The 141,144-nt window shown below is 45.2% G+C and overlaps 2 protein-coding genes and 2 long non-coding RNA genes across 4 annotated transcripts; all 4 read left to right on the top strand.

Annotated features, from left to right (window-relative positions):
- Positions 1 to 19,997: 19,997 nt before the first annotated feature.
- LOC310800851 (peroxisomal N(1)-acetyl-spermine/spermidine oxidase-like) lies at positions 19,998 to 25,556 on the top strand (the record flags this gene model as incomplete). Its single annotated transcript, XM_083664748.1, has 6 exons — positions 19,998 to 20,001; positions 22,125 to 22,294; positions 22,496 to 22,581; positions 22,916 to 23,028; positions 24,066 to 24,220; positions 25,354 to 25,556. The coding sequence occupies 6 exons, from the start codon at positions 19,998 to 20,000 to the stop codon at positions 25,504 to 25,506; spliced, it is 681 nt and encodes a 226-aa protein (XP_083520874.1). The 3' UTR covers positions 25,507 to 25,556.
- A 24,965-nt stretch (positions 25,557 to 50,521) lies between these two features.
- LOC310800847 lies at positions 50,522 to 51,958 on the top strand. The gene is made up of 3 exons (XR_014553911.1): positions 50,522 to 50,658; positions 50,853 to 50,942; positions 51,905 to 51,958. It is a non-coding gene; the product is annotated as an uncharacterized lncRNA (long non-coding RNA).
- A 41-nt stretch (positions 51,959 to 51,999) lies between these two features.
- LOC310800846 lies at positions 52,000 to 54,085 on the top strand. Its single transcript, XR_014553910.1, has 3 exons — positions 52,000 to 52,096; positions 52,342 to 52,431; positions 53,999 to 54,085. It is a non-coding gene; the product is annotated as an uncharacterized lncRNA (long non-coding RNA).
- A 1,452-nt stretch (positions 54,086 to 55,537) lies between these two features.
- On the top strand, positions 55,538 to 79,916 carry LOC310800850 (two pore channel protein 2-like; the record flags this gene model as incomplete). The annotated part of the gene is made up of 20 exons (XM_083664747.1): positions 55,538 to 55,665; positions 57,417 to 57,584; positions 58,788 to 58,913; positions 59,555 to 59,632; positions 62,058 to 62,113; positions 62,796 to 62,872; positions 64,443 to 64,620; positions 66,089 to 66,205; positions 66,361 to 66,467; positions 70,565 to 70,637; positions 70,886 to 70,985; positions 71,109 to 71,174; positions 72,614 to 72,678; positions 73,542 to 73,633; positions 74,116 to 74,197; positions 76,637 to 76,726; positions 77,182 to 77,301; positions 77,406 to 77,465; positions 79,542 to 79,670; positions 79,872 to 79,916. Exons 1-20 carry the CDS (start codon positions 55,608 to 55,610, stop codon positions 79,914 to 79,916), a joined length of 1,887 nt encoding a protein of 628 aa, XP_083520873.1. The 5' UTR covers positions 55,538 to 55,607.
- Between the last annotated feature and the right edge of the window lie 61,228 nt (positions 79,917 to 141,144).

Here is a 141,144-nt window from a genome sequence, read left to right as displayed (position 1 = left end):
TTTGCAGTGCAAATAAAGCGTTGTTTCATATCCGTTTTTCATAAGGTGAAATGAGTAGGAAAGGCTCTGTGTGGGAGGTTGGCTCGTGCTAATGTGCTAACGTGCTAACTGTTTGAATGTGTTGCACGTTGTGTTTCAGGAGCACACTAAGGTGGGCTCTGCAGACTCGTGCTAACATGCTAACGTGCTAACTGTTTGAATGTGTTGCACGTTGTGTTTCAGGAGCACACTAAGGTGGGCTCTGCAGACTCGTGCTAACATGCTAACGTGCTAACTGTTTGAATGTGTTGCACGTTGTGTTTCAGGAGCACACTAAGGTGGGCTCTGCAGACTCGTGCTAACATGCTAACGTGCTAACTGTTTGAATGTGTTGCACGGTGTGTTTCAGGAGCACACTAAGGTGGGCTCTGCAGACTCTCAGGACATCCAGCTGTGTGTGATGGGGATACAGGCGGAGCACTGTGTCATCGACATCACGCTGGACGCTGCCGTCATCATCACGCCGCACTGCAACTCTCGGTAAGGAACGCCGTGACGTGCACACTCCTACAGTAACACTGTGACGTGCACACTCCTACAGTAACACTGTGACGTGCACACTCCTACAGTAACACTGTGACGTGCACACTCCTACAGTAACACTGTGACGTGCAACACTCCTACAGTAACACTGTGACGTGCACACTCCTACAGTAACACTGTGACGTGCACACTCCTACAGTAACACTGTGACGTGCACACTCCTACAGTAACACTGTGACGTGCACACTCCTACAGTAACACTGTGACGTGCACACTCCTACAGTAACACTGTGACGTGCACACTCCTACAGTAACACTGTGACGTGCACACTGTGACGTGCACACTCCTACAGTAACGCTGTGACGTGCAACACTCCTACAGTAACACTGTGACGTGCACACTGTGACGTGCACACTCCTACAGTAACACTGTGACGTGCACACTCCTACAGTAACACTGTGACGTGCACACTCCTACAGTAACACTGTGACGTGCACACTCCTACAGTAACACTGTGACGTGCACACTCCTACAGTAACACTGTGACGTGCACACTCCTACAGTAACACTGTGACGTGCACACTGTGACGTGCACACTCCTACAGTAACACTGTGATGTGCACACTCCTACAGTAACACTGTGATGTCCACACTCCTACAGTAACACTGTGACGTGCACACTCCTACAGTAACACTGATGTGCACACTCCTACAGTAACACTGTGACGTGCACACTCCTACAGTGTTACTGTGACGTGCACACTCCTACAGTAACACTGTGACGTGCACACTCCTACAGTAACACTGTGACGTGCACACTCCTACAGTAACACTGTGACGTGCACACTCCTACAGTAACGCTGTGACGTGCACACTCCTACAGTAACACTGTGACGTGCACACTCCTACAGTAACACTGTGATGTGCACACTCCTACAGTAACGCTGTGACGTGCACACTCCTACAGTAACGCTGTGACGTGCACACTCCTACAGTAACGCTGTGACGTGCACACTCCTACAGTAACGCTGTGACGTGCACACTCCTACAGTAACACTGTGACGTGCACACTCCTACAGTAACGCTGTGACGTGCACACTCCTACAGTAACGCTGTGACGTGCACACTCCTACAGTAACGCTGTGACGTGCACACTCCTACAGTAACACTGTGACGTGCACACTCCTACAGTAACGCTGTGACGTGCGACGTGCACACTCCTACAGTAACACTGTGACGTGCACACTCCTACAGTAACGCTGTGACGTGCACACTCCTACAGTAACGCTGTGACGTGCACACTCCTACCGTAACGCTGTGACGTGCACACTCCTACAGTAACACTGTGACATGCACACTCCTACAGTAACGCTGTGACGTGCACACTGTGACGTGCACACTGTGACGTGCACACTCCTACAGTAACGCTGTGACGTGCACACTGTGACGTGCACACTGTGACGTGCACACTCCTACACTAAGGGGTTTGTGTATTAATGGTTCTTACTGGCCTTACAGGACGTGTGTTAATGGTTCTTACTGGTCTTACAGGACATGTGTTAATGGTTCTTACTGGTCTTACAGGACGTGTGTTAATGGTTCTTACTGGCCTTACAGGACGTGTGTTAATGGTTCTTACTGGTCTTACAGGACGTGTGTTAATGGTTCTTACTGGTCTTACAGGACGTGTGTTAATGGTTCTTACTGGTCTTACAGGACGTGTGTTAATGGTTCTTACTGGTCTTACAGGACGTGTGTTAATGGTTCTTACTGGTCTTACAGGACGTGTGTTAATGGTTCTTACTGGCCTTACAGGACGTGTGTTAATGGTTCTTACTGGTCTTACAGGACGTGTGTTAATGGTTCTTACTGGTCTTACAGGACGTGTGTTAATGATTCTTACTGGTCTTACAGGATGTGTGTTAATGGTTCTTACTGGCCTTACAGGACGTGTGTTAATGGTTCTTACTGGTCTTACAGGACGTGTGTTAATGGTTCTTACTGGTCTTACAGGACGTGTGTTAAGGGTTCTTACTGGTCTTACAGGACGTGTGTTAATGGTTCTTACTGGTCTTACAGGACGTGTGTTAATGGTTCTTACTGGTCTTACAGGATGTGTGTTAATGGTTCTTACTGGTCTTACATGATGTGTGTTAATGGTTCTTACTGGTCTTACAGGACGTGTGTTAATGGTTCTTACTGGTCTTACAGGACGTGTGTTAAGGGTTCTTACTGGTCTTACAGGACGTGTGTTAATGGTTCTTACTGGTCTTACAGGACGTGTGTTAATGGTTCTTACTGGTCTTACAGGACGTGTGTTAATGGTTCTTACTGGTCTTACAGGACGTGTGTTAATGGTTCTTACTGGTCTTACAGGACGTGTGTTAATGGTTCTTACTGGTCTTACAGGACGTGTGTTAATGGTTCTTACTGGTCTTACAGGACGTGTGTTAATGGTTCTTACTGGTCTTACAGGACGTGTGTTAATGGTTCTTACTGGTCTTACAGGACGTGTGTTAATGGTTCTTACTGGCCTTACAGGACGTGTGTTAATGGTTCTTACTGGTCTTACAGGACGTGTGTTAATGGTTCTTACTGGCCTTACAGGACGTGTGTTAATGGTTCTTACTGGTCTTACAGGACGTGTGTTAATGGTTCTTACTGGCCTTACAGGACGTGTGTTAATGGTTCTTACTGGTCTTACAGGACGTGTGTTAAGGGTTCTTACTGGTCTTACAGGACGTGTGTTAATGGTTCTTACTGGTCTTACAGGACGTGTGTTAATGGTTCTTACTGGTCTTACAGGACGTGTGTTAATGGTTCTCCGGTAACCAGCGCATTGCAGCTTCACCATGGCGACCGAATCCTCTGGGGAAACAACCACTTCTTCAGGTAACTGCTCGTTGTATTCCTCCAGGATGTATTTCTGTTTGGTTTTCACACCTCAAATACTCTCATGCTTCAGCATGTTGTGATTTTGCATACCCTCCAAAATGCTCATATTTTTGCATTTATATATTTAAAATTATTTAATACACCTTGTTTCTCTATTATTAGTCATATTCTATTTGTATTTATCTGCATCATCATCCTATTTGCTGCTGCATCATTGGCCCAGTTTCCCCCCGAAGGGAAACGTTAAAGTTTCACCTAACACTCACTGACCTCAATGCTGATCCCAAATCAGCCAATTAAAGTTTCACCTAACACTCACTGACCTCACTGCTGATCCCAAATCAGCCATTTAAATAGCAGCCTCCTCCCTCCAGGATCAACCTGCCCAAGCGGCGGTGTCGGGCGGGTGAGGATGACGATGGTGAGGGTGGAGTGATGAAGAGCAGCGGCAGCACTGAGCAGCTGTATGCAGACGGCGACTCGGCCAGCGAAGTGTCCAGCGAGGTCAGCTTCTCCTACGAGTTCGCCCAGACAGAGGTCATGATGAAGGCCTTGGGCAACAACAATGGTAAGGATGACTTAGGTGTAGGGATGTTCGATATTGGCTTTTTTACCGATATCCGATAATGTCCAACTCTTAATTTCCGATACCGATATCAACCGATATCTACCGATATAAGCGGGCTTTTTTTTTAACCAAAATTTCAGGTAACAAGTTACATAATGTAGCTTAATGTAGCTGAAGAGTTTAATATATAATATGCATGTTGTGTTAAAGTTAAGTGTTAGAGAAGCGAGCTTGTGACCAGAAGGTCGTCGGTTCAATCCCCGGGACCGGCAGGATAAATCTGGGTGGGGAAAGTGAAAAGGCAGCGCTTGCCCCTCCCTCATTACCACCACTGAGGTGCCCTTGAGCAAGGCCCTTAACCCCAACCGCTCCAGTGGAGCTGCTCAGTGGCCAGCAGATCAGACTGTGGTTGTACTGGTCAGCTTCCAGGTATGAATGTTTGCGTGAATGTGAACAGGGCGCTCCTGAAAAAGAGAGCATTGCTCCCAGTGAGACTCCCCCTGTATTAAAAAAAAAAGAAAAAAAATTCGGCATGAAAACCGATACCGATATTTTCCGATATTAATTTTTTATGCTAATATCGGCCGATAATATCGGTAGGCCGATAATATCGGACATCCCTACTTAGGTGAATTAAATCCTAAGGAACATAACTGTTTTGGAAACATAGAGATAATCCCCCCCACTTTGTTTGACAGCTTCCCATATAGTGCATGACTTTTGTATTGCATGAGTTGAGATGTTATTTTCTTGAACCTCTCTGCTTGTCAGATTCCTCCACAGACATCTGTCAGTCTTGTCGCTCTCTGAGTGCTCTCTGCCTCCTGTCCCTCAGACCCCATGCAGGCCGTCCTGCAGTCCCTGGAGAGGCAGCATGAGGAGGAGAAGCGCTCGGCTCTGGAGCGTCAGAGGCAGATGTACGAGCAGGAGCTCCAGCAGCTCCGGCGGAAGCTGAACCCCGAGCGACAGGCGGCCCAGAGCGGAGCACCGGCGCCCGGGCAGCCGACGCCGGGACAGCAGCCTCAGTACCGCAGCCTGGAGAGACTCAGCACAGGAGGCATGAGCCAGTCCACCAGCGCTCAGAGCAGACTGAGGCAGTGGAGCGAGGACAGGTGTGTGTGTGTGTGTGTGTGTGTGTGTGTGTGCGCGCGTGTGTGTGTGCGTTTTATTTTGGGTGCACATTGTGGCCTATAAAACAGTTTATTTGTCCTGAATTTGTAATTTAGTTCATTTAAATTCTGGCAAATAAAAAGCTTATAAAAGATTAGATGAAACTTTAAAGATCCCTTTGCGGAATTTGGGCCTTGGCAGCAGCAAACATCTAGGTTACAGCAACACAACATTATATTGGGGTCATTGAAGGTATGAAATAATTAAAGTAGTAAATTTACTAGGAGAAAAAAATCTCTGAGATTATAAAGTCATAAAGATTCAAGATTCGATGCTTTATTGCCATGTCAACACAGTTGATAGGAATTGATTTGATTTGGTTGGGCATTTGTCTATTTCAAACAAAGTGAAACTGTTATTTAGACAAAGGCATTTGTGTAATACTAGAACTCTCGCCTGCTCTGTTGGCATGCACAACGCACGATTGCTCAACTTCGCATCACTGATGACATCACTCACTGATGACATCACAATTGCTCGAGTGACCATCACTGATCACATCATGGAGTGCTCGAGTGACATCACTCAATTTCACAACTTTGCGTCACCGATGACATCAGTGAGTGATCAGTAGTGGGAGAAAAGTAGTCCACACATTGACTGAGTTCGCACATTGACCCCTCTCCCCTCCTCTCTCTCTCTCTCTCTCTCCCTCTCCCCTCCTCTCTCTCTGTCTCTCTCTCTCTCTCTCTCTCTCCCCTCTCTCTCTCTCTCTCTCTCTCCCCTCTCTCTCTCTCTCTCTCTCCCCTCCTCTCCCTCCCTCTCCCCTCCTCTCTCTCTCTCTCTCTCCCCTCCTCTCTCTCTCCCCTCCTCTCTCTCTCTCTCTCCCTCTCTCTCTCTCTCCCCTCCTCTCTCTCTCCCTCTCCCCTCCTCTCTCTCTCTCCCTCTCTCTCTCTCTATCTCTCTCTCCCCTCCTCTCTCTCCCTCTCCCCTCCTCTCTCTCTCTCTCTCTCTCTCTCTCTCCCTCTCTCCCCTCCTCTCTCTCTCTCTCTCTCTCTCTCTCTCTCCTCCTGCTGCAGGGAGGCAGTGTTGGTGAGGAGTCTGCGCAGGCTGAGGGAGCAGGTAGTGAGGGCCAACCTCCTGGTCCAGGAGGCCAGTTTCATCTCCGACGAGCTGGAGCGACACACAGAGTACCGAGTCACCCTGCAGATCCCAGCAGACAACCTCAACGCTAACCGCAAGGTCTCTCACACACACACACACACACACACACACACACACACACACACACACACACACACACACACACACACACACACACACACACACACACACACACACAGAAACCACAAGGTCTCTCACACACACACACACACACACACACACACACACACACACACACACATACACACACACACACACACACACACACACACACACAGAAACCGCAAGGTCTCTCACACACACACACACACACACACACACACACACACACACACACACACACACACACACACACACACACACAGAAACCACAAGGTCTCTCACACACACACACACACACACACACACACACACACACAGAAACCGCAAGCTCTCTCACACACGCACACACACACACACACACACACACACACACACACACACACACACACACATGTGGATTGACGACGCATTTGCGTTTACACTCGTGTTCAGTGTGGTCACACTGCGTCCCTGACCCCCTCCGGAGGTGGTTTGGCCGATCACATCACAATCTGTCCTCAATGTGTCCTGGGTGCATTTCCAGCTGTAGTTGCATGTGCTCAAGCACTCTCCCATTACAATCCCATCACTCAAAACACATTTGAATGCCAGGTGTAAAGCGGGTCCATGGCAAGCCTGCCACTAACCATGAAACTCCTGTCTGTAACGTGTGTGACCTGGCATAGCCATGACAACCCCATGAGTACAGTGCAGTTCGATGTCTTGAACATTTTCAGAATTAGGGGCGGGGGGGGGGGGGATCTCTCTGTCAGCTAATGACCTTTGACCTTTCTTCTGCTCTCCTCCCTTCCTCGTCCAGGTGATGCGTTCGTACTTCCGTCGAGCCGACCCGTTCTTCGATGAGCAGGAGAACCACAGCCTGATCGGCGTCGCCAACGTCTTCCTCTCCTGTCTCTTCTATGACGTCAAGCTGCAGTACGCTATTCCCATCATCAACCAGAAGGGGGAGGTAGGGAGACTTTACACCTACCATACAACACGCACTGTTGTGTTTACCACGTACACTCAACATTGAAATCAGTAACACCTTCCTAACACTCAGTTTCTCCCCATTTTAATCAATCACAATCCATAACGCAATAAAATTGTTGAGGTTTAAAACAGGTAAATTGATAAGGGATCAGAGATTTCAGTTGCTCGTCTGGATGTTTTGTGATAAGGATTGTCCTCTAGCAGTTGATCAAATTCACCAGCCACTTCCAGTAACATTTTACATTTACATTCTAGTAGTGTGGCTTTTCCATTGAGGTCAACAGTAGAATAAACCTCAATTCCTAGATCATCATCATTTCAAGCAACCAATAGTAAAACAGGTCAAAGGTCATACCACTCAGACAATTATCCTTGTGTCCCTATAATGATCACGGTTGATTCGGGAGTGTTAATGAAAGAATTTAAATTTTCACCAGACAACAGGGTGTTTAGAATAGGACTCAAAATGGCGGTTGCTCACCTGGAGGCTACACAAACTTGTAGCCACAGAAACTGACGTTTCCCTTTGCTGATTGGGATGAAGAAGGCTGTTTGTTTTGTCTCCCCTCTCCTCCCTGTGATCAGGTGGCAGGGCGTCTCCATGTGGAGGTGGTGAGGGTCGGGGGCGGCCTGGAGGACGGCATGGCCGGAGGAGAGGAAACCGACAACAACCAATATACTGAGGTGGAGGACCGCAAACTGGTCTGCATGGTATGTGGGACAAACACACTGATTTTCTCTGTGGATGCACACACGACATGCACACGGCAGCACATTGGATCATTGACAGCAGCAAATGGCAATAGGATACAGCAAAGGAAATAGGAATAGAGGCCGACCAAATGAAGATATTAAACATAACACGACCCACAATTACAACACTATTAGAGCTATGAGGATGGGGGGAAATGAAAATGTATGAATGACAGCATGTACTGTACAGATCCTTTCCAAAAAATTAGAATATCAAAACAAGTTAGTTTTTTTCCATAATTCCTTTCAAAAAGTGAAACTTTCATAGATTATAGATTCATTACACACAAAATGAAATATTTCTAGCCTTTATTTATTTCATTTTTCATAATTTTGGCCTACAGCTCCAGAAAACCCCCAAAAGAGTATTTCAAGAAATTAGAGTAGTGTGAAGAAAATCAGCAGTTACTTCTCAGTTATGACTGACTCCAGCCTCAGTCCACTCCCTCTGAATCGCCGCCAAATTTTTGAATCGTCTTTGCTTGACAATCCACTGAAGCTGCACGGTCATCCATGGTATTTCCATGATATTCTATTTTTTTGGAAAGGATCTGTATGTAGGCTGAGCAGACTAACAGTAGCAGAACAGACTGAAAGAGATGCGTGGACAATATAAAACATATGAGAACATATGAATGAAGATGAAGAGGGTCTACAAAGGTCTACATAGAGTAATGTTGTGTGATTTTGCAGACGTGCGTTGAAGCAGCTCATGCCCTCATTCCCTTGAGCCATGTACATAATGTCATATTGGTGACCTGTAGTGTTTTGACGTGTGTCCTGTGCAGATTAAGATCCTGCAGGCCACGGGTCTTCCTCAGTACCTGTCCAACTTCGTCTTCTGTCAGTACTCATTCTGGGACCAGCCCGAGCCCGTCATCGTGGCTCCTGAGGTGGACCCATCGTCCTCCTCGCCCAACACAAAGGACCCACACTGCATGGTGGTGTTCGACAGCTGCAAGGTGAACGCCACATTCTGTACAGTCCCACAATAGCATCTAGTTACAACTAGCATCTAGTTACAATAGCATCTCGTTAAAATAGCATCTCGTTACAACTAGCATCTAGTTACAACTAGCATCTAGTTACAAAAGCATCTCGTTACAACTAGCATCTAGTTACAACTAGCATCTAGTTACAACTAGCATCTCGTTACAACTAGCATCTAGTTACAACTAGCATCTCGTTACAACTAGCATCTAGTTACAATAGCATCTAGTTACAACTAGCATCTAGTTACAACTAGCATCTAGTTACAATAGCATCTCGTTACAATAGCATCTAGTTACAACTAGCATCTAGTTACAATAGCATCTCGTTACAATAGCATCTAGTTACAATAGCATCTCGTTAAAATAGCATCTCGTTACAACTAGCATCTAGTTACAACTAGCATCTAGTTACAATAGCATCTCGTTACAACTAGCATCTAGTTACAATAGCATCTAGTTACAATAGCATCTCGTTACAATAGCATCTAGTTACAACTAGCATCTAGTTACAATAGCATCTAGTTACAACTAGCATCTAGTTACAATAGCATCTCGTTACAACTAGCATCTAGTTACAACTAGCATCTAGTTACAATAGCATCTCGTTACAATAGCATCTAGTTACAACTAGCATCTAGTTACAATAGCATCTAGTTACAATAGCATCTCGTTACAATAGCATCTAGTTACAACTAGCATCTAGTTACAACTAGCATCTAGTTACAATAGCATCTCGTTACAACTAGCATCTAGTTACAACTAGCATCTAGTTACAATAGCATCTCGTTACAATAGCATCTAGTTACAACTAGCATCTCGTTACAATAGCATCTAGTTACAATAGCATCTCGTTACAATAGCATCTAGTTACAATAGCATCTAGTTACAATAGCATCTCGTTACAACTAGCATCTAGTTACAATAGCATCTCGTTACAATAGCATCTAGTTACAATAGCATCTTGTTACAACTAGCATCTCGTTACAATAGCATCTCGTTACAATAGCATCTCGTTACAATATCATCTAGTTACAACTAGCATCTAGTTACAACTAGCATCTCGTTACAATAGCATCTAGTTACAATAGCATCTAGTTACAATAGCATCTAGTTACAACTAGCATCTAGTTACAACTAGCATCTAGTTACAATAGCATCTCGTTACAATAGCATCTAGTTACAATAGCATCTAGTTACAACTAGCATCTAGTTACAACTAGCATCTAGTTACAATAGCATCTAATTACAATAGCATCTAGTTACAATAGCATCTCGTTACAATAGCATCTAGTTACAATAGCATCTAGTTACAATAGCATCTAGTTACAACTAGCATCTAGTTACAACTAGCATCTAGTTACAATAGCATCTCGTTACAATAGCATCTCGTTACAATAGCATCTAGTTACAACTAGCATCTAGTTACAACTAGCATCTAGTTACAATAGCATCTAGTTACAATAGCATCTCGTTACAATAGCATCTAGTTACAATAGCATCTAGTTACAACTAGCATCTAGTTACAACTAGCATCTAGTTACAATAGCATCTCGTTACAATAGCATCTCGTTACAACTAGCATCTAGTTACAACTAGCATCTAGTTACAATAGCATCTAGTTACAATAGCATCTAGTTACAACCAGTGTTGGGGGTAACTCATTACAAAAGTAACATATTACATGTAATATATTACTTTTAGCAGTAACTCAGTAATATAACTTATTACTTATAGGATTTCAGTAATACTATACCAGTTACTTTGTCAAGTCACTCAAGTTACAAATTGAGTTACATTTTATTAAATCAAAGCACATATTTAAAAAAAGATACAATCATTTCCTAATCAAACTGTGTGTTTTTATGCAAATAACCACTATAGCTGACAATAACAAAGGAAAAGAATAACATTTAGAATTTTGGATTGTTTACACTGACTTCAAGGCGGTTGAAATTATTTTTTGGGATGGTTCCGGGGCAGCGATGTCATTCTGTTGCTGCTGTTGTTTTGGTAAAAGTAATGCAAAAGTAGTGTAATACGTAATGAGTTACTCTACACAGAAAGTAATATTGTAAAGTAACTTATTACTTTCAAATGAAAATAACTAGTAATATGTAGTATATTACATTTTGAAAGTAACTTGCCCGACACTGGTTACAACTAGCATCTAGTTACAATAGCATCTAGGCCTAGTTAATGCTGAGAATAATTCCTGAGATTTATTTATAGGGAAGGTTGCTCTGGTGTTTGTGCACTGCACTTCCCAGAGATAAGCCGTCAATCAAACAATGTGTCAGCTACTGTGATGTCTGACTCTTTGGATTTTCTGTCTGCATTCTCTGTTCAGACATGGTGGCTACCTACCACTGCTCATTACTATCCAGACCCCCCCCAGGAAAGTCCTACCTGACACCAGGTGTTTACAACAGTGAATGGAAAAGCTTTCATTAATAGGTGGAATCACTGCTGTTATATTGATTGATGTTAGAGAGTAGCAAAATTGACATTTATTTAATTTGAAAATGTCACACAGTTCCTAAAGATACAGTTCAAGTATACATACTACTGCATGCGCTGGGACGCGTCATCAGTGATGTTAACTGGGGTCGTGGGTAGAGCTGTGCATCTTCACTGATCTCACGATTCGATACGATTCGATTATACAAGTCTACGATTCGATTCGATTCGATTATACGATGCACGATTTTCTAAAATTTCTATATTACCACACATGGCCTTTTCATTAATTAACACAAACAGTCGGATCAATATGAGCTGTTTATTGTTGTTCTTATTGTTCATACAAATAGTAGCTCTACATAAACTTCAAACATGACTCTTGGAGTCTGAACTCAGACACAGCAGACAAAAGATCTGCAACATAGAACGTCACCAACTCGGTCTGTGTGGGAACGCTGAGGGGGGCGGGGTCACGGTGCCCCCCTCAGCGGTCCCACACAGACCGTGACCCCGCCCCCCTCAGCGGTCCCACACAGACTGTGACCCCGCCCCCCTCAGCGGTCCCACACAGACTGTGACCCCGCCCCCCTCAGCGGTCCCACACAGACCGTGACCCCGCCCCCCTCAGCGGTCCCACACAGACTGTGACCCCGCCCCCCTCAGTGGTCCCACACAGACCGTGACCCCGCCCCCCTCAGCGGTCCCACACAGACCGTGACCCCGCCCCCCTCAGCGGTCCCACACAGACCGTGACCCCGCCCCCCTCAGCGGTCCCACACAGACCGTGACCCCGCCCCCCTCAGCGGTCCCACACAGACCGTGACCCCGCCCCCCTCAGCGGTCCCACACAGACCGTGACCCCGCCCCCCTCAGCGGTCCCACACAGACCGTGACCCCGCCCCCCTCAGCGGTCCCACACAGACCGACCCATTCTATCCTAGAGATGCTTACAAAAAAAGTATAGCCCTATCCTAGTTAGAGCTTTATGTGCAAATTATTCAATTCAAAAAAACAAAAACATTGCAGTGTGCTTTAAAAAATTAAATAAATCACAAAGTCCAGGACACTTCCTGAATGTGTTGGACAAATGGACAAAAGAGTTAACTTGGCACAACAGACAATTTTCAAATGAAAAATCGTAGAACCTCGGTTTACACCTCTAACCCTCTTACACTACTTGTCTGAGTCCTCCTCTGAGTCCTCCTCTTTCTTCTCCTCGGCAATGTATAGGTTCTTGTGTAAGAACACTAGTTGATCCAGGTGCTGTGGTGCGAGAGAGCTTCTCTTAGCAGTGACTATGTTGCCAGCAGTGGAGAAAACCCTCTCAGCAGGCACGCTTGTGCCTGGGATGCACAGATAGTGCTTTGCCAGCCTGGAGAGGAGTGGGAATGCGACCTCGTTGTCACGCCACCATTTCAAGGGCTTGCTAGAGAGAGAGAGAGATGGGGCTCTGCAGTACCTCTCCATTTCTTCCTCAGCCCTGGCATGCGCAGTGGGTGGTGCTGTACCTTGCTCAATGTCCCTGAAAGATTGTCCCAGCAAACTCAAAAGGAGTGTAGAGGCCTTTCTCTTGGGAGCAGGGTGAGAGGTAGTTGGCATTTCGTTGTCTGGCTCTGAGTCCTCCACCACAGGCACGTCGGTCAGCACATCATCTGAAGATGCACATGAAGATAAAACAAAACAAGGTTTTTATTAGGGATTTTAAAAGCAATATAACTTTACATTATATGATCCCAGAGGATAACACTTGCACTGTGTGTGTGTGTGTGTGTGTGTGTGTGTGTGTGTGTGCATATATATATATATATATATATATATATATATATATATATATACATATATATATTTATTTATTTTTAAAGGGTTAGCTTAACATATCTGTGGATGGGTGGGTATGAATGGCTTTGTCATGCATGTTTCATAACACATAGATGTTAGTTAATCTAAAGCATTTCCAATAACAACACAGAAATACAATACAGTATATATTATAGACAAAGCAGAAACAAACCTCTTTCTGATTCTCCAGGTGCATCTGCCGCTTCTGTCCTGGCTGTCCTCTCATTCTGTGTTTGAATAAAAAAAGAATAGCAAACCAACAGTTAGCACTTTCTCAACCAATGGAGCAGATTGCAATCTCACAACTACTAGGATAACTGTTTTTTCAGTCTTTTAAAAGTTACTCATTGTTTTAATTTATATAAATGAGGTTTTACATGAAACAGTTAAATTTACCTCCAAGGCTGCAGCTTCATCGGCCACTGTGCTGTAGACCACCAGTTTCTCCTCCTCTGTGAGAAAATGCAGTCCCTTAAAACGAGGATCCATGGCTGAGGCTGTATGCAGCATCTTCTTTTCTGCATCACTGTTGTACCGTTTCTGCAGATCTGTCCTGATGGCCCGCTTGACCTCTTGATTCATATGTGTGTTTCCAGTGGTGTCTGACATCTCCTGGATTAGCTGAGCCTTTAGTGGAGCAATGAGGCAGACAGTAGGGTTTTCTTCTACTGACATCAGTAGTGTGACATCATACATGGGCTTCAAGGTCTTCACGATGTCCTCTGCATTCGTCACATCTGTTTCAGTCAGAGTGGATAGGTCAGACTCTGATCTTCTGATCGCAGGGGAGAGCAAAGTGGCGGTGATGGCTGGCTGTTGTTCCAAGAACCTCTTGAGTCATTTCATAGGCACTGTTCCACCTTGTGGGAACATCAATCTTCAGTTTCTGAGGCTTGATGTGGAGAAGTTTTTGCATCTCTTTTAGCTAGTGGCTGGCAGTAGCGCTGCGATGGAAGTAAGTGGATATGCGTCGGATTCTGGCCATGAGCTTGGCGACTGGAGCCACATTAAGCGCCCGCTGAGATGCCAGGTTGAGAGTATGTGCAAAGCACCTCACGTGGGGGAATTTCCCAACTTGGGCAGCCACGATCATATTTGATGCGTTATCTGTCACTAGCACAACAGCCTTCTCTTTTAGCTGCCACTCATCCACTACACCAGACAGAACCTCAGCCAGATGAAAACCAGTGTGGCTCTCAAAAACCGCTCTTGTTTGCAGCACATGTGACATCATTTCCCACTGGTCATTAATGTAATGTGCCGTTACCGTTAGATAGGACTCGGTCGCCATGGAAGTCCAGGAATCGCATGTGATTGCTACACGGCATGTGGCTTCCCCCATTGACTCTATCACCTCGGCTTTTGTGTCTCTGTACAACGCCGGAACAACCGTGTCTGCAATCGTTTGGCGGGATGGGATTTTGTACCGTGGTTCCAGGGCCTTTACCAGCTGGCGAAACCCGGCGTTCTGGACGACGCTATAAGGCCTTAAGTCTTTAGCTACGAAAGCTCCAATACACCGCGTTATCCTCTGGGCTCTCTCAGACGAAGACGGCATCTGTCTCACTGACTCGTCGATCCGTGGTTGTGCTGGGTCAGTAGAGGTTCTCTTGCTGTTAGCCATCGCTAACGTTAGCTCCGAGTGCCATCGGCTAATGTGGTTCCTTAAGTTGGCTGTGTTGCCGAAATATTTAATTTTGGCCTCACACGTTTTGCAAATTGCGTGCCTCTTATCCAGTTGTCGCGTGCCGGAGACTTCCTGAAATCCAAAATGCTCCCAAATGTCGGCTTTTAACACGTTCACTGCCAATGACGTGTTTTTACGTCAAACTAAATCCAACCGTTCACTGCCAATGACGTGTTTTTACGTAAAAAAAATCGATTTTGTTTTTTTGACGGTGGGACGTTGATCTAACCCTTTTACGTCTCCTATACCAGAATTGGAGGTATTGAATGTGTATAATCTATTTTACCGACCCACTGAGTGGCGACATGTCTCTCCACAGTAGGAGAGGCGAGCCAAAACTGGAGGGGAAAAGCGCGAGGAAGCCGTTCTCATACAGTAAAATGGATGGCGAAAACGCTTTCACTTTCGCGCTGATGCACAGCGGTGGCAACGGTGGGGGGTTCCAAGAATAGATTGGATGCACACTTTGAAACACGCACCATAAATAAGCCCAGAATCGAAAGAGCTTCATCAGAGCTCTCAACCCGACCGCCAAGAAACCAGCGAAACCCATCCAGCGAGCCCCATGCAGACTGCCAGGCAGTGTTAACTCAATAATGAGACGTTTATTTAATATCAGTTTGTTTACTTTTCCGCTCTCAACAGCATGACAACTTGCCGCTCCCGGCTCACAACATAGCACGTCATCACAGCGCGCAGCCAGCACAGCATCATGGGTACCGTAAAGCATAGTATAGAGGTGCCAACAAGTCATGTTAACAAACTCCCCTCTTTCTAAAAAAAAATAAAAGTGACAGAAACCATGTTTCTTTTTTAACCCTTGTCAGAAAACAAATTCCTTTTTTTTCAGTCTTGAACAGCCATTCGATTTTAGTAAACCCTGTAATTAGATTTAAGTAAACACTCTGTAACCTTATCATTACATCAGGCTAGAACAGCCATTAACATTTTCTCCCTTTTTTACAGTCACCCAACCTTCCACTGTCCATCCTTCAGTGCTTTGAGAAGCACAAGGGAAGAAGCTCCCTTTTTAGTCAGACAGTCTGCCAGCTGTTCCTTTGTGTCTGACCACAGGATACGTTGGATCCTTTTGTTTTGGACTAGTTCTTTGATGCCACTTATTTCTAGTCTCAATCGTTTTTCTGTCACAGATTTTGTGGACTTGATAGCATCCACAAGGGAGTAGTTGTCTGTGACACATATCACAGGCAAGATGTCCTGTGTGACCTTTCCTGTGGTCAGTTCAGAGTAGAGGGAGGATAGAAATATGGCATTGTCAATACCATCAGCAAGAGCAAGTGCAAATTCCATCCCCACATAGCGAAGGCTGTTATGCTCCTCACGCCCCACTTGAAAAGCCTTTTTGAGGTGGGGAATGACTGTAGTGGCAAATGTGTCAGTGCCACCCCAGATGAAGTCATCCACATGACAAGCCAGGATTCCAGTGACACTGCAGGATTCATCAAGCCAGAAGAAAACAGCAGGATCCACTTGTGACATTGTGGCCCCCGTTCTCAGCAGTGTTGCTTTGACTTTATTCTACCAGTAGAGCGATGCATCAGCTAGTCCATAGACACATTTCCTGAGCTTCCACAATGTTCCTTCACTTTTGGCTTCAGGAGGAGGCCGAATGTAAATGTCCCTAGACAGCTCCGCCCCCTGAAGAAAAGCCGACTTGATGTCCATGGAGTGTAGTGTCCACTGTCTCTGACATATAACTGACATCAGTATCCTGAGTGAATCTGATGAGCATGTGGGAGAGTCTTTAGGAAGATCTTTTGTGTCAAATTCTTCAAAGCCCCTAGCTACTAGACGTGCTTTGGGCACTATACCATCAGGGGTTTCCTTCAGTGTACACACCCATCTGGTGGATACCTTCTTTTGGCCAATATCTTTTACCTCATCAAACACCCCATTTTTCTCCCAGTTACTAATTTCGTCAAGTTTTGCATTGTTAAATGAAACATCCTCTGTGACTAACACATCATTTTCATGTATAACAGAGCATAGTACATCATTGTCAAGTTTTGCATTTTCAACTGAAACATTTTCATGCACAGCAGACTCAGAGCATAGTACATCATTGTTCAGTGGCACAATCTGAAGATTGTTTACCCGAGTAAGATCAGCTGACCTCTCTGTACCTGCAATATCAGGGGGTTCTGAGTACTGTAGGTTGTACCAGTTCTTGTGTCTGCCTGTTGCCTTTCCTGCTCGTCCCATCACTTTTGCTGTGTGAGGAATACCAGTGTCGTTGTCCACATAGCTAATTTGTTGTCCTGTTTTTAGCATTATAGAGCCTCCTACTCTTATGCCTATTGGCTGTGGCTGATCATCCTGATGATCGCCACCATCAGCGTTAGCTACAGCATTGTTGAGGAGCCCTGCAACATAACCAGCATCATTATCATCCTCTATGTCACTATCAGTAGCGGCTAAGTTACCTCCATCACTGTCATTTTGCGGTGGGGGCTCTGGGCCCTCAGCACTAGCCCCGCCCCCTTCACTGTGATCACAATTAGCTCTCCTCAGCCTAGAGTGGTGAACCCTGACATATGTCCCACCATGACGTACAAATATTACTACCCCGTCTTGTCCTATCACGACTCCAGGACCTTTCCATTCAACACAGTCTGTTCTCTTGTAAAAGACTTTGTCTCCGGTTTCATACTTCTCATCTGTTGGACGGAGCTGCTTTCTTAGAGCTCTCCTTATTCTCTCTGAGCACTCTGACTCTGTGAATGCTTTCCTTGCTGTGTGCAACGCTGTTATATGTTGTCCTACCCATGCACTCATCGTGGTTCCTTCTAAAGCCGGTGGCTTATCGACTAGTACAGAGGGAAGATTTGGATTCTGTCCAAATACCAGTTGGTATGGGCTGAAGCCGTGCACATTCTGCATTGTATTTTTCGCCATGAGTGCCCAATCCAGGGCCGTTCTCCAGTCGCATCCGTTGTCGAGTTTAACTTTCAACAATATCTCCGTGAGTGTTTGGTTATGGCGCTCCAACAAGCCATTGCTCCATGGACTGTAGCCAGCAGTGGTTTTTATTTCAATGTTGAAATTCTCTGCCATGTCTCTTATTTCCTCATTATTAAACTCCCCTCCATTATCACTGAAAAGTCGCTCCGGTGGGCCGTGGACACTGATCCAGGAATGCATGATGTGTTTCACAATCACGCTTGGTTTCTTGGAGGTGACAATGCTGCCAGCACTGAAGCGAGTGAAGTGATCGATAATGTGAAGGTACCACACATTATGCTCCAGCTCATGCAAATCCACTGCTACAGTCTCGTTGTAACGGGAAGCCATGGGCAAACCAACAGCAGGCTTAGGTTTAGGTTTGCTGTGTTTGAGACATATCTCACATTTGTTTACTATCTCTTCTAGAATAGCAATGCTCTTATCATCAACATTTCCAGCATTAATCAGCAGTTTCTTAAGTTTATCAACTGACGCATGGCCAAATTGCTTGTGCAGCTTAAGTAAAGCTTTATGCTTTTGTTCCTCAGTCATGTTGTCTGTAATTGCTAGCACTATGTTCTCATATGTATCACTTGGGGAATCTTTATCTGATATGTTTAAACAATAATGGCCTGAGGATGTAACCTCCAGAGCTAACTGTTGTTTAAACATTGTTGCTGTATCATTCTTTAAGTCCCAGACAGTTCCCGCTCTTTTTAGCGAGGCTTTGCTTAGCAGTAAGGGGATGTCAGATGGGACTACTTCTGTTTCTATGCAGCATTTTGTTTTTCCTATCTTGGCTGGGATTTTGACCATTTTTGTGGAATGCACAACATGTCCATCCCCGAACTTAAAAGGCCTGCTGCTGCCTGTGTTTATCACTTTTTGTACGTCTCTCTCATTTAGTCCCTTTACATAGTTATTCAGCCACTTTTCACCACAGACTGTCCTCGTGCATGCTGTATCGATTACAGCCGATCCTAGAGCTTCAACCATGAATATTTCAGAATCTGATTCCTTGGAAAACAGTGTTAAGTTACACTCATCAGGTTCTTCACTGCATTGATTTTCACTTGTCATTTTTACATGCTCTTTCTTGTGTGGGCAGTCTTTCACCCAGTGGTATGTGCTCTGACAAATTCCACATTTTGTTCGTCGTCCATACTTATCAAGCGGGTTAGTGCCTGCGAGTGGTCCTCCTCTAGCTTGGCTACTTTGGGCTCGTGACTGCTCTCTTCCTCTTCTGTGATCCGTGTAGTACACGGCATCTTGGCTCACGTTGATTGCTCCAGTCTTCTGCTCACTCTTCTCACCAAATACTCGTTTGAGCGCTGACTTCATATCAGCAAAAGTGTGCGTACCACACGCAGTTAATGCTAGTTGCTTGTCTTTGACATCAAGGCCGGCTGTATCGAGGAGTTTAAACGCTAAAACAGCGTCGGGCAGAACCATATTAAACTTACGGATCTTGTTGTATTTCTGTTCAAAGTCCGCTATGTATTCGGCCATAGCGACGCCGTCTTTCCTTGACACTCGATCAAACACAGAGTACGCTTCATAAGCCCGGTCTTTCTCTTCTCTCATGAAAACTTTGTCAAGTTCCCGAATCAAAGTGTTCATACCATCATCCTTGTTTAGATCGTCCGCTTGTATTTCTAGAGCAATGTCCCTTGGTCGGCCATCCAACGACAACGCTACAGCCAGTGCTTGTTTTTTCTTGTCGAGGTCCGTCACCCGTCTCCACATTTCCACTTCATTTTTCCAGTTTTCGTACGACTTTCCCTCGTCGAATGTCGGAGGCAGTCTGTAGTTATTAGAGGCAGCCATCCTCTGCTACCATGTTAACTCAATAATGAGACGTTTATTTAATATCAGTTCGTTTACTTTTCCGCTCTCAACAGCATGACAACTTGCCGCTCCCGGCTCACAACATAACACGTCATCACAGCGCGCAGCCAGCACAGCATCATGGGTACCGTAAAGCATAGTATAGAGGTGCCAACAAGTCATGTTAACAGTGCCAGGCTGTTTCGGCCCTCATCAACATAAAATAAAAAATCATCTGGCCACTAGGGGGTTGCACGTACAATCGCGCATGAGCCGGCCGGTGTGCTGTGTCCACTGGAGCAGCACAGAGAGGGGGGAAGACCCTGTGACAGACAGGGGGGGGGAGACCCTGTGACAGACAGGGGGAAGACCCTGTGACAGAGGGGGGGGGGGGAGGGGGGGGAGTCCCTGTGACAGAGAGGGGGGGAAGACCCTGTGACAGAGAGGGGGGGGGGGGACCCTGTGACAGACAGGGGGGAAGACCCTGTGACAGAGGGGGGGGGGGGGGAGTCCCTGTGACAGAGAGGGGGGGAAGACCCTGTGACAGAGAGGGGGGGGGAGACCCTGTGACAGAGAGGGGGGGAGACCCTGTGACAGAGAGGGGGGGGGAGACCCTGTGACAGAGAGGGGGGGGGAGACCCTGTGACAGAGAGGGGGGGAGACCCTGTGACAGAGAGGGGGGAGACCCTGTGACAGAGAGGGGGGGAGACCCTGTGACAGAGAGGAGGGGAGACCCTGTGACAGAGAGGGGGAGGGGGGGGGAGACCCTGTGACAGAGACGGGGGGAGACCCTGTGACAGAGAGGGGGGGAGACCCTGTGACAGAGACGGGGGGAGACCCTGTGACAGAGAGGGGGGGAGACCCTGTGACAGAGAGGGGGGGAAGACCCTGTGACAGAGAGGGGGGGAGACCCTGTGACAGAGAGGGGGGAAGACCCTGTGACAGAGAGGGGGGGAGACCCTGTGACAGAGAGGGGGGAAGACCCTGTGACAGAGAGGGGGGGAGACCCTGTGATGGTTGAATGTGTCGACGGCGAGAGGCTGCTGACCATGTTATTGTCACCGTGCCTCTAGGTAGACATTGTGTCTGCTCATTGTGTTTTATACCATTGGAATATATAAAGTTTATGAGGTCTATTTTCAAAGTTCAAGAGTATATCAGTTCAGTTGTTTACTTTCACAGACTAGTCGACTTTCAAAACCACTAGTCAACACTGCATCATAGTCAACTAATCGTTCATCTGTGGTTTTAGGAATAAACAATATAAATAAATAAATAGAACATAGATTTAATTGAACAATACTTTTCTTACGTTATGCCATGTTAAAGAAACCACCAAATTGAAGGTATTTAGAGAGGGAAAGACTGCCCTCGATGTTGTTACTGCAGTCAAACAGTTGGTATCTTTAGACAAGTCGCGGGGGTTTAGCGGCTCATTTGTAAGCAGCCTCTCAGAGCCAATCAGGACTCTGCTATTTCACATACCCTTCTATAGAGCCAATCAGGACTCTGCTATTTCACATACCCTTCTATAGAGCCAATCAGGACTCTGCTATTTCACATACCCTTCTATAGAGCCAATCAGGACTCTGCTATTTCACATACCCTTCTATAGAGCCAATCAGGACTCTGCTATTTCACATACCCTTCTATAGAGCCAATCAGGACTCTGCTATTTCACATACCCTTCTATAGAGCCAATCAGGACTGCTATTTCACATACCTTTCTATAGGTTTGTCCCGCCTACATTAGTTAACCCTTTGGCTGTTTTTGAGACCATGATGAGAATTGATCGTTTTCATTGGGTGGGGGAAAAAGAGATATCTGGCGTGACTAGTCAACTACCTTTTGGGAGTAGTCCACTACTAAAATGCAGTAGTCGTCGTGAATGCCCTGCCTAGGCCGTGGACCCCCATCTGATGAGAGTTTGTCTAACTCAAACACAAATCTGAGAATAGTTTTATCACATGCAATTTTGTCCAGATTTTTCCACAACTGTATTTTAGGCAGAAAGATAACAGTGAAACTATGATCAAAATATTCATCCTTATACATTCTTATATGGTGAAGTTTAACATGTAAACTTGACTAAAGGACCCCTGGTCGTCCCTCGACCCCACCTTGAGAACCACTGCTATACAGTGTGTACTCGGTGTGAGCAGAAACTAGTTCTGTTCTCTAATGTTCTGTTCTATTCTGTTCTCTAATGTTCTGTTCTATCTGTTCTGTTCTGTTCTCTAATGTTCTGTTCTCTTCTGTTTGCTCAGGATACCTAAAGAAGCACCATTCCACCCTGTTCCGTCCGCCTCTCCCGCTACACAAGCTGCACTCCATCCAGAGAATTGGTTTTGGAACGAATAACAAAATCTTTGTGGAGTTTGACTCCCCGTGGTGGGATGCTGACTGTGAAGTCATTTACCTGGTGTGGGAGGACGAGGTGTGTAGTGTGGCCGGACGGTAAGATGCATCTCTAGTATGCATGTTCAAATCTGATTTCTCCCCTGGCTAAAATACAGACTGCCGCACAGTGCACACACACACACACACACACACACACACACATACACACACACACATGCACACACACACACACACACGCACATTTGAACTATCTGTTTCATCTCTTATCTCTGTCCAGGAGAATATGGTGGACCAGGTGTCAGATATACAGAGATCCTGGATAAAGAAGATGTTTGGCTTCACTGTTCTCAAACCCTCTGAAAGGTCAGGAACCACAAGAGACTCTGATGCCTCCCTCGCTTGTTTCTGTTCTATTTCCAGAAAAATATCAAACAAAATGAATGCATAGATAAGAGTTACGGAGTCAAACCTCTGCTGTGCGGGGGCACCCACGAGCTACAAGTTGTCCTGCCAGTGAAGCGGCTGGCGACTGCACATGTATCGGAGGAAGCATGTGCTAGTCTACAACTCTCCCCAGATTGGCAGACCGGTTGGAGCAATGATCGAGACAGCTTGGCAGGGGGAATTGGCCTAGTACAATGTGGGGGGGGGATTACGTTGTGCAACTCCTCATCTTATTATTGATGTCTGCACTCAGGTACGGCCACGTTCTCTGTGGCTGGATCGCTGGTCACGAGTCAGAGTATATGGAGACGCTGCCTGAACAGGAAGTCACACTCGCAGTCACGCAGCTCATCCGAAGATTCACAGGTGAGTCGAAAACCCTTCTGTGTAAAAAAAACAACAACAAAAACGTGTCCTGGTCGCTGCACTAGCGCCTCCTCTGGTCGGTCGGGGCGTCTGTTCGGTGCGGAAGGGAACTGGTGGCAATAGCGTGATCCTCCCACGCGCTACGTCCTGCTGGTGAAGCTGCCCGCCATCAGGTGAAAAGAAGCGGGTGGCAACTGCATGTATCGGAGGAATTATGTGTGTATGTCTACGGCCTAGCCTGGGTAAACCCAGCCCCCACGTGACCTGCTCTCAGACCTGCTCTCAGTCCCTAGTGACTGAGAACCAGAGGTCTGAGAGCAGGTCACGTGGGGGCTGGGTTTACCCAGGCTATCTACGGCCCTCATCAGATCGGCAGAGGCGGTAGTGCCCGGGGCAGCAGGGGGAAGGGGGGGGGACGATACTCAGTGACAGCACATTGCTTGACAGAATCTATCCACCTTATTTTTGAATGCCCCATTGTAAAAGATAATTGTGGGAACAAGGTCCGGTTTAACGTGACTTATTGTTGCAGCTTGCCATTTCCTTTGTTATACTCGGCCGCAGACCCAAATTATAAACCGGAAACTGGAGTCCGTTATAAATATAGTCACGTTATAAACAACTAACCAACGCTGGGGGTCCGTATGGAAACAGTGTTACTCGAAATGGTTAAAAGTTAAATCAATTTGGTCATTCAGTGGTGTTTTACTGCCATGTAAAGGAACTATTACGCATTAGCCACAGTAGCCGACTACCCACAATGCATTACGTTATCCCAGCACCCGAACGACACGGCTGTAGAGCAGAATGGCTCTGCTGTAAAATCCTCACAGACATTCTTTTTGTCAAGTTAAAACCATAGACTGTAAAACAGTCTATTACACCGGAAGCGGAAGAAGCACCCATCAGGCATCATGGCAGCTAGAAGTAAGGTGGATAGGATCCTTCCATGTTCTAGTGATGTTTCTGAGCCTTGATCTTTGAAGCATTGTCACCTGTCAGACACCTGTTGTTGTAAAGTAACTGTGTGTGTTTAGGAAACCCCACCATCACACCGAGGAGAATCCTGCGCTCCCAGTGGTTTCACGACCCCTGGACCTGTGGATCCTACAGCTACCCAGGAAGAGGCTGTTCAGCGCAGGACCTGGACAACTTGAGGGAACCTCTGCCTGCAAAGGGTGCACCTTCTCAGGTACACACACTCACGCACTAGGGCTTTCACATTGCACTAGGCCTACTCCACCTGTTTGAACAAGTCACTTGCACTAGGCCTACTCCACCTGTTTGAACAAGTCACTTGCACTAGGCCTACTCCACCTGTTTGAACAAGTCACTTGCACTAGGCCTACTCCACCTGTTTGAACAAGTCACTTGCACTAGGCCTACTCCACCTGTTTTAACAAGTCACTTTCACTAGGCCTACTCCACCTGTTTTAACAAGTCACTTGCACTAGGCCTACTCCACCTGTTTGAACAAGTCACTTGCACTAGGCCTACTCCACCTGTTTGAACAAGTCACTTGCACTAGGCCTACTCCACCTGTTTTAACAAGTCACTTGCACTAGGCCTACTCCACCTGTTTGAACAAGTCACTTGCACTAGGCCTACTCCACCTGTTTGAACAAGTCACTTGCACTAGGCCTACTCCACCTGTTTTAACAAGTCACTTTCACTAGGCCTACTCCACCTGTTTTAACAAGTCACTTGCACTAGGCCTACTCCACCTGTTTGAACAAGTCACTTGCACTAGGCCTACTCCACCTGTTTGAACAAGTCACTTGCACTAGGCCTACTCCACCTGTTTGAACAAGTCACTTGCACTAGGCCTACTCCACCTGTTTGAACAAGTCACTTTCACTAGGCCTACTCCACCTGTTATTTTTAGGCAATATCTGCAAACAGTCGTCATAAGCAACCTGAAGCTTGTGGATGCATGCTTTTTTTAAATTCACCCACAAGGGGGCAGTATGTATATATATATATATATATGCAGTGAGCTCTGAAGAGATTAATCTTATCAAGGTCTGAACATAAATAGAATTTCCTTAAGGTGTTAGCTTGTGCATATAACATATGGCGCTGTCTGTACTTGTCATCATCATCAGATATTTGATCTGTAATAAAGTGACCCAGATATTTTGTTTAGTCACAAACAGATAGAACAAAGTGAGGCCCCTGTCCCCTTTTGACTGACTGCTTGCTGTATCCCAGCAGGCTTTGCAGGTGTTGTTTCTTTTGACTGACTGCTTGCTGTATCCCAGCAGGCCTTGCAGGTGTTGTTTCTTTTGACTGACTGCTTGCTGACTGCTTGCTGTATCCCAGCAGGCCTTGCAGGTGTTGTTTGCCGGAGAGGCGACTCACTCCTGCTACTTCTCCACCGTCCACGGAGCCCTGCTGTCCGGCTGGAGGGAGGCTGACCGTCTGCTGGCTCACTACGCCTCCATCAGTCCCTCCGGACCATGCAAATCCAAGCTTTAAAAACAGCAATGCATCTTGTACTAAAGAGATTTTTTATTTTTTGCCAAATTGTGCCAAATTGATTCTCACCGAATCTATGAAGGTTTTCAATGATGAAAGATGTCGAAATAATTTCTGTCAAATTGATTTTTAAAATGCACTCGTATTACATTTAAAGCACTTTATTTCTTACCTGTTATAAGATACAGCACATGAATATCAAGATTAAATGTAATACATTCTTAATACTTTACACTTGACAAATACTTGTTTTTTCTCATTGTAATACCAAATTCTATGCTCTGTGTGTGTGTGTGTGTGTGTGTGTGGCCGAACCTGAAATTGTTGATATAAAGTTAATCTAAACTATATCCATGGGCCATGTTGTCTGTTTAGTCTTGAATGAATACATGAATTATGCATATATATACATATATCAGCAATAATAAAAGGAGAAATCCATCGTAGAAGAGGAAGAGTTTGAGCAGTTTGAGTTCAGGTCCGTTCTCTCAGGGTTGATGAAAGGCATTCTGGGAAATGTAGGAAATTGCTAACTGAAGTAGAAGTAGACAAGGCAAGACAAGAAAAAATGGGTTCACGAAAAAATTTATTATACAACTTACAACTATATACACAACTATACAACACAAAATAACTCCTGGAATGTATTGAATGTCACAGATTGATGATATGTACAACTGTTGTCAGAGTTTCTCATGGTAACTCAGATCCCACTGAGTCCATTTGGGTCCCATCAGGTTTTCTTCAGTAACATCAACATCGAATTATTTGCACAGTTAAGATCTTTTTATACAAGAGATTGTGTTCCTGATCTGCTTCTACATTAATAACAAACATATAAAAAATAAGAAAAGGGCCAAGGCACCTCTTCTGATCTGAATTTGTTGAAAACTCCAACATGTAGGCAATATGCTTTTATCAGTGTCATCACTTCGCAGTCATATTTATTAGTTTCCTGTTAGCAAGGATGTGGAGACATCTTGCTGTTAACAATCAGAAAACGAACAAACAAATATTTTATTCTATTCTATTAGAAAGGGAAACCACCTCAAACTATTGAATTAAAAGAGAGCGAGGTACCAGTGATTATTTTTGAATTGACTCCATTTTTATTTTTGTATCCATATTGCTTTCTTTTGTGGCTTATTTTTCTTTCTTATTCTTTATTAGTATTTTATTATTATTCTCTTTGTCATTGTAAATTATACTTATTATGGTTATCTCCTATCTCCAACACTCTTGGTTTCTGATTGAAGAAGATTACTCAATTTCCTTGGAACATACATTATATAGTATATACGGTAAGTGATGACCATGATGGAGATATTGCCTACACATTCACATGGACAAATTCAATATGAATGAGCAATAAAGGCTTTTTAACTTCTTATTCTTTCATTCTTTCTTTTAATTATTATTACAGACTAGTTGATCTGGTTGTTTCCATACTTTTTGTATGTTTTTTTTTATATTCCCTTTAAAGAACATTCTCTTTTTAATATGAATTCCCACTGAAGTGCTTTTTTCGGAGTTCTACGTTTTGCACAAAAGCAAAAGTTTGTCATCCTCTTATAGCTAAGAGATCAACTAGAATGCTTGCACAAAGAAAGATATAGCCCCGTCATGTTTCCAGTCTCACACATTGTGTTCACTGCCTCTTTCCTGTGTGAAGTGGGGTTCCAAAAACCACAACAAACCCCTAGCTCAGCTCTAGTGTGGGTGACACCAACCAACATAACTGCATAATTACAGCCCACATAACAGACATTGGTTTGTCATGGGATGTTTAGTCTGTCAGCTGAAAGGAAGTTAGACATTAATGGGAAGATCAACTTGGTTTACCTGATGTCTTTATATCAGCTTGTGATGATAATTTGAGCATAAATGCTCCAAAAGGCCTCTCTGATTGGTGTATTATGAAACTGCATCTGAAAAACCGAGGTCTTATGTCATTGCCTATAATGTTTTTACGGACGAGTTGAGAATAAGACTGTTTAGCTGAATGTCAGAATAACCTCAATGGTGATAAGGATGAAGATCATCCACTCTAACCTCAAGCTGTGCTTCTCACTCAGGTGGCTCCTCATGAGGTCTGTCAACTGTGTGCAATGTTCCAGCTTCTCGTTCATAACATTGACTCTGCGGTTGATGCTGAGGAACTGGCAGGTCTTGTCATAAAGCTTTTCCAGGTTTTCTCGGTCCCAGTAGAAATCAGGTGTGATGATGAGCAGGTCCGACCTCAGGTTTATACAGTGTCTCAGTGCAAAGAGCACTTCTTCCCTGAAGAAGAACATGAGGGCATCGTCGTCTGGTTTCGCTGCCATCTCTGTCAATATCACCAGCGCATTTGAGGCACCTCTAGGTAAATCCACTTCATGGAAACCATGGTTGATCAAGTCATGGCAAAGCGTTGGCAAATGATACTGATCTGCTGTTGCAAAGGCAATACACTGCATCATATCCTTGTCCTCATCCTGGGAAGGCTGGTTGGTTTTGGATGGTTGTTTCGTTCTCGGCCCTTTGGGAACCCTCTTTCCAGGAATTGTCACTGGTTTCAAACTGGATTTTAAAACTGAACCCTCTTTCCAGGAATTGTCACTGGTTTCAAACTGGATTTTAAAACTGAACCCTCTTTCCAGGAATTGTCACTGGTTTCAAACTGGATTTTAAAACTGAACCCTCTTTCCAGGAATTGTCACTGGTTTCAAACTGGATTTTAAAACTGAATCCTCTTTCCAGGAATTGTCACTGGTTTCAAACTGGATTTTAAAACTGAATCCTCTTTCCAGGAATTGTCACTGGTTTCAAACTGGATTTTAAAACTGAATCCTCTTTCCAGGAATTGTCACTGGTTTCAAACTGGATTTTAAAACGGAATCCTCTTTCCAGGAATTGTCACTGGTTTCAAACTGGATTTTAAAACTGAATCCTCTTTCCAGGAATTGTCACTGGTTTCAAACTGGATTTTAAAACTGAACCCTCTTTCCAGGAATTGTCACTGGTTTCAAACTGGATTTTAAAACTGATTTGACGAGGTTTGTTGAATACGGGCGCTCTTGTCTACTCCTACAGCTAGTCTGCACCAAAGGGTCAGCCAAGGAGCTTCTGAAACGTCTTAACCCATAGTAACAGCTCCTTGGACACATCCTTGAGGCAGGCCAGGTGGAAAGAGTCCTAGGTTGGGATTCATACGCGTGTCCCTGAGTAGGATGGGAGAGGCTGGCCGAGGCAAACAGGCAGACCTGCCTCCTGTCCACTGGCCGCTGAACTCCCAGTCTGAACCACAAGGTCCGGAGAAGCATCTTCATTGTCCTCGTGTTGTCCTCGTGTTGCAGCGGCAATAAGTATGGTCACTTGCAACCCTGTTGTCCATCATGTCAACTGAACTGGCATTTCTTGCTCGCTTGGGCATTAAGCCCAAGACAGCAATAAATGCCAATTGAGTGACTTCTTGCTTGGGAGCTGGAGAGTCACTTTCTTCCACGCGTTTCCTTTCAATCAAGGAAACGTTTCCTTTCAATCAATCCTGATTCTGATGCGTGCACTTTTTCTCACAGCTGGAGCAGGGGCAATGGTCCGTGTGGCAATGGTCCGGGCAATGGTCCGCAATGGTCCACAGGTCACAACTTCCTCAGCCTCCGCTTCTGGAATAAAGATATAAGAATAAAGATTATTTCTCTTTCAAACAGTGTCGTAGATCTAATATGAGCAAAACTTATTAAAAAAAATTCACAGCTATGTTCATTTCCAAAGGTTTGTGGAAATGGACAATTTCCATAACTCTTCCAGGCTTGGAAAACACAGGAAGCTGGAATCCTCTTCAGTGTATTTTCCCGACCCCGCCGATTTCCCCCCCATTTTCTCCCAAACTGTACTTGGCCAATTTCCCCCTGCTGCTGCCCCCTCTGCCGATCTGGGGAGAGCCGTAGAGTAGCACCGTGCTTCCTGCGACACATGCACAGTTGCCAGCCGCTTCTTTTCAACCCGACCTTTCACTCAGACAGTAGATCAGCCCCCACGGTTCGGAACGTGGTTCGGAACGTCCCTTTTTGTTGTATTTAACGTTTAACGCTAGTGTATGAGAACCCCTGCAGCGCAGCCAGACACAGACATCGCACGCAGAGCAGCACACAACACCCAGACAGACCCAGACAGCAGGACAGGATTGACAAACGCAAGCCAGAATATCCGATGCCCACCAGCAGCAAATCAAGACCAGCAAGAAGCTGCAACCAGCAGCACACGCAGGGGCCAGCGCTGCTGGTTGCAGCTAAAAATATTATTCTGCCAAACAAAATTCCCTGGCCTTCACTGTTTTATTGAAGGAAATTATTTTTGAGGTGTGACTACATTAGAAAAGATTAGCTTCAGAGTCAGTGATGTGCTTGAAATGTTTAATTTCACAAAAGGCTCATTATCTCAGCTTCTAGAAAAAAATTGCTGTTTTGGGGTAAATCAAGCTATCTTCTCCGGCTCATAACTAAAGAACGGAAAATGGGATCAATAAACTTTTTTTTGCAGATGATAGAATAGAGTCTCATCGTTCTTTGTGCGTGTTCAGTGTTTACATAGTAATATCACATAGAGATGCTGCGATCCGATCATGTGATCGGATATCGGCGCGATATCAGCCAAAAAACATGGATCGGATCGGATCGGATTCCAGCGAAAATGACCGATCCAAGGCTCCGATATAAGCACTCCATTCCATAATCTGCTCCAGGATTTCTATCCAGCATGCAGCAGCAGCAGCAGCAGCACACAGAGGCCGCCGCGTTGAGCCTAGGATGGCCAGGGCCAAAACGTCAGACACACCCGTCCTTAACCTATGTGCGATTCGAAATCACGCGTCCGCACCATAGACTGGCAAACATGGCCGCCCCCAGTGTGGCTGTCTGACAGTTTCAAATTATAACAAAACAACCACTATTGCAATTTGCAATACATGTCCCGCAAGGTTTCTGAGATTAGGGGAAAGTCTGAGCTGGCGTTACGCTAAACCAAACGTGGGGATGAGGCAGCGGATTTGTTTTGGCGTTAATGTTAGCTGTTGTGATGATGGCTAACGGGGCTAACGTTAGCTAGCTGGTTATCTAGTTGCAGGGCAGCGCTCCACAAGCTTGTTGTGACCAAAACCCCCGCATTTCATACTCCCAGAGCTGGCGTAAACCATAGAGAACCTCATGCATTAGCCTACTCAAAATGAAACGTCCAGGGTTTGTGTCTCCAAAATCAACTAACGTTAACGTTACATGCAAGCTAACGTAGCTAGCTGCGGAGCACTCGATCTATAAGGAAAACGAATGCGCACATAGCCTACATAATTGTCAACATCACATACATGTATTTTCTTTAATCTAGACTACAGGCATCATTTTTCAGTCAAAAGTGAAACGACACAGATATGATGGCGTATAGTGAGGCTTTCCATGCCTCACTATAGAACTGGCCCCATGCAAAATTCAGACCGCTGTGATACACTTTACTAAAAAAAAATATTATATCACAATAGTGATGTCAGATTTGCTTAGGTCAGAGCTATGGAATTTTAAATCATCCATCTTTGCTCACAACATTTGCCCTTTCTTTCTTCTTCTTTTTTACCCCAGGTGTGCATAAAATACAGGTTAAGAACTTATGGAAAAGTCATGGAAATGAATTAGATGAACTAAATCGTTTACATACTATATTACCAAAGCACACACATACATACATACCTAACCCTAAAAATGTTTGTTGCCTGCTAGCTATCAGACAGCATAGAGAGACTTAAATATGTGCTGTATCGGTATCGGATCGAAATCGGTATCGAATCGGGTATCGAAATTTGATCGGAATCGGATCGGTTTTGAGCTAAAATATCGAAATCGGATCGGAATTGAAAAATCTCGATCGCAGCATCTCTAATATCACACAATATTCTGTGGGCCTCGATAAATCACTGAAAACGCTCTGAAACTCTGGCACTGGGAGCGTCCGTTCTCCAAAAGTGGCTGGCACTCAATGAGTTAAGGGAAAAAAAATATTTTTTGAGCTGTGCAGGGCAACAAATGGTTATAAAAAGTATAACGTGATCCGAACCGTGGGTTTTCTGATCCGTGCCAGCCCTATTGCTGTGAAATATATATATATATATATATATATATATATATATAGTTTTTACATATATAGTTTTATAGTTTTTACATACACATTAACCCTGAGGAGTAGCCGGATTGGGCTGATTTTCAGAAATATTGTGATATTTGGGAAATATCACAATTTTGAACATTTAATTTCAGAGGCTGCAGCAGGCTCAGTTTTAAACCCAGAGTGAAGTTTCTGGTATCATATGAAACTAGAAGACCTAAGGAATCGAATTTGCCAACCATGTCATGCTAGTTTGTCAGGAAGGTGGCTAAATAACACTCCAAATTTAGGCAAAATTTTGGCGAGGGAAAAAAAACATTTTCAAATGGGTCCTCTTTTTCGCAGGTGTGTGTGGCAGGAGGGGGCTTTAACTAGCCAAAATGCTTTTCTGCTGCCGTTTGTCTCCTGTATGCAAAACCATCGCCTGGCACGTTTTAATCCTATTTGTTTATGTGATTGACTAATTGTCATGACTTGTTAGCCAGCCAGCTAGCTGCAGGCTAATGTTACAGGCGGTCCCTGTCTTTTTCCACCTTGAATATAATTTTTTCATATTCGATACTTTTTATTTATATTCAAATATATATTTGAATATCCGTCCTTGTTGGTAATACTGACGTAGGACTCAGTTTCCCAGAATGCCCCGCTCCCTACCTTCTCTGAGTCTCTTGCGGCGGCGGTCGATGGAGGCAACCTCTGACTTCAAGCTCATGTAGCTCTTCCTGGTCTCCTGCAACTTGTCCTGCAGGAAGGAGATCCGCTCCGTGCTCGACATGCTGTCCAGAGAGTCTGGAAAGAGAGAGAGGTGTTTTTTATTCTTTATTTCAGATTCATCACTGCCTCAGCAGCGACTATTCTTCCTGGGGTCTGTAGGGGGTATGGAGAGAGAGAGAGAGGTGTCTGTCCCCCCCCCAATATTTTATCTATATACTTTTTTTTAGTAGAGTGCACGAACAAGACAAACAAACAGGTTCAGACACAGGAAAATAAAAGAAAGGAATGGAAAAAAACGTACATACATCATCAACATTACAGCGCAGTGCTACCAGCCACATCAAGTGCTGGAGACAGAGGTGTTAACACGGGTTACAACTCTGTACTCCACATTCTTGGCTAATTTCCACCACATAGTACTGCATAGTATGGCTCGTCTCAACTCAGGAATCAAAATTGTACCAACCCTGTCATGTTAGTTTGTCAGGAAGGCAGCTAAATAACACTCCAAAGTTCAGCTACATTTTGGCGAGGGAAAAAGAAAACATTTTCAAAGGGGTCCTCTTTTTCACAGCCTAATGTTGGCAGGTGTGTGTGTCCGTTTGGAAGCAGCTAGTAGCCTTATATTGTCATTTAGCCTTTCTGCTGCTATTGCATGGTTCAATCAGCTAATTGTATTTTATTGGGGGGCGGAAATTTGTGAGAGAAAATTTGTCTTCCAACAACCTACCTTTTGCCATGTCAGCTTGGGGGACATTCTCCATATCAACTGATGGTCCATCTTCCAACGGGGGCTGAGCTGGGCTCTCAGACAACGCTGCACCGTTGGGAGAAGACGTCTTCACTTTTGGGCACATCTTCCCAAGTGATTGTTCGAATTCCTATGGAGATCACAATCCATTAAAATAAATAAATAAATAAATAAATACAAGATGCATTACAATTACAATGTGAGATGTAAAACGCAACAACGCTCCTTCATAATCTTACCTCTATCAGGCTTCGACGTGCAGTGGCCCATTTGCGTAATGGAGAGTCAGGAGGCAGACGTTTGTCAAAAACCTCTGGGCTCATGCCTCCAAATGAAACCCGCTTCTTCTTCAGTTCGCTGAGGTGACTTCCAAATGAAACCCGCTTTTTGCCAGTTGGGGTTTTCCTGTCAGCCAACGGGGGCTGAGCTGGGCTCTCACACAACGCTGCACCCAGAGAAGGGGTCTTCACTTTTGGGGACATCTTCCCAGGTGAAGACATCTTTGTTGTGGAGCTGCTGGAGGCTGGAGCTGCAGGCTCTTCAAACCTGAAATCACAATGAACAACAAAATGTTAATGGTTCTCAGTCACATTTAGTGTTCAAATGTGTTCTGTATCTGGATATACGCTATAATGATTGATATAGCATATTATCCAATCACTTGCTTTGCATTTACACCTGTATTTACATGTGTTAATGTCTGGAATCCACGTACACACACATACACACACGCACACACACGCACGCACGCAAGCATACACACGCACACACACACACACACACACACACACACACGCATGCACGCAGACACACACACATACACACACGTACACACACACACGCGCACACACACGCACACACACACAGGCACACACATGCGCGCACACGCACGTTTGACACAACACACACATATACAAGTGTATATAAACACATATAGGCTAGGCCTATTCTATGTATTACACTGTATTTCTTTGCTATTCTTCTACATACAATTGTATTGGCTGTTTCTCCTACTAGACAGGACAGGACTAGACTAGACACTTTGAAAGTGAAACACAACTGCTGCTACAACTCCATTAAACTTTCAAACTTGTGTGTGTAACGCTACATACATGGCACAACAATCAAACATTCTCCAACATGTCTGACAACATTCATGTTGGCAGTTGCTGGAGAATGTTTGATTGGTGCGCCATGGGCTCAACATGGACAAACGATTCAACATGTTGAATCTGACCCAACATCTCCAAACAAGGACACACAGCCCCATGTCACACCAAACAAACATCTTGATAATTAACGTTCTGTAACGAACATTATAACTGTAGCCGAGTGTTCGGGTCTGGCTATTAGCCTACTTGACACTTTGTTAACAAAACAGAGAGAGAGGCTGTAACGTTAACAAACGCTGGTCTTTGCACACAGTCCGATTGTTTTCATATGCGTGTTTTTTAATCCGTCATCTGAAAACACAGAAGGGTCCCAGCTCGCAAAAATCTGTTGACTGATGCAAAAAACGCAGAAAATCGAACCTCGTCCGAAAATGACGGACGTAATTGTCGGACTCGGTGTGTCAATGATGACACAAATGAGGTCATATTCTTTTTTTTTTCGTGCGTCAATTTCGGAAGAAAATACGGACTTGGTGCCTCAGAGAGACGACGCGACAATGTCGTCGAACAGATGCTTCACAGTTCCCCCAACACAACACACAACTCTCTGACACATACAGTTAGGCTAACTGAGCTAACCGCTAACCATTACTGGAATTACGCAGATTAAAGGCCCATATTCTGCACGATGAACGTTATAAGGAAACTGAGCTAACCACTCAACCATTACTTAAATTACACACATAAAGACCCTTGCTAACTAGCTAGCAAACATTTGTGATTTTACCTGTCGATGTAAACAGTCTGCTCGTCAACAGAATCCACCATGATCATCGCAATCTGCTGCTCTGCTATTTCGTTCTTCACGACACGGAGATGCTCTTCTGTCGGACGTCTACTGCGGTGAAGGACCAAACAGCAACTGCCAGTGCTTAACTCTGAGTGACGTGACGTGAGTTCAGGAGTTCAAATCGACCTCCAATCAGGTAACGCCCCTACACGCATTCATCACGTGACACACACGTATGCGCATGCGCACACGTCCCGCACACATACCTTCGCAGTAGGCGATCTTTTTTTTTGGATGATGGCGAAGGCATAACCCGCCCCTCTCTGCCTCTGATTGGCCTAGCGTCAAACTTCCATCCAAACCATTCGCTTGGCTATCCTGCATGACTTCTCTTTCTACAGTCTGTGGTCAGACCGTCAAACTCAGTGGGTCAGACAGACATACAGCAGTTACGCTTGCTAGGCTGCATGAAAGATGCCAGTGTGTTTATGTTTTTAATATACTGTGGCGACTCTGGGTTTAGGTAGGAACTGATGTGGAGGGTGGTTCCTGGGGGGAAGGGGATGAGTGCGGAAACTTCCTCTTCCTGTCGGGTCTGCGCATGCCTGCGTGGGTCTGGATAAGCTAGGAAGCCGGTAGCTAACTAGAGCGTGACAACCGCCGAGAGTTGTAGTGTTAACTGTGAATAAAAAGCCTGTACCGAAGCTGTTGCCTCCTCTCTTCCTCACGTAACGGTCCCGGGAGCGGATCGCTTCAATACGGTAGTCATATATCTATGGTTTATAACGCTACTCTTGGCAGTGCACGTATGTAGCAGATATAGACAGACAATTGATCAAGGGTGATATAAAACAGGGTTATTTACAGGGAACTAGCAACGCAAGCGTAACTGCTGTCTGTCTGAAGCCCCTGGCATATAACGCTAGCTGCTGACAGGTCTGGTAACGTTTCCACTCATAGTCAAAGCACAGAGCACCGAGTCTGTTTGGTGAGTTGGCGTCCTCGTGTTCTTGGCGTGAACCTGCGGCCCGTGACAACATGTAAGTAGTTTGAACTGTGTATGTGATGTGAATGCTGTTTTTAGTTGCGTTGGGAGGTGCAATGTAAAAATGTGTCTTGTCCAGTGTTGGGCAAGTTACGTTATAGTGGCGCATTGGCTGCCAGTGCGAGGAGTAGGACAGCCAGCGCTGTGTGTGTGTGTTATTATGTGCCTTAAATGTATCTTTATTGTGTCATGCTGGGGGCTGTTGCAATCATACAATGTATTTTAATATATTTCTCTGTGTTGCTGGTAGGCTGCTGTCTCTGCTGTCAACCAGACCGAGCAGCAGGTAGGCTTCTGTCCAGACCGAGCAGCAGGTAGTTTCTGCTGTCAACCAGACCGAGCAGCAGGTAGGCTTCTGTCCAGACCGAGCAGCAGGTAGTTTCTGCTGTCAACCAGACTGAGCAGCAGGTAGGCTTCTGTCCAGACCGAGCAGCAGGTAGTTTCTGCTGTCAACCAGACCGAGCAGCAGGTAGGCTTCTGTCCAGACCGAGCAGCAAGTAGGCTTCTGTCCAGACCGAGCAGCAGGTAGTTCTGCTGTCAACCAGACCGAGCAGCAGGTAGGCTTCTGTCACCCAGCTTGATTATTTTAATTATCCATTAATCTGTCGATTATTTTCTTGCATAATTGATGAGTCGTTTAAACTACAAAATGTCACAAAATGGTGAAAAATGTCAGTCACTTTTTCCCCAAAGCCCAAGATGACATCATCAAATGTCTTTCTTTTGTCCTGACCAACAGTCCACAACCCAAAGATAATCAGTTTACTGTCATATAAGACAAAAAAAACAACAGAAAACATTCACATTTAAGAAGCTGGAACGAGATAATTTTTGTACTTTGTTTTTGAATTAGTCATAACGATTAATCAATTATAAAAATAGTTTGGCAATTATTAACTACTCAATGAATTGACTAAAATGAAAGGGAGCTGTCACACATAAGGTCCCTCCCTCCACCCTCTCCTTTTCTTCTAATTATTCTATATGATGGAAGGCAGATTTAGGGGATCCACCACCTGCACCTTTAAATATGAATCATGTAGATATACTATTTTAATATTGATGTTGCATTTATGATCCGCTGTATTTGTTGTGTAATCTGTAATCATGTCTACTTGTCACCTCCTCCCTCTTCCTCCAGCCTGGGCTGCATTAGTCTTCATTGTTGGGAGGCTATTTAAAAAGACAAAATGTCCTTGTTCTTTATGACTGGGATGAAGATGCACCCTGCGTTGAAACGTCAGTCAATAAAAACGTGTCTACACTTGATCCGTGTGCTCCAGTATCTTTGGATGTTATCTGAAGCCTCTCCTCTAAGATTGCCCTCTCCTGAGAGCCTGCTGGGCTGCTTGGGTGGAAGTGCGCCTAACCTCATCCTGCAAGTGTGAATTCTGTTTATGTTTGAGTCACAATTTTACAAAATACTATAATTTGTATGCATCTCCATCTGGGCCCTTACATTACATTACATTACATCATTTGGCAGACGTTTTTATCCAAAGCGACTTACAATAACACATTTTTGTCAGCAATAGAGCAATCAACTATGCAACACAGTCTATGACAACTACATGGTAGCATGGAGGGGGGTGTTTCCAGGACGCTGGATTACACCGTTAAGCCTTCTTGAGGTGTCGTGGGCCTAACTTAACGAAACGTCGGTGAAGGAAGGTGCCCACTTGAAAACCCCAATGACATGCTTCATACTGCTGTTGGCTAGGGTAGGTAACTGGTGATTTGTGTCTTGTTTATTAGTTTGTTAGCCTGTTAGCTTGTTTTATTCTGGATTGGGCTTCTAAATGTGTTTTTCCTCGGATTTTGGCACAAGGGATAGTAACATCTTGTCCTGTGTATTAATTAATACAACTTCTGAAGGAACAGTGGTACAAGTTTAGTTCAGGTTATTTTTTTATTTATTTTTTTAAGAGAGAAAGAAGTTAGTTCAAGAAGGGCCCAGATGGAGCCTGAAAAGGTGTGTCTTTAGTCTTTTCCGAAAGATCAAGTTCTTGATCTAACTTCTTTCTCTTAAAAAAAAAAAAAAAAAATCCCAAACTAACCTTAACTTGTATCACTCTTCCTTCAGAAGTTGTAGTTGTCATAGACTGTGTTACATAGTTGATTGCTCTATTGCTGACAAAATGTGTTATTGTAAGTTGCTTTGGATAAAAGCGTCTGCCAAATGATGTAATGTAATGTAATGTAATGTAATGTATGGAGATCTTGTAAAATTGTGATGGAGAATTTAAAAGCAGTCTCATCTGTGATTACAGCAGAATAAAATGAAGCTAATATCACAATTCATTTTGCCGGCCCATGATACGTTAAGCTGGCGAGGCAGCTGGATTCACACAAGATCATGAGATCATGTCCCATCCTACCATACAGTCATGTGAAGCAGTTCACTATGTTGCTGTGACCACTTCTTATTGTCCATTTCCATCTCCCCCCGGCCCCTCTTCTCTCAATAGGTTGTGCATCACTTTTTTCTGTCCCCTTCCTGTCTGTCCATCTGTCGTCGCTCCTTGTCAAGCTGCCATGTGTTGGTTCAGCTCAGAGGGCTCCCTCCTGGACTTGGACTTTGTCCCGTGGAGGCGGGTGGTACCAAAGGACCCGGGCTACGAGCGGGACAGGGAGTCGGGCACCTACACCCCTCACCCGGAGAAGGACGGGCAGGTGGGTCACCCTCCTTGCGGTCTTAGTGACCAGTCCTGGCAAGGAGCTGGCCAAGGAGCACAGCGTGAGCGTGGACAACCTGGCAAGCAGGAGAAGCACCAGCTGAGAGTGGGGAGCATAGGCGAAAGCTACAGGTTAGCTTTTCTCTCTCTGCTCTCTTCTCCCTCTCCTCTCCTCTCTTCTCTCTCCTTTCCTCTCCTCATCCCTCTCTTCTCTTGCGATGTTTTATTTTTTAATATACTCTTAAGATTGATTTAAGTTGGTTACCGTAAATTCCGGACTATAAGACGCACCGGTCTATAAGCCGCACCTTCAAAGGTGACTATTTTTTTCTTCTATAAGCCGCACCGGTCTATAAGCCGCGGGTGTTTTGATGTTTAATTACCATATGTAAGGCTTCGTGCACAGAGGGGATTGTCGGGAAAGAGATCAGGTCACTAATCCCCAGACAAAATCACACATTGTGGTATTTTTTGTTTTTTTTACAGTGCACACAGTGTCCGCGGTGTGGTGAAAAGAGGGCAAGAGAGGAAATTAAAACAGAAGTGGATTTATAGTTAGAAAGAGTGCTAAAGAAGAGAGAATTCCGTTTTTTATTTTTTTATTTTAGTTACTCACAGTACTATTGACCAGTCCAACTCAAAAGATATTCGGCAGTTTCACTTTGAGCTCTTGTTCCGCCGCTGTCCATCAATGGTTATGACGAGTCTCGCTGGGTACAGTACGCCAAAGCGATATCCATTGACTCGATGATGCTGTTGTATGTTGCGCGTTTCTGTTGCACCAACGCGGAGAGGTCCTGCCGGACGAAAAAGCGCGTACCCTCCCAGGTGAGGGGCTTCTTCCCCGCAGCCTGGAGGATGAGTTGACGGTCGGGCCAGCGGAGTAGGCAGATGAAGATGGCCCTCGGTGGCAGGCCGGGGTCTGGACGTGGCCGAGGCGCCCGGTGTGCCCTGTCCACCTCTGGTGGTTTCTCTCTCTCGCTCTGCTCTGCTCTGCTCTGCTCTGCTCTGCGCCGCGGCCGGGCTGTCTGCAGCCTGGGGTCCGCTCTGCTGTGCGGGAGAAAGGAGGAGGAGGAGAAACCGCCACCTCCACAGCCAGCCACCTCACACACCCCAACTGTTTAATAGTGCCCGGCTCGCATGCCTCTCGGTCGGCTGGCCGGACAATATGCACCCCGCTGCAGCAGCAGCTTCGGGAGGTTTTCTCACTGTGTTCGGGACTTCGGCTCTAACTCGGCCAGATGGCTGGACACGAGTGAAACTCTTCACGGTTGCATTATTTTCTTTAGTGAGTGAGTGGATGGACTTCTGCACGTTTTCAAACTTGTTTTCAAGCTGCTCAAAACCTCTGAGCGATGTCGGACTTAATCGATAGTGTTTCACGGAGTAAAAGTTTAGCCCAAGCGGTGTATCTCCAGCCTCCAGCAGGTGAGTCATTTCCTCATTCATGGCGTGATTGCTTCGTCTTTTTCTTTCTGCTTACCTGTGTTGTGTTATGTTATGTTATGTTATGTTGTTAAAAGAGGGCAAGAGAGGAAATTAAAACAGAAGTGGATTTATAGTTAGAAAGAGTGCTAAAAAAGAGAGATTTTTTTTTTTTTTTTGGAAAAAATCCATAGATAAGACGCACCGTTATATAAGCCGCAGGGGGCAAAAAAGGCCAAAAAACGGGAAAAAAGCCGCGGCTTATAGTCCGGAATTTACGGTAATTCTGTTTATTGATTGTGGAGCTAGACACATTCTCTTCAAAGTCCTCTGAGACATGTGCTTGTGAATTAGAGCTATACAAATAAAACTGGACTTGACTGCAGGGCCTACAATGACGGCCAGCTGTCCCCGGCCGCCAAGGGCAGCGTGGAGAGCGTGGAGAGGGACGACCAGCCTCCTCTCTCCCCCTCGCCCCCTACAGGTGCCTTCTCCTTCAAGCCCCGCCCCCAACACCCCTCGCCCCCTACAGGTGCCTTCTCCTTCAAGCCCCGCCCCCAACACCCCTCGTCCCCTACAGGTGCCTTCTCCTTCAAGCCCCGCCCCCAACACCGACAACATGCCAAGGTTAAGCTGGCAGCAGCCAAACGGCACCTCAGCAGTGTGTTTGGGCAGCAGGTGAAATGTTTAGTTCAGTGTTCAATATTCACCTTAGAGCAGCACTTCAAACCTTTTCACACCAAGGATCCCTAATCTGTCATAAATTAGACCATGGAGCCAGTGGTGTAGTGGAGGGTAGACGCAGGTAGACCCACTTACTTTTCAGTCGGCATTGAGTCTGCCCACTTCTAAATCCACTCTGACGCGTATCCATCCATTCAAGTAGTGTGCTGCAGTTTTTTTTTCTCTTTTCTTCCTAAAGGCACGGCCCGCCCTACTCTGCCTCGATTGGCTAGTAGTACTGGGTGCCTGCTTTGGTTTGTTGGGTAAGCCCAATCGGAGGCAGAGTAGGGCGGGTCCTTTCCTTTGCCTTCCTACTAGGATAAAAATGTCGGCTCTCTCTCCTGCGACCTGCCTGCCCCACCTGAGATGAGAAGATGAAGCGAAGCGAGCTACTAACCCTACACTGCCCAAAAGAAAGACTGATGCACATGATGTACAGTAAGTAGAATGTGTGGAATTGTATTTTTATTTATATTTTTTATTTAGGGCTGGGCGATATGGACAAAATCAAATATCACAATATTTTTGACCAAATACATCAATATTGATATTGTGACAATATTGTAGGGATGACTAATTGCTGCTTTCATAAAATATTGAGACAATGAGATTTTTGATAAATAATCATTAGTAATGTGGATATAATGACTAAGTGGGTAAAGGCAAATAATAGATACAGCCATGCTGTCGCTTTGTGAGATGGCCTCTAGTTGGTTTGGACCTTCAAGCCAATCACGGTGCTTTAAACATGTGACGGCAAACGCCAGTCAAACGGGACACCAAGTGACTTTAAACAAACACACATTCAAATGAGAAGTGTGCAGACAGTTTACTGAGCCGTGGAGCTGAGAGGTTATGTTGTGAAAACGTTGATCAAGAAGAAACTACATTTCCTATTTCCTATTTTCATCCCATTGTGAGTACAATGTGTGCAAGTGAATTCAGCTTCTATGAAATAGCTCTGTTATGAGCGAAGCTAGTCCCCTGTTTTTCTGACGTCGACTTTTTCAGACCATGGGGAACCATGTTAAAGTGATGAACATCATAGCGCTTCCCATACATACACAGTGCAGCCCCCTCCCTCCGCTGCGAGTGGAGACTGTAGGTATCGAAATGCAAATACACCCTTTTCACGGGGGCCATTTTGTGTCGAAAAGGCAGGGTAAACAGAGGTGCAAGGAAAACACTAATGAGCGTTTCCAATGTCCATGATTGGAAGTTAAAACTGAATAATGACATCACAACAGTCTAATCCTAATGTTAATTTAAAATGTGATAGTCCTCTAAATCTGGCTTCAAACGGCCACAATTTTTTAAAAACATTTAAAAAAATGGGCCTGAGAATGTGGGCTTCTACAAAATATGTCCCCTCCACCTTTGAAATCAAAGCTATGTCCATGGATAATATGAGGGCATTTTGGTAAACAAACCGTGTCACTGGGTGGCAACGGCAATGGAACCCTATGGAGCCTGAGTTTGAGCGTCTTGACTCTAGCCGGCTGACCGTGTTTACAATTTAAAAACTGCGACAGTTTAACACGACATGCATATATTATACATCAAACTCTTGAGCTAATTCTGCTCTCACTCAGAATGTCAAAATATAACTGATGTGATGTATACTTTTTGAGATATTAACGTTTGTTTATACTAGTTAACTGCCGCGGGGTTACGCATTTTTGGGTGGCAGTGACGTCACGCTGATTCATCCTATTAGGTCAATCATCTAAATGCTATAAAACCTTTCAAACATATTCATTGCAGGATGATGTTTTCATAGAGGCCATTTACAATCTGATCACCAAAAACGCATGTTAATGCCAGGTGTAAATGGCCTCTTAGTTGTTTGATTTTAAGATGAAAATTGAAGCAACACATTTTATACAGTAGTAACCGTTTTATTTTTTACCCCTAAAATAGTCTTGCTTCCCAGACACTCTCTAATACATCATAGCCTAATGTACAACACTGAGCTTGAAAGAATAGATTGCATGGAAAGGGGAGGAGGGGGGGCGGGGGGCACAATCACATAAAAACAGTAACATTTGTAACCTAACCACTAACCCTCCGCCCAACCCTGCTAGGTGGCATGTTGGCTACGCACCACCATCCACAAGCTGGAGTCTTGGGAGAACTTCAGTGCTGAACTGATAGGAAGCGGGTTCTTCTCAGAAGTTTTCAAGGTACTACTTGTCTCAAACTACTCAGTGAGGGACATTATACAACTCTTTTGTGTCCTCACATGTTGTTTTCATGACTAAGATTTTTGTTTGATAAAGTCTGTGGAACAAATATGAAAGCGCATGGTGCTGACCAACACATTTTGAATGTGAATAACTTAGCAGTGGTTCTCAACCTAGGGTCCGGGGACCACCAGTAGTCCTTGAGGGGGTTCCAGGGGGTCCCCAGCAAATTGAGTTAACACAACTAGACAATGTAGCAGATAACTGTTTTGATCCTAGTTCCACTGCTTTCTCTACACTACAGATTGTCATGGAATTCTGGACAAAATCATATCTAACAATAGAAATATTCCCAGATTTGCGTCAGCGAGATCAAATATCAACAAATGGGGGGGTGTCTGTGGCCTTAATTTGTATTAAATTAGGGGTCCTTGATATGGAAAAGGTTTAGAATCACTGGCTTAGAGGCTGTGGTGTGTTTGAAGGAAACAAGTCTGCCTTCACCTTCTTAAAGACTAGAATATTCATATATAATATAATATAAATATAATATTTCCCACAGCCTGAGCCAAAAAGTGCTGAGGGAACTAAGCTCATATCGCCCTCAGAGACAAAGGGACACAGTAAAAATCTGAACACCAGCTATTAGCTGACCTATTTCTGCCGCTCCAGTCTGAGCACATTTCTGTCTGCTGTTGGTATGCCTGGAACTATGGATTGTGTTTTTACACAAAACTATGATTCCATTTAAAACATATTATGTCTAATTCTCACATTATAACTTTGGAATGGGATTTTGTGTCCTGGCAAATTTTGTAGTCTTACACATACATGTACATAAACAGGGATTTGCATGTGATGTGGATGTAGAAGCTGTGGACCACAAGACGGACTGCATCTGTGCTCTTCAATAGCAAGTCCATGCAATTACAAGTGTATAGGTTCCAAATCAAGGCAGGAAAGGGACCAGCACAGGACAAACACAGAGGCTCATGCATAAGGACCCGAACCAGTAGGTTCAGAGACAGCCTGTATCCCCAAGCCATCAGGATGCTCAACTCAGCCTCATAGTGTCGGGCCACCCCCCCCCCCCCCCCCTCCCGGCAGCCCCCAGCCTCTCTCTCGTAACGGACAAGCCCGTCTTTTATTGTCACACGAACACCACAATACATGCATGCGGCCACAAAACACTCATGCTGACGGTGGCCGGTGAAAAGTGTCCTCTGCATTTAACCCATCCAGGCATGTCCTTTCCTCCGAGGGGCAGGCCAGGAGCAGTGGTCGCTTTCTCGTACAGCGCCCGGGGACCGACTTCGGATGTTGTCGTCACTGGTCGGATGACGATGACGATCTGATCTTCTGCATGTTTTTAGTGGGGGGGTTATATACGGAGGAACCCCCTGGGGGTACGGGGAGAACATGCAAACTCCACACAGAGAGAAAGGCCCTTACGACGAGATAACCCACAGTAGGCACTGAAGATATGGGGGGAACACAACCACAGCGCTCACAGTGTCCCAGGCGAGAATCGAACTCAGGACCTTCTAACTGTGAGGCGACAGCGCTACCGACTGCGCCACCATACCCCCTTTGGGCTGTTAAACCAGTGGTTCTCAAATGGGGGTCCGCGGAACTTTGCCAGGGGGTCCGCGAAAAGTTTTCAGGTAATATATATATATATAAAGAAAAAACATTGCATGGATGCATAACTGGGACGTATCCTCAGTGATGTACCCTGGGGTCATAGGATGTTTCGGGTCTCGCAACATCATACACCCTCGCCCAGGTGACCCAGCCGGGGCTGGCCAAGCCCCAACTTACGTCCCAGTAGCTACCCACGGTCAGCCCTCCAGGAAGGGTCTGGTCACACGGTCAGGGCCACTCAATCCGCTGCTCCGGAACTACTCTGCCGGGACCGGGGGGGGGGGGGGGCTCTGGTACGTAGAGGGACCGGGCTCTGTTGGTTGCCACCAGGCCGGGCTCCTCCTTCGTCTCACCAGGTCTAGGAGCTGTGCGCTGCACCAGACTCCCCCGTTCCAAACATCTCATTCCGAGGTGATGGTATCTTGGTGGATACCATGCAGTACCAGTACTTGGTGGCACTATATATATATATATATATATATATATATATATATATATATATATATATATATATATATATATATATATATTTTATAAAAAAAAATGCTACATGTTACTTACGGTATTCCTTCTCAAACTGCTTCCTACATGGTGCTAGTCTATCAAAAATATTGCATAGTGGTTTTCTGGACTGTTGACAAATTGTGATATTGTAAGTCGCTTTGGACAAAACAAAAGCGTCTGCTAAATGACGTAATGTAAATGTAATGTAATAACAAATATATATATATATATATATTTTTTTGCAAAATCTTCATAGTTCAACGAAAATAGTTTATGCTTTAAATCTAAAATGGTTCATGGATTACATTCTAATAACAAACCTATCAAATTAAAAGTCAAGCACGTTACCGTGGAAACAATTAAGCTTAGCCCAAAATCACAAATCAGAATGAGGGGGTCCCCGGTATATTTTCTATCTTGTAAGGGGTCCTTGGCTGAAAAACATTTGAGAACCTCTGTGTTAAACTGTTGACTGCCCCCGCCCCCCCCCCCCCCCATTGTGCTGTTGAACTGTTGACTGCCCCCACCCCCCTCAGCCGTGTGTGTGTGTGTGTGTGTGTGTGTGTGTGTGTGTGTGTGTGTGTGTGTGTGTGTGTGTGTGTGTGTGTGTGTGTGTGTGTGTGTGTGTGTGAAGCTGCTGTCCTCCCCCCATTCTGTATTCACTATTGCACTATACCTCACTTAATGTTTTGTGTAAACTCTCTGTCGTGGTGAATTGCTGTGCAATTGGGCTTCTTGTTTTTTACTTACTTCTAAGTATGTTTTTATCTTTATACCTCTTTAATCTTTTAATACGTTTTTACAGTGAAGTTGAGCGCTGAGTATAAGATTTTCATTGCAGGTGACGGATGTTTGCATTGTTGCCGGTATATGACAATAAACTTGAACTGAACTGAACTCATAATTAAAAACATATTTCAAATTGGTGCTGTGACAAAAACACAATATGCAACAAAAATGCAATACAAAGATAGATTTTGCTTTTAAAATATCAGTTTGTTCTTAACACATTGACTGCCAGCCGTTTTTTTTTTTGCTGTAGGTAGCTTTTGCCAAGCCGTTTTTTTGAGGATTCTGGCTCATTTTACAAGAGCCGAGGATTCTTTTCTGCTTGGAGTTTGTCAACACAAAGTTCACAAAAGTACTAATAGAATGTGTGCTTTCTCTGTCTAAAAGAGTTAGTTTGTAGAGTTAGTAGTTATGTAGATATTAGCCGTTGAGTACAGCATGGTTTTAGCGTCTGAGAGTGAAAGCTGAGATAATCGCAGTTTTGTGAAATTCAATCAAACAGGCAGAACAGTCACTTTAACCATTTATTTTTGGCATCAGTGAGAGATCAGACATCCAAACAATATAGTTCCGAACGCCCTCTCCTTCAACTCCTCCCTCCGTAGGCGTGTCTAGTGGCTTTCAGCCTGCGTTTGTCACAAGCGAGTGTTCTGCTGCTGCTGCTGCAGCGAGTTTGAGCAGCCTCCCTCCCTGGCAGCGAGTTTGAGCAGCCTCCCTCCCTGGCAGCGAGTGTGGATAGGTCTCACTCGTCTCTTGGGTTTGAGAGCCCCGATGAAGCCCCGTGCGACTCTAGGCCTTATGCTGCCCACCCAAACCATTTCTGGAACCCCCCACCGCAGCAGCGCGAAAGCGTCCCCGCCTACAGTATGAGAATGAGGCTCGTTCGTTTCTGACTGTAAAATCGCCAAGCCATTTCCTTGAGAATGGAGGAAGCAGCCGCGGGAGGCGGCTGCTTTTGGTTGACTTCTCTCTGTCGGGAGAGGACCGTCGCCACCTAGCTGGTCGGTAAAATAGATTATACACATTCAATACTTCCAATATCTCCATAGGAGACGCGGGGGGCATTGATCCACGTAGCACCGTCAAAAAAAAAAAATCAATTTTTTTTTGACGTATTAATACGTCAGTGGCAGTCAACGTGTTAAACAATTATTTTTCCCAAAGTGTGTTCTGCTTCCAGGTCATGCACAGGGAAACACACAAACAAAATAATGGTGGTGAAGATGTATCACAACGAGGTTGACCAAGACAGCATCGCACAGGAGACCAGGCTGCTGCAGAAGCTCTCGCACCCAAACATGGTCAGGTGAGTTTCTGTGACCTTCAACACTGACCACCCTGTCCACTAAACACATTCATGATCTGTGACCTTCAACACTGACCACCCTGTCCACTAAACACATTCATGATCTGTGACCTTCAACACTGACCACCCTGTCCACTAAACACATTCATGATCTGTGACCTTCAACACTGACCACCCTGTCCACTAAACACATTCATGATCTGTGACCTTCAACACTGACCACCCTGTCCACTAAACACATTCATGATCTGTGACCTTCAACACTGACCACCCTGTCCACTAAACACATTCATGATCTGTGACCTTCAACACTGACCACCCTGTCCACTAAACACATTCATGATCTGTGACCTTCAACACTGACCACCCTGTCCACTAAACACATTCATGATCTGTGACCTTCAACACTGACCACCCTGTCCACTAAACACATTCATGATCTGTGACCTTCAACACTGACCACCCTGTCCACTAAACACATTCATGATCTGTGACCTTCAACACTGACCACCCTGTCCACTAAACACATTCATGATCTGTGACCTTCAACACTGACCACCCTGTCCACTAAACACATTCATGATCTGTGACCTTCAACACTGACCACCCTGTCCACTAAACACGTTCATGATCTGTGACCTTCAACACTGACCACCCTGTCCACTAAACACGTTCATGAGTACATGTGTTCCTCTGACCACCCTGTCCACTAAACACATTCATGAGTACATGTGTTCCTCTGACCACCCTGTCCACTAAACACGTTCATGAGTACATGTGTTCCTCTGACCACCCTGTCCACTAAACACATTCATGAGTACACGTGTTCCATTGTACATCTGGTAAACGTGTTGCCAAAAACACCAAATGTGTGCTTCTCACTGTACTTGTTGATTATCATAATGTACATTTGTCAACAGCATCACCGGTCTTGTGAAATAGTGCAACATTCTATTCATTTTGATTGAAAAACAAAATCCATTAATTTTGATAAACGCACGCGCGCACACACACACACACACACACACACACACACACACACACACACACACACACACACACACACACACACAGGAGCACATGTCGAGCCCTCTGAGGATCTTCTGGTTTCTTTACTCCTCTATGACAGTAAACTCATTATCTTTGGGTTGTGGGCAATGGACAACATGGACAACATCAATGTAAAAAGTAGAAATGCAGTAGAGTGGTTTGTCATTTCTTGTGCTGTTTTCCTCATAGGCTTCCACTTCCTGCAGCAGGAAGAGACACAGTGAGGGGAGATTTGACCAACCAGAATCCAAACGTCTGAAAAGACAGGTAGAGAACACACACGCACACACACTCACACACACACACACGCACACACACACGCACACACACACATACACACACACACACACACACGCACACGCACACTCACACTCACACACACTCACACACACACACACTCACACACACACACACACACACACACACACAGAAGATAATACACACACATGCACATGCCTATGCATGTGCAAGGTACATATACATCCACGTATACCGTATACACACACAGCGTTCTGACGAGGGCTATGAGCTGCAGCCAGGGTTTGGAAGGTTTTGAGTAGCGCGTGTGTGTGGTTTCTCTCTGCCCAGGGAAGTCACAGTCCTGCCAACCTGCCCTGTCATCTCATGTGATTTACCCATCAAAGACACACACACACACACACACACACACGTTCAGCACCATAGAGATTGATAAACACTGTGAGAGTAGAGTAAATCTTTATTTATCCCCCCTGGGGCAATTCATATGCAGCATAACAGAAAATGTAATTTAAAAACATACAGACATGAAACAGTCAAAAGTAGGGATGTCTTAAAACAGTACAATTAAAAGGACAGGAAACCATGTAAGTTAAAACAGAAAAAGGGGCATGAAGTAGGCTACTATTCAATTCAACAGTTCAGACAGCGAATAGCCTCAGGAACAAAAGAATGGCTGTATCTGTATCTGTTCTTGCAACAGCGGGGCATCCTATACCTGCGCCCAGAAGGAAGGAGGGAAAACTCAGGGTAAAGAGGGTGCTGAGGGTCACGCAGGACACCTTGAGCCTTCTTAAGAACCCTCTTCTTATATAGAAGACAGAGGTCATTCAAGTTACAGCCAGTGATTTTGGAGCTCGTCCTGACAATGTTCTTTAGCATGTTCTTGTTTGTCAAGTTTAGGTTCCCAGCATCTAGAGAAGAGCTTATTTACTGGTCTCTCTTTACTTTGCTCTTCCCCTCTTGTTAGGTTGCAACTAGCTATGAGGTGCATGTTTACGCCTTGAAGAACTCTGACCAGCAGGCCAGTCCAAGGAGAGGTCACCACACTGGACAGTGAGTCTCTCATTTAAGCATTTCAACAAAAACATTATGTTACCAGTTTGACAAATAAAATGGATGTTTTGATACATGGAAACAGTGAGATGAAATTTTTTACATTATTCTTTTCTTGTGCACAGTTGCTGTCAATAGATTTTTGATGTTCAAAAAGCCTCTTTTGTCAACACTCTTTCTATGTCTCTCTCTCTCTCACTCACTCTCATTCACCACCCAACCCTTCTCTCTCCTTTCTCTTTCTGCAGATATCAGTCCCCCTCGCCGTGTGCGCATCTCCGACGTGAAGGACTCCTCCATCACTCTTTTTTTTTTTTTTTTTTTTTTTTCCCCCCCCCCCCCGATTTTTTTTATCCCATTTTATCCCCCATTAGTGCTCATTTGATTTCTCAATCCTGGTTGCTGCTCCACCCTCTGCCGATCTGGGGAGAGCCGAGACTGGCTCCATGCTTCCTCCGAGACATGGGCAGTCAGCCAGCCACTTCTTTTCACCTGACAGAGGAAGCTTCACCGGTAGGACATAGCACGTGGGAGGTTCACGCTATTCCAACCAGTTCCCCTCCCTCTGAACAGGCGCCCTTAATGACCAGAGGAGCAACCACATTAGCAACCAGGATATTGCATGTTTTTGTGAAGGGGGTTCCTATATGAAGGAAACCCCCGGGAGGCACGGGGAGAACATGCAAACTCCACACAGAAAGGCCCTTTTGCCGACCCCACCCGGGCGGTGGGCACTCGAGGACATGCGGACGGGCACGCATTCCTTCAGCGTTCACCTCGTCCCAGGTGGGAATCGAACCCATGACCTTCGAGCTGTGAGGCGATAGTGCTTACCACTGCACCACCGTACCTCCCCCACTCCTCCATCACTCTGACCTGGCGCTCCAAGACGGAGACCATCTCTGGCTTCCTGATTGAGGTCACACCCACTTCCGCGACGGGCCACACCCCCATTCACAGGACCATCACCCCTGACCTGCGCTCTTACACTATTACAGGTGCGCAAATATAGGAAGATAGATCGATATATAAACATGTGCACACATAAGAATACTTCCCTAACATTACTCAATTGTCAACCTAGATCTGTGGTCGTGCATTATTAGGGATATGAAAGTGGACGCACACGCACGCACACACGCACACACACACGCACACTGACCCCGTTAACCTATGTGTGTCCACTCTTCAGGTCTGCAGCCAGGAACCACTTACAAGATCAACATCTACACTCTGAATGGGAATGGACGCAGCTCCCCGTTCACACTCACTGCCACCACAGGTAATATCCATTAACCATTCAACTCTGGCATGCTCAAAAATGGATGCAAACGCCACAGCATCAAAATATGCACTCTATCAATTTGGGGCAAAATTAGAAAGTAGATAAATTCCAGTAATTCTTTGGGTGAACTCATCATTAAATGCGTACAGTATGTAACTTATACAAAACCAATGATTGGGTAAATGGCAGTACCTAAATGTGCTAACTTGTAGGTACTATTTAGTATTAGGAAGAAGATGTCTACATCCCTGTGTGATCACACGTGCGTGTGTAATAGCTGCCATTTGCCCAAATATTGGTTTTGATACGTATTTAAAGGGATATGCCAACATTTTGGGAGATTGGCCTATTTGCCATATTCCCGATAGTAAAACTAGAATGTGGATAGATGCCTTTCTCTTCCCTGTGCGAGCAGTAGAAAGTGGGTTTCACCCCTCCTGCTAGTGAGCTTAGCAGCTGAATGGTAGTAAACGGTACATGAGCCTGCCACCATTCAGTCACCAAAAATACACATTCCAACAGCGCCAGAAACACTCACATGTACATGTTGTGCCTCGTGTATTCACCACGCAATGAAATAATCATCCAAAGTTACGGGAAACGGTCATTTTCAAAGGAAATAAATACCAGGAAGTACTGATGACTGCACACAGCGCATGTGCCTCAGGCAAACGCGGAAGTAACTTTGGTTCCACCGCGTTAGTTCTGGCAATGGATTTACTTGGAAAATGGCCGTTTCCCGTAACTTTGGATTATTATTTCATTGCGTGGTGAGTGCACGAGTACTCTCCCAAAATGTTGGCATATCCCTTTAATGATGTCTAACGGTCATTTCCCGAGCAATTCGTTTATTTGCTTTATAGTTTTTGCCCAAATTGATGGAGTGTGTATAGAGGATACATTTGCTATGTATGTATGTTTCTTATGAAAAATAACTGGCTGCTTGTTGTTTCCTCCAGCCAAACCGGTGGTCATCCCTCCCACCAACATCCGTTTCACCTCCCTGACCCCCAGCAGCATCTCCTTCACCTGGGAGCCGTCTCACAGTCCACGCGTCACTGGCTATTACGTCACCTATGAGGAGGCAGGGGGTTACCCTCTAGAACTCACCCCCCGACCACACGCCGGACAGAGCTACGCTTTTATCAACGGTGAGTGTGGAGCATGAGATTTACATCAGCTCTGTACATACATGTGTGTACGTACATACATACATACATGCATGCATGCCTACATACACTGTCAATATTCGGAATGGATGAGTTTGTACTGAAAAGACGTCTTTGTAGTTTGTTTTATTTAATCTTTTCATTTTGTGTTTGTTGTGTTTGGTCATAGGTCTGAAACCAGGAACAGAATACGTCATTAAGATTGTGTTTGTTGTGTTTGGTCATAGGTCTGAAACCAGGAACAGAATACGTCATTAAGATTGTTGCCCTGCAGAACGCGTTGAGAAGCACACCTCTAGTGGGCAAGGCCAGAACCCGTAAGTGCACCCACCTTCCACCTGATACAAGAGTTCTAGATATCATCGTTAATGGACTGTAGAAACCTCTCCAAATGTGCCCCTTTTATATTTTTACTGAAAGCTTACATTGCCACTATATGATAAACAAAAAGTTATACACTTTCTAAAAAATGTCATTCTGCAGAGACAAGGTCACTAATGATGAGCACATTTTCATTACACATTTACATTGCAAATATTTTTTTTTAATACAGTACGAGGAATCATGCAGCGTGATGTCACGACACCGCAAATCCACCGGAAGCGCCGCAGTTAACTAGCATGAGTCTCAAAAACTATACATCACATCGCTTATATTTTGACATTCTGAGTGAGAGCAGAAGTAGCTCAAGAGTCTGATGTATACATCAAATCAAAATTAAAATCATAGTCAAATTCCTTGTACTTGGCCAATAAAGCTGATTCTGAAATCTATGTCAGAGAGACCTTGTCAGGAATTGCAATTTGGAGCTTAATTGTAATCTTCTCTTATTGTGTCTGAATGTGCTGGATTGTCAGTGTATGTTGTTGAATTATCTGACTGTAATAATGCATTACTCCTGCAGGCGGCGTGTGTGAGCTTTCCCCCCCTGTTTAGATGGTTCTCATGAACATCAAAGGCCTTAGCCCACAGCAATACATATTTCTGTTAACAAAGCCCTCATTCAGAGTAACTATAACTACATTTACATGCAGACTCATTTATTAATATCACTATTTAGTCTTACCTTGGGCATCCAATGCAACAATACTGTATAACAATATACTGTATATGACTTCCTTTCAGCTGGAATGGTAGATAAAGATAATAGATAAAGAAAAAGGGAAAAAAGGGAAATTACAAATCTCCTGCCGTTTTAGAGCTATGCTGCACCCTGCTGGCTTCCTTCTGTAACTGCTGTGCCTAAAGAAAGAATGGTTGCTTATATTTTTTCCTTACCAAAGGTTGACGTTAGTATTTGTTGTAAGGAAAGATGATCTCAAGTCAGCAGTCATGGGCAACTTTACAATGCTTTCTTGCTTGGTTTCTAAAGCAAAGGGTTCAGGAGTCAAAATGGACCGCAGTGTGTCTGCGGTGTGTGCAGTGTGTGGCTGAAGAAGGCCAGGTCGCCATTGTAAATAATAATTTGTTCTTAATGACTTACCTGGTTAAATAAAGGTTAAAGATAAGACTTCATTGATTTACAACACAGCACTAAAACTTGCCGAGCTGTGCATTATTTCCCTGTGTACTGCAGTGTCAGAGATGGACAGGTTTCATGAGTTTCCTGTGATCATATTCACCTTATGTAGCCCCGCCCACTTGACCCAGTTGTGTTATGACTTCCTGTTCAAAACACCGTCTGTTTTACCTGCTCACTATAGTACTGAACTGTCACACAGGAAGTGTCAACACAATAGGAAGTAACTGGCTGACCCCTGTGTTGGAACATAAGGTGAATAGGAGCACTGTACAAACATGCTACGAGTGCTAGCGGATCTGTACCTTTTGCTTTGCCCTGCCTGCTTCTTACAGCCAGCACACTTCTGTCTCTCGTCCAATCAGAGTCACTTCCAGATCACCAGCTGTTGGTCCCCGAGCTTCCTGTCCCTCACCGACCCAGCACCGACATCCTGGATGTGCCAGAGCCCTTCGATGACAAGAGGTGAGACCAGGCACAATCATCCTGACTGCTGCTATTATTCATTAGGCAGAACAATGCATGTCCAGAAGCAGCTATTCTTGCTAAGCATTTGAATAGTCCTCACGTTTTATTCTGCTTCTTGAGTTTTGCAATCATCTGTGTTGTTCTCCCTCCCTTTCTCCATTCCTCCCTCCCCTCTACCTCTCCCTCCCCTCTCGCTCCCACCCTTCCTTGCATGTCTTCCTATATCCAGTTTCAACTCCAGCCATGTCCATTTGGCTGGCACCGGTGGCCAGAACCAACCGGGCCAGCAGGGCCAGCACATCTACACCGAGTACCAGAACCTGGGCCCTAATAACGGAATCAATAGCGGGCCCAAAGAGGGCCAGAGACCCACTGCAAGAGACCCCCTGATCTACATCCCTCTTACAGGCCAAGATGGAAATCGAGTACCTTTGGTCAGGGTGAGTGAGAGTTCTGTCATGTACTTTATGCTATTGTTTAATACTGTATTCAATTATTATATTGAACAAACTACAATGTTATAATTGTCCTGTCCTTATACTCAGGGCTGTAGTGGAGCGTACACACCGTTTACGTACCTTTTTAAATACAGCATAGCGGTTACTCGCCATTTTATGATGGAAAATGCACATATTTTAAACGTAGATGTCCTTGGTCCTAGCAGGATTTTTCTTTAGGCTAGAGTGAAGCTATTCTTAGCATATTAAACTAGAACACCTAGCGCATTTATTGGTAGCAACCATGTCATGTTAGCTTCAAGCTTGTCAGGAAGGAGGCTAAATAACGCTCCAAAGTCGGGCTAAATTTTGGCGAGGGAAAAACTGGCATGGCCATTTTGAAAGGGGTCCCTTGACCTCTCACCTCAAGATATTTGAATGAGAATGGTTATTGGTACCATTCCTGGAGAACGTGGTTCCTCTCTGTTAGAGGTTGTGATGATAATAATAAAATTATATTTACATTATTTATAGGGATATGATTCGGTTTCAGTTTTCTCATCTCATCTACTGTATCTAGTCTCGTGGGTGACTGAAGTTTATAGTTTTATCCACCTTTTTTATAAGGGCATGACATAGCCTTTTCCCCCACTACAGCCCTGCTCACTGTGTGTTTGGTCCTGCAGGTGAGCGAGGGTCTTCTGCCGGGTCTGCCCTTTGGTTTCCCCGACAATGAGACAGAGCTGCCACAAGAAGCGCAGACAATCACAATCATCTCCTGGCAACCAATCCCTCACAGCTCCGAATATGTGGTGTCCTGTAACCCAATCACACACCTGGAGGAGAGGGACTTCCAGGTACACACGCATACACGCACGCACGCGCGCATGCACACACACACACACACACACACACACACACACACACACACACGTAATCGCACGTGGACACACACATTCTAATCACTTTCTCTACCCTTTCCATATAGATGCCTCTTCCTGGCACGTCCACCAGTGCCACATTGATTGGACTGACATCTGGAGCGTCCTATAATGTGATAGTAGAGGCCATGAGGGGCGGGGCTAAAGAGAAGGTTCTGGAGGAAGTTATCACCGCTGGCAATGCTGGTAAAGAAGTAGTCCACACTGACAAAGACCAAGCGCACGCTGAGATGATTTCTCTTCTATTTCACCGTGTTAGACATGGAAGCAAAGCACGCTGAACAGTGCTTCATTCTCATTTTGATTAGATTAGTTCTATCTGTGGCTGTAATGTCCTCCATTTTGTTTATTATACAGGCCAATTCGTAAAGCTTGAGTTTGATATGCATTTATCTATAGTAAATGCTTTAGCTACAGCAAAGTTAGTTGCTTGTCTAATGTTACTATAAATAATAATAATAATAATACATGGCATTTACAGTATATTGCGCCAATTATAATGCTGATTGCGTAGTGTTACATTTATAGCCATTGCATTGATAGTTGTATAGAGCTGAACAGTCACGTGACATTCTTTGCCCTGGAAGTGAATTCCCCCATTCATTTTCTCCATTAGCCATTCAGAAAAATCCTTATAGAACGAGTTTGGGGGTGGGGGGGGAGAGACGACAATTTTATTTTTTCCGCCTTTGCCATTTTTGGTTTTTGCTCCAACTGAAATGTTTTATGGTCACTCAAGATACAGTAAGTCACGGGTTGGCTTGGTTCCAGCCTTAAAACTCATCATATAAGGATTTTCTTTTTCAAATATCTATGGAGAAAATGAATGGGGGAACTTACTTCCGGGGCTGGAAACATCACGGACAGTCACGTGACTGTTGAGCTCTATTGAATTTACTGTGATTATTTGGGGCAAATAAAACTAATTCCCGACTATGTTCTCTCTCCCTCGGTGGCAGGAAGAACAAGTCAGGCCACGGTAAAGCACATGGAATGGATACATTTGTAAACAGAGTTTTTTTCTTCCTTCCACCCTCTTACGGCCCGGCCACATCTACGCGTCATTTGACGCGGGCTGACGCTACTGCCCATCCACTTTGTATTGGAACATGCTGCTCGACGCCTCGCAAAGCATGCTGGGAGACCAAGCGACGCGTAGCAGGTTTGTGAAGCCATAGATATATATAAAGGCTAGATGGCTTAAGGCGGAGTCAGCAGCGTCGTTGAACGGCCGTCATCTTGCTACAGTGCCTTTCTGGTACGTTCTATGGTAGCTGGTGACCTGCACAGACAAAAATACTCATAACTCGCTGAAATCTTGACGGATTTACAAACGGTTTGGTTTATTACAAGCATATTCCGTTCCCGAGATAGACCAAAAAAAAAAAACCCCCACTAAAAACACTATTTTTTTGATGAGCTCCAAATTACACCAAAATTAAACCGAAGCATCTATGCCATGAGAGGGATTCAGGCACAAAGTTTCATGCAGTTTCATCCATTTCCCTAGGAGTTATGATCATATGATGTTGCCATACTAACCCAACAACAGATGCTCATAACTCCTAGTAGCTCCCTGTAGCAAGATGGCCGCCATGCGACGACGTCGCTCTCCATTGGCCGGCAGCGCGGGTAAGCTATCTAGCCTTTATATATATCTATGTGTGAAGCGACAGTGGGCAACAGAGGGGGCGGGGTGGAATTTGACAAAGTACAAAGCTAGCCAATTGAGCTCGTCCTAGGACCTATCCTACCCTTCCTGTCCTCTTCCACTTCCTCTCTAACACCAATTTTCAAAGAAGCAAAGTAAATCTAGCAGCAGCTAGCTTGGGAGCTAGCTGCTGCTTCCGGATTTCCACGCCCACCAAGCGTCAAGCGTCCATAGAGCCAAGCGTCAGCCCGGGTCAAATGACGCGTAGATGTGGCTGCACCGTTAGTCCCAGGTGACCTCCCCATGTCTGGCAACCGCGACGTGTGCTACGACACGTTCACACACACCTACCACGAGGTGGGCTCCGAGTGGGAGCGCATGTCTGACACGGGCTTCAAGCTGTGGTGCCGCTGCCTGGGCCTGGGCAGCGGCCATTTTAGGTGTGATTCATCCAGTGAGTGGCAGCTTTACTAACCCCATCCCAGCATGCTTTGCAGACACACCATAGAAGTCCAATGATTCTATGTGATTTACTTGAGGAATTTATATAAAGTGGAGGAATGAATATGTCTCAGATTTTGTATAATTTCATTGATTGGGCTGAAAGTGAGGAATGGAAGCACGTGCATTAGCATGGTGGACCCCCCGATCTGGCAATAGTATATGGACAAAGCATCTGAACATCTACATCCTGGTGCTGATAGGTCTTATATGGATCAGGAGAACCAAAATTGTATCTAATTAAAAAGCTTTTTTGATTGATACTTATTGCATTTTATAAATTCCTTCACTATAGTGCAAAACTGCATAGAACATGGACTGTAATATTCTATGCTGAGCAACACAGTAATATAATCTGAGCATGGGCAGCCTTGGCAGGCAATAATTAAATTGTTAATTTACAGTAAATTGCTCTCTATTTTTGTATCGGATATACTATAATGTGCAATGATATAGTTCTATACATTATTTTATATATATTATTCATAATATCGGTATGGTGATTTCCATACCCTGTATATCATATAGGCTACTGTATGGAAACTCAATATATTCTGCCTGTGGTCTGCCCATGTTAGCCTCTCTGCCATGTTTGTAAGCAGCAGTGAAAACATTGCAGTAAGAGGGGATAGCTGCTAGCTAAGCTAAGCTAACTGGCCAGCCTCGGTCTGTTTTTTGTATTGTCCATATCGATAACCTGACGATACCAAAAACTGAGACGAGCAATTGAATATGAAAGTCATATATTCAAGGTAATCGCATGGACTGGGTATGTGTGCGTGTACGTGCGCGATGGGTTCTATTCCACTGGGAACTAATGTACTCTCTCCTCCACATCAGGAGTGATTTTGCGAATGTAGGTTCATTGTGGAGGATGTGATGTTAAAATATGTGGATAGAAATGTGTGTTGCAGAATGGGAATGTTCATTACAGTACCTTGTGTCACATTCTGTGTGTGACTATGATGTGAGTCTTTCTCCTCAGTGGGAACGGGAAACGTTTGAAACAGAATTTAGGTTTGGGGGACGCTCTCATTAAATAATATCTTCTCCCCTTACATCATTATCTACTCCTCTTTCACCCTTCTCTCCCCACACTCCCTTGATCCTCTCTCTCTCTCTCTCTGTCTCTTTTTCTTCTTCGTCCCTCCTTCAGAGTGGTGCCATGACAATGGCAACAACTACCGTATCGGCGAGAAATGGGATCGCCACGCGGAGAACGGTCACATGATGAGCTGCACCTGCCTGGGTAATGGCAAGGGAGAATTCAAATGCGAGCCACGTAAGTCAAGACTGGTACACGTACGCGCACACACACACACACACACACACACACACAAGTCAAGTCTATTTTAAGCCCTACTTCACAACAAGCATGTCTCGGAGGGCTTTACAGAGAATATGACTAGCTAGGTCTAGCTAAGCACTATTAATAAACAATCTTATGTTAGAGAGAGAAGGGAGAGAACAGGACAAATAGGGTATACTGGGGCTGGGCGATACAATTGAAATCAATATCACGATAATCATAAGGATCTTTCTCGATATCAATATACTGTATATCACAATATGGTTCATGTAAGCACGTTAAATAATCAACTTATTATCATATATTATTATTGCCTAGCAATTATCACACACACACACACACATTTCAATTCATTTTCAATGACAGCTGTCCATTGTTGTCAGGCAGCGCTGATGACGCGCCCGTCTCCGGCAGATTTCCATCCGTTTTGATGGACACAAAGTTCAGAAACAAATAGATACACACGCTGGTGGTTCACACTCATCCTGTATCACAAGTGTTACTGTTAACGTGTCTTTCGTTCGTTATGGTTCCTTAATGATCTCAAATTGGTTTGTGTACTCCAGCATTATTCATCTTGATGCAATATTGTGTCTTTGATGCATGTCCTCCAGATGAGTCCACGTGTTACGACGACGGCAAAATGTACCAGGTGGGAAATCAGTGGCAGAAGGAATACCTGGGAGCCACCTGTACCTGCACCTGCTATGGAGGACAACAGGTGTGTGTGTGTGTGTGTGTGTGTGTGTGCGCGCGCGCGTGTGCGTGCGCGAGTGTGTGTGTGTGTGTGTCAGATTGGACCAGTGTCTTACGTATCTTCCGAGGACATAGTAGAGAATGTGCTGACATTAGGAGTTAGGCAACAGGTTATCTGGTAAGTCAGAGCTTCCATAGACCTCTCTGAGACACTCTGACAACGCGACCTCTGGCATAGTTATGGCACAAGGGATACAGTGAGGTGACATTCATCATGAAACCGTACATTCCCTGAGCTGACCCCAGGTCAGCTCTTAATACATAATGTTGAATTTTCTTTCTCTCTGTGTGTGTGTGTGTGTGTGTGTGTGTCAGAGGTGTAGTGCTATCTAGAGAAGTGGGGGAACGCACCTATATGGGGAACACCTGCACACGCACAGGTCCCAACAAAGCGCCCCCCCCCCCCCCCGCACGCACACACGCTAACGTTCACGCAGCCTATTCATTAATTAATCGTTCGGGGGGCAATCGCTTATATCAACGAATTAAATGAGCAAACTCACGGATTCCTCAAGTGCTGCAAACCACTGTCACTGACACACGACTAACTTGTGTCCTCTATAAACACTGCAGAAGCCCGTGACATTTGCAGCTCTGAAACTAAAATATGTATATGGGCACAGCAGAGCAGACTCAGTTATCAACACAAACAGCTAAACAATCTCTCAACCAGCGATCACACAAGTTGCACAACTGGCATCTGGCGATGCAAATTGCAATGGGGTGATTAACGCTAACTTTTGATTCAACCGCGTTGAAAAGAAACACGCTTTTAACATTGTTTCTTCATGCTTGTAAACGTACCTTTTTAGCAGCTGGTCCGAAAAATTAAAGGATGTTTGGCTGCCTTTTTCATCTTTACTTGTTATAGTGAGGTACTGGTGGAAAAAAAAATATTTTGATGCTGAAAAAGCCAGTATGTTTCAGTATAGCTTTTATTAAACTGAGGTTTCCCCCGCGCTGTAGCTAGTTAAGGTGGAATGTTTCCTTTTCCTTCAAGCCACGAGTTGATGCTGTGTGAATAATTCAGCCCACCTTAAATATAGTTAAGGTGGAATGTTTCCTTCTCTCTTCAAGCCGCGAGTTGATGCTGTGTGAATAATTCAGCCCACCTTAAATATAGTTAAGGTGGAATGTTTCCTTCTCTCTTCAAGCTGCGAGTTGATGCTGTGTGAATAATTCAGGCCACCTTAAATATAGTTAAGGTGGAATGTTTCCTTCTCTCTTCAAGCCGTGAGTTGATGCTGTGTGAATCATTCAGCCCACCTTAAATATAGTTAAGGTGGAATGTTTCCTTCTCTCTTCAAGCTGCGAGTTGATGCTGTGTGAATAATTCAGGCCACCTTAAATATAGGACGAATGACAACGTTGTCAAGTTTCACTCGTTTTATTGGCTCGACATGCACACACACTGACACACACAAAACACCCCTTGGAGAAGTATGGGAACGCCGTTCCCACGCGTTACATTGGGACTACACCACTGTCCTCCTCGCTGTAGGCTCCTAAGCTCCTTCTTCTAAAGTGCTTTGGGCTACACTGTTGTATGAACTGTGCTATACATTTGATTTTAAGCCTTCTATAGGGATTGGTTAATCAGCAGACATTGTATATGTGTGCTTAGAGAGACTTGAAAAGACAAGGGTTCAAATCCCCATGTTGACAACACTCCCTTACTGAAGTGCCCTTGAGCAACACACTGAATCCCAGCCAGCTCCAGACTCTGACTCTCTGAGCTCTCTGTGGAGGGAGGGGAGAGTAATATTTTTATATTATATATAAAAATTATTATAGAGCTTATTTAACTACCAATATCAATGAAGTATCACATTATATTGGTTTTATGCTTAAAACAACAAGCCATTCAGTGGCCACCTGTGTTATAGTACATTATAATATTCCCACAATATAGGGACTTGTATTTTGTCCATGGTACTTAATAATGAGCTTATGGTAGCCTTATAGTATGGTATTTCTTATGTATATTTGCTTTACTCCATTATGCTCGATGATATTTTGAAGCTTTCAAGTTTCCTGTGATGTTAGCATAGTATTCTATTCATTTTGATTATATGAGTATAGTTCTTTATTCATAAGAGTAGCTTTGCTTTCCCTTGGAGTTGAGTGGACTTCAACCCTTCCAGATGTTTATTTATTTATTTTGTAGCTGTAGTTTAGACCCCGGCTTGTCTTTAAGCTCTCCTAAATAGCCCCAAGAAACTTGATCTTCTCAGGTCCTGATCCAACCAGTTCTAGGGACAAACATCTCCGCGCTGCAGCAGCTCTGGCCTGGACTGTTTGTCTGACAGTATTTGTTGGTGATGTTGGAGATGGTCATGCTTCTCAAACTGTTTCTCACAGATGACGAGTCCCTCTACATCCAGCAAGCGGTCATATTCATTGAAGATGCCATACAGGTAAAGGCATGACCAGACGCACACATGCAGTGTTGGGCAAGTTACTTTCAAAATGTAAGATACTACATATTACTAGTTACTTTCATTTGAAAGTAATATGTTATACTTTACAATATTACTGTCTGTGTAGACTTATTTATTACTCTACTTTTGCATTACTTTCACCAAAATAACAGCAGTAGCAGAATGACATCCCCGCCTCGGAAACATGCTGAAAAATAATTTCAACCATCTTGAAGTCAGTGTAAACTGTACAAAATTCTAAATGTTATTGTTTTCCTTTGTTATTGTCATCTAAGTGGTTATTTGCATAAAAACCACACAATTTGATGAGGAAATTATTATATCTTTATTTAAATATGTGCTTTGATATATATATATAAAAAAAAAAGTAACTCAATTTGTAACTTGTGTTACTTGACAAAGTAACTGGTATAAATTACTGCAATCCTATTGGTAATAAGTTATATTACTGAGTTACTGCTAAAAGTAATATATTACATGTAATATGTTACTTTTGTAATGAGTTACCCCCAACACTGCACACATGACATAATATAATGTTTTGACTGGGGTTAGGCACGTCAATGGGTCAAATATATACGGTGCCGATCATAACAATCATAATCATAATATCTAAACAGACTTGTACTCTGTGCTGTTTTTTGTTGAACTTGTACAGTATCGGTCGATCAACCACCGGGTCGATGCCAGATCGCTGCGTCTGTATCGGTGGTACTACTCAAAGATATTCCAGTGGTAAGTTGCAGTCATTCTACTCATTTCTCTCTGTTAGCCTCTAGCTTCTCTGTGCCGTGGTTCACAATTTCTAACAACTGCTCAGGCGGCCAGGGGGCAGGGGTGGTGTTGTTTATTAAATTGTACTGGGTTTAAAAGTGAAATAAGTCTGATTTTTCCTGCCCCATATCACAAAATGACCATAATATATGTTTTACTACACCAGCTGCTGAGTACAGTAAACTCCCCACCCATTGGAATTCCAAGACTGCAACACGTTCACGCCCCTTCCCTGGGGGTTGTCGAAATGCATTCTGGGAAATGTAGGATATCACTAACTGAAGTAGTTATGAGCAGTGTTGGGCAAGTTACTTTCAAAATGTAATATACTACATATTACTAGTTACTTTCATTTGAAAGTAATAAGTTACTTTACAATATTACTTTCTGTGTAGAGTAACTCATTACCTATTACACTACTTTTGCATTACTTTCACCAAAATAACAGCAGCAGCAGAATGACATCGCCGCCCCGGAACCATCCTGAAAAATAATTTCAACCACCTTGAAATCAATGTAAACAGTCCAAAATTCTAAATGTTATTATTTTCCTTTCTTATTGTCATCTATAGTGGTTATTTGCATAAAAACACACAGTTTGATTAGGAAATGATTGTGTCTTTTTTAAATATGTGCTTTGATTTAATCAAATGTAACTCAATTTGTAACTTGAGTTACTTGACAAAGTAACTGGTATAATATTACTGAAATCCTATAAGTAATAAGTTATATTACTGAGTTACTGCTAAAAGTAATATATTACATGTAATATGTTACTTTTGTAATGAGTTACACCCAACACTGGTTATGAGGCAGGTTGAGGGTAAGTGGTCACAGTTACTGCTAGAATGCACATGAACATCAAAGTATAATACAGTAGATATAACATTACAGACTGTTAATGCAGTATAACAGTGTACGAAGATTTGTCTTTTAAATCCCCTGTAATCTTTACCATAATCCTTTTTGAAGTCACTTATGCTTGAGTTCTATCTGAATAACGCTGTGTGTGTGTGTGTGTGTGTGTGTGTGTGTGTGTGTGTGTGTGTGTGTGTGTGCGTGCGTGCGCGTGCGTGCGTGCGTGCGTGCGTGCACATTGAAAGTACCGCAGCTGTGTCTTTAGTATATACTGTAAATCACAAATGATTTATGATAGTTATTTGCTGATTGTAGGATATTTAATCATGTCCTTAATGGAACACATCCTGCAGTTGAGAACGAATCTCGCATTCCTCATGCCTCAATTTACAATACTACTCCCAATTACTAACATAATTGACCATTCATGAAGTTGTGAAGTCTTAAAAAGAAGGAGAAGGTTAAACTAACTTTGAAGAATGATATCAACCCCATTAAAACTTTTTCATTTGCATTAAAGACCGTATTTACACATAACCAGCAGTTAATGTGTGCAAGTCAAATCTAAACCTGCTCTTTGACTAGTTTCCGCATCAAGTTGAGTGTCACTCAGAAAGAATACGGTATGTTCCGATGTCCATCCCATCGCTGTCTCCCCGCCCACTGTCCCCAGGGGCCTGGGTCTGACCATAGCGGTGGTATTGGCGCTGGCGTTCGTGGAGCGGCCGTCGTCCATGTCGTTGTCCTCGGACCTGCGGCTGGTGGCGCCGCGCTGGCAGCCTCCCTGTGGCCTCACGGAGAGCATCGAGATAGTCTGCCTCCTCATCTTCTCCCTCGACCTCGCTGTCAAGGTTAGTCTGCCTCCTCATCTTCTCCCTCGACCTCGCTGCCAAGGTGGGCCTCCAGATCCAATTCCCTTTCACCTGCCAGACCTTTGCTTCAGTCAGTCTAAATTTGCTCTTGTGGAGAGCAAGGATCGATTGGCAGAACTTTATAGAGAGGCAAAGTGACCGCCTACTTCCTGCTTCAGCACTGTACCAGAGATTTTCATCCGCCATTTATTTCCCCATAGACATTTTGAAAAAATGCTTATAAAAATAGTTTTACTTCGTCAAGCCAAATGGTTCAGCTATATTTAGAGTTGGGAGAGACCATAGAACGTTTCACTCTGACCAAAACTTAAAAAAACTACATCGAAAGAATATTTTCTTTAAATCGGCAATTCTTTTACGTTTTGGTCCGAGTGAAATGTTATGTGGTCTCTCCTGTTTCTAAATAGATCTGAACCGTTTGGTTTGAACAAGTAAAACATTTTTTATAAGCATTTTACGAAATGTCTATGGGAAAATAAATGGCGGAGGAAAATCCCTGGTACAGTGCTGAAGCAGGAAGTAGGCGGTCACTTTGCCTCTCTATGTGAACGCTATTTTTTTTTAAACACACATTCAGGACAAGTGTTCCGTCTGAGCTGATAGTTTGGTGACTTACATTTAATAATGTATCACTTTGACCAACACTTTCAGTCAACGCTCAATAGCAGTTTTCTAAATGTTGGTATCAAATGATATTATGCCACGGTCACATGATTTCAGAAGACATATAAAACCAGCATGACATCTTCTTGTTGCTTCAACTTGGAAGCGTTCCACCTGTTTAGCTGGGTGTCTGGTTAACTGGTTTAACTGGTTACGTTAGCGATCGTACGGTCAACTGTTGTTAAAAAAATTACTTTTGAATGAACCATGAACAAACTATAGTAGATATTGCCCCCTCCTCTTAAGTAGAGTTGATTGTAGATTTGAATATACTTAGATTTGTATTACCTCGAAGTTCAAACTGATAACTTTGATGGATTGCCTGCCATGTTTCCTGCCTGTCTTGATGGAAGTGAAAGTTTCCGGAGCCTACAAACACTTTCTGTGTATTCCTATTTACAGTACTAAAACAGTGGTATTTACAGTGCTAAAACAGTGGTATTTACAGTACTAAAACAGTGGTATTTACAGTACTAAAACAGTGCAAGCAGGACATTGCTGGGCTTAATGCATTATCAGTTGCTGTTCACCTCTGCCTAAGAAATAGTGGCCCCTTCCTCGCCAACTCTGAGCAAAGTACACTGATACTTCATCCATGCCCGACCACTGGCCACCATTATCAAACTGTACTGGGCAGCACTCAAGGGTGAAGGTATAGCTTCCTCCTCAGACCAACCTATCAGATGAATTAAGACTATGCAACTTGGCACAGGTCATTATTGTGTAGTCCTAATTGTTTCTCTATTTTGAACTAGAACCTCACCGCATCTGTGTTTGTCCTCAGAGCTATCTGATTGGCTGGGAGGAGTTCAGGAAGAACAAGTGGCTGATCGGCTACACTGTCGTCATCTCGGCCTCCGTCATGGACTGGTTGTTATCCGTCAGCATGGTGTGTGACGAGGTGAGGCTGTGTGTGATGCGGGACACCGTGAACATAAAGCATGAGAGAGGATGAAATACATCAAATAAGTTAAGAGCAATTATAAAATATGGAGTCCATTCCTAAAGTTGATCCTAAAATGTATGAAACTGTGACCTCTCAATTGTACCGATCAGAAAGTGAGAGTGCGGAGACTCATCCGGCCATTCTTCCTCCTGCAAAACTCCTCCCTGATGAAGAAGACGCTGAAGTGCATCAAGAGGACACTGCCTGAGATCGCCAGGTATCTGACACGCACACACACGCACGCACGCACACACACACACACACACACACACACACACGCACACACACGCACGCACACACGCACACACACACACGCACGCACACACGCACACACACACGCACGCACGCACGCACACACACACACACACACACACGCACACACACGCACACGCACGCACACACACACACACACACACACACATGCTTTTACTGTCTCATATCACAAAATAACCTGCTGCTGCTCAGATGTCTGGCTTCCAAAACTCATTTTCTAGAGTCTGTACTTTTGAAAAGATTAAAAAAAAAAAGTTCATATTAATTCAAATGGAGTTGATAATACTAGGTTGATAACATTTTCAGTGCAGTTTTTTAATGCAAAATCTGGAGCATTTCCTCCTTCAGTTCACGGCACCAAGACGCCTGAAAATGCGTCTCTGTGTAATGTGTTAGGAGTGACAACATACAACGACACCAACGCCTAAAGCTGGGCTCAGACTACAGGATTCTGACAATCTTAGCCGATTTTGAAATCTGGCTGTGACACGCACTACAGGAGAATCTTCCCAGATTATCTTCCCTAGAATCTCAAACATGCACACACTACAAGATTTGTAAATGTGGCGCACCACGCACTACAGGATATTATTAAGATTATCGGCAGGATAATCACCTTGATGCCCGGCCATACGAACCTGTTTCGTTTTTGGGGTTCCAGCAGTGACCAAAGCGCTCCGCCCCCACCTCACCTCTCTCTCTCGTTTCCTCATTTTCATGCCCGTCTCGCCAAACAAATGAATCTCACGGTAGTTAGCATGCGTGTAAACAACGCGACTCTATTGTCTGTACAAGTGAGAACACAAACACATGGCCTACCAACATATATTTCCCTGCTGCATGTCATGAGATCGGCAAAAGTTTGGATAGACTGGATTGCTTCCCGCAGCAGCAATGCCTTTTCCCCCCACACTGCCTGGCTGATAGACAGGTAGATTACAGCCTCTGACTGGCAGGGGCTCAAAACTACGATATAACAACTTTTTATTCATTGGTCATTCATTGTGATATAAATGAGTGACATTTTCCCCCAAATACTCGTGGTTCTGTGCTGTTGGTATTTGGTAGCCTATAATGCCTGCAGTGCAGCGCATCAAATGAGCCGCGTCAATTAACGACGGGAGTCTCGCGCAGCAGCAGAATGATGTATTCGCGCAGATTTTCAGTCCTAAATATCAAACATGTTTGATATGATCGGGACGGCCCCGATGAGGCTTTGAGCAGATCGGGAGGCTTAAGATTGGATCTGCAAACAGCTCACACTACAAGATAATCGGTGCCGAACGTCGGGCCCGACCAAGCTTGGCAAGCTGCCAGGCCAGATTTCTCCTCCGATTCTCGGGAGGGGTGAATCGGGCATAAATCGGCCCGAAAATCCTGTAGTGTGAGCCAGCCTTAAGGCAGGCTTTACTGGTATCAGGAAACAGCTGACAGCCAGCATTTCCCCATACCTGGAAAGCCTTGCATAACAATGAAGTCTGGACAGATGCTCATACAGTATGTGTTCTTAATTTGTGTGAACACCAACGAAGAAGAGCAACACAGCACAGACTAGTCCATTATGCGCACAGACTAGTCCATTATGCGCACAGACTAGTCCATTATGCCTACATGTAGCTAAAGTTACAGGTTTGTTTTGAATCCCTCCCCTCCACTGGCAAAATCTCTAACCTGGCAGAATGACAGGTCACTAAAACTCTGTCCAATGATCGAGTTACTTCTGAGTCATGTGACTTTTGTTTTGCAGACCTGATTGGCTTATAATTTGACAGAACAGTGTGTGAACCTAAAGGAACTAAATACAAAAAATGCAGACCGCCGAACTTCTTACTACAGTCGGTTTAAATCACATTTTACCACTCGTCAAGTGAAAAACCAAGCATCTACTTGAGTTGAGAGCATTCTCACTTCCCCATAGCCTGACCCAACGAGACACATAATGATATACTATGGCTTCAATGCATAGCCTGACCCAACAAGACACATAATGATGTACTCTGGCTTCACTGCATAGCCTGACCCAACAAGACACATAATGATGTACTCTGGCTTCACTGCATAGCCTGACCCAACAAGACACATAATGATGTACTCTGGCTTCACTGCATAGCCTGACCCAACAAGACACATAATGATGTACTCTGGCTTCACTGCATAGCCTGACCCAACAAGACACATAATGATGTACTCTGGCTTCACTGCATAGCCTGACCCAACAAGACACATAATGATGTACTCTGGCTTCACTGCATAGCCTGACCCAACAAGACACATAATGATGTACTCTGGCTTCACTGCATAGCCTGACCCAACAAGACACATAATGATGTACTCTGGCTTCACTGCATAGCCTGACCCAACAAGACACATAATGATGTACTCTGGCTTCACTGCATAGCCTGACCTGTTGTTCGTTCTACCCTGAATCAACCTCAACCTTTTCTGTGTGTGCATGCGTGTACGTGTTTGTGCGTGCGTGTGTGTGTGTGTGTTTGTGCGTGCATGCGTGTGTGTTTGTGCGTGTGTGTTTGTGCGTGCGTGTGTGTTTGTGCGTGCTTGTGTGTGTGTGTGTGTGTGTGTGTGTGTGTGTGTGCGTGCATGCGTGTGTGTTAGGGGTGCACCGATCGATCGACACGCAATCTGTATCGGCCGATTTGGACCTCAAATATGTGATCTGCTGTTTCCGATATTCCTTTAATGTTGCCGATCGCATAGCCGATCATGCTGCACGTGAGAAACATGAGGCAGCCCATTTTCATGTCTTCAATGTCTATCGTTTAACTTTCATATTGTGCTCTAACGTTTATATCATTGTGTTGCAAAGCACACGCTTTGCTTTCATCAGTGTACTCACCTCCATGCACACACTGCACCAGACTGTCAACACACCCCTTGCGTCTTTGAATCACACAAATCAGCTGGTGATTAGAGCAGCCTCAGCAGAGAGAAGTTACCTCCAGTCCTCCCGCCTACCGAGGCATTTGCATGCTGTTAAGTCCGTGTGTATTGAAGTCCCAGATTGACACGGTGGTAGTCGGGGTAGTGCACGCGCACACACAGACAATTTCCACGCAAGCATTGATGTTCCCGCGGGCACTTTGAAGGAAGCGAAAGTGTGCGGCTGAGTATGTGGATGTGCGCTCCGTTCAGACGGACTTTCTTCCTTTCTTTGAACATCAGTTGAACATGTTCTAATCCCCTTCTTCCATGTGTGCGTATATGACCAACCAGTAAGTCATTATTATGTTAATATTCCTGTATTGCATTCCCTTTTGGTTTTAGATCGATCTACCTGCAATCATTGCAATAACGTTTGTTGCGTGCATTTGCCGTTTGATTGTCTGTTGCGCTAATTAATGCCACTACTCAGATGGAGTTTAGCTGGTGTGTAGCTTGTGATTCTGTTGTTTCTCCCGTCATGTAACCCTGTCACCATTATGTAGATCGCACTCATAGTGCTGCTAATTATAACACTGTAACTCGGCCTCGATGGGCGGGTCGTTTTGATGTTCGTTCGATGCGGATCCCAATGTATGACGGTTATTGTGCATAACCCCGGTTCTATGAGTGGGAGCTCTTTGGCTTTAGTCATGGTTCAAGACTGGTGTTTAAGAGTAACTGACTTACAGTTTACCTAATTATCATTTATATATTATTAGTTGTTAATTATCACTATAATTGGCCTATATAACAGCAAGCTTGGTTACTGACCTGTTTGTATATTTTATTGCCTCCTTTTTCCAGACCACACACAATCCTACTATTCCTGTCATAATGCTGTAAAGAGCCTATACTGCTGTACTGTACTGAAGAGAACTGACAACTAAACGGTTGAACTCCCATCTGTCTCCTGCCTCGTGTTTTTACGGACACCCCAGGGCGTATATATATATCGGTGATCGGTAATCGGTAATCGGTGATCGGTCGATGATCGGTTGGGCAGATATTTCTCATAGGTGATCGGCAATCGGTGATCGGTGGCAAAAAACGTGATCGGTGCACCCCTAGTGTGTGTGCATGCGTGTGTGTGTGTATCTGCAGCGTGATCTTGCTGCTGGCGGTGCACCTCTGCCTCTTCACCATGATCGGCATGCTGCTGTTTGTTAAGACGGAGGTGAGCTCACCTGACCTGACCACGCCCACACCACCACGCTAGTCAAATGTATAGTATATGATGTATGATCTATGTAACTTAGGTTGTGTGTCGATATATCATGTAGCATTGTGACTGTGATGACGCTTATGTGAAGCCCTTTGAGAAATGCTTGTGATAAGGGGGCCATAAAATAATTCCTTTTCAACGTCTCAAATGATTATCTCCATCTCCGTCCGTCTTCTTCTCGTCCTCTCTGTGGCCTCCAGGATCCGAAGAAGAACGGGGAGTGGGAGCTGTACTTCAAAGACCTGCCTCGCTCCCTCACCTCTCTGCTGGTGCTGCTCACCACGGCCAACAACCCAGACGGTACCGCTGCTCCAGCGCTCAGATGATCCAAACACCTAGCGCTTAAATTGGAACTGTTTGATATTCTGTGCTGCTTCAGAACTGAACCACGGTCTTAAAGCCGTCTGTTTTGTCCTGTTACAGTGATGATCCCTGCCTACTCCTTAAACAGGGCCTACTCCATCTTCTTCATCACCTTCAGTGTGATTGGTAAGCATTGATCATTATTGTGTACATCGTCACCGTCATCATCACAAGGAAGACGACCGCATTGGTCGATTTTCAATCAGAATCAGAATCTGCTTTATTGGCCAAGTATGTAGACATACAAGGAATTTGACTCCGGGATTCACCTTATGTTCAGACCTTACAGTGGGCCAAATTCTTCCGGGTCCTGTTAACACTTCCGGCGGTCACGGCGCAAAATAAGAGAGTTGTTTTTGGAGCGGACAGTGCAGGGGGTAAAATAAAGAACGTAGCCTACTACTTTGAGCTCGGTACACAGCAAGCAAGCGAGTATCCACTGTTAGCCAGGTCAGATAACGTTATCGTCGACAATGACGAGCACTTTCTTGTAAAACATACCTGGACTCCAACAAAGAAAGCTTCAGATAGTTTTCTCTCCTCCGAGCGCTCGAGCCACTTACGTCCATAAGACCCGCAGACGTTAACGTAATTCCCTGGAATGCGAGACTTAATGAGCCAGTTACATGGCGTTGCATTCTTAGACATTGCCGTTTGCTTTTATTTGGTATGTTACATACAATTGGCTAAATTATTAGTTAATTCAGAGTTACTGCTGATATTGGAGCAGCGCAGCCATTTTATTTTATTTTATTTTTAGCCGGAAGTTTTGACGCGGCCACACAACCGGGTCAAATGGGTGTGGCTACATAAGGTGAATACGTTGCTCTCAATGTACTTACAAGGGGAAAAGAAAATATATGCATACAAGCTAAAACCACAAACAAGGACAGCGATCAAAGGTACATAAAGCAAGTTAACTGCTATTTACATTATATACAGTAAGTGTGATGTAGAGTGACCGTTATAAACATGTGTATAGGAGAAAATAATAATAATACTAATTGTATATCTATGTACAGACAAAGTATATGTAAACCACACTAGATTGTAAACAAGGCTATAAGTCAGATATTGCACAGTTCAAGCTGGTTAAAACAATCAATGTTTACGAATGCAACCTCTAGTGGTGGGGTGAGTAAGTGCATGCGTGCAGTGCATACGCCAGAGTCGGGAGCTGTAACCAGGAAGTAGCGGCGACCGTAACAACAGTCTATTGAAATAGCTCGCTGACACATGAGGGTGAAGGGGTGGGATGGGTGGAGCGGTAACTTCCTTGTCTTTCAACTTCCTTGTCACAAGAGACCCTCCTGAAGTCTGTTTTGAACCTTAACCAGGTTGTTTTCGTTGCTTAAAAAAGTAACCGTTAACCGACGTGACATGCTTCAAATTAACCATGTCCCACGTGAGGCGTATGACCTGCACGCACCGTTTCTCTCATCGGTCGTTTTGGGAGTCATTGTAAACCGACTCATTCTGTTGTTTCAGTATGAGGACATGTTGAATACAATAGGGTTTACAGTGTTGTGTATAAAAGGGAATTTCTTCTGCTTCTTCTTCTCCAGGAACGTATTTCTTGATGAACTTACTGACGGCCATCATCTACAACCAGTTCAGGGGATATTTACTGGTGAGTCCCACATCTTCCATCCAGAGGAGATCATGCTGTTGAAGGAACATCACATCTTCAATCCCAGCTTTTTGTGATGCTTTAATTATCCAGGGAGAGTTGAGGCTACTGCTTCTTCTTCTTCTTCTTCTTCTTCTTCTTCTTCTTCTTCTTCTTCTTCTTCTTCTTCTTCTTCTTCTTCTTCTTCTTCTTCCTCCCCCCCCCCCTCCCCCCCCCCCTGTAGGCTCCTAAGTGGAGCATAGGGCCGCAGCCACACAAAGCCAACAGGCTCCTATTGCATTTTCTGTAGCAAGTGGGTTCTTCTGGGGTGGGGTTGCTAGCCCCACGCTAGTTTACACAGTTACACACATTCCCACGAATGTCGCGACCTTACACCTCCTCCATGAATTAAAGGGACAGTTCACCCCCAAATCAAAAATACATATCTCTCCTCTTAACTGTAGTGCTATTTATCCATCGAGATCAATTGGGGTGAGTTTTGGAAATATCGGACTAAAGAAAATATTTCCTAGATGAAAGTGCTCACAAAAAGGTCTGTGGCTTATCTTGAGTAACCGGGGAATGATTTCTGGAGAGGCATTATTGTTATGTTTTTCAAAAGTAATTTTTGGGGGCGCTTTGAGCACCACAAGCCGAGTGCCACCCAGTTCCATTGTATTGGAGAGAAGGCAGATATCTCCAAAACTCGCCAACTCACACCAAAACCATCTATTCTAGATGGATAAATAGCACTACAGGTAAGATCTATTCTAGATGGATAAATAGCACTACAGGTAATATACAGGTAAGAGGGACAATATGTCTTTTTGATTTTGGACATAAAACAGCTGATCTAACCCGTCTGTCCCTGCGTGTTGATGCAGATGTCAGTCCAGACGTCCATCATCAGGAGGCGGCTGGGAATCAGAGCTGCTTTCCAGGTCCTCAGCTGCCAGGGGACAGGCCGTGCTGCTATGTAAGACACACGCACGCAGATTTGACTAATTAGAAGGCTATTTTATCACATTTTCACAAGTTCTTACATTAGCGGTATGTGGCATTGTCAGTTGCAACCAGGAGATTTTGGAAAGAGACTTTCTCACACTGGTCCAGAAACTGGAGAGTATGAATTTTAAACAGTTACTTCTGCTTAGTGCAGCTCTAATGAATGCTGTAGCGAAAGTAATTAACATAATGTCATTACAGTCTGATGGAATAAACAGTAACATAGAAATGGAGTTCAGTCAGGAGCACTCGTATAGTCACAAGATAAAACCATATATAGCAACAAATGGTAACACAATTTGGTGGCAAGCTGCTCCCTGTTACGCAGCTGACATGCTGAAGGTCAGAATATGAACCAAACACGAGTGGTGTAGGTGATTGTTACTACCAGCTGATATGAACCAAACGTGTGTGTGTGTGTGTGTGTGTGTGTGTGTGTCTGAGTCTGATCAGAGAGCGTGTGCGTGTGGATGCGGTGCTGGAGGTGATGTCCAGGGTCCACATGAAGAGCTACTACAGAGCGGCCATCATCAAGGTTACAGCTATATCACACTGTCCAGCAGGGGGAGTGGGCAGGGCTGCATACACACTGCGACTTATACCACTTTCCAGTGTTGGGGGTAACTCATTACAAAAGTAACATATTACATGTAATATATTACTTTTAGCAGTAACTCAGTAACTTATTACTTATAGGATTTCGGTAATATTATACCAGTTACTTTGTCAAGTAACTCAAGTTACAAATTGAGTTACATTTTATTAAATTAAAGCACATATTTAAAAAAGAAACAATCATTTCCTAATCAAACTATGTGTTTTTATGCAAATAACCACTATAGATGACAATAACAAAGGAAAAGAATAACATTTAGAATTTTGGACTGTTTACACTGACTTCAAGGTGGTTGAAATTATTTTTCGGGGTGTTCAGGGGCGGCGATGTCATTCTGCTGCTGCTGTTGTTTTGATGAAAGTAATGCAAAAGTAGTGTAATAAGTAACGAGTTACTCTACACAGAAAGTAATATTGTAAAGTAACTTATTACTTTCAAATGCAAGTAACTAGTAATATGTAGTATATTACATTTTGAAAGTAACTTGCCCAACACTGCTACTTTCACACCAATGACCAGGGGTGCTTTTACCCACATTCAACCCTTCTTTTGTCAGTTCACACCAAGTCAGTCAACACGGGGTTAATCCAATCAATTCAATCCAATTACGGTAAGTCAGGCTGGAAACGGACAGCCCGCCATATTGTTTCGCTGTCACAACGCGTCCTAAATGCAGCGCTTCACTGTGCGGTGAAAGGTGTGTGTGTGTGTCTCAAGGCTCTTGCAACGGTTTGCAGCTAACGCTAACCTTGCTGCTAGCCTTTTGTCCCGCCCCGGTTCTTAGCAACCTGGGCGGTGGCGTTCACACTGAAATCAACCCTTGTCCTTTCAAACACAAAATCAACCTGGGAATAAGCCTTGTTGGACCTCGGTCTGAAAGGGGTATTTCACTGAATGAGGTGCAGGTCTGAGAGAGAAGAACACCCCTGCAGGTACAGGTGTGAGAGAGACTAATTGAATTGACTTTTAAAGACCTTTTTAGACTACGTGGAATTCACGACCAAATATAAAACCCACATAAGGAAACTAATGGGGGGGGGGCCTGCTTGAAATGAAAGCTGTGAAACTAATTTATAAATGTTCAGGATAAGAAAAAGCATAGCAGGAAATGGATTGTTATGGGACATGACATCAAATTATGTTTCGTAAAGAAGATAAGATACATACAGTACAGTATTGTACAGCACAGGCCACACAAGGAAACCTGTACTTACATGGTAATACGTTTTTAAGGCATTCATATGTTTTTTTTTACTTTTCTTCTTAACACATTGAGTGCCACAGCGCTTCAGTAAAATTGTCTGGAGCCTGTGCCAGATTCACTTCCATTCAGTTGAAAACAGCTATAGAATTTTTTCTATTATGGCTATATTAACGGGGCTGGACTTTAATGAAACATTGAACACTCCTGCTTCTTCCAAAGAATAAATTTTGTTTCTAGACAGTTCCATTATGAAATGACAGCCTCTCAAAAAAGTGCACTTTCAAGGGTTTTCTGTCGTTTTTTTTTACTTTCCAAGATATAGTCCCTTTTATGAATACCTTTTGCACTCTAATTTCGAGCACATTCACTGACTCTGGCTGGTGTTTTCTGATGTGGTGGCGTGTGGTGTGGTTTCTGTGCAGCCTGTGTGCCACACACCCCTCTCTCCCCCCCCCCCCCCCCCCTCTCCACCTCTGAGCTGCGGGCTCCTCCCACACGCACAGAGTTTGCTTTCTCGACTCCGTTTTTGCCCCGGACAGATCCCAGCGCCCATCAAGGAAATGATGCGCGCTGGCAAACGCGACTGAACGAAAAGGCTTGGCCGTTCGGCTTCGGATGCTGCCTTTCTAGGAAATCGTGTGGAGATAGATAGAAGCATAAGAGCTCAGTTGTGAGCGCGGATGCAGCCGAGCCCACTCTCGCTGTAGACAGAGCAATATATACGGCTCTGGCAGAAAGCATGCATCGGTTTCCACTTTCATCACGGCTTTCTCCGCTGTCTCCTGTACAAAGTAAAGGATCTGAGGTGGGTGGAGCAGCTCCTGTGACGATGTTTAAGGTGGCGCCGTGTGATCCCTTGAAGGGATTCATGCTCACTGGCTAGGTACGACCTTAAACAGCAGAATTATGGAATAATATGAATTATGATTTTAGGACGTCCACAGACGTCCTTGGCACTCCTCGTTACTTTTTTTTAGGACGTCCACAGACGTCCTTGGCACTCAATGTGTTAAGACCTTCAATTTCAATAATAATTTAATTATTTTAAGATGTATTAAAATCTTTTAACGACCTGCTGCAGATATGACGTATCACCTAGGTTTGTTCATTTAATCAGTCAATTATGTTTTTCTTGTGCCTCCCCACACCTCCAGGTGGTGCAGCCGTACTCCACCGTGGGCTACATGGACCGAGACGACTTCAGGAAGCTGTTTGACGAGCTGGATAAAGATCGCATGAAAGAGGTACAATTTAACATTTCATTTCACTTTGCGATCTGTAATATACAGCAAGGGAATAGCTCGCACAGCTCCAGGTCTTAGGCAGCTCAATCGGTGCAGGTTGCAGGGAGATCACAGAAACAGAGGTAGGCAACAGCACTCGAATTAGAGTCAATCTTGAGGTTTTTTTATTTATTAAGGGCAAAACAGACGCGTTTCAGCCTTAAGCCATCATCAGCGTACATAAGTGTACATACATGTTCTGATGTACACTGATGATGGCTTAAGGCTGAAACGCGTCTGTTTTGCCCTCAATAAATAAAAAAACCCAAGATTTACTCTAATTCGAGATCTGTAATATATGCCACTGAATCTCTGTGTGTGTGTGTGTGTGTGTGTGTGTGTGTGTGTGTGTGTGTGTGTGTGCGTGCGCGTGTGTGTGTGTGCGTGCGCGTGTGTGTGTGCGCGTGTGTCCACAGCACCCTCCCTTGCCCCAGTACAACTCTCCAGTCCTGCAGAAGCTCCAGATGGTCTTCAGTCACTACTATTTCACTATAGTCGGCAACGCGGTGGCACTGGCCTACGTCATCTGCATAGGCGTAAGTTACACACACACACACACACACACACACACACACACACACACACACACAGACCAAGCTGACTAACATACCCTATAATGTTTCCTTTGCGTGTGTTTCAGACCGTCCTGGTGTTGAACGCTGACAAGTCCATTGCCGAGAGAAACGACTACAACATGGAGGTTAGCAGCTGTTGTGTTCTTTGTGTTTTTTTTGTCATGTGGACGTTTTGAAGTTGGTTCATGATGAACACTCAGCTCACATGCTCTGCTGCCTTGACTCAGGGTGCCGGTCTAAGCCCTTGTTACACGGCCCACCCTTGTATACACAGGACGCCGAACGTAAGTAGAGCTGAAGCGTGAAGCAGGCACAGGCTGAACTGACACCTAACCGTTCACACGAGAAGCCTTCTCTTTTCCTCTCACACAGTGCCTCCTCGGCGCGCCTTGAACCCCGCCCACAACAACTCCCATTGACTTCATGTCTGGCAGCTTCAAGCTGGACTGAATCCTGAACGATCGCTCCAGCGCGGCTTCGGCGTTGCTTCGCCGTGGCGTGCGGCCGGTGTGAACGCTCTCACCTGTTAACAAGGACGCCGGAATGAAACTGCGTGGCTTCAGCGTGTGGCTTTGGCGTTGCTTCGGCGTGGCGCGCGGCCGGTGTGAACGCTCTCACCTGTTAACAAGGACGCCGGAATGAAACTGCGTGGCTTCAGCGTGTGGCTTCGGCGTGGCTTCAGCGTGTGGCTTCGGCGTGGCTTCGGCGTTGCTTCGGCGTATAGTGTGAACGGCCACCAACTGATTAACGCCGCGCGTGCTTCTGTGCTGCAATCCAATCCTCTGTGCCGATTTCAGCTTAATCACAATAATCACAACTCTGTCACTGTGTGTGTGTGTGTGTGTGTGTGTGTGTTGTCAGATCTATATAGCTTAAATTCAAACAGTGATTAATTAGTGCGTCTGTAATCTCAACACCTTTACAGATTGGAGAGAAGAACCTGTTTTCGGAAAATATATTCTCCGTTTGTTTTTGCTCATTCTTAACACATTCACTGCCAACGACGTGTTAACACGTTTTCAATATCCAGCTGTTGACTGCCAACGACGTGTTTACACGTAAAAAAAAATTGATTTTTTTTTTTGACGGTGGATCGTTGATCTGGCCCTTTTGCATCTCCTATTATAGTGTTAGAGCCGCCGGGCGTGTGCAATCCATTCCGCCGACCCACTGAGTGGAGACGGTGCTCAGACTATTGAGAGCCAAGCAAGCCAAGACAGCAGCATGGAAGCCATTATCATGAAAATGGATGGGGCGAAAACGCTTTCGCTTTCGCCTGGGTCCTGGCTGTGGGGGATTGCAAACTTGCATGGTGGATTGCGGATGGAGCACACTTTGAGGCATGCAGCGTAAATATGACCAGAGTCGCAGGGGCTTCATCGGAGCTCTCGGCCAGGGCTCCGGGAGGCGGGCGAGTCCAGCCGGGCTTCCTCGGGGAGCGGCCAGGCACAGCCGCACAGCGGCAGCGGGGCAGTGAGACTGTGACAAGCTTGTGGTGCAGCAGGCCATTTTGCCTTGCAAAATAGCACCAAATTGGAAACAGCCATAAAAGGCTTTTAGAATGGGATTTTCAACCCATTCTTTTTTGTTTCTTTTTCGCTCTAATTTAGAGTAATTTAATTTCTATTCAGAAATTTATTTGAGAGGTCGAGAGTATGAGAAAGTGCATTTGCACAGGTAGGAAAGTGCTTGTGACATGGCGCTGCAGCCAAGAAGAACGCCCACGGAGGGAGGAGTTGAGCAGAGGGGAGTTTCCTGCTGTTATGGAGGAAATTACTGTTCAAAACTATTGTTTAGGTCTTACTGATGCCAAAAATGAATGGTTAAAGTGACTGTTCTATCGAATTTCACAAAAAGCCGTTTATCTCTGAATAATTTTTCTCACGCTGAAACCATGCTGTATTCAACTGCTAATGCTTACATAACTACTAACTCTACAAACTAACTCTTTTAGACAGAGAAAGCACACATTCTATTAGTTCTTTTGAGATGATTGGTGTTCACGAAGTATTAACAGAAAAGAATCCTCGGCTGTTGTAAAATGAGCCTAGAATCCTCAAAAACCCCCCTGGCAGAACCTACCGACAGCATTGAAAAAAGGCTGGCAGTCAATGTGTTAAGACAATCTGCTTCACAAATGAGTTGAAGTGAATGTGAATGAGCCCGGCCTAAACTGACCACTGTCCCCCATTGGCTGCCAGGTGATCAACTGTTGCTTCATCATCTACTACCTGTCGGAGATGTGTCTGAAGATCTTTGCCTTAGGCTGGAGAGGCTACCTGTCCTACAGGAACAACATCTTTGACGGCCTCCTCACCATCCTGCTCACGGTAACGTGGCTGCACCTGCTGAATACCTATGGAACTGTCGCGTTAACTTGACTCAGTTCTTAAAGGAATACACAGTTTTGGGGGGATTGGCCCAAAATCATCCATGTGTCTCTGTTAACTCTACCAAAAACTTTTCATATTCCTTTAATGCAAATAAATTCAATTTCAATTTCACTCATTGCATTTATTTCCCCCATTTAGGCCCTGCAGATCACCATATTGGCCACCTACAGACTTCCATTGTAGGTTTCTATTTTACTCCCTTCATAAATGTTTACATATTATGATTGCACACCTGACTTGACACTGTGTATGTGTGTGTGTGTGTGTGTGTGTGTGTGTGTGTGTGTGCGCGCGTGCGTGCGTGTGTGACTTGTACATTGAGCGTAGAGGTACTGTCGACACTTGTACATTGAGCGGAGAGGTACTTGTACATGGAGCGGAGAGGTACTGTCGACACTTGTACATTGAGCGGAGAGCTACTTGTACATGGAGCGGAGAGGTACTTGTACATGAGAGCGGAGAGGTACTTGTACATGGAGCGGAGAGGTATTTGTACATGGAGCGGAGAGGTACTGTCGACACTTGACATTGAGCGGAGAGGTACTTGTACATGGAGCGGAGAGGTACTTGTACATGAGAGCGGAGAGGTATTTGTACATGGAGCGGAGAGGTACTGTCGACACTTGACATTGAGCGGAGAGGTACTTGTACATGGAGCGGAGAGGTACTTGTACATGGAGCGGAGAGGTACTTGTACATGGAGCGGAGAGGTACTTGTACATGGAGCGGAGAGGTACTTGTACATGGAGCGGAGATGTACTTGTACATTGAGCGGAGAGGTACTTGTACATGGAGCAGAGATGTACTTGTACATGGAGCGGAGATGTACTTGTACATTGAGCGGTGAGGTACTTGTACATGGAGCGGAGAGGTACTTGTACATGGAGCGGAGATGTACTTGTACATGGAGCGGAGAGGTACTTGTACATGGAGCGGAGATGTACTTGTACATTGAGCGGAGAGGTACTTGTACATGGAGCAGAGATGTACTTGTACATGGAGCGGAGAGGTACTTGTACATGGAGCGGAGAGGTACTTGTACATGGAGCGGAGAGGTACTTGTACATGGAGCGGAGAGGTACTTGTACATTGAGCGGAGAGGTACTTGTACATTGAGCGGAGAGGTACTTGTACATGGAGCTAGGGCTGGGTATCGAGTTTCGATACTTACTTGGCACCGAAATGGAAACATCGATACTAAGGGGTATCGAAGCCTCCCTTGTCAATCGATACCAATTTTCGATACCAAAACAAAACAGCGTCATTGAGCCTATAAGCATGCGACATGCTTGCACGCCGCGCTCTAATACGGCTGGTGATTGGCTGTCATGTAGAGGCATGCAGGAAACGTTACGCCCACTTTAGCCGGTGTGTTTGTTGTGACTGTGAGCCAGGCGTGCGGTGCGGATAGTATACAAGAAGTTAGCCACTCAAGCTACTCCTATCCTGGATTACCATATGGCGAAGATGATGAAAAGCAGGAAAAGAAACAGAAACAACACGGACTGGTTTCCACAGACAAGAGAAATAATTGAGAGGTGGGTCAGCTCAGCTTACCGCAAGTTAGCGGTTATCAGATCCCTCAGTCTGACAAATCCATGCATCTGGCTGTGAGTTGTAGCATTAGATCGTTTAATTAATTGCCGCCGTAACGTTATGCGCAAGCGGGCATTGTGTATTTTTAGCAACTCGTTAACAAACGCTGATGTCATGATAGTTTGTTGAATGTAAATGCGATTCATTTATATTGATTGGCTAGTCAGTGAAGTTGAGCTGTCTCGTCAGATTTGACAAGAATGACGTTCTGTTGCAGCAGTGAGCACACTGATCTGCAACGCTAGCGTTAATGTTTAATTAATTAGCGTTATGTGCAAGCGGGCAGTTATCGCCCATGTATTTTTAGCAACTCGTTAACAAACGCTGATGTCATGATAGTTTGTTGAATATAAATGCGATTCACTTTGTGGCATATAAGGCTATATTGATAGGCTAGTCAATGCTCAACTAGTCTTCCATGCATGAAGTGGAGCCATCTCATCAGTTTGTACAAGAATAGAGTTCTGTTGCATCAGTGAGCATTAAACCCTGATTTGCAACTCTCTGTTTTGCACTGAAAACTATTCCACTGATTTATTTGTTTTAGCTACATTTCTTTCCTTTGTAGTACTCCAATATTTTTTGTAGGGACGGCAATACGTTTAGAGAACTTAAAGTTATGTTAAATACAGTAGGTTTTATTTTTTTCTGCTGTAAAACTTAAGATGGGGGGAAACTAAAGATTTGTAAAATAATTTCAATGTGTAATGCAGTTTTATTTTTGTTAAAATGGATTTTTCTAAAAATTGGTATCGAAAAAAGTATCGTTCAGGAACCGGTATCGAAATCCAAGTATCGAAACGGTATCGATATCGAAAAATTTTGAACGATACCCAGCCCTACATGGAGCGCAGATGTACTTGTACATTGAGCGGAGAGGTACTGGTACATGGAGCGGAGATGTACTTGTACATTGAGCGGAGAGGTACTTGTACATTGAGCGGAGAGGTACTTGTACATGGAGCGGAGATGTACTTGTACATTGAGCGGAGAGGTACTGGTACATGGAGCGGAGATGTACTTGTACATTGAGCGGAGAGGTACTTGTACATGGAGTGGAGATGTACTTGTACATTGAGCGGAGAGGTACTGGTACATGGAGCGGAGATGTACTTGTACATTGAGCGGAGAGGTACTTGTACATGGAGTGGAGATGTACTTGTACATTGAGCGGAGAGGTACTGGTACATGGAGCGGAGATGTACTTGTACATTGAGCGGAGAGGTACTTGTACATGGAGTGGAGATGTACTTGTACATGGAGCGGAGATGTACTTGTACATTGAGCGGAGAGGTACTTGTACATGGAGCGGAGATGTACTTGTACATGGAGCGGAGAGGTACTTGTACATGGAGCGGAGATGTACTTGTACATTGAGCGGAGAGGTACTTGTACATGGAGCGGAGAGGTACTTGTACATGGAGCGGAGATGTACTTGTACATGGAGCGGAGAGGTACTTGTACATGGAGCGGAGATGTACTTGTACATTGAGCGGAGAGGTACTTGTACATGGAGCAGAGATGTACTTGTACATGGAGCGGAGAGGTACTTGTACATGGAGCGGAGATGTACTTGTACATGGAGCGGAGAGGTACTTGTACATGGAGCGGAGAGGTACTTGTACATTGAGCGGAGAGGTACTTGTACATTGAGCGGAGAGGTACTTGTACATGGAGCTAGGGCTGGGTATCGAGTTTCGATACTTACTTGGCACCGAAATGGAAACATCGATACTAAGGGGTATCGAAGCCTCCCTTGTCAATCGATACCAATTTTCGATACCAAAACAAAACAGCGTCATTGAGCCTATAAGCATGCGACATGCTTGCACGCCGCGCTCTAATACGGCTGGTGATTGGCTGTCATGTAGAGGCATGCAGGAAACGTTACGCCCACTTTAGCCGGTGTGTTTGTTGTGACTGTGAGCCAGGCGTGCGGTGCGGATAGTATACAAGAAGTTAGCCACTCAAGCTACTCCTATCCTGGATTACCATATGGCGAAGATGATGAAAAGCAGGAAAAGAAACAGAAACAACACGGACTGGTTTCCACAGACAAGAGAAATAATTGAGAGGTGGGTCAGCTCAGCTTACCGCAAGTTAGCGGTTATCAGATCCCTCAGTCTGACAAATCCATGCATCTGGCTGTGAGTTGTAGCATTAGATCGTTTAATTAATTGCCGCCGTAACGTTATGCGCAAGCGGGCATTGTGTATTTTTAGCAACTCGTTAACAAACGCTGATGTCATGATAGTTTGTTGAATGTAAATGCGATTCATTTATATTGATTGGCTAGTCAGTGAAGTTGAGCTGTCTTGTCAGATTTGACAAGAATGACGTTCTGTTGCAGCAGTGAGCACACTGATCTGCAACGCTAGCGTTAATGTTTAATTAATTAGCGTTATGTGCAAGCGGGCAGTTATCGCCCATGTATTTTTAGCAACTCGTTAACAAACGCTGATGTCATGATAGTTTGTTGAATATAAATGCGATTCACTTTGTGGCATATAAGGCTATATTGATAGGCTAGTCAATGCTCAACTAGTCTTCCATGCATGAAGTGGAGCCATCTCATCAGTTTGTACAAGAATAGAGTTCTGTTGCATCAGTGAGCATTAAACCCTGATTTGCAACTCTCTGTTTTGCACTGAAAACTATTCCACTGATTTATTTGTTTTAGCTACATTTCTTTCCTTTGTAGTACTCCAATATTTTTTGTAGGGACGGCAATACGTTTAGAGAACTTAAAGTTATGTTAAATACAGTAGGTTTTATTTTTTTCTGCTGTAAAACTTAAGATGGGGGGAAACTAAAGATTTGTAAAATAATTTCAATGTGTAATGCAGTTTTATTTTTGTTAAAATGGATTTTTCTAAAAATTGGTATCGAAAAAAGTATCGTTCAGGAACCGGTATCGAAATCCAAGTATCGAAACGGTATCGATATCGAAAAATTTTGAACGATACCCAGCCCTACATGGAGCGCAGATGTACTTGTACATTGAGCGGAGAGGTACTGGTACATGGAGCGGAGATGTACTTGTACATTGAGCGGAGAGGTACTTGTACATTGAGCGGAGAGGTACTTGTACATGGAGCGGAGATGTACTTGTACATTGAGCGGAGAGGTACTGGTACATGGAGCGGAGATGTACTTGTACATTGAGCGGAGAGGTACTTGTACATGGAGTGGAGATGTACTTGTACATTGAGCGGAGAGGTACTGGTACATGGAGCGGAGATGTACTTGTACATTGAGCGGAGAGGTACTTGTACATGGAGTGGAGATGTACTTGTACATTGAGCGGAGAGGTACTGGTACATGGAGCGGAGATGTACTTGTACATTGAGCGGAGAGGTACTTGTACATGGAGTGGAGATGTACTTGTACATGGAGCGGAGATGTACTTGTACATTGAGCGGAGAGGTACTTGTACATGGAGCGGAGAGGTACTTGTACATGGAGCGGAGATGTACTTGTACATGGAGCGGAGAGGTACTTGTACATGGAGCGGAGATGTACTTGTACATTGAGCGGAGAGGTACTTGTACATGGAGCAGAGATGTACTTGTACATGGAGCGGAGAGGTACTTGTACATGGAGCGGAGATGTACTTGTACATGGAGCGGAGAGGTACTTGTACATGGAGCGGAGAGGTACTTGTACATTGAGCGGAGAGGTACTTGTACATTGAGCGGAGAGGTACTTGTACATGGAGCTAGGGCTGGGTATCGAGTTTCGATACTTACTTGGCACCGAAATGGAAACATCGATACTAAGGGGTATCGAAGCCTCCCTTGTCAATCGATACCAATTTTCGATACCAAAACAAAACAGCGTCATTGAGCCTATAAGCATGCGACATGCTTGCACGCCGCGCTCTAATACGGCTGGTGATTGGCTGTCATGTAGAGGCATGCAGGAAACGTTACGCCCACTTTAGCCGGTGTGTTTGTTGTGACTGTGAGCCAGGCGTGCGGTGCGGATAGTATACAAGAAGTTAGCCACTCAAGCTACTCCTATCCTGGATTACCATATGGCGAAGATGATGAAAAGCAGGAAAAGAAACAGAAACAACACGGACTGGTTTCCACAGACAAGAGAAATAATTGAGAGGTGGGTCAGCTCAGCTTACCGCAAGTTAGCGGTTATCAGATCCCTCAGTCTGACAAATCCATGCATCTGGCTGTGAGTTGTAGCATTAGATCGTTTAATTAATTGCCGCCGTAACGTTATGCGCAAGCGGGCATTGTGTATTTTTAGCAACTCGTTAACAAACGCTGATGTCATGATAGTTTGTTGAATGTAAATGCGATTCATTTATATTGATTGGCTAGTCAGTGAAGTTGAGCTGTCTTGTCAGATTTGACAAGAATGACGTTCTGTTGCAGCAGTGAGCACACTGATCTGCAACGCTAGCGTTAATGTTTAATTAATTAGCGTTATGTGCAAGCGGGCAGTTATCGCCCATGTATTTTTAGCAACTCGTTAACAAACGCTGATGTCATGATAGTTTGTTGAATATAAATGCGATTCACTTTGTGGCATATAAGGCTATATTGATAGGCTAGTCAATGCTCAACTAGTCTTCCATGCATGAAGTGGAGCCATCTCATCAGTTTGTACAAGAATAGAGTTCTGTTGCATCAGTGAGCATTAAACCCTGATTTGCAACTCTCTGTTTTGCACTGAAAACTATTCCACTGATTTATTTGTTTTAGCTACATTTCTTTCCTTTGTAGTACTCCAATATTTTTTGTAGGGACGGCAATACGTTTAGAGAACTTAAAGTTATGTTAAATACAGTAGGTTTTATTTTTTTCTGCTGTAAAACTTAAGATGGGGGGAAACTAAAGATTTGTAAAATAATTTCAATGTGTAATGCAGTTTTATTTTTGTTAAAATGGATTTTTCTAAAAATTGGTATCGAAAAAAGTATCGTTCAGGAACCGGTATCGAAATCCAAGTATCGAAACGGTATCGATATCGAAAAATTTTTAACGATACCCAGCCCTACATGGAGCGCAGATGTACTTGTACATTGAGCGGAGAGGTACTGGTACATGGAGCGGAGATGTACTTGTACATTGAGCGGAGAGGTACTTGTACATTGAGCGGAGAGGTACTTGTACATGGAGCGGAGATGTACTTGTACATTGAGCGGAGAGGTACTGGTACATGGAGCGGAGATGTACTTGTACATTGAGCGGAGAGGTACTTGTACATGGAGTGGAGATGTACTTGTACATTGAGCGGAGAGGTACTGGTACATGGAGCGGAGATGTACTTGTACATTGAGCGGAGAGGTACTTGTACATGGAGTGGAGATGTACTTGTACATTGAGCGGAGAGGTACTGGTACATGGAGCGGAGATGTACTTGTACATTGAGCGGAGAGGTACTTGTACATGGAGTGGAGATGTACTTGTACATGGAGCGGAGATGTACTTGTACATTGAGCGGAGAGGTACTTGTACATGGAGCGGAGATGTACTTGTACATGGAGCGGAGAGGTACTTGTACATGGAGCGGAGATGTACTTGTACATTGAGCGGAGAGGTACTTGTACATGGAGCGGAGAGGTACTTGTACATGGAGCGGAGATGTACTTGTACATGGAGCGGAGAGGTACTTGTACATGGAGCGGAGATGTACTTGTACATTGAGCGGAGAGGTACTTGTACATGGAGCGGAGAGGTACTTGTACATGGAGCGGAGATGTACTTGTACATGGAGCGGAGAGGTACTTGTACATGGAGCGGAGAGGTACTTGTACATTGAGCGGAGAGGTACTTGTACATTGAGCGGAGAGGTACTTGTACATGGAGCTAGGGCTGGGTATCGAGTTTCGATACTTACTTGGCACCGAAATGGAAACATCGATACTAAGGGGTATCGAAGCCTCCCTTGTCAATCGATACCAATTTTCGATACCAAAACAAAACAGCGTCATTGAGCCTATAAGCATGCGACATGCTTGCACGCCGCGCTCTAATACGGCTGGTGATTGGCTGTCATGTAGAGGCATGCAGGAAACGTTACGCCCACTTTAGCCGGTGTGTTTGTTGTGACTGTGAGCCAGGCGTGCGGTGCGGATAGTATACAAGAAGTTAGCCACTCAAGCTACTCCTATCCTGGATTACCATATGGCGAAGATGATGAAAAGCAGGAAAAGAAACAGAAACAACACGGACTGGTTTCCACAGACAAGAGAAATAATTGAGAGGTGGGTCAGCTCAGCTTACCGCAAGTTAGCGGTTATCAGATCCCTCAGTCTGACAAATCCATGCATCTGGCTGTGAGTTGTAGCATTAGATCGTTTAATTAATTGCCGCCGTAACGTTATGCGCAAGCGGGCATTGTGTATTTTTAGCAACTCGTTAACAAACGCTGATGTCATGATAGTTTGTTGAATGTAAATGCGATTCATTTATATTGATTGGCTAGTCAGTGAAGTTGAGCTGTCTTGTCAGATTTGACAAGAATGACGTTCTGTTGCAGCAGTGAGCACACTGATCTGCAACGCTAGCGTTAATGTTTAATTAATTAGCGTTATGTGCAAGCGGGCAGTTATCGCCCATGTATTTTTAGCAACTCGTTAACAAACGCTGATGTCATGATAGTTTGTTGAATATAAATGCGATTCACTTTGTGGCATATAAGGCTATATTGATAGGCTAGTCAATGCTCAACTAGTCTTCCATGCATGAAGTGGAGCCATCTCATCAGTTTGTACAAGAATAGAGTTCTGTTGCATCAGTGAGCATTAAACCCTGATTTGCAACTCTCTGTTTTGCACTGAAAACTATTCCACTGATTTATTTGTTTTAGCTACATTTCTTTCCTTTGTAGTACTCCAATATTTTTTGTAGGGACGGCAATACGTTTAGAGAACTTAAAGTTATGTTAAATACAGTAGGTTTTATTTTTTTCTGCTGTAAAACTTAAGATGGGGGGAAACTAAAGATTTGTAAAATAATTTCAATGTGTAATGCAGTTTTATTTTTGTTAAAATGGATTTTTCTAAAAATTGGTATCGAAAAAAGTATCGTTCAGGAACCGGTATCGAAATCCAAGTATCGAAACGGTATCGATATCGAAAAATTTTGAACGATACCCAGCCCTACATGGAGCGCAGATGTACTTGTACATTGAGCGGAGAGGTACTGGTACATGGAGCGGAGATGTACTTGTACATTGAGCGGAGAGGTACTTGTACATTGAGCGGAGAGGTACTTGTACATGGAGCGGAGATGTACTTGTACATTGAGCGGAGAGGTACTGGTACATGGAGCGGAGATGTACTTGTACATTGAGCGGAGAGGTACTTGTACATGGAGTGGAGATGTACTTGTACATTGAGCGGAGAGGTACTGGTACATGGAGCGGAGATGTACTTGTACATTGAGCGGAGAGGTACTTGTACATGGAGTGGAGATGTACTTGTACATTGAGCGGAGAGGTACTGGTACATGGAGCGGAGATGTACTTGTACATTGAGCGGAGAGGTACTTGTACATGGAGTGGAGATGTACTTGTACATGGAGCGGAGATGTACTTGTACATTGAGCGGAGAGGTACTTGTACATGGAGCGGAGATGTACTTGTACATGGAGCGGAGAGGTACTTGTACATGGAGCGGAGATGTACTTGTACATTGAGCGGAGAGGTACTTGTACATGGAGCGGAGAGGTACTTGTACATGGAGCGGAGATGTACTTGTACATGGAGCGGAGAGGTACTTGTACATGGAGCGGAGATGTACTTGTACATTGAGCGGAGAGGTACTTGTACATGGAGCAGAGATGTACTTGTACATGGAGCGGAGAGGTACTTGTACATGGAGCGGAGAGGTACTTGTACATGGAGCGGAGAGGTACTTGTACATGGAGCGGAGAGGTACTTGTACATTGAGCGGAGAGGTACTTGTACATTGAGCGGAGAGGTACTTGTACATGGAGCTAGGGCTGGGTATCGAGTTTCGATACTTACTTGGCACCGAAATGGAAACATCGATACTAAGGGGTATCGAAGCCTCCCTTGTCAATCGATACCAATTTTCGATACCAAAACAAAACAGCGTCATTGAGCCTATAAGCATGCGACATGCTTGCACGCCGCGCTCTAATACGGCTGGTGATTGGCTGTCATGTAGAGGCATGCAGGAAACGTTACGCCCACTTTAGCCGGTGTGTTTGTTGTGACTGTGAGCCAGGCGTGCGGTGCGGATAGTATACAAGAAGTTAGCCACTCAAGCTACTCCTATCCTGGATTACCATATGGCGAAGATGATGAAAAGCAGGAAAAGAAACAGAAACAACACGGACTGGTTTCCACAGACAAGAGAAATAATTGAGAGGTGGGTCAGCTCAGCTTACCGCAAGTTAGCGGTTATCAGATCCCTCAGTCTGACAAATCCATGCATCTGGCTGTGAGTTGTAGCATTAGATCGTTTAATTAATTGCCGCCGTAACGTTATGCGCAAGCGGGCATTGTGTATTTTTAGCAACTCGTTAACAAACGCTGATGTCATGATAGTTTGTTGAATGTAAATGCGATTCATTTATATTGATTGGCTAGTCAGTGAAGTTGAGCTGTCTCGTCAGATTTGACAAGAATGACGTTCTGTTGCAGCAGTGAGCACACTGATCTGCAACGCTAGCGTTAATGTTTAATTAATTAGCGTTATGTGCAAGCGGGCAGTTATCGCCCATGTATTTTTAGCAACTCGTTAACAAACGCTGATGTCATGATAGTTTGTTGAATATAAATGCGATTCACTTTGTGGCATATAAGGCTATATTGATAGGCTAGTCAATGCTCAACTAGTCTTCCATGCATGAAGTGGAGCCATCTCATCAGTTTGTACAAGAATAGAGTTCTGTTGCATCAGTGAGCATTAAACCCTGATTTGCAACTCTCTGTTTTGCACTGAAAACTATTCCACTGATTTATTTGTTTTAGCTACATTTCTTTCCTTTGTAGTACTCCAATATTTTTTGTAGGGACGGCAATACGTTTAGAGAACTTAAAGTTATGTTAAATACAGTAGGTTTTATTTTTTTCTGCTGTAAAACTTAAGATGGGGGGAAACTAAAGATTTGTAAAATAATTTCAACGTGTAATGCAGTTTTATTTTTGTTAAAATGGATTTTTCTAAAAATTGGTATCGAAAAAAGTATCGTTCAGGAACCGGTATCGAAATCCAAGTATCGAAACGGTATCGATATCGAAAAATTTTGAACGATACCCAGCCCTACATGGAGCGCAGATGTACTTGTACATTGAGCGGAGAGGTACTGGTACATGGAGCGGAGATGTACTTGTACATTGAGCGGAGAGGTACTTGTACATTGAGCGGAGAGGTACTTGTACATGGAGCGGAGATGTACTTGTACATTGAGCGGAGAGGTACTGGTACATGGAGCGGAGATGTACTTGTACATTGAGCGGAGAGGTACTTGTACATGGAGTGGAGATGTACTTGTACATTGAGCGGAGAGGTACTGGTACATGGAGCGGAGATGTACTTGTACATTGAGCGGAGAGGTACTTGTACATGGAGTGGAGATGTACTTGTACATTGAGCGGAGAGGTACTGGTACATGGAGCGGAGATGTACTTGTACATTGAGCGGAGAGGTACTTGTACATGGAGTGGAGATGTACTTGTACATGGAGCGGAGATGTACTTGTACATTGAGCGGAGAGGTACTTGTACATGGAGCGGAGATGTACTTGTACATGGAGCGGAGAGGTACTTGTACATGGAGCGGAGAGGTACTTGTACATGGAGCGGAGATGTACTTGTACATGGAGCGGAGATGTACTTGTACATGGAGCGGAGAGGTACTTGTACATGGAGCGGAGAGGTACTTATACATTGAGCGGAGACGTACTTGTACATGGAGCGGAGATGTACTTGTACATTGAGCGGAGAGGTACTTGTACATTGAGCGGAGAGGTACTGGTACATGGAGCGGAGATGTACTTGTACATTGAGCGGAGAGGTACTTGTACATGGAGCGGAGAGGTACTTGTACATTGAGCGGAGAGGTACTTGTACATTGAGCGGAGACGTACTTGTACATTGAGCGGAGATGTACTTGTACATTGAGCGGAGATGTACTTGTACATTGAGCGGAGAGGTACTGGTACATGGAGCGGAGAGGTACTTGTACATGGAGCGGAGAGGTATTTGTACATGGAGCGGAGAGGTATTTGTACATGGAGCGGAGAGGTACTTGTACATTGAGCGGAGAGGTACTTGTACATGGAGCGGAGAGGTACTTGTACATGGAGCGGAGAGGTACTTGTACATGTAGCGGAGAGGTGCTTGTACATGGAGCGGAGAGGTACTTGTACATGGAGCGGAGAGGTACTTGTACATTCAGCGGAGAGGTACTTGTACATTGAGCGGAGAGGTACTTGTAGATGGAGCGGAGAGGTACTGTCGACACTTGTACATTGAGCGGAGAGGTACTTGTACATGGAGCGGAGAGGTACTTGTACATGGAGCGGAGATGTACTTGTACAGGGAGCGGAGAGGTACTTGTACATTGAGCGGAGAGGTACTTGTACATGGAGCGGAGAGGTACTTGTACATGGAGCGGAGAGGTACTTGTACATGGAGCGGAGAGGTACTTGTACATTGAGCGGAGAGGTACTTGTACATGGAGCGGAGAGGTACTTGTACATGGAGCGGAGAGGTACTTGTACATGGAGCGGAGAGGTACTTGTACATTGAGCGGAGAGGTACTTGTACATGGAGCGGAGAGGTACTTGTACATGGAGCGGAGAGGTACTTGTACATGGAGCGGAGAGGTACTTGTACATGGAGCGGAGAGGTACTTGTACATTGAGCGGAGAGGTACTGTCGACACTTGTACATTCAGCGGAGAGGTACTTGTACATGGAGCGGAGAGGTACTGTCGATACTTGACATTGAGCGGAGAGGTACTTGTACATGGAGCGGAGAGGTATTTGTACATTGAGCGGAGAGGTACTTGTACATTGAGCGGAGAGGTACTGTCGACACTTGTACATTCAGCGGAGAGCTACTTGTACATGGAGCGGAGAGGTATTTGTACATTGAGCGGAGAGGTACTTGTACATGGAGCGGAGAGGTACTTGTACATAGAGCGGAGAGGTACTTATACATGGAGCGGAGAGGTATTTGTACATTGAGCGGAGAGGTACTTGTACATGGAGCGGAGAGGTACTTGTACATGAGAGCGGAGAGGTATTTGTACATGGAGCGGAAAGGTACTGTCGACACTTGTACATTGAGCGGAGAGCTACTTGTACATGGAGCGGAGAGGTACTTGTACATGAGAGCGGAGAGGTACTTGTACATGGAGCGGAGAGGTATTTGTACATGGAGCGGAGAGGTACTGTCGACACTTGACATTGAGCGGAGAGGTACTTGTACATGGAGCGGAGAGGTACTTGTACATGAGAGCGGAGAGGTATTTGTACATGGAGCGGAGAGGTACTGTCGACACTTGACATTGAGCGGAGAGGTACTTGTACATGGAGCGGAGAGGTACTTGTACATGGAGCGGAGAGGTACTTGTACATGGAGCGGAGAGGTACTTGTACATGGAGCGGAGAGGTACTTGTACATGGAGCGGAGATGTACTTGTACATTGAGCGGAGAGGTACTTGTACATGGAGCAGAGATGTACTTGTACATGGAGCGGAGATGTACTTGTACATTGAGCGGTGAGGTACTTGTACATGGAGCGGAGAGGTACTTGTACATGGAGCGGAGATGTACTTGTACATGGAGCGGAGAGGTACTTGTACATGGAGCGGAGATGTACTTGTACATTGAGCGGAGAGGTACTTGTACATGGAGCAGAGATGTACTTGTACATGGAGCGGAGAGGTACTTGTACATGGAGCGGAGAGGTACTTGTACATGGAGCGGAGAGGTACTTGTACATGGAGCGGAGAGGTACTTGTACATTGAGCGGAGAGGTACTTGTACATTGAGCGGAGAGGTACTTGTACATGGAGCTAGGGCTGGGTATCGAGTTTCGATACTTACTTGGCACCGAAATGGAAACATCGATACTAAGGGGTATCGAAGCCTCCCTTGTCAATCGATACCAATTTTCGATACCAAAACAAAACAGCGTCATTGAGCCTATAAGCATGCGACATGCTTGCACGCCGCGCTCTAATACGGCTGGTGATTGGCTGTCATGTAGAGGCATGCAGGAAACGTTACGCCCACTTTAGCCGGTGTGTTTGTTGTGACTGTGAGCCAGGCGTGCGGTGCGGATAGTATACAAGAAGTTAGCCACTCAAGCTACTCCTATCCTGGATTACCATATGGCGAAGATGATGAAAAGCAGGAAAAGAAACAGAAACAACACGGACTGGTTTCCACAGACAAGATAAATAATTGAGAGGTGGGTCAGCTCAGCTTACCGCAAGTTAGCGGTTATCAGATCCCTCAGTCTGACAAATCCATGCATCTGGCTGTGAGTTGTAGCATTAGATCGTTTAATTAATTGCCGCCGTAACGTTATGCGCAAGCGGGCATTGTGTATTTTTAGCAACTCGTTAACAAACGCTGATGTCATGATAGTTTGTTGAATGTAAATGCGATTCATTTATATTGATTGGCTAGTCAGTGAAGTTGAGCTGTCTCGTCAGATTTGACAAGAATGACGTTCTGTTGCAGCAGTGAGCACACTGATCTGCAACGCTAGCGTTAATGTTTAATTAATTAGCGTTATGTGCAAGCGGGCAGTTATCGCCCATGTATTTTTAGCAACTCGTTAACAAACGCTGATGTCATGATAGTTTGTTGAATATAAATGCGATTCACTTTGTGGCATATAAGGCTATATTGATAGGCTAGTCAATGCTCAACTAGTCTTCCATGCATGAAGTGGAGCCATCTCATCAGTTTGTACAAGAATAGAGTTCTGTTGCATCAGTGAGCATTAAACCCTGATTTGCAACTCTCTGTTTTGCACTGAAAACTATTCCACTGATTTATTTGTTTTAGCTACATTTCTTTCCTTTGTAGTACTCCAATATTTTTTGTAGGGACGGCAATACGTTTAGAGAACTTAAAGTTATGTTAAATACAGTAGGTTTTATTTTTTTCTGCTGTAAAACTTAAGATGGGGGGAAACTAAAGATTTGTAAAATAATTTCAATGTGTAATGCAGTTTTATTTTTGTTAAAATGGATTTTTCTAAAAATTGGTATCGAAAAAAGTATCGTTCAGGAACCGGTATCGAAATCCAAGTATCGAAACGGTATCGATATCGAAAAATTTTGAACGATACCCAGCCCTACATGGAGCGCAGATGTACTTGTACATTGAGCGGAGAGGTACTGGTACATGGAGCGGAGATGTACTTGTACATTGAGCGGAGAGGTACTTGTACATTGAGCGGAGAGGTACTTGTACATGGAGCGGAGATGTACTTGTACATTGAGCGGAGAGGTACTGGTACATGGAGCGGAGATGTACTTGTACATTGAGCGGAGAGGTACTTGTACATGGAGTGGAGATGTACTTGTACATTGAGCGGAGAGGTACTGGTACATGGAGCGGAGATGTACTTGTACATTGAGCGGAGAGGTACTTGTACATGGAGTGGAGATGTACTTGTACATTGAGCGGAGAGGTACTGGTACATGGAGCGGAGATGTACTTGTACATTGAGCGGAGAGGTACTTGTACATGGAGTGGAGATGTACTTGTACATGGAGCGGAGATGTACTTGTACATTGAGCGGAGAGGTACTTGTACATGGAGCGGAGATGTACTTGTACATGGAGCGGAGAGGTACTTGTACATGGAGCGGAGATGTACTTGTACATTGAGCGGAGAGGTACTTGTACATGGAGCGGAGAGGTACTTGTACATGGAGCGGAGATGTACTTGTACATGGAGCGGAGAGGTACTTGTACATGGAGCGGAGATGTACTTGTACATTGAGCGGAGAGGTACTTGTACATGGAGCAGAGATGTACTTGTACATGGAGCGGAGAGGTACTTGTACATGGAGCGGAGAGGTACTTGTACATGGAGCGGAGAGGTACTTGTACATGGAGCGGAGAGGTACTTGTACATTGAGCGGAGAGGTACTTGTACATTGAGCGGAGAGGTACTTGTACATGGAGCTAGGGCTGGGTATCGAGTTTCGATACTTACTTGGCACCGAAATGGAAACATCGATACTAAGGGGTATCGAAGCCTCCCTTGTCAATCGATACCAATTTTCGATACCAAAACAAAACAGCGTCATTGAGCCTATAAGCATGCGACATGCTTGCACGCCGCGCTCTAATACGGCTGGTGATTGGCTGTCATGTAGAGGCATGCAGGAAACGTTACGCCCACTTTAGCCGGTGTGTTTGTTGTGACTGTGAGCCAGGCGTGCGGTGCGGATAGTATACAAGAAGTTAGCCACTCAAGCTACTCCTATCCTGGATTACCATATGGCGAAGATGATGAAAAGCAGGAAAAGAAACAGAAACAACACGGACTGGTTTCCACAGACAAGAGAAATAATTGAGAGGTGGGTCAGCTCAGCTTACCGCAAGTTAGCGGTTATCAGATCCCTCAGTCTGACAAATCCATGCATCTGGCTGTGAGTTGTAGCATTAGATCGTTTAATTAATTGCCGCCGTAACGTTATGCGCAAGCGGGCATTGTGTATTTTTAGCAACTCGTTAACAAACGCTGATGTCATGATAGTTTGTTGAATGTAAATGCGATTCATTTATATTGATTGGCTAGTCAGTGAAGTTGAGCTGTCTCGTCAGATTTGACAAGAATGACGTTCTGTTGCAGCAGTGAGCACACTGATCTGCAACGCTAGCGTTAATGTTTAATTAATTAGCGTTATGTGCAAGCGGGCAGTTATCGCCCATGTATTTTTAGCAACTCGTTAACAAACGCTGATGTCATGATAGTTTGTTGAATATAAATGCGATTCACTTTGTGGCATATAAGGCTATATTGATAGGCTAGTCAATGCTCAACTAGTCTTCCATGCATGAAGTGGAGCCATCTCATCAGTTTGTACAAGAATAGAGTTCTGTTGCATCAGTGAGCATTAAACCCTGATTTGCAACTCTCTGTTTTGCACTGAAAACTATTCCACTGATTTATTTGTTTTAGCTACATTTCTTTCCTTTGTAGTACTCCAATATTTTTTGTAGGGACGGCAATACGTTTAGAGAACTTAAAGTTATGTTAAATACAGTAGGTTTTATTTTTTTCTGCTGTAAAACTTAAGATGGGGGGAAACTAAAGATTTGTAAAATAATTTCAATGTGTAATGCAGTTTTATTTTTGTTAAAATGGATTTTTCTAAAAATTGGTATCGAAAAAAGTATCGTTCAGGAACCGGTATCGAAATCCAAGTATCGAAACGGTATCGATATCGAAAAATTTTGAACGATACCCAGCCCTACATGGAGCGCAGATGTACTTGTACATTGAGCGGAGAGGTACTGGTACATGGAGCGGAGATGTACTTGTACATTGAGCGGAGAGGTACTTGTACATTGAGCGGAGAGGTACTTGTACATGGAGCGGAGATGTACTTGTACATTGAGCGGAGAGGTACTGGTACATGGAGCGGAGATGTACTTGTACATTGAGCGGAGAGGTACTTGTACATGGAGTGGAGATGTACTTGTACATTGAGCGGAGAGGTACTGGTACATGGAGCGGAGATGTACTTGTACATTGAGCGGAGAGGTACTTGTACATGGAGTGGAGATGTACTTGTACATTGAGCGGAGAGGTACTGGTACATGGAGCGGAGATGTACTTGTACATTGAGCGGAGAGGTACTTGTACATGGAGTGGAGATGTACTTGTACATGGAGCGGAGATGTACTTGTACATTGAGCGGAGAGGTACTTGTACATGGAGCGGAGATGTACTTGTACATGGAGCGGAGAGGTACTTGTACATGGAGCGGAGAGGTACTTGTACATGGAGCGGAGATGTACTTGTACATGGAGCGGAGATGTACTTGTACATGGAGCGGAGAGGTACTTGTACATGGAGCGGAGAGGTACTTATACATTGAGCGGAGACGTACTTGTACATGGAGCGGAGATGTACTTGTACATTGAGCGGAGAGGTACTTGTACATTGAGCGGAGAGGTACTGGTACATGGAGCGGAGATGTACTTGTACATTGAGCGGAGAGGTACTTGTACATGGAGCGGAGAGGTACTTGTACATTGAGCGGAGAGGTACTTGTACATTGAGCGGAGACGTACTTGTACATTGAGCGGAGATGTACTTGTACATTGAGCGGAGATGTACTTGTACATTGAGCGGAGAGGTACTGGTACATGGAGCGGAGAGGTACTTGTACATGGAGCGGAGAGGTATTTGTACATGGAGCGGAGAGGTATTTGTACATGGAGCGGAGAGGTACTTGTACATTGAGCGGAGAGGTACTTGTACATGGAGCGGAGAGGTACTTGTACATGGAGCGGAGAGGTACTTGTACATGTAGCGGAGAGGTGCTTGTACATGGAGCGGAGAGGTACTTGTACATGGAGCGGAGAGGTATTTGTACATGGAGCGGAGAGGTACTTGTACATGGAGCGGAGAGGTACTTGTACATTCAGCGGAGAGGTACTTGTACATTGAGCGGAGAGGTACTTGTAGATGGAGCGGAGAGGTACTGTCGACACTTGTACATTGAGCGGAGAGGTACTTGTACATGGAGCGGAGAGGTACTTGTACATGGAGCGGAGAGGTACTGTCGACACTTGTACATTGAGCGGAGAGGTACTTGTACATGGAGCGGAGAGGTACTTGTACATGGAGCGGAGATGTACTTGTACAGGGAGCGGAGAGGTACTTGTACATTGAGCGGAGAGGTACTTGTACATGGAGCGGAGAGGTACTTGTACATGGAGCGGAGAGGTACTTGTACATGGAGCGGAGATGTACTTGTACATGGAGCGGAGATGTACTTGTACATGGAGCGGAGAGGTACTTGTACATGGAGCGGAGAGGTACTTATACATTGAGCGGAGACGTACTTGTACATGGAGCGGAGATGTACTTGTACATTGAGCGGAGAGGTACTTGTACATTGAGCGGAGAGGTACTGGTACATGGAGCGGAGATGTACTTGTACATTGAGCGGAGAGGTACTTGTACATGGAGCGGAGAGGTACTTGTACATTGAGCGGAGAGGTACTTGTACATTGAGCGGAGACGTACTTGTACATTGAGCGGAGATGTACTTGTACATTGAGCGGAGATGTACTTGTACATTGAGCGGAGAGGTACTGGTACATGGAGCGGAGAGGTACTTGTACATGGAGCGGAGAGGTATTTGTACATGGAGCGGAGAGGTATTTGTACATGGAGCGGAGAGGTACTTGTACATTGAGCGGAGAGGTACTTGTACATGGAGCGGAGAGGTACTTGTACATGGAGCGGAGAGGTACTTGTACATGTAGCGGAGAGGTGCTTGTACATGGAGCGGAGAGGTACTTGTACATGGAGCGGAGAGGTATTTGTACATGGAGCGGAGAGGTACTTGTACATGGAGCGGAGAGGTACTTGTACATTCAGCGGAGAGGTACTTGTACATTGAGCGGAGAGGTACTTGTAGATGGAGCGGAGAGGTACTGTCGACACTTGTACATTGAGCGGAGAGGTACTTGTACATGGAGCGGAGAGGTACTTGTACATGGAGCGGAGAGGTACTGTCGACACTTGTACATTGAGCGGAGAGGTACTTGTACATGGAGCGGAGAGGTACTTGTACATGGAGCGGAGATGTACTTGTACAGGGAGCGGAGAGGTACTTGTACATTGAGCGGAGAGGTACTTGTACATGGAGCGGAGAGGTACTTGTACATGGAGCGGAGAGGTACTTGTACATGGAGCGGAGAGGTACTTGTACATTGAGCGGAGAGGTACTTGTACATGGAGCGGAGAGGTACTTGTACATGGAGCGGAGAGGTACTTGTACATGGAGCGGAGAGGTACTTGTACATTGAGCGGAGAGGTACTTGTACATGGAGCGGAGAGGTACTTGTACATGGAGCGGAGAGGTACTTGTACATGGAGCGGAGAGGTACTTGTACATGGAGCGGAGAGGTACTTGTACATTGAGCGGAGATGTACTTGTACATGGAGCGGAGATGTACTTGTACATGGATCGGAGAGGTACTTGTACATGAGAGCGGAGAGGTACTGTCGACACTTGTACATTGAGCGTAGAGGTACTGTCGACACTTGTACATTGAGCGGAGAGGTACTTGTACATGGAGCGGAGAGGTACTGTCGACACTTGTACATTGAGCGGAGAGGTACTTGTACATTGAGCGGAGAGGTACTTGTACATGGAGCGCAGAGGTACTTGTACATTGAGCGGAGAGGTACTTGTACATGGAGCGGAGAGGTACTTGTACATGAGAGCGGAGAGGTACTTGTACATGGAGCGGAGAGGTACTTGTACATTGAGCGGAGAGGTACTGTCGACACTTGTACATTCAGCGGAGAGGTACTTGTACATGGAGCGGAGAGGTACTGTCGATACTTGACATTGAGCGGAGAGGTACTTGTACATGGAGCGGAGAGGTACTTGTACATGGAGCGGAGAGGTACTTGTACATGGAGCGGAGAGGTACTTGTACATTGAGCGGAGAGGTACTTGTACATGGAGCGGAGAGGTACTTGTACATTGAGCGGAGAGGTACTTGTACATGGAGCGGAGAGGTACTTGTACATGGAGCGGAGAGGTACTTGTACATGGAGCGGAGAGGTACTTGTACATGGAGCGGAGAGGTACTTGTACATTGAGCGGAGATGTACTTGTACATGGAGCGGAGATGTACTTGTACATGGATCGGAGAGGTACTTGTACATGAGAGCGGAGAGGTACTGTCGACACTTGTACATTCAGCGGAGAGGTACTTGTACATTGAGCGTAGAGGTACTGTCGACACTTGTACATTGAGCGGAGAGGTACTTGTACATGGAGCGGAGAGGTACTGTCGACACTTGTACATTGAGCGGAGAGGTACTTGTACATTGAGCGGAGAGGTACTTGTACATGGAGCGCAGAGGTACTTGTACATTGAGCGGAGAGGTACTTGTACATGGAGCGGAGAGGTACTTGTACATGAGAGCGGAGAGGTACTTGTACATGGAGCGGAGAGGTACTTGTACATTGAGCGGAGAGGTACTGTCGACACTTGTACATTCAGCGGAGAGGTACTTGTACATGGAGCGGAGAGGTACTGTCGATACTTGACATTGAGCGGAGAGGTACTTGTACATGGAGCGGAGAGGTATTTGTACATTGAGCGGAGAGGTACTTGTACATTGAGCGGAGAGGTACTGTCGACACTTGTACATTCAGCGGAGAGCTACTTGTACATGGAGCGGAGAGGTATTTGTACATTGAGCGGAGAGGTACTTGTACATGGAGCGGAGAGGTACTTGTACATAGAGCGGAGAGGTACTTATACATGGAGCGGAGAGGTATTTGTACATTGAGCGGAGAGGTACTTGTACATGGAGCGGAGAGGTACTTGTACATGAGAGCGGAGAGGTATTTGTACATGGAGCGGAAAGGTACTGTCGACACTTGTACATTGAGCGGAGAGCTACTTGTACATGGAGCGGAGAGGTACTTGTACATGAGAGCGGAGAGGTACTTGTACATGGAGCGGAGAGGTATTTGTACATGGAGCGGAGAGGTACTGTCGACACTTGACATTGAGCGGAGAGGTACTTGTACATGGAGCGGAGAGGTACTTGTACATGAGAGCGGAGAGGTATTTGTACATGGAGCGGAGAGGTACTGTCGACACTTGACATTGAGCGGAGAGGTACTTGTACATGGAGCGGAGAGGTACTTGTACATGGAGCGGAGAGGTACTTGTACATGGAGCGGAGAGGTACTTGTACATGGAGCGGAGAGGTACTTGTACATGGAGCGGAGATGTACTTGTACATTGAGCGGAGAGGTACTTGTACATGGAGCAGAGATGTACTTGTACATGGAGCGGAGATGTACTTGTACATTGAGCGGAGAGGTACTTGTACATGGAGCGGAGAGGTACTTGTACATGGAGCGGAGATGTACTTGTACATGGAGCGGAGAGGTACTTGTACATGGAGCGGAGATGTACTTGTACATTGAGCGGAGAGGTACTTGTACATGGAGCAGAGATGTACTTGTACATGGAGCGGAGAGGTACTTGTACATGGAGCGGAGAGGTACTTGTACATGGAGCGGAGAGGTACTTGTACATTGAGCGGAGAGGTACTTGTACATTGAGCGGAGAGGTACTTGTACATGGAGCTAGGGCTGGGTATCGAGTTTCGATACTTACTTGGCACCGAAATGGAAACATCGATACTAAGGGGTATCGAAGCCTCCCTTGTCAATCGATACCAATTTTCGATACCAAAACAAAACAGCGTCATTGAGCCTATAAGCATGCGACATGCTTGCACGCCGCGCTCTAATACGGCTGGTGATTGGCTGTCATGTCGAGGCATGCAGGAAACGTTACGCTTACTTTAGCCGGTGTGTTTGTTGTGACTGTGAGCCAGGCGTGCGGTGCGGATAGTATACAAGAAGTTAGCCACTCAAGCTACTCCTATCCTGGATTACCATATGGCGAAGATGATGAAAAGCAGGAAAAGAAACAGAAACAACACGGACTGGTTTCCACAGACAAGAGAAATAATTGAGAGGTGGGTCAGCTCAGCTTACCGCAAGTTAGCGGTTATCAGATCCCTCAGTCTGACAAATCCATGCATCTGGCTGTGAGTTGTAGCATTAGATCGTTTAATTAATTGCCGCCGTAACGTTATGCGCAAGCGGGCATTGTGTATTTTTAGCAACTCGTTAACAAACGCTGATGTCATGATAGTTTGTTGAATGTAAATGCGATTCATTTATATTGATTGGCTAGTCAGTGAAGTTGAGCTGTCTCGTCAGATTTGACAAGAATGACGTTCTGTTGCAGCAGTGAGCACACTGATCTGCAACGCTAGCGTTAATGTTTAATTAATTAGCGTTATGTGCAAGCGGGCAGTTATCGCCCATGTATTTTTAGCAACTCGTTAACAAACGCTGATGTCATGATAGTTTGTTGAATATAAATGCGATTCACTTTGTGGCATATAAGGCTATATTGATAGGCTAGTCAATGCTCAACTAGTCTTCCATGCATGAAGTGGAGCCATCTCATCAGTTTGTACAAGAATAGAGTTCTGTTGCATCAGTGAGCATTAAACCCTGATTTGCAACTCTCTGTTTTGCACTGAAAACTATTCCACTGATTTATTTGTTTTAGCTACATTTCTTTCCTTTGTAGTACTCCAATATTTTTTGTAGGGACGGCAATACGTTTAGAGAACTTAAAGTTATGTTAAATACAGTAGGTTTTATTTTTTTCTGCTGTAAAACTTAAGATGGGGGGAAACTAAAGATTTGTAAAATAATTTCAATGTGTAATGCAGTTTTATTTTTGTTAAAATGGATTTTTCTAAAAATTGGTATCGAAAAAAGTATCGTTCAGGAACCGGTATCGAAATCCAAGTATCGAAACGGTATCGATATCGAAAAATTTTGAACGATACCCAGCCCTACATGGAGCGCAGATGTACTTGTACATTGAGCGGAGAGGTACTGGTACATGGAGCGGAGATGTACTTGTACATTGAGCGGAGAGGTACTTGTACATTGAGCGGAGAGGTACTTGTACATGGAGCGGAGATGTACTTGTACATTGAGCGGAGAGGTACTGGTACATGGAGCGGAGATGTACTTGTACATTGAGCGGAGAGGTACTTGTACATGGAGTGGAGATGTACTTGTACATTGAGCGGAGAGGTACTGGTACATGGAGCGGAGATGTACTTGTACATTGAGCGGAGAGGTACTTGTACATGGAGTGGAGATGTACTTGTACATTGAGCGGAGAGGTACTGGTACATGGAGCGGAGATGTACTTGTACATTGAGCGGAGAGGTACTTGTACATGGAGTGGAGATGTACTTGTACATGGAGCGGAGATGTACTTGTACATTGAGCGGAGAGGTACTTGTACATGGAGCGGAGATGTACTTGTACATGGAGCGGAGAGGTACTTGTACATGGAGCGGAGATGTACTTGTACATTGAGCGGAGAGGTACTTGTACATGGAGCGGAGAGGTACTTGTACATGGAGCGGAGATGTACTTGTACATGGAGCGGAGAGGTACTTGTACATGGAGCGGAGATGTACTTGTACATTGAGCGGAGAGGTACTTGTACATGGAGCAGAGATGTACTTGTACATGGAGCGGAGAGGTACTTGTACATGGAGCGGAGAGGTACTTGTACATTGAGCGGAGATGTACTTGTACATGGAGCGGAGATGTACTTGTACATGGATCGGAGAGGTACTTGTACATGAGAGCGGAGAGGTACTGTCGACACTTGTACATTGAGCGTAGAGGTACTGTCGACACTTGTACATTGAGCGGAGAGGTACTTGTACATGGAGCGGAGAGGTACTGTCGACACTTGTACATTGAGCGGAGAGGTACTTGTACATTGAGCGGAGAGGTACTTGTACATGGAGCGCAGAGGTACTTGTACATTGAGCGGAGAGGTACTTGTACATGGAGCGGAGAGGTACTTGTACATGAGAGCGGAGAGGTACTTGTACATGGAGCGGAGAGGTACTTGTACATTGAGCGGAGAGGTACTGTCGACACTTGTACATTCAGCGGAGAGGTACTTGTACATGGAGCGGAGAGGTACTGTCGATACTTGACATTGAGCGGAGAGGTACTTGTACATGGAGCGGAGAGGTACTTGTACATGGAGCGGAGAGGTACTTGTACATGGAGCGGAGATGTACTTGTACATTGAGCGGAGAGGTACTTGTACATGGAGCGGAGAGGTACTTGTACATGGAGCGGAGATGTACTTGTACATGGAGCGGAGAGGTACTTGTACATGGAGCGGAGATGTACTTGTACATTGAGCGGAGAGGTACTTGTACATGGAGCAGAGATGTACTTGTACATGGAGCGGAGAGGTACTTGTACATGGAGCGGAGAGGTACTTGTACATTGAGCGGAGATGTACTTGTACATGGAGCGGAGATGTACTTGTACATGGATCGGAGAGGTACTTGTACATGAGAGCGGAGAGGTACTGTCGACACTTGTACATTGAGCGTAGAGGTACTGTCGACACTTGTACATTGAGCGGAGAGGTACTTGTACATGGAGCGGAGAGGTACTGTCGACACTTGTACATTGAGCGGAGAGGTACTTGTACATTGAGCGGAGAGGTACTTGTACATGGAGCGCAGAGGTACTTGTACATTGAGCGGAGAGGTACTTGTACATGGAGCGGAGAGGTACTTGTACATGAGAGCGGAGAGGTACTTGTACATGGAGCGGAGAGGTACTTGTACATTGAGCGGAGAGGTACTGTCGACACTTGTACATTCAGCGGAGAGGTACTTGTACATGGAGCGGAGAGGTACTGTCGATACTTGACATTGAGCGGAGAGGTACTTGTACATGGAGCGGAGAGGTACTTGTACATGGAGCGGAGAGGTACTTGTACATGGAGCGGAGAGGTACTTGTACATTGAGCGGAGAGGTACTTGTACATGGAGCGGAGAGGTACTTGTACATTGAGCGGAGAGGTACTTGTACATTGAGCGGAGAGGTACTTGTACATGGAGCGGAGAGGTACTTGTACATGGAGCGGAGAGGTACTTGTACATGGAGCGGAGAGGTACTTGTACATGGAGCGGAGAGGTACTTGTACATTGAGCGGAGATGTACTTGTACATGGAGCGGAGATGTACTTGTACATGGATCGGAGAGGTACTTGTACATGAGAGCGGAGAGGTACTGTCGACACTTGTACATTGAGCGTAGAGGTACTGTCGACACTTGTACATTGAGCGGAGAGGTACTTGTACATGGAGCGGAGAGGTACTGTCGACACTTGTACATTGAGCGGAGAGGTACTTGTACATTGAGCGGAGAGGTACTTGTACATGGAGCGCAGAGGTACTTGTACATTGAGCGGAGAGGTACTTGTACATGGAGCGGAGAGGTACTTGTACATGAGAGCGGAGAGGTACTTGTACATGGAGCGGAGAGGTACTTGTACATTGAGCGGAGAGGTACTGTCGACACTTGTACATTCAGCGGAGAGGTACTTGTACATGGAGCGGAGAGGTACTGTCGATACTTGACATTGAGCGGAGAGGTACTTGTACATGGAGCGGAGAGGTATTTGTACATTGAGCGGAGAGATACTTGTACATTGAGCGGAGAGGTACTGTCGACACTTGTACATTCAGCGGAGAGCTACTTGTACATGGAGCGGAGAGGTATTTGTACATTGAGCGGAGAGGTACTTGTACATGGAGCGGAGAGGTACTTGTACATAGAGCGGAGAGGTACTTATACATGGAGCGGAGAGGTATTTGTACATTGAGCGGAGAGGTACTTGTACATGGAGCGGAGAGGTACTTGTACATGAGAGCGGAGAGGTATTTGTACATGGAGCGGAAAGGTACTGTCGACACTTGTACATTGAGCGGAGAGCTACTTGTACATGGAGCGGAGAGGTACTTGTACATGAGAGCGGAGAGGTACTTGTACATGGAGCGGAGAGGTACTGTCGACACTTGACATTGAGCGGAGAGGTACTTGTACATGGAGCGGAGAGGTACTTGTACATGAGAGCGGAGAGGTATTTGTACATGGAGCGGAGAGGTACTGTCGACACTTGACATTGAGCGGAGAGGTACTTGTACATGGAGCGGAGAGGTACTTGTACATGGAGCGGAGAGGTACTTGTACATGGAGCGGAGAGGTACTTGTACATGGAGCGGAGAGGTACTTGTACATGGAGCGGAGATGTACTTGTACATTGAGCGGAGAGGTACTTGTACATGGAGCAGAGATGTACTTGTACATGGAGCGGAGATGTACTTGTACATTGAGCGGAGAGGTACTTGTACATGGAGCGGAGAGGTACTTGTACATGGAGCGGAGATGTACTTGTACATGGAGCGGAGAGGTACTTGTACATGGAGCGGAGATGTACTTGTACATTGAGCGGAGAGGTACTTGTACATGGAGCAGAGATGTACTTGTACATGGAGCGGAGAGGTACTTGTACATGGAGCGGAGAGGTACTTGTACATGGAGCGGAGAGGTACTTGTACATGGAGCGGAGAGGTACTTGTACATTGAGCGGAGAGGTACTTGTACATTGAGCGGAGAGGTACTTGTACATGGAGCTAGGGCTGGGTATCGAGTTTCGATACTTACTTGGCACCGAAATGGAAACATCGATACTAAGGGGTATCGAAGCCTCCCTTGTCAATCGATACCAATTTTCGATACCAAAACAAAACAGCGTCATTGAGCCTATAAGCATGCGACATGCTTGCACGCCGCGCTCTAATACGGCTGGTGATTGGCTGTCATGTAGAGGCATGCAGGAAACGTTACGCCCACTTTAGCCGGTGTGTTTGTTGTGACTGTGAGCCAGGCGTGCGGTGCGGATAGTATACAAGAAGTTAGCCACTCAAGCTACTCCTATCCTGGATTACCATATGGCGAAGATGATGAAAAGCAGGAAAAGAAACAGAAACAACACGGACTGGTTTCCACAGACAAGAGAAATAATTGAGAGGTGGGTCAGCTCAGCTTACCGCAAGTTAGCGGTTATCAGATCCCTCAGTCTGACAAATCCATGCATCTGGCTGTGAGTTGTAGCATTAGATCGTTTAATTAATTGCCGCCGTAACGTTATGCGCAAGCGGGCATTGTGTATTTTTAGCAACTCGTTAACAAACGCTGATGTCATGATAGTTTGTTGAATGTAAATGCGATTCATTTATATTGATTGGCTAGTCAGTGAAGTTGAGCTGTCTCGTCAGATTTGACAAGAATGACGTTCTGTTGCAGCAGTGAGCACACTGATCTGCAACGCTAGCGTTAATGTTTAATTAATTAGCGTTATGTGCAAGCGGGCAGTTATCGCCCATGTATTTTTAGCAACTCGTTAACAAACGCTGATGTCATGATAGTTTGTTGAATATAAATGCGATTCACTTTGTGGCATATAAGGCTATATTGATAGGCTAGTCAATGCTCAACTAGTCTTCCATGCATGAAGTGGAGCCATCTCATCAGTTTGTACAAGAATAGAGTTCTGTTGCATCAGTGAGCATTAAACCCTGATTTGCAACTCTCTGTTTTGCACTGAAAACTATTCCACTGATTTATTTGTTTTAGCTACATTTCTTTCCTTTGTAGTACTCCAATATTTTTTGTAGGGACGGCAATACGTTTAGAGAACTTAAAGTTATGTTAAATACAGTAGGTTTTATTTTTTTCTGCTGTAAAACTTAAGATGGGGGGAAACTAAAGATTTGTAAAATAATTTCAATGTGTAATGCAGTTTTATTTTTGTTAAAATGGATTTTTCTAAAAATTGGTATCGAAAAAAGTATCGTTCAGGAACCGGTATCGAAATCCAAGTATCGAAACGGTATCGATATCGAAAAATTTTGAACGATACCCAGCCCTACATGGAGCGCAGATGTACTTGTACATTGAGCGGAGAGGTACTGGTACATGGAGCGGAGATGTACTTGTACATTGAGCGGAGAGGTACTTGTACATTGAGCGGAGAGGTACTTGTACATTGAGCGGAGAGGTACTTGTACATGGAGCGCAGAGGTACTTGTACATTGAGCGGAGAGGTACTTGTACATGGAGCGGAGAGGTACTTGTACATGAGAGCGGAGAGGTACTTGTACATGGAGCGGAGAGGTACTTGTACATTGAGCGGAGAGGTACTGTCGACACTTGTACATTCAGCGGAGAGGTACTTGTACATGGAGCGGAGAGGTACTGTCGATACTTGACATTGAGCGGAGAGGTACTTGTACATGGAGCGGAGAGGTATTTGTACATTGAGCGGAGAGGTACTTGTACATTGAGCGGAGAGGTACTGTCGACACTTGTACATTCAGCGGAGAGCTACTTGTACATGGAGCCGAGAGGTATTTGTACATTGAGCGGAGAGGTACTTGTACATGGAGCGGAGAGGTACTTGTACATAGAGCGGAGAGGTACTTATACATGGAGCGGAGAGGTATTTGTACATTGAGCGGAGAGGTACTTGTACATGGAGCGGAGAGGTACTTGTACATGGAGCGGAGAGGTACTTGTACATGGAGCGGAGAGGTACTTGTACATGGAGCGGAGAGGTACTTGTACATGGAGCGGAGAGGTACTTGTACATTGAGCGGAGATGTACTTGTACATGGAGCGGAGATGTACTTGTACATGGATCGGAGAGGTACTTGTACATGAGAGCGGAGAGGTACTGTCGACACTTGTACATTGAGCGTAGAGGTACTGTCGACACTTGTACATTGAGCGGAGAGGTACTTGTACATGGAGCGGAGAGGTACTGTCGACACTTGTACATTGAGCGGAGAGGTACTTGTACATTGAGCGGAGAGGTACTTGTACATGGAGCGCAGAGGTACTTGTACATTGAGCGGAGAGGTACTTGTACATGGAGCGGAGAGGTACTTGTACATGAGAGCGGAGAGGTACTTGTACATGGAGCGGAGAGGTACTTGTACATTGAGCGGAGAGGTACTGTCGACACTTGTACATTCAGCGGAGAGGTACTTGTACATGGAGCGGAGAGGTACTGTCGATACTTGACATTGAGCGGAGAGGTACTTGTACATGGAGCGGAGAGGTATTTGTACATTGAGCGGAGAGATACTTGTACATTGAGCGGAGAGGTACTGTCGACACTTGTACATTCAGCGGAGAGCTACTTGTACATGGAGCGGAGAGGTATTTGTACATTGAGCGGAGAGGTACTTGTACATGGAGCGGAGAGGTACTTGTACATAGAGCGGAGAGGTACTTATACATGGAGCGGAGAGGTATTTGTACATTGAGCGGAGAGGTACTTGTACATGGAGCGGAGAGGTACTTGTACATGAGAGCGGAGAGGTATTTGTACATGGAGCGGAAAGGTACTGTCGACACTTGTACATTGAGCGGAGAGCTACTTGTACATGGAGCGGAGAGGTACTTGTACATGAGAGCGGAGAGGTACTTGTACATGGAGCGGAGAGGTACTGTCGACACTTGACATTGAGCGGAGAGGTACTTGTACATGGAGCGGAGAGGTACTTGTACATGAGAGCGGAGAGGTATTTGTACATGGAGCGGAGAGGTACTGTCGACACTTGACATTGAGCGGAGAGGTACTTGTACATGGAGCGGAGAGGTACTTGTACATGGAGCGGAGAGGTACTTGTACATGGAGCGGAGAGGTACTTGTACATGGAGCGGAGAGGTACTTGTACATGGAGCGGAGATGTACTTGTACATTGAGCGGAGAGGTACTTGTACATGGAGCAGAGATGTACTTGTACATGGAGCGGAGATGTACTTGTACATTGAGCGGAGAGGTACTTGTACATGGAGCGGAGAGGTACTTGTACATGGAGCGGAGATGTACTTGTACATGGAGCGGAGAGGTACTTGTACATGGAGCGGAGAGGTACTTGTACATGGAGCGGAGAGGTATTTGTACATTGAGCGGAGAGATACTTGTACATTGAGCGGAGAGGTACTGTCAACACTTGTACATTCAGCGGAGAGCTACTTGTACATGGAGCGGAGAGGTATTTGTACATTGAGCGGAGAGGTACTTGTACATGGAGCGGAGAGGTACTTGTACATAGAGCGGAGAGGTACTTATACATGGAGCGGAGAGGTATTTGTACATTGAGCGGAGAGGTACTTGTACATGGAGCGGAGAGGTACTTGTACATGAGAGCGGAGAGGTATTTGTACATGGAGCGGAAAGGTACTGTCGACACTTGTACATTGAGCGGAGAGCTACTTGTACATGGAGCGGAGAGGTACTTGTACATGAGAGCGGAGAGGTACTTGTACATGGAGCGGAGAGGTACTGTCGACACTTGACATTGAGCGGAGAGGTACTTGTACATGGAGCGGAGAGGTACTTGTACATGAGAGCGGAGAGGTATTTGTACATGGAGCGGAGAGGTACTGTCGACACTTGACATTGAGCGGAGAGGTACTTGTACATGGAGCGGAGAGGTACTTGTACATGGAGCGGAGAGGTACTTGTACATGGAGCGGAGAGGTACTTGTACATGGAGCGGAGAGGTACTTGTACATGGAGCGGAGATGTACTTGTACATTGAGCGGAGAGGTACTTGTACATGGAGCAGAGATGTACTTGTACATGGAGCGGAGATGTACTTGTACATTGAGCGGAGAGGTACTTGTACATGGAGCGGAGAGGTACTTGTACATGGAGCGGAGATGTACTTGTACATGGAGCGGAGAGGTACTTGTACATGGAGCGGAGATGTACTTGTACATTGAGCGGAGAGGTACTTGTACATGGAGCAGAGATGTACTTGTACATGGAGCGGAGAGGTACTTGTACATGGAGCGGAGAGGTACTTGTACATGGAGCGGAGAGGTACTTGTACATGGAGCGGAGAGGTACTTGTACATTGAGCGGAGAGGTACTTGTACATTGAGCGGAGAGGTACTTGTACATGGAGCTAGGGCTGGGTATCGAGTTTCGATACTTACTTGGCACCGAAATGGAAACATCGATACTAAGGGGTATCGAAGCCTCCCTTGTCAATCGATACCAATTTTCGATACCAAAACAAAACAGCGTCATTGAGCCTATAAGCATGCGACATGCTTGCACGCCGCGCTCTAATACGGCTGGTGATTGGCTGTCATGTAGAGGCATGCAGGAAACGTTACGCCCACTTTAGCCGGTGTGTTTGTTGTGACTGTGAGCCAGGCGTGCGGTGCGGATAGTATACAAGAAGTTAGCCACTCAAGCTACTCCTATCCTGGATTACCATATGGCGAAGATGATGAAAAGCAGGAAAAGAAACAGAAACAACACGGACTGGTTTCCACAGACAAGAGAAATAATTGAGAGGTGGGTCAGCTCAGCTTACCGCAAGTTAGCGGTTATCAGATCCCTCAGTCTGACAAATCCATGCATCTGGCTGTGAGTTGTAGCATTAGATCGTTTAATTAATTGCCGCCGTAACGTTATGCGCAAGCGGGCATTGTGTATTTTTAGCAACTCGTTAACAAACGCTGATGTCATGATAGTTTGTTGAATGTAAATGCGATTCATTTATATTGATTGGCTAGTCAGTGAAGTTGAGCTGTCTCGTCAGATTTGACAAGAATGACGTTCTGTTGCAGCAGTGAGCACACTGATCTGCAACGCTAGCGTTAATGTTTAATTAATTAGCGTTATGTGCAAGCGGGCAGTTATCGCCCATGTATTTTTAGCAACTCGTTAACAAACGCTGATGTCATGATAGTTTGTTGAATATAAATGCGATTCACTTTGTGGCATATAAGGCTATATTGATAGGCTAGTCAATGCTCAACTAGTCTTCCATGCATGAAGTGGAGCCATCTCATCAGTTTGTACAAGAATAGAGTTCTGTTGCATCAGTGAGCATTAAACCCTGATTTGCAACTCTCTGTTTTGCACTGAAAACTATTCCACTGATTTATTTGTTTTAGCTACATTTCTTTCCTTTGTAGTACTCCAATATTTTTTGTAGGGACGGCAATACGTTTAGAGAACTTAAAGTTATGTTAAATACAGTAGGTTTTATTTTTTTCTGCTGTAAAACTTAAGATGGGGGGAAACTAAAGATTTGTAAAATAATTTCAATGTGTAATGCAGTTTTATTTTTGTTAAAATGGATTTTTCTAAAAATTGGTATCGAAAAAAGTATCGTTCAGGAACCGGTATCGAAATCCAAGTATCGAAACGGTATCGATATCGAAAAATTTTGAACGATACCCAGCCCTACATGGAGCGCAGATGTACTTGTACATTGAGCGGAGAGGTACTGGTACATGGAGCGGAGATGTACTTGTACATTGAGCGGAGAGGTACTTGTACATTGAGCGGAGAGGTACTTGTACATTGAGCGGAGAGGTACTTGTACATGGAGCGCAGAGGTACTTGTACATTGAGCGGAGAGGTACTTGTACATGGAGCGGAGAGGTACTTGTACATGAGAGCGGAGAGGTACTTGTACATGGAGCGGAGAGGTACTTGTACATTGAGCGGAGAGGTACTGTCGACACTTGTACATTCGGCGGAGAGGTACTTGTACATGGAGCGGAGAGGTACTGTCGATACTTGACATTGAGCGGAGAGGTACTTGTACATGGAGCGGAGAGGTATTTGTACATTGAGCGGAGAGGTACTTGTACATTGAGCGGAGAGGTACTGTCGACACTTGTACATTCAGCGGAGAGCTACTTGTACATGGAGCCGAGAGGTATTTGTACATTGAGCGGAGAGGTACTTGTACATGGAGCGGAGAGGTACTTGTACATAGAGCGGAGAGGTACTTATACATGGAGCGGAGAGGTATTTGTACATTGAGCGGAGAGGTACTTGTACATGGAGCGGAGAGGTACTTGTACATGGAGCGGAGAGGTACTTGTACATGGAGCGGAGAGGTACTTGTACATGGAGCGGAGAGGTACTTGTACATGGAGCGGAGAGGTACTTGTACATTGAGCGGAGATGTACTTGTACATGGAGCGGAGATGTACTTGTACATGGATCGGAGAGGTACTTGTACATGAGAGCGGAGAGGTACTGTCGACACTTGTACATTGAGCGTAGAGGTACTGTCGACACTTGTACATTGAGCGGAGAGGTACTTGTACATGGAGCGGAGAGGTACTGTCGACACTTGTACATTGAGCGGAGAGGTACTTGTACATTGAGCGGAGAGGTACTTGTACATGGAGCGCAGAGGTACTTGTACATTGAGCGGAGAGGTACTTGTACATGGAGCGGAGAGGTACTTGTACATGAGAGCGGAGAGGTACTTGTACATGGAGCGGAGAGGTACTTGTACATTGAGCGGAGAGGTACTGTCGACACTTGTACATTCAGCGGAGAGGTACTTGTACATGGAGCGGAGAGGTACTGTCGATACTTGACATTGAGCGGAGAGGTACTTGTACATGGAGCGGAGAGGTATTTGTACATTGAGCGGAGAGATACTTGTACATTGAGCGGAGAGGTACTGTCGACACTTGTACATTCAGCGGAGAGCTACTTGTACATGGAGCGGAGAGGTATTTGTACATTGAGCGGAGAGGTACTTGTACATGGAGCGGAGAGGTACTTGTACATAGAGCGGAGAGGTACTTATACATGGAGCGGAGAGGTATTTGTACATTGAGCGGAGAGGTACTTGTACATGGAGCGGAGAGGTACTTGTACATGAGAGCGGAGAGGTATTTGTACATGGAGCGGAAAGGTACTGTCGACACTTGTACATTGAGCGGAGAGCTACTTGTACATGGAGCGGAGAGGTACTTGTACATGAGAGCGGAGAGGTACTTGTACATGGAGCGGAGAGGTACTGTCGACACTTGACATTGAGCGGAGAGGTACTTGTACATGGAGCGGAGAGGTACTTGTACATGAGAGCGGAGAGGTATTTGTACATGGAGCGGAGAGGTACTGTCGACACTTGACATTGAGCGGAGAGGTACTTGTACATGGAGCGGAGAGGTACTTGTACATGGAGCGGAGAGGTACTTGTACATGGAGCGGAGAGGTACTTGTACATGGAGCGGAGAGGTACTTGTACATGGAGCGGAGATGTACTTGTACATTGAGCGGAGAGGTACTTGTACATGGAGCAGAGATGTACTTGTACATGGAGCGGAGATGTACTTGTACATTGAGCGGAGAGGTACTTGTACATGGAGCGGAGAGGTACTTGTACATGGAGCGGAGATGTACTTGTACATGGAGCGGAGAGGTACTTGTACATGGAGCGGAGATGTACTTGTACATTGAGCGGAGAGGTACTTGTACATGGAGCAGAGATGTACTTGTACATGGAGCGGAGAGGTACTTGTACATGGAGCGGAGAGGTACTTGTACATGGAGCGGAGAGGTACTTGTACATGGAGCGGAGAGGTACTTGTACATTGAGCGGAGAGGTACTTGTACATTGAGCGGAGAGGTACTTGTACATGGAGCTAGGGCTGGGTATCGAGTTTCGATACTTACTTGGCACCGAAATGGAAACATCGATACTAAGGGGTATCGAAGCCTCCCTTGTCAATCGATACCAATTTTCGATACCAAAACAAAACAGCGTCATTGAGCCTATAAGCATGCGACATGCTTGCACGCCGCGCTCTAATACGGCTGGTGATTGGCTGTCATGTAGAGGCATGCAGGAAACGTTACGCCCACTTTAGCCGGTGTGTTTGTTGTGACTGTGAGCCAGGCGTGCGGTGCGGATAGTATACAAGAAGTTAGCCACTCAAGCTACTCCTATCCTGGATTACCATATGGCGAAGATGATGAAAAGCAGGAAAAGAAACAGAAACAACACGGACTGGTTTCCACAGACAAGAGAAATAATTGAGAGGTGGGTCAGCTCAGCTTACCGCAAGTTAGCGGTTATCAGATCCCTCAGTCTGACAAATCCATGCATCTGGCTGTGAGTTGTAGCATTAGATCGTTTAATTAATTGCCGCCGTAACGTTATGCGCAAGCGGGCATTGTGTATTTTTAGCAACTCGTTAACAAACGCTGATGTCATGATAGTTTGTTGAATGTAAATGCGATTCATTTATATTGATTGGCTAGTCAGTGAAGTTGAGCTGTCTCGTCAGATTTGACAAGAATGACGTTCTGTTGCAGCAGTGAGCACACTGATCTGCAACGCTAGCGTTAATGTTTAATTAATTAGCGTTATGTGCAAGCGGGCAGTTATCGCCCATGTATTTTTAGCAACTCGTTAACAAACGCTGATGTCATGATAGTTTGTTGAATATAAATGCGATTCACTTTGTGGCATATAAGGCTATATTGATAGGCTAGTCAATGCTCAACTAGTCTTCCATGCATGAAGTGGAGCCATCTCATCAGTTTGTACAAGAATAGAGTTCTGTTGCATCAGTGAGCATTAAACCCTGATTTGCAACTCTCTGTTTTGCACTGAAAACTATTCCACTGATTTATTTGTTTTAGCTACATTTCTTTCCTTTGTAGTACTCCAATATTTTTTGTAGGGACGGCAATACGTTTAGAGAACTTAAAGTTATGTTAAATACAGTAGGTTTTATTTTTTTCTGCTGTAAAACTTAAGATGGGGGGAAACTAAAGATTTGTAAAATAATTTCAATGTGTAATGCAGTTTTATTTTTGTTAAAATGGATTTTTCTAAAAATTGGTATCGAAAAAAGTATCGTTCAGGAACCGGTATCGAAATCCAAGTATCGAAACGGTATCGATATCGAAAAATTTTGAACGATACCCAGCCCTACATGGAGCGCAGATGTACTTGTACATTGAGCGGAGAGGTACTGGTACATGGAGCGGAGATGTACTTGTACATTGAGCGGAGAGGTACTTGTACATTGAGCGGAGAGGTACTTGTACATTGAGCGGAGAGGTACTTGTACATGGAGCGCAGAGGTACTTGTACATTGAGCGGAGAGGTACTTGTACATGGAGCGGAGAGGTACTTGTACATGAGAGCGGAGAGGTACTTGTACATGGAGCGGAGAGGTACTTGTACATTGAGCGGAGAGGTACTGTCGACACTTGTACATTCAGCGGAGAGGTACTTGTACATGGAGCGGAGAGGTACTGTCGATACTTGACATTGAGCGGAGAGGTACTTGTACATGGAGCGGAGAGGTATTTGTACATTGAGCGGAGAGGTACTTGTACATTGAGCGGAGAGGTACTGTCGACACTTGTACATTCAGCGGAGAGCTACTTGTACATGGAGCCGAGAGGTATTTGTACATTGAGCGGAGAGGTACTTGTACATGGAGCGGAGAGGTACTTGTACATAGAGCGGAGAGGTACTTATACATGGAGCGGAGAGGTATTTGTACATTGAGCGGAGAGGTACTTGTACATGGAGCGGAGAGGTACTTGTACATGGAGCGGAGAGGTACTTGTACATGGAGCGGAGAGGTACTTGTACATGGAGCGGAGAGGTACTTGTACATGGAGCGGAGAGGTACTTGTACATTGAGCGGAGATGTACTTGTACATGGAGCGGAGATGTACTTGTACATGGATCGGAGAGGTACTTGTACATGAGAGCGGAGAGGTACTGTCGACACTTGTACATTGAGCGTAGAGGTACTGTCGACACTTGTACATTGAGCGGAGAGGTACTTGTACATGGAGCGGAGAGGTACTGTCGACACTTGTACATTGAGCGGAGAGGTACTTGTACATTGAGCGGAGAGGTACTTGTACATGGAGCGCAGAGGTACTTGTACATTGAGCGGAGAGGTACTTGTACATGGAGCGGAGAGGTACTTGTACATGAGAGCGGAGAGGTACTTGTACATGGAGCGGAGAGGTACTTGTACATTGAGCGGAGAGGTACTGTCGACACTTGTACATTCAGCGGAGAGGTACTTGTACATGGAGCGGAGAGGTACTGTCGATACTTGACATTGAGCGGAGAGGTACTTGTACATGGAGCGGAGAGGTATTTGTACATTGAGCGGAGAGATACTTGTACATTGAGCGGAGAGGTACTGTCGACACTTGTACATTCAGCGGAGAGCTACTTGTACATGGAGCGGAGAGGTATTTGTACATTGAGCGGAGAGGTACTTGTACATGGAGCGGAGAGGTACTTGTACATAGAGCGGAGAGGTACTTATACATGGAGCGGAGAGGTATTTGTACATTGAGCGGAGAGGTACTTGTACATGGAGCGGAGAGGTACTTGTACATGAGAGCGGAGAGGTATTTGTACATGGAGCGGAAAGGTACTGTCGACACTTGTACATTGAGCGGAGAGCTACTTGTACATGGAGCGGAGAGGTACTTGTACATGAGAGCGGAGAGGTACTTGTACATGGAGCGGAGAGGTACTGTCGACACTTGACATTGAGCGGAGAGGTACTTGTACATGGAGCGGAGAGGTACTTGTACATGAGAGCGGAGAGGTATTTGTACATGGAGCGGAGAGGTACTGTCGACACTTGACATTGAGCGGAGAGGTACTTGTACATGGAGCGGAGAGGTACTTGTACATGGAGCGGAGAGGTACTTGTACATGGAGCGGAGAGGTACTTGTACATGGAGCGGAGAGGTACTTGTACATGGAGCGGAGATGTACTTGTACATTGAGCGGAGAGGTACTTGTACATGGAGCAGAGATGTACTTGTACATGGAGCGGAGATGTACTTGTACATTGAGCGGAGAGGTACTTGTACATGGAGCGGAGAGGTACTTGTACATGGAGCGGAGATGTACTTGTACATGGAGCGGAGAGGTACTTGTACATGGAGCGGAGATGTACTTGTACATTGAGCGGAGAGGTACTTGTACATGGAGCAGAGATGTACTTGTACATGGAGCGGAGAGGTACTTGTACATGGAGCGGAGAGGTACTTGTACATGGAGCGGAGAGGTACTTGTACATGGAGCGGAGAGGTACTTGTACATTGAGCGGAGAGGTACTTGTACATTGAGCGGAGAGGTACTTGTACATGGAGCTAGGGCTGGGTATCGAGTTTCGATACTTACTTGGCACCGAAATGGAAACATCGATACTAAGGGGTATCGAAGCCTCCCTTGTCAATCGATACCAATTTTCGATACCAAAACAAAACAGCGTCATTGAGCCTATAAGCATGCGACATGCTTGCACGCCGCGCTCTAATACGGCTGGTGATTGGCTGTCATGTAGAGGCATGCAGGAAACGTTACGCCCACTTTAGCCGGTGTGTTTGTTGTGACTGTGAGCCAGGCGTGCGGTGCGGATAGTATACAAGAAGTTAGCCACTCAAGCTACTCCTATCCTGGATTACCATATGGCGAAGATGATGAAAAGCAGGAAAAGAAACAGAAACAACACGGACTGGTTTCCACAGACAAGAGAAATAATTGAGAGGTGGGTCAGCTCAGCTTACCGCAAGTTAGCGGTTATCAGATCCCTCAGTCTGACAAATCCATGCATCTGGCTGTGAGTTGTAGCATTAGATCGTTTAATTAATTGCCGCCGTAACGTTATGCGCAAGCGGGCATTGTGTATTTTTAGCAACTCGTTAACAAACGCTGATGTCATGATAGTTTGTTGAATGTAAATGCGATTCATTTATATTGATTGGCTAGTCAGTGAAGTTGAGCTGTCTCGTCAGATTTGACAAGAATGACGTTCTGTTGCAGCAGTGAGCACACTGATCTGCAACGCTAGCGTTAATGTTTAATTAATTAGCGTTATGTGCAAGCGGGCAGTTATCGCCCATGTATTTTTAGCAACTCGTTAACAAACGCTGATGTCATGATAGTTTGTTGAATATAAATGCGATTCACTTTGTGGCATATAAGGCTATATTGATAGGCTAGTCAATGCTCAACTAGTCTTCCATGCATGAAGTGGAGCCATCTCATCAGTTTGTACAAGAATAGAGTTCTGTTGCATCAGTGAGCATTAAACCCTGATTTGCAACTCTCTGTTTTGCACTGAAAACTATTCCACTGATTTATTTGTTTTAGCTACATTTCTTTCCTTTGTAGTACTCCAATATTTTTTGTAGGGACGGCAATACGTTTAGAGAACTTAAAGTTATGTTAAATACAGTAGGTTTTATTTTTTTCTGCTGTAAAACTTAAGATGGGGGGAAACTAAAGATTTGTAAAATAATTTCAATGTGTAATGCAGTTTTATTTTTGTTAAAATGGATTTTTCTAAAAATTGGTATCGAAAAAAGTATCGTTCAGGAACCGGTATCGAAATCCAAGTATCGAAACGGTATCGATATCGAAAAATTTTGAACGATACCCAGCCCTACATGGAGCGCAGATGTACTTGTACATTGAGCGGAGAGGTACTGGTACATGGAGCGGAGATGTACTTGTACATTGAGCGGAGAGGTACTTGTACATTGAGCGGAGAGGTACTTGTACATTGAGCGGAGAGGTACTTGTACATGGAGCGCAGAGGTACTTGTACATTGAGCGGAGAGGTACTTGTACATGGAGCGGAGAGGTACTTGTACATGAGAGCGGAGAGGTACTTGTACATGGAGCGGAGAGGTACTTGTACATTGAGCGGAGAGGTACTGTCGACACTTGTACATTCAGCGGAGAGGTACTTGTACATGGAGCGGAGAGGTACTGTCGATACTTGACATTGAGCGGAGAGGTACTTGTACATGGAGCGGAGAGGTATTTGTACATTGAGCGGAGAGGTACTTGTACATTGAGCGGAGAGGTACTGTCGACACTTGTACATTCAGCGGAGAGCTACTTGTACATGGAGCCGAGAGGTATTTGTACATTGAGCGGAGAGGTACTTGTACATGGAGCGGAGAGGTACTTGTACATAGAGCGGAGAGGTACTTATACATGGAGCGGAGAGGTATTTGTACATTGAGCGGAGAGGTACTTGTACATGGAGCGGAGAGGTACTTGTACATGAGAGCGGAGAGGTATTTGTACATGGAGCGGAAAGGTACTGTCGACACTTGTACATTGAGCGGAGAGCTACTTGTACATGGAGCGGAGAGGTACTTGTACATGAGAGCGGAGAGGTACTTGTACATGGAGCGGAGAGGTATTTGTACATGGAGCGGAGAGGTACTGTCGACACTTGACATTGAGCGGAGAGGTACTTGTACATGGAGCGGAGAGGTACTTGTACATGAGAGCGGAGAGGTATTTGTACATGGAGCGGAGAGGTACTGTCGACACTTGACATTGAGCGGAGATGTACTTGTACATGGAGCGGAGAGGTACTTGTACATGGAGCGGAGAGGTACTTGTACATGGAGCGGAGAGGTACTTGTACATGGAGCGGAGAGGTACTTGTACATGGAGCGGAGATGTACTTGTACATTGAGCGGAGAGGTACTTGTACATGGAGCAGAGATGTACTTGTACATGGAGCGGAGATGTACTTGTACATTGAGCGGTGAGGTACTTGTACATGGAGCGGAGAGGTACTTGTACATGGAGCGGAGATGTACTTGTACATGGAGCGGAGAGGTACTTGTACATGGAGCGGAGATGTACTTGTACATTGAGCGGAGAGGTACTTGTACATGGAGCAGAGATGTACTTGTACATGGAGCGGAGAGGTACTTGTACATGGAGCGGAGAGGTACTTGTACATGGAGCGGAGAGGTACTTGTACATGGAGCGGAGAGGTACTTGTACATTGAGCGGAGAGGTACTTGTACATGGAGCTAGGGCTGGGTATCGAGTTTCGATACTTACTTGGCACCGAAATGGAAACATCGATACTAAGGGGTATCGAAGCCTCCCTTGTCAATCGATACCAATTTTCGATACCAAAACAAAACAGCGTCATTGAGCCTATAAGCATGCGACATGCTTGCACGCCGCGCTCTAATACGGCTGGTGATTGGCTGTCATGTAGAGGCATGCAGGAAACGTTACGCCCACTTTAGCCGGTGTGTTTGTTGTGACTGTGAGCCAGGCGTGCGGTGCGGATAGTATACAAGAAGTTAGCCACTCAAGCTACTCCTATCCTGGATTACCATATGGCGAAGATGATGAAAAGCAGGAAAAGAAACAGAAACAACACGGACTGGTTTCCACAGACAAGAGAAATAATTGAGAGGTGGGTCAGCTCAGCTTACCGCAAGTTAGCGGTTATCAGATCCCTCAGTCTGACAAATCCATGCATCTGGCTGTGAGTTGTAGCATTAGATCGTTTAATTAATTGCCGCCGTAACGTTATGCGCAAGCGGGCATTGTGTATTTTTAGCAACTCGTTAACAAACGCTGATGTCATGATAGTTTGTTGAATGTAAATGCGATTCATTTATATTGATTGGCTAGTCAGTGAAGTTGAGCTGTCTCGTCAGATTTGACAAGAATGACGTTCTGTTGCAGCAGTGAGCACACTGATCTGCCTCGCTAGCGTTAATGTTTAATTAATTAGCGTTATGTGCAAGCGGGCAGTTATCGCCCATGTATTTTTAGCAACTCGTTAACAAACGCTGATGTCATGATAGTTTGTTGAATATAAATGCGATTCACTTTGTGGCATATAAGGCTATATTGATAGGCTAGTCAATGCTCAACTAGTCTTCCATGCATGAAGTGGAGCCATCTCATCAGTTTGTACAAGAATAGAGTTCTGTTGCATCAGTGAGCATTAAACCCTGATTTGCAACTCTCTGTTTTGCACTGAAAACTATTCCACTGATTTATTTGTTTTAGCTACATTTCTTTCCTTTGTAGTACTCCAATATTTTTTGTAGGGACGGCAATACGTTTAGAGAACTTAAAGTTATGTTAAATACAGTAGGTTTTATTTTTTTCTGCTGTAAAACTTAAGATGGGGGGAAACTAAAGATTTGTAAAATAATTTCAATGTGTAATGCAGTTTTATTTTTGTTAAAATGGATTTTTCTAAAAATTGGTATCGAAAAAAGTATCGTTCAGGAACCGGTATCGAAATCCAAGTATCGAAACGGTATCGATATCGAAAAATTTTGAACGATACCCAGCCCTACATGGAGCGCAGATGTACTTGTACATTGAGCGGAGAGGTACTGGTACATGGAGCAGAGATGTACTTGTACATTGAGCGGAGAGGTACTTGTACATTGAGCGGAGAGGTACTTGTACATGGAGCGGAGATGTACTTGTACATTGAGCGGAGAGGTACTGGTACATGGAGCGGAGATGTACTTGTACATTGAGCGGAGAGGTACTTGTACATGGAGTGGAGATGTACTTGTACATTGAGCGGAGAGGTACTGGTACATGGAGCGGAGATGTACTTGTACATTGAGCGGAGAGGTACTTGTACATGGAGTGGAGATGTACTTGTACATTGAGCGGAGAGGTACTGGTACATGGAGCGGAGATGTACTTGTACATTGAGCGGAGAGGTACTTGTACATGGAGTGGAGATGTACTTGTACATGGAGCGGAGATGTACTTGTACATTGAGCGGAGAGGTACTTGTACATGGAGCGGAGATGTACTTGTACATGGAGCGGAGAGGTACTTGTACATGGAGCGGAGATGTACTTGTACATTGAGCGGAGAGGTACTTGTACATGGAGCGGAGAGGTACTTGTACATGGAGCAGAGATGTACTTGTACATGGAGCGGAGAGGTACTTGTACATGGAGCGGAGATGTACTTGTACATTGAGCGGAGAGGTACTTGTACATGGAGCAGAGATGTACTTGTACATGGAGCGGAGAGGTACTTGTACATGGAGCGGAGAGGTACTTGTACATGGAGCGGAGAGGTACTTGTACATGGAGCGGAGAGGTACTTGTACATGGAGCGGAGAGGTACTTGTACATTGAGCGGAGAGGTACTTGTACATGGAGCTAGGGCTGGGTATCGAGTTTCGATACTTACTTGGCACCGAAATGGAAACATCGATACTAAGGGGTATCGAAGCCTCCCTTGTCAATCAATACCAATTTTCGATACCAAAACAAAACAGCGTCATTGAGCCTATAAGCATGCGACATGCTTGCACGCCGCGCTCTAATACGGCTGGTGATTGGCTGTCATGTAGAGGCATGCAGGAAACGTTACGCCCACTTTAGCCGGTGTGTTTGTTGTGACTGTGAGCCAGGCGTGCGGTGCGGATAGTATACAAGAAGTTAGCCACTCAAGCTACTCCTATCCTGGATTACCATATGGCGAAGATGATGAAAAGCAGGAAAAGAAACAGAAACAACACGGACTGGTTTCCACAGACAAGAGAAATAATTGAGAGGTGGGTCAGCTCAGCTTACCGCAAGTTAGCGGTTATCAGATCCCTCAGTCTGACAAATCCATGCATCTGGCTGTGAGTTGTAGCATTAGATCGTTTAATTAATTGCCGCCGTAACGTTATGCGCAAGCGGGCATTGTGTATTTTTAGCAACTCGTTAACAAACGCTGATGTCATGATAGTTTGTTGAATGTAAATGCGATTCATTTATATTGATTGGCTAGTCAGTGAAGTTGAGCTGTCTCGTCAGATTTGACAAGAATGACGTTCTGTTGCAGCAGTGAGCACACTGATCTGCAACGCTAGCGTTAATGTTTAATTAATTAGCGTTATGTGCAAGCGGGCAGTTATCGCCCATGTATTTTTAGCAACTCGTTAACAAACGCTGATGTCATGATAGTTTGTTGAATATAAATGCGATTCACTTTGTGGCATATAAGGCTATATTGATAGGCTAGTCAATGCTCAACTAGTCTTCCATGCATGAAGTGGAGCCATCTCATCAGTTTGTACAAGAATAGAGTTCTGTTGCATCAGTGAGCATTAAACCCTGATTTGCAACTCTCTGTTTTGCACTGAAAACTATTCCACTGATTTATTTGTTTTAGCTACATTTCTTTCCTTTGTAGTACTCCAATATTTTTTGTAGGGACGGCAATACGTTTAGAGAACTTAAAGTTATGTTAAATACAGTAGGTTTTATTTTTTTCTGCTGTAAAACTTAAGATGGGGGGAAACTAAAGATTTGTAAAATAATTTCAATGTGTAATGCAGTTTTATTTTTGTTAAAATTGATTTTTCTAAAAATTGGTATCGAAAAAAGTATCGTTCAGGAACCGGTATCGAAATCCAAGTATCGAAACGGTATCGATATCGAAAAATTTTGAACGATACCCAGCCCTACATGGAGCGCAGATGTACTTGTACATTGAGCGGAGAGGTACTGGTACATGGAGCGGAGATGTACTTGTACATTGAGCGGAGAGGTACTTGTACATTGAGCGGAGAGGTACTTGTACATGGAGCGGAGATGTACTTGTACATTGAGCGGAGAGGTACTGGTACATGGAGCGGAGATGTACTTGTACATTGAGCGGAGAGGTACTTGTACATGGAGTGGAGATGTACTTGTACATTGAGCGGAGAGGTACTGGTACATGGAGCGGAGATGTACTTGTACATTGAGCGGAGAGGTACTTGTACATGGAGTGGAGATGTACTTGTACATTGAGCGGAGAGGTACTGGTACATGGAGCGGAGATGTACTTGTACATTGAGCGGAGAGGTACTTGTACATGGAGTGGAGATGTACTTGTACATGGAGCGGAGATGTACTTGTACATTGAGCGGAGAGGTACTTGTACATGGAGCGGAGATGTACTTGTACATGGAGCGGAGAGGTACTTGTACATGGAGCGGAGATGTACTTGTACATTGAGCGGAGAGGTACTTGTACATGGAGCGGAGAGGTACTTGTACATGGAGCGGAGATGTACTTGTACATGGAGCGGAGAGGTACTTGTACATGGAGCGGAGATGTACTTGTACATTGAGCGGAGAGGTACTTGTACATGGAGCAGAGATGTACTTGTACATTGAGCGGAGAGGTACTTGTACATGGAGTGGAGATGTACTTGTACATGGAGCGGAGATGTACTTGTACATTGAGCGGAGAGGTACTTGTACATGGAGCGGAGATGTACTTGTACATTGAGCGGAGAGGTACTTGTACATGGAGCGGAGATGTACTTGTACATGGAGCGGAGAGGTACTTGTACATGGAGCGGAGAGGTACTTGTACATGGAGCGGAGATGTACTTGTACATGGAGCGGAGATGTACTTGTACATGGAGCGGAGAGGTACTTGTACATGGAGCGGAGAGGTACTTATACATTGAGCGGAGACGTACTTGTACATGGAGCGGAGATGTACTTGTACATTGAGCGGAGAGGTACTTGTACATTGAGCGGAGAGGTACTGGTACATGGAGCGGAGATGTACTTGTACATTGAGCGGAGAGGTACTTGTACATGGAGCGGAGAGGTACTTGTACATTGAGCGGAGAGGTACTTGTACATTGAGCGGAGACGTACTTGTACATTGAGCGGAGATGTACTTGTACATTGAGCGGAGATGTACTTGTACATTGAGCGGAGAGGTACTGGTACATGGAGCGGAGAGGTACTTGTACATGGAGCGGAGAGGTATTTGTACATGGAGCGGAGAGGTATTTGTACATGGAGCGGAGAGGTACTTGTACATTGAGCGGAGAGGTACTTGTACATGGAGCGGAGAGGTACTTGTACATGGAGCGGAGAGGTACTTGTACATGTAGCGGAGAGGTGCTTGTACATGGAGCGGAGAGGTACTTGTACATGGAGCGGAGAGGTATTTGTACATGGAGCGGAGAGGTACTTGTACATGGAGCGGAGAGGTTCTTGTACATTCAGCGGAGAGGTACTTGTACATTGAGCGGAGAGGTACTTGTAGATGGAGCGGAGAGGTACTGTCGACACTTGTACATTGAGCGGAGAGGTACTTGTACATGGAGCGGAGAGGTACTTGTACATGGAGCGGAGAGGTACTGTCGACACTTGTACATTGAGCGGAGAGGTACTTGTACATGGAGCGGAGAGGTACTTGTACATGGAGCGGAGATGTACTTGTACAGGGAGCGGAGAGGTACTTGTACATTGAGCGGAGAGGTACTTGTACATGGAGCGGAGAGGTACTTGTACATGGAGCGGAGAGGTACTTGTACATGGAGCGGAGAGGTACTTGTACATTGAGCGGAGAGGTACTTGTACATGGAGCGGAGAGGTACTTGTACATGGAGCGGAGAGGTACTTGTACATTGAGCGGAGAGGTACTTGTACATGGAGCGGAGAGGTACTTGTACATTGAGCGGAGAGGTACTTGTACATGGAGCGGAGAGGTACTTGTACATGGAGCGGAGAGGTACTTGTACATGGAGCGGAGAGGTACTTGTACATGGAGCGGAGAGGTACTTGTACATTGAGCGGAGATGTACTTGTACATGGAGCGGAGATGTACTTGTACATGGATCGGAGAGGTACTTGTACATGAGAGCGGAGAGGTACTGTCGACACTTGTACATTGAGCGTAGAGGTACTGTCGACACTTGTACATTGAGCGGAGAGGTACTTGTACATGGAGCGGAGAGGTACTGTCGACACTTGTACATTGAGCGGAGAGGTACTTGTACATTGAGCGGAGAGGTACTTGTACATGGAGCGCAGAGGTACTTGTACATTGAGCGGAGAGGTACTTGTACATGGAGCGGAGAGGTACTTGTACATGAGAGCGGAGAGGTACTTGTACATGGAGCGGAGAGGTACTTGTACATTGAGCGGAGAGGTACTGTCGACACTTGTACATTCAGCGGAGAGGTACTTGTACATGGAGCGGAGAGGTACTGTCGATACTTGACATTGAGCGGAGAGGTACTTGTACATGGAGCGGAGAGGTATTTGTACATTGAGCGGAGAGGTACTTGTACATTGAGCGGAGAGGTACTGTCGACACTTGTACATTCAGCGGAGAGCTACTTGTACATGGAGCGGAGAGGTATTTGTACATTGAGCGGAGAGGTACTTGTACATGGAGCGGAGAGGTACTTGTACATAGAGCGGAGAGGTACTTATACATGGAGCGGAGAGGTATTTGTACATTGAGCGGAGAGGTACTTGTACATGGAGCGGAGAGGTACTTGTACATGAGAGCGGAGAGGTATTTGTACATGGAGCGGAAAGGTACTGTCGACACTTGTACATTGAGCGGAGAGCTACTTGTACATGGAGCGGAGAGGTACTTGTACATGAGAGCGGAGAGGTACTTGTACATGGAGCGGAGAGGTATTTGTACATGGAGCGGAGAGGTACTGTCGACACTTGACATTGAGCGGAGAGGTACTTGTACATGGAGCGGAGAGGTACTTGTACATGAGAGCGGAGAGGTATTTGTACATGGAGCGGAGAGGTACTGTCGACACTTGACATTGAGCGGAGAGGTACTTGTACATGGAGCGGAGAGGTACTTGTACATGGAGCGGAGAGGTACTTGTACATGGAGCGGAGAGGTACTTGTACATGGAGCGGAGAGGTACTTGTACATGGAGCGGAGATGTACTTGTACATTGAGCGGAGAGGTACTTGTACATGGAGCAGAGATGTACTTGTACATGGAGCGGAGATGTACTTGTACATTGAGCGGTGAGGTACTTGTACATGGAGCGGAGAGGTACTTGTACATGGAGCGGAGATGTACTTGTACATGGAGCGGAGATGTACTTGTACATTGAGCGGAGAGGTACTTGTACATGGAGCGGAGAGGTACTTGTACATTGAGCGGAGAGGTACTTGTACATGGAGTGGAGATGTACTTGTACATTGAGCGGAGAGGTACTGGTACATGGAGCGGAGATGTACTTGTACATTGAGCGGAGAGGTACTTGTACATTGAGCGGAGAGGTACTTGTACATGGAGCGGAGATGTACTTGTACATGGAGCGGAGAGGTACTTGTACATGGAGCGGAGATGTACTTGTACATTGAGCGGAGAGGTACTTGTACATGGAGCGGAGAGGTACTTGTACATGGAGCGGAGATGTACTTGTACATGGAGCGGAGAGGTACTTGTACATGGAGCGGAGATGTACTTGTACATTGAGCGGAGAGGTACTTGTACATGGAGCAGAGATGTACTTGTACATGGAGCGGAGAGGTACTTGTACATGGAGCGGAGAGGTACTTGTACATGGAGCGGAGAGGTACTTGTACATGGAGCGGAGAGGTACTTGTACATTGAGCGGAGAGGTACTTGTACATTGAGCGGAGAGGTACTTGTACATGGAGCTAGGGCTGGGTATCGAGTTTCGATACTTACTTGGCACCGAAATGGAAACATCGATACTAAGGGGTATCGAAGCCTCCCTTGTCAATCGATACCAATTTTCGATACCAAAACAAAACAGCGTCATTGAGCCTATAAGCATGCAACATGCTTGCACGCCGCGCTCTAATACGGCTGGTGATTGGCTGTCATGTAGAGGCATGCAGGAAACGTTACGCCCACTTTAGCCGGTGTGTTTGTTGTGACTGTGAGCCAGGCGTGCGGTGCGGATAGTATACAAGAAGTTAGCCACTCAAGCTACTCCTATCCTGGATTACCATATGGCGAAGATGATGAAAAGCAGGAAAAGAAACAGAAACAACACGGACTGGTTTCCACAGACAAGATAAATAATTGAGAGGTGGGTCAGCTCAGCTTACCGCAAGTTAGCGGTTATCAGATCCCTCAGTCTGACAAATCCATGCATCTGGCTGTGAGTTGTAGCATTAGATCGTTTAATTAATTGCCGCCGTAACGTTATGCGCAAGCGGGCATTGTGTATTTTTAGCAACTCGTTAACAAACGCTGATGTCATGATAGTTTGTTGAATGTAAATGCGATTCATTTATATTGATTGGCTAGTCAGTGAAGTTGAGCTGTCTCGTCAGATTTGACAAGAATGACGTTCTGTTGCAGCAGTGAGCACACTGATCTGCAACGCTAGCGTTAATGTTTAATTAATTAGCGTTATGTGCAAGCGGGCAGTTATCGCCCATGTATTTTTAGCAACTCGTTAACAAACGCTGATGTCATGATAGTTTGTTGAATATAAATGCGATTCACTTTGTGGCATATAAGGCTATATTGATAGGCTAGTCAATGCTCAACTAGTCTTCCATGCATGAAGTGGAGCCATCTCATCAGTTTGTACAAGAATAGAGTTCTGTTGCATCAGTGAGCATTAAACCCTGATTTGCAACTCTCTGTTTTGCACTGAAAACTATTCCACTGATTTATTTGTTTTAGCTACATTTCTTTCCTTTGTAGTACTCCAATATTTTTTGTAGGGACGGCAATACGTTTAGAGAACTTAAAGTTATGTTAAATACAGTAGGTTTTATTTTTTTCTGCTGTAAAACTTAAGATGGGGGGAAACTAAAGATTTGTAAAATAATTTCAATGTGTAATGCAGTTTTATTTTTGTTAAAATGGATTTTTCTAAAAATTGGTATCGAAAAAAGTATCGTTCAGGAACCGGTATCGAAATCCAAGTATCGAAACGGTATCGATATCGAAAAATTTTGAACGATACCCAGCCCTACATGGAGCGCAGATGTACTTGTACATTGAGCGGAGAGGTACTGGTACATGGAGCGGAGATGTACTTGTACATTGAGCGGAGAGGTACTTGTACATTGAGCGGAGAGGTACTGGTACATGGAGCGGAGATGTACTTGTACATTGAGCGGAGAGGTACTTGTACATGGAGTGGAGATGTACTTGTACATTGAGCGGAGAGGTACTGGTACATGGAGCGGAGATGTACTTGTACATTGAGCGGAGAGGTACTTGTACATGGAGTGGAGATGTACTTGTACATTGAGCGGAGAGGTACTGGTACATGGAGCGGAGATGTACTTGTACATTGAGCGGAGAGGTACTTGTACATGGAGTGGAGATGTACTTGTACATGGAGCGGAGATGTACTTGTACATTGAGCGGAGAGGTACTTGTACATGGAGCGGAGATGTACTTGTACATGGAGCGGAGAGGTACTTGTACATGGAGCGGAGATGTACTTGTACATTGAGCGGAGAGGTACTTGTACATGGAGCGGAGAGGTACTTGTACATGGAGCGGAGATGTACTTGTACATGGAGCGGAGAGGTACTTGTACATGGAGCGGAGATGTACTTGTACATTGAGCGGAGAGGTACTTGTACATGGAGCAGAGATGTACTTGTACATTGAGCGGAGAGGTACTTGTACATGGAGTGGAGATGTACTTGTACATGGAGCGGAGATGTACTTGTACATTGAGCGGAGAGGTACTTGTACATGGAGCGGAGATGTACTTGTACATTGAGCGGAGAGGTACTTGTACATGGAGCGGAGATGTACTTGTACATGGAGCGGAGAGGTACTTGTACATGGAGCGGAGAGGTACTTGTACATGGAGCGGAGATGTACTTGTACATGGAGCGGAGATGTACTTGTACATGGAGCGGAGAGGTACTTGTACATGGAGCGGAGAGGTACTTATACATTGAGCGGAGACGTACTTGTACATGGAGCGGAGATGTACTTGTACATTGAGCGGAGAGGTACTTGTACATTGAGCGGAGAGGTACTGGTACATGGAGCGGAGATGTACTTGTACATTGAGCGGAGAGGTACTTGTACATGGAGCGGAGAGGTACTTGTACATTGAGCGGAGAGGTACTTGTACATTGAGCGGAGACGTACTTGTACATTGAGCGGAGATGTACTTGTACATTGAGCGGAGATGTACTTGTACATTGAGCGGAGAGGTACTGGTACATGGAGCGGAGAGGTACTTGTACATGGAGCGGAGAGGTATTTGTACATGGAGCGGAGAGGTATTTGTACATGGAGCGGAGAGGTACTTGTACATTGAGCGGAGAGGTACTTGTACATGGAGCGGAGAGGTACTTGTACATGGAGCGGAGAGGTACTTGTACATGTAGCGGAGAGGTGCTTGTACATGGAGCGGAGAGGTACTTGTACATGGAGCGGAGAGGTATTTGTACATGGAGCGGAGAGGTACTTGTACATGGAGCGGAGAGGTACTTGTACATTCAGCGGAGAGGTACTTGTACATTGAGCGGAGAGGTACTTGTAGATGGAGCGGAGAGGTACTGTCGACACTTGTACATTGAGCGGAGAGGTACTTGTACATGGAGCGGAGAGGTACTTGTACATGGAGCGGAGAGGTACTGTCGACACTTGTACATTGAGCGGAGAGGTACTTGTACATGGAGCGGAGAGGTACTTGTACATGGAGCGGAGATGTACTTGTACAGGGAGCGGAGAGGTACTTGTACATTGAGCGGAGAGGTACTTGTACATGGAGCGGAGAGGTACTTGTACATGGAGCGGAGAGGTACTTGTACATGGAGCGGAGAGGTACTTGTACATTGAGCGGAGAGGTACTTGTACATGGAGCGGAGAGGTACTTGTACATGGAGCGGAGAGGTACTTGTACATTGAGCGGAGAGGTACTTGTACATGGAGCGGAGAGGTACTTGTACATTGAGCGGAGAGGTACTTGTACATGGAGCGGAGAGGTACTTGTACATGGAGCGGAGAGGTACTTGTACATGGAGCGGAGAGGTACTTGTACATGGAGCGGAGAGGTACTTGTACATTGAGCGGAGATGTACTTGTACATGGAGCGGAGATGTACTTGTACATGGATCGGAGAGGTACTTGTACATGAGAGCGGAGAGGTACTGTCGACACTTGTACATTGAGCGTAGAGGTACTGTCGACACTTGTACATTGAGCGGAGAGGTACTTGTACATGGAGCGGAGAGGTACTGTCGACACTTGTACATTGAGCGGAGAGGTACTTGTACATTGAGCGGAGAGGTACTTGTACATGGAGCGCAGAGGTACTTGTACATTGAGCGGAGAGGTACTTGTACATGGAGCGGAGAGGTACTTGTACATGAGAGCGGAGAGGTACTTGTACATGGAGCGGAGAGGTACTTGTACATTGAGCGGAGAGGTACTGTCGACACTTGTACATTCAGCGGAGAGGTACTTGTACATGGAGCGGAGAGGTACTGTCGATACTTGACATTGAGCGGAGAGGTACTTGTACATGGAGCGGAGAGGTATTTGTACATTGAGCGGAGAGGTACTTGTACATTGAGCGGAGAGGTACTGTCGACACTTGTACATTCAGCGGAGAGCTACTTGTACATGGAGCGGAGAGGTATTTGTACATTGAGCGGAGAGGTACTTGTACATGGAGCGGAGAGGTACTTGTACATAGAGCGGAGAGGTACTTATACATGGAGCGGAGAGGTATTTGTACATTGAGCGGAGAGGTACTTGTACATGGAGCGGAGAGGTACTTGTACATGAGAGCGGAGAGGTATTTGTACATGGAGCGGAAAGGTACTGTCGACACTTGTACATTGAGCGGAGAGCTACTTGTACATGGAGCGGAGAGGTACTTGTACATGAGAGCGGAGAGGTACTTGTACATGGAGCGGAGAGGTATTTGTACATGGAGCGGAGAGGTACTGTCGACACTTGACATTGAGCGGAGAGGTACTTGTACATGGAGCGGAGAGGTACTTGTACATGAGAGCGGAGAGGTATTTGTACATGGAGCGGAGAGGTACTGTCGACACTTGACATTGAGCGGAGAGGTACTTGTACATGGAGCGGAGAGGTACTTGTACATGGAGCGGAGAGGTACTTGTACATGGAGCGGAGAGGTACTTGTACATGGAGCGGAGAGGTACTTGTACATGGAGCGGAGATGTACTTGTACATTGAGCGGAGAGGTACTTGTACATGGAGCAGAGATGTACTTGTACATGGAGCGGAGATGTACTTGTACATTGAGCGGTGAGGTACTTGTACATGGAGCGGAGAGGTACTTGTACATGGAGCGGAGATGTACTTGTACATGGAGCGGAGATGTACTTGTACATTGAGCGGAGAGGTACTTGTACATGGAGCGGAGAGGTACTTGTACATTGAGCGGAGAGGTACTTGTACATGGAGTGGAGATGTACTTGTACATTGAGCGGAGAGGTACTGGTACATGGAGCGGAGATGTACTTGTACATTGAGCGGAGAGGTACTTGTACATTGAGCGGAGAGGTACTTGTACATGGAGCGGAGATGTACTTGTACATGGAGCGGAGAGGTACTTGTACATGGAGCGGAGATGTACTTGTACATTGAGCGGAGAGGTACTTGTACATGGAGCGGAGAGGTACTTGTACATGGAGCGGAGATGTACTTGTACATGGAGCGGAGAGGTACTTGTACATGGAGCGGAGATGTACTTGTACATGGAGCGGAGAGGTACTTGTACATGGAGCGGATAGGTACTTGTACATGGAGCGGAGAGGTACTTGTACATGGAGCGGAGAGGTACTTGTACATTGAGCGGAGAGGTACTTGTACATTGAGCGGAGAGGTACTTGTACATGGAGCTAGGGCTGGGTATCGAGTTTCGATACTTACTTGGCACCGAAATGGAAACATCGATACTAAGGGGTATCGAAGCCTCCCTTGTCAATCGATACCAATTTTCGATACCAAAACAAAACAGCGTCATTGAGCCTATAAGCATGCGACATGCTTGCACGCCGCGCTCTAATACGGCTGGTGATTGGCTGTCATGTAGAGGCATGCAGGAAACGTTACGCCCACTTTAGCCGGTGTGTTTGTTGTGACTGTGAGCCAGGCGTGCGGTGCGGATAGTATACAAGAAGTTAGCCACTCAAGCTACTCCTATCCTGGATTACCATATGGCGAAGATGATGAAAAGCAGGAAAAGAAACAGAAACAACACGGACTGGTTTCCACAGACAAGAGAAATAATTGAGAGGTGGGTCAGCTCAGCTTACCGCAAGTTAGCGGTTATCAGATCCCTCAGTCTGACAAATCCATGCATCTGGCTGTGAGTTGTAGCATTAGATTGTTTAATTAATTGCCGCCGTAACGTTATGCGCAAGCGGGCATTGTGTATTTTTAGCAACTCGTTAACAAACGCTGATGTCATGATAGTTTGTTGAATGTAAATGCGATTCATTTATATTGATTGGCTAGTCAGTGAAGTTGAGCTGTCTCGTCAGATTTGACAAGAATGACGTTCTGTTGCAGCAGTGAGCACACTGATCTGCAACGCTAGCGTTAATGTTTAATTAATTAGCGTTATGTGCAAGCGGGCAGTTATCGCCCATGTATTTTTAGCAACTCGTTAACAAACGCTGATGTCATGATAGTTTGTTGAATATAAATGCGATTCACTTTGTGGCATATAAGGCTATATTGATAGGCTAGTCAATGCTCAACTAGTCTTCCATGCATGAAGTGGAGCCATCTCATCAGTTTGTACAAGAATAGAGTTCTGTTGCATCAGTGAGCATTAAACCCTGATTTGCAACTCTCTGTTTTGCACTGAAAACTATTCCACTGATTTATTTGTTTTAGCTACATTTCTTTCCTTTGTAGTACTCCAATATTTTTTGTAGGGACGGCAATACGTTTAGAGAACTTAAAGTTATGTTAAATACAGTAGGTTTTATTTTTTTCTGCTGTAAAACTTAAGATGGGGGGAAACTAAAGATTTGTAAAATAATTTCAATGTGTAATGCAGTTTTATTTTTGTTAAAATGGATTTTTCTAAAAATTGGTATCGAAAAAAGTATCGTTCAGGAACCGGTATCGAAATCCAAGTATCGAAACGGTATCGATATCGAAAAATTTTGAACGATACCCAGCCCTACATGGAGCGCAGATGTACTTGTACATTGAGCGGAGAGGTACTGGTACATGGAGCGGAGATGTACTTGTACATTGAGCGGAGAGGTACTTGTACATTGAGCGGAGAGGTACTTGTACATGGAGCGGAGATGTACTTGTACATTGAGCGGAGAGGTACTGGTACATGGAGCGGAGATGTACTTGTACATTGAGCGGAGAGGTACTTGTACATGGAGTGGAGATGTACTTGTACATTGAGCGGAGAGGTACTGGTACATGGAGCGGAGATGTACTTGTACATTGAGCGGAGAGGTACTTGTACATGGAGTGGAGATGTACTTGTACATTGAGCGGAGAGGTACTGGTACATGGAGCGGAGATGTACTTGTACATTGAGCGGAGAGGTACTTGTACATGGAGTGGAGATGTACTTGTACATGGAGCGGAGATGTACTTGTACATTGAGCGGAGAGGTACTTGTACATGGAGCGGAGATGTACTTGTACATGGAGCGGAGAGGTACTTGTACATGGAGCGGAGAGGTACTTGTACATGGAGCGGAGATGTACTTGTACATGGAGCGGAGATGTACTTGTACATGGAGCGGAGAGGTACTTGTACATGGAGCGGAGAGGTACTTATACATTGAGCGGAGACGTACTTGTACATGGAGCGGAGATGTACTTGTACATTGAGCGGAGAGGTACTTGTACATTGAGCGGAGAGGTACTGGTACATGGAGCGGAGATGTACTTGTACATTGAGCGGAGAGGTACTTGTACATGGAGCGGAGAGGTACTTGTACATTGAGCGGAGAGGTACTTGTACATTGAGCGGAGACGTACTTGTACATTGAGCGGAGATGTACTTGTACATTGAGCGGAGATGTACTTGTACATTGAGCGGAGAGGTACTGGTACATGGAGCGGAGAGGTACTTGTACATGGAGCGGAGAGGTATTTGTACATGGAGCGGAGAGGTATTTGTACATGGAGCGGAGAGGTACTTGTACATTGAGCGGAGAGGTACTTGTACATGGAGCGGAGAGGTACTTGTACATGGAGCGGAGAGGTACTTGTACATGTAGCGGAGAGGTGCTTGTACATGGAGCGGAGAGGTACTTGTACATGGAGCGGAGAGGTATTTGTACATGGAGCGGAGAGGTACTTGTACATGGAGCGGAGAGGTACTTGTACATTCAGCGGAGAGGTACTTGTACATTGAGCGGAGAGGTACTTGTAGATGGAGCGGAGAGGTACTGTCGACACTTGTACATTGAGCGGAGAGGTACTTGTACATGGAGCGGAGAGGTACTTGTACATGGAGCGGAGAGGTACTGTCGACACTTGTACATTGAGCGGAGAGGTACTTGTACATGGAGCGGAGAGGTACTTGTACATGGAGCGGAGATGTACTTGTACAGGGAGCGGAGAGGTACTTGTACATTGAGCGGAGAGGTACTTGTACATGGAGCGGAGAGGTACTTGTACATGGAGCGGAGAGGTACTTGTACATGGAGCGGAGAGGTACTTGTACATTGAGCGGAGAGGTACTTGTACATGGAGCGGAGAGGTACTTGTACATGGAGCGGAGAGGTACTTGTACATTGAGCGGAGAGGTACTTGTACATGGAGCGGAGAGGTACTTGTACATTGAGCGGAGAGGTACTTGTACATGGAGCGGAGAGGTACTTGTACATGGAGCGGAGAGGTACTTGTACATGGAGCGGAGAGGTACTTGTACATGGAGCGGAGAGGTACTTGTACATTGAGCGGAGATGTACTTGTACATGGAGCGGAGATGTACTTGTACATGGATCGGAGAGGTACTTGTACATGAGAGCGGAGAGGTACTGTCGACACTTGTACATTGAGCGTAGAGGTACTGTCGACACTTGTACATTGAGCGGAGAGGTACTTGTACATGGAGCGGAGAGGTACTGTCGACACTTGTACATTGAGCGGAGAGGTACTTGTACATTGAGCGGAGAGGTACTTGTACATGGAGCGGAGATGTACTTGTACATTGAGCGGAGAGGTACTTGTACATTGAGCGGAGACGTACTTGTACATGGAGCGGAGATGTACTTGTACATTGAGCGGAGAGGTACTTGTACATTGAGCGGAGAGGTACTGGTACATGGAGCGGAGATGTACTTGTACATTGAGCGGAGAGGTACTTGTACATGGAGCGGAGAGGTACTTGTACATTGAGCGGAGAGGTACTTGTACATTGAGCGGAGACGTACTTGTACATTGAGCGGAGATGTACTTGTACATTGAGCGGAGATGTACTTGTACATTGAGCGGAGAGGTACTGGTACATGGAGCGGAGAGGTACTTGTACATGGAGCGGAGAGGTATTTGTACATGGAGCGGAGAGGTACTTGTACATGGAGCGGAGAGGTACTTGTACATTCAGCGGAGAGGTACTTGTACATTGAGCGGAGAGGTACTTGTAGATGGAGCGGAGAGGTACTGTCGACACTTGTACATTGAGCGGAGAGGTACTTGTACATGGAGCGGAGAGGTACTTGTACATGGAGCGGAGAGGTACTTGTACATTCAGCGGAGAGGTACTTGTACATTGAGCGGAGAGGTACTTGTAGATGGAGCGGAGAGGTACTGTCGACACTTGTACATTGAGCGGAGAGGTACTTGTACATGGAGCGGAGAGGTACTTGTACATGGAGCGGAGAGGTACTGTCGACACTTGTACATTGAGCGGAGAGGTACTTGTACATGGAGCGGAGAGGTACTTGTACATGGAGCGGAGATGTACTTGTACAGGGAGCGGAGAGGTACTTGTACATTGAGCGGAGAGGTACTTGTACATGGAGCGGAGAGGTACTTGTACATGGAGCGGAGAGGTACTTGTACATGGAGCGGAGAGGTACTTGTACATTGAGCGGAGAGGTACTTGTACATGGAGCGGAGAGGTACTTGTACATGGAGCGGAGAGGTACTTGTACATTGAGCGGAGAGGTACTTGTACATGGAGCGGAGAGGTACTTGTACATTGAGCGGAGAGGTACTTGTACATGGAGCGGAGAGGTACTTGTACATGGAGCGGAGAGGTACTTGTACATGGAGCGGAGAGGTACTTGTACATGGAGCGGAGAGGTACTTGTACATTGAGCGGAGATGTACTTGTACATGGAGCGGAGATGTACTTGTACATGGATCGGAGAGGTACTTGTACATGAGAGCGGAGAGGTACTGTCGACACTTGTACATTGAGCGTAGAGGTACTGTCGACACTTGTACATTGAGCGGAGAGGTACTTGTACATGGAGCGGAGAGGTACTGTCGACACTTGTACATTGAGCGGAGAGGTACTTGTACATTGAGCGGAGAGGTACTTGTACATGGAGCGCAGAGGTACTTGTACATTGAGCGGAGAGGTACTTGTACATGGAGCGGAGAGGTACTTGTACATGAGAGCGGAGAGGTACTTGTACATGGAGCGGAGAGGTACTTGTACATTGAGCGGAGAGGTACTGTCGACACTTGTACATTCAGCGGAGAGGTACTTGTACATGGAGCGGAGAGGTACTGTCGATACTTGACATTGAGCGGAGAGGTACTTGTACATGGAGCGGAGAGGTATTTGTACATTGAGCGGAGAGGTACTTGTACATTGAGCGGAGAGGTACTGTCGACACTTGTACATTCAGCGGAGAGCTACTTGTACATGGAGCGGAGAGGTATTTGTACATTGAGCGGAGAGGTACTTGTACATGGAGCGGAGAGGTACTTGTACATAGAGCGGAGAGGTACTTATACATGGAGCGGAGAGGTATTTGTACATTGAGCGGAGAGGTACTTGTACATGGAGCGGAGAGGTACTTGTACATGAGAGCGGAGAGGTATTTGTACATGGAGCGGAAAGGTACTGTCGACACTTGTACATTGAGCGGAGAGCTACTTGTACATGGAGCGGAGAGGTACTTGTACATGAGAGCGGAGAGGTACTTGTACATGGAGCGGAGAGGTATTTGTACATGGAGCGGAGAGGTACTGTCGACACTTGACATTGAGCGGAGAGGTACTTGTACATGAAGCGGAGAGGTACTTGTACATGAGAGCGGAGAGGTATTTGTACATGGAGCGGAGAGGTACTGTCGACACTTGACATTGAGCGGAGAGGTACTTGTACATGGAGCGGAGAGGTACTTGTACATGGAGCGGAGAGGTACTTGTACATGGAGCGGAGAGGTACTTGTACATGGAGCGGAGAGGTACTTGTACATGGAGCGGAGATGTACTTGTACATTGAGCGGAGAGGTACTTGTACATGGAGCAGAGATGTACTTGTACATGGAGCGGAGATGTACTTGTACATTGAGCGGTGAGGTACTTGTACATGGAGCGGAGAGGTACTTGTACATGGAGCGGAGATGTACTTGTACATGGAGCGGAGATGTACTTGTACATTGAGCGGAGAGGTACTTGTACATGGAGCGGAGAGGTACTTGTACATTGAGCGGAGAGGTACTTGTACATGGAGTGGAGATGTACTTGTACATTGAGCGGAGAGGTACTGGTACATGGAGCGGAGATGTACTTGTACATTGAGCGGAGAGGTACTTGTACATTGAGCGGAGAGGTACTTGTACATGGAGCGGAGATGTACTTGTACATGGAGCGGAGAGGTACTTGTACATGGAGCGGAGATGTACTTGTACATTGAGCGGAGAGGTACTTGTACATGGAGCGGAGAGGTACTTGTACATGGAGCGGAGATGTACTTGTACATGGAGCGGAGAGGTACTTGTACATGGAGCGGAGATGTACTTGTACATGGAGCGGAGAGGTACTTGTACATGGAGCGGATAGGTACTTGTACATGGAGCGGAGAGGTACTTGTACATGGAGCGGAGAGGTACTTGTACATTGAGCGGAGAGGTACTTGTACATTGAGCGGAGAGGTACTTGTACATGGAGCTAGGGCTGGGTATCGAGTTTCGATACTTACTTGGCACCGAAATGGAAACATCGATACTAAGGGGTATCGAAGCCTCCCTTGTCAATCGATACCAATTTTCGATACCAAAACAAAACAGCGTCATTGAGCCTATAAGCATGCGACATGCTTGCACGCCGCGCTCTAATACGGCTGGTGATTGGCTGTCATGTAGAGGCATGCAGGAAACGTTACGCCCACTTTAGCCGGTGTGTTTGTTGTGACTGTGAGCCAGGCGTGCGGTGCGGATAGTATACAAGAAGTTAGCCACTCAAGCTACTCCTATCCTGGATTACCATATGGCGAAGATGATGAAAAGCAGGAAAAGAAACAGAAACAACACGGACTGGTTTCCACAGACAAGAGAAATAATTGAGAGGTGGGTCAGCTCAGCTTACCGCAAGTTAGCGGTTATCAGATCCCTCAGTCTGACAAATCCATGCATCTGGCTGTGAGTTGTAGCATTAGATCGTTTAATTAATTGCCGCCGTAACGTTATGCGCAAGCGGGCATTGTGTATTTTTAGCAACTCGTTAACAAACGCTGATGTCATGATAGTTTGTTGAATGTAAATGCGATTCATTTATATTGATTGGCTAGTCAGTGAAGTTGAGCTGTCTCGTCAGATTTGACAAGAATGACGTTCTGTTGCAGCAGTGAGCACACTGATCTGCAACGCTAGCGTTAATGTTTAATTAATTAGCGTTATGTGCAAGCGGGCAGTTATCGCCCATGTATTTTTAGCAACTCGTTAACAAACGCTGATGTCATGATAGTTTGTTGAATATAAATGCGATTCACTTTGTGGCATATAAGGCTATATTGATAGGCTAGTCAATGCTCAACTAGTCTTCCATGCATGAAGTGGAGCCATCTCATCAGTTTGTACAAGAATAGAGTTCTGTTGCATCAGTGAGCATTAAACCCTGATTTGCAACTCTCTGTTTTGCACTGAAAACTATTCCACTGATTTATTTGTTTTAGCTACATTTCTTTCCTTTGTAGTACTCCAATATTTTTTGTAGGGACGGCAATACGTTTAGAGAACTTAAAGTTATGTTAAATACAGTAGGTTTTATTTTTTTCTGCTGTAAAACTTAAGATGGGGGGAAACTAAAGATTTGTAAAATAATTTCAATGTGTAATGCAGTTTTATTTTTGTTAAAATGGATTTTTCTAAAAATTGGTATCGAAAAAAGTATCGTTCAGGAACCGGTATCGAAATCCAAGTATCGAAACGGTATCGATATCGAAAAATTTTGAACGATACCCAGCCCTACATGGAGCGCAGATGTACTTGTACATTGAGCGGAGAGGTACTGGTACATGGAGCGGAGATGTACTTGTACATTAAGCGGAGAGGTACTTGTACATTGAGCGGAGAGGTACTTGTACATGGAGCGGAGATGTACTTGTACATTGAGCGGAGAGGTACTGGTACATGGAGCGGAGATGTACTTGTACATTGAGCGGAGAGGTACTTGTACATGGAGTGGAGATGTACTTGTACATTGAGCGGAGAGGTACTGGTACATGGAGCGGAGATGTACTTGTACATTGAGCGGAGAGGTACTTGTACATGGAGTGGAGATGTACTTGTACATTGAGCGGAGAGGTAC

This window comes from Poromitra crassiceps (genome assembly GCF_964638095.1).
Source record: "Poromitra crassiceps genome assembly, contig: HAP1_SCAFFOLD_123, whole genome shotgun sequence".
In the NCBI taxonomy this organism is placed as follows: domain Eukaryota; kingdom Metazoa; phylum Chordata; class Actinopteri; order Beryciformes; family Melamphaidae; genus Poromitra; species Poromitra crassiceps.
The sequence above is the reverse complement of the archived record's forward strand: the minus strand, read 5'-3'. Positions and strand labels throughout refer to the sequence as shown.